Consider the following 104,230-nt stretch of genomic DNA (forward strand, 5'->3'; position numbering starts at 1 on the left):
TCCCACCTGTACAAATACTTTCCAACCAGTCATTCCATACCTTAATCACTTGGTACTGCTCTGTTTCTCCATCCTCGTCTGACATGGTACATGTGCGCAGAGTGCATGCTTGTCTTACCTGCTCACAGGCAAAAGAACACCGTTAAGTTCTATGGTGCCAAAAATAACTCTTGAAGCTCCCTACCTCCAAACTCCTGCAGGCGCAATGCGGGAGACGCCCGGAACGCCTCATTCTTCGCTCGCAACTCGTATTCGATCGACGTCTATAGATTTCGGGGATGATGACTTGAATCCAGCTTTTCAAGAGCCCTACGCAGGCCCTATCGACGAACAGACTCATAGCCAATAGATCTTTAATTCATTTTTCGCTCTTTCGTGTGGTGATTGTAGTGCTATTTCTATAGTCCATAGTGTGGTTTTATTTTAGTTTTTATCTATTCTTTTAATCGACTTTTTTCATCGATCTGTGTGAAATTAATGTGGTGACGAAATGAATCGACAACAGCAGCTCGCGCAGCAACAGCAGTCGTCGCAACAACAGCAATCGACGACGCAACAGCAACAGCAGCAACGGGTGACCAGAACTGAGCAGCATGTCACCCGACAGGTCACGGGGCACATGACAGGTTAGGATTTGATGTTGCTTGGGTTTTGGTGTTGTCAGCTGATTGAGCGCTAAAGATGAATCTGGCAAGAGATCGCTGAAGTATCAAAATTACTGCTTTAGCACGGGAAAATATAGTTTCTAGTAAATCTGAAACTGAAAATAACTAATTAACGGTTGATACTGAAGAAGCTGATCCAGTAAAATTTAATAATTCGGCTTTTCTATTCTGGAAAATTGCAATATCAAATTATCTGGTCAATCAGTATTATCTTTCAATATAGAAGCTGTTCTATACTCTCATATTGTCTTTTCATTTGCTTCCAATATCGACATTAGAATTGTCGAAAACTGCAGATCTTGAAATGTGGGTCAGATCCCCTGCACAACTGATAAAAATAGCTGCTTTCCTCAGTATTGTGTCTCGCTCTTTCCCATTATCCAGAAATGTGACGATACTATGAACTGGATGTGCGCGCACTCAATAAGGGGCAAGGTAACCGTTTATAAGAATCTCTGTCGTCCTAAATTTTCTTATCGCTGAGAGTTGCATACTTTGTTCTTCAGCAGATCGGTCTCTACCAGAGAAAGGGGGGAGTTTTTCTGGCATACTTTGCATTTGCGAGGGATTATTTGAGGGTCTCTAGGGTTTCTAGGGCCGCCTCTTCTTCTAGGGCCGTCACTTTAATGACCCTAACTAGATTTTTGCGTCAAAAAAAGTAAAATTTAGAACTCGTTAAAGGTTTTGGACGTTGGTTTTAATCCTCACTAGAAGTGTTTCCAGAATTTTGAGAATTTTTAAAGACTTTCCGGGCATTCACAGTTTTTTAACAGATTTACTGACTAATTCGACTGGTTTCATATGGTTCGCGTCGCTTGAGAAACAACTCATACGTTCAATTTTGAAAAATTAAGACACGTGAAAAACCTCAGATGAAGTTTTGCAAGTGCCCATTTTCTAAGTGCATTTGAAAGTACTTGCTGTTCTGTATGCCTATATATAGAGTCTAATGCGCACTCAGCTTTAACCACCATCATGGTAAAAGGAATTGCATATCTTGATGTCATTGGGCAATGACATGTGTGACCTTGCACATGCGTACTAGTTTTTTTTAATTTCAAATGCCACAGACAAATAATGCTTAGGTCAGGGTAGATGGCTTCAGATTACTTAGGTAACTTTAGATTACCTCAAACATTTCATTTAGGTCACTTCAGAGTATGTCAATAATTTGAATAGGCCAGTATATATTTCTTCAGGTTACTTCTGTTAATTTAGAGCATCTCAAGTAATGTCGTTGAGGTTACTTCTGGAGATTTACTTAAACCGATTTTGCAGCTTCTGTAAAAAATGGCTACTTCCGGTTAATACCAGATCAAATAGTTCGAAATAATCATTTGCTAAAAATTCCAAAAAGTTGTTTTGTGTCAATTCATTAGATAAGGTTAATTATGTAAGAAAATCAATTATCTAAAATTTAGTTAAACCTGGAATAGAAATTTCGTGGAAATTTACTTCGAAGTAAAAAAGAGCCTTCCCATTAATAGTGGCAAATCTGCAGTAATTTGAGCCTCAACTGTCACATTCTCGAACTTTTAATTTCGACTTATTATTTATTATTCCGGCGATTTGTTACCATGGACTACACTTCTAGTCCTAAAAAAAACGTTACATTTCGTTAAATCGATACCTTCGCTGATGCTTTAGACTGCCTTGTAGAAGAAATTCCTTATGCAGAATTGTAGGTTGCTTCCTAAGACTCTGCCATTAATTTTTGGGATTTTTAACCCTCAGTAACCCTTGAGGTACGCAGAGCGGTGCATAATTCAGAACCATCCCTAAACGTCCGTTTACACTCAACTCACTTTTTGATGAGATTGAGATGAATAATGTAAGTGAACGTTTGGAATCATCTCAAAACTCCTTCGAAACACCTTAGTTAAAGACTTGATACTTTTGTTGCAGGTACAATCAGGTTATTCTTTGTATTAACCTTTTAAAATATCCTTTATTATATTAAATTCTGCCTCCCAGATTTGTGGTCATAATCTAGGTTAATTTAGGTTAAACGTTGAATTGTATACCCACGTCTACACTTACATTTGTGTGAAAGATAATTTTTTTTGAATGCTTTGAAAAAGAACTAAGTTCGGCAACTCAGCCTGGTTTGTGATAGCCAGTTATATGACGTCACTGGTGTGTGATAATAATACGAAACCGGTAGGGCGTGTGACAAATAAACGTTGCAGGATTGCCAATTGGTGCCTTACAAACGATAATTCAAAGATAATTTTGAATTTATTGACAGCAGAGATGCAAAACTGGAGAAACCATTTTTTACTCAGGTTTAATCGGAAAATTTCAAGCGCACCTCTGTGACTTGTTTATTACCACACAAACACTCTCATAAATCCACTCGACAAGCTGCGAAGCACTTTACATTAAGACGTAAAATTTTGTGAAATGTCATAACACCACTTGTACAAAAATGCCTCCTTGGAGCAAATCCAAATCCGAAGCTTCTGAAGCCATAAAGCACAAAAAAGCCGAATATTTATCTTTATTTTAGCCTGCTTTCGCATACGATGGCAACACTCTATTTTCAGAGTATGATTTATGAGCTTGCGACCCATCTGAGGTTACATGAGAAGGATTTTGAATATAGAAATTGATACCATCGTTGTTTCTTCAAGTAAGATATCAAAGGAGAATTCATATCCAAATGTTGCAAAAATTCTTTCGTGGTTCTGTGCATCACCCAAGGTAACACTAAAGGCAAACATTTGGTTTATTGATGAGATCTATTCTGGGATTCGATTAGGAGTAGTTTATTTGCATTAAAATAGACCATAACAATCCGTCATCGAACGTCCTTGCAGATTTTGACAGTTTACTTTAAATTTTTGCGAGCTATAGGTAGTTTTCGCCTATGTACGTCTAGATGAAATAATTGACCACCCGTACGCATTCTTCGCGAAGCTTTTTGGATCATGTGTCATGGTCAGCTGCCACTAAATTTCCTGGAGGAAACTCATGATTGTGATTGGTTTTTTTCGTAAAATGTTATTTATTGCAATTGGGGAAATTCTAAGTAGATTCGGAACGGAGCGCCGCCATGACGAGTGGCGTCGCGTCGACAATTTTAGATCAGTGGATCGCGTTTCAAGCGTCCATTTTAGGAGCAACTATTTTTACTGAACGAATCGGACACATAAGTTTACTCGGCTTATTTTTCTGTTATGTTATGTGGATCCGAGCAGCGGCGGTGCAATGGAACCTTTCGAGTATTTCTTATGCAATTATGTCTTTGCCTGAAATGCAGATTATTTCTCGATGCAACTGTGTAAAAAAAACGTAGTTACAAACTGATTACGTGGTGGAAAACTTTACTTTGGTCATTAATTAAAAGCGATGGCATTGCTAGGGAGTAATACCATCCATACAGCCTGAAAAGTAAATTCACATTTCATTCATATTCCAAGAATATTCAAAATAGCATATTCAGTGAAGGATATGTCATGTCTATTCATATGATGTTAGAAAGAGTATTCTCACTTAAACATATTAGATGCGTAATCATACGCCTATTTATCAAAAATGAACAAGCAGTAGTGCACATTCTGTTCAAATTCGAAGGTGCACTTCTTCCAATTTATGACGAATGACACCGCCGAATGACACCATTGCATTCAAGTTATCTCACAGATGATGAAAGTCAGGGTCAATGCTCTATTTTAGCAAAAAGCGGAAGACTTGATAATTGTCGCTTTTATCGGAATTCACAATAACAGAAGTACCTAAGCGAGAGAACTGAGGCAAAAATGATTATTCGAAAAATTGATAAATTGGAATTCGAAGAAAACTAGAATTTATCTTATTGCGAAGACTTAAACAAAATTTCCTTTAATAGTATTTCTTCATAAAATATCTTTTCGCCAAATTCTACCCAGATTTACCATTTAAGATCCAGGAATCTACAATCAGGAGGTCCTACCTGTCCAGTTTCCAGCGAATTTCATATTTTTCTTCTGTTTACGCCGGTGCTGCAAATGCTCAGTTTGCATGTTGAGTTGCATCAGCCTTGTTTCTTTTATGTAATGAAACTGTTGAAGAAAGTGTCTCTGACGCAAAATATCTTCTCCATGAAACTATAACTTGCCTCCTTTAGTGGTTCACAAAACGGAACTTCACTCCTTTTTTTCATGATTTGTTATTTGGGATAAATCTAGAATCAAAAACTCGTCATCACCATTTTATCGTTAATCTAGTGTTTCCTTCTTCATTTTTCATTTGTGATGGTGTATTTTCCGTCACAGACAAAATCACACCAAGCACTTATTCAACCTTACATTGTTTTTTAATTCATTACTTGAAGAAATTCGCTAAAAAATATATAAACAAGGAAATTTTTCTCTCCCAGTGCAAGGTGGCCAGCTGACCCAAGAACAAATCCAGCAAATGCCCGGGTTCGGACCAAACGCGTCCCCTCCAGTGTTCGAAAAAGTGTTCAGCAATGCCAGATTCGCACAAGGAGGAGTGGCCACCTTCGAAGGTCGAATCACCGGCAAGCCTCAGCCCTCCGTTTCGTGGACGAGGAAGGGCGCACCACTACTCAATTCCCAGAAACATCGACTTTCATATAACGAAACGACTGGAGATGTCACTCTCCAGGTACTCACAACTTCAAAAAATCCCCACAGATCATTCACTAACGAGTAATTTGTCGCAGATACATCAAATTGGCCCGGGAGATGAAGGAGAATATGTTTGCACTGCCAGTAATCAGTACGGAGAAGCTGTGTGCTCAGTGTATATCTCCCCAGAAGGTATGAAAATGCCCCAGCAGTTCTCGCAAAGCCAATTTGAGAAGACGACGACTTACTCCAATGGCTCTATTATTACCGAAGACTTTAAAATTGATACATTCGAATATAGGTAAGAATTCTTGAGGGAAAAATCAATTTTCACATCTATTTCTCCTTTTAGATTATTAAGAGAAGTTTCCTTCCGAGAGTCCATCACGAAACGTTCCACATACGAAAAAGACTCAGAAATATCCACCACAGTGGAGCGGTCTCTGGGCCCGCCAGCCCCACCGCAACTCTCCCAGAAACCTAGAAATTCCAAACTTCTCGAAGGTTCTGATGCAGTATTCACATCCAAACTATCTGCAAACCCAAGGCCTAGAATTTCTTGGTTTAAAAACGGACAGAGAATCGTTGAAAGCCAGAAGTACGAAAGTATCTTCACCAACAACCAAGCTTCACTCAGAGTGAAGCAAGTCACCAATGATGATTCTGGGCATTACACCATGTTAGCAGAAAATCCTCAAGGTTGCGTGGTTTCTTCTGCATATCTGGCAGTCGAACCAGTCTCCACCCAAGAAGGACTCATCCATGAGTCTACTTTCAAGAGTCAACAAACGGATGTTGAAACTAGTGATACCGCGAAAACCCTAGCACCGAGTTTCGTAAAAGTTTGTGGTGATCGTGATGTGACCGAAGGCAAAATGACCAGGTTTGACTGCAGAGTGACTGGTCGGCCCTATCCGGATGTGACATGGTTTATCAATGGGAAGCAAGTGGTAGACGACCACAATCATAAAATCCTCGTCAACGAATCTGGAAATCATGCGCTTATGATCACCTCAGTTGGCAGGAATGATTCTGGAGTTGTCACCTGCGTCGCTAGGAATAAAACTGGAGAGACCAATTTCCAGTGCAATTTGAATGTTATCGAGAAAGAGCAAGTCGTTGCACCTAAGTTTGTCGAAAGGTTTGCTTGATGCTCTATCAATTTTTGCCTGTTTTGAGTGTTATTGTTGTGTTTAGATTCACCACAGTGAATGTTCGTGAAGGAGAGCCGGTACTATTGAATGCACGAGCGGTAGGAACACCAACCCCCCGGATTACATGGCAAAAGGATGGCGTGCCCCTTCAAGCCAGCCCTGATGTCAGGGTTGCCATAGATGGAGGTGCCTCTACTTTAGATATTCCGAGGTAAGAACTTGTGTTGAGCGCACATTAAAGTAAAGTTGAAACACTTTTCAAAATATTTTTGGAACACTTGAGAAAGCGTTTGATTAGTAGAAAACGAACTAAATACTTTATTTAACTTAAATCTATACAGATCTCTTGTCCTTATATCTCCTAAAACTCGACTTTTCTCTCATTATCCGTCTCTCACGAATTTCATCTTCCCAGGGCCAAATCCTCTGATGCCGGCTGGTACCAATGTACCGCCCAAAACGTAGCTGGATCTACCGCAACTAGAGCTCGTCTCTTTGTACAAACCCCTCAAGAACCGGCTCCCGAACCAAGACGCCTGCACTTACCTAGACCGACGAAAGTCATCGAACCTGAGTAATACCTTAAAACCTGAAATCTTGTTTATCATCTGACCTAATATTCTCTAATAGACCCGAACCTGGCCCGGAAATCATTTACCTCCGCCACGTAGAGCGATCAAGGCCCTACGCTCCTGCAGGAGACGAGGACAGAGTTTACCCTCCTCCGAGGTTTATCATCCCCCTGCAAGACTCAATTCAGTTTGAGGGAGGCAAAGTACATTTCGAGGCCAGGATAGAACCAGTCGGGGATCCCACTATGGTCATCGAGTGGTTCTTGAATGGAAAGCTTATGGCAGCTAGTAAGTAGTCGTTTGTGAGAGATGAAAGCCAGCTAGCAAATTTATGTTTACCTGTAGGAGTATATCCATCTCTTAGGAGTCTAAGATATTTCCGCTAGCGATCTTGGCAAAAGCCAATTTGCTAGAAAAAAATCAATCTTTATATTCATTTTTTGATTCTTATTGCAGGTTCTAGAGCAACTTCGATTTTCCGCTTTGGCTTCATCGCCCTTGATCTCATATCACTAATAATGAACGATGCTGGTGAATACGTGTGTCGCGTCTCCAGTTCTACCGGAAGCGCTGAATCCCACGCCATTTTACAAATAAAACAGAGAGAATCCATTGAGCAGAGCAGCCAACATCCTGACAGTTTGCAGTACATTCATCAATTGGAGGATTATTCTAAGTAAATTTCTACTTTAAATGAACGACAAATGGTCAATTTCACAATGTTTCTATGATTTCCAGATACCAAAGACAAGAAAGTCAAGAAGAAAAAACAAACCAAAAGCCGCACTTCATCCGTCCGCTCCAAGATTTAGGGGAGCTCCAGGAGGGTCGCAATGCTCACTTTGAAGCGCAACTGATCCCCGTCAGTGACCCAACGATGAAAGTAAGTACTTTCCTCTTCAACAAAACCAACCCTTATAAACCGACCCTCTAGGTGGAGTGGTACAAAGATGGACGACCGATCACCGCCAGTTCTAGGATCACCACCATCTTCAACTTCGGTTACGTGTCTCTCAACATTATGCACCTACGTGCCGAAGATGCCGGATCCTATACTGTCCGGGCAGTTAACCATTTAGGAGAAGCGATCAGTACTGCAACTGTTCAAGTGTTTGCTAAATCTACTGTAACTGGAGATCTTGGAATCCCAGAACAGCAACGTTACATTGAAAAAGTCCAGGAATTGGAAGCGTGGAGGCAGCAGGATCAGCAAAAGTATATTGTGGAGACTCCTGAGAGTTCTACTCCTCCTGAGTTTAAGACTCCTATTAAAGACCAATTGGGGATTCGTGAAGGGGGCTTCGCTCACTTTGAGGCTCGTTTAGAGCCAGTTGGAGACTCTACTATGAGAGTTGAGTGGCTGAAAGATGGACGCCCAGTTGAAGCCAGTTCTAGAATTACTAGCTTTTTCAATTTCGGATATGTAGCTTTAACCGTTAAAGAACTTACAATACATGATGTAGGTAACTACACTTGTCGTGCCTACAATGCTGTAGGGCAAGCCACTACAACAGCCCAGTTGAGTGTTGTCAGCAAAAAAGATATTAGCTTTGATTCTCAACATCCAGGAGGTCTGGAGAAGATTCAGCAATTGGAGGACTCCAGCAAATATACTAGAAGAGAACAAGAAGATGTTCAAGTGACTCAGAAACCCAGGTTTTTGGGACCATTGAAAGGAACTAATAAGATTGTTGAAGGACAAAGGGCCCATTTCGAAGCCCGAGTTGAACCTCAAAGTGATAACACCTTGAGAATTGAATGGTACTTTAATGGAAAACCAATTCAGCCTGCAAATAGAATCCAGACCCATCACGATTTCGGATATGTGGCTTTGGACATCCTTAGTGTTAGAGAGGATGATGCTGGTACTTACACAGTGGTGGCCAGGAATGCCCTGGGGGAGGCTCAAGTGTCTGCTAGCATGGTGGTTGAAAGTAAGTAGTTTTTTTATTGATTTGAGGGGTTGATTGGTGATTTGGTCTATATTTGGCAGGCACATAGGATGTCTATATGGAAGAATTATTAACAGTTTCTTCTATGAAAGGGGTTGTTTCAGTTTGATGTTTTAGTTTAAATAATGTGTGTCTAAGAAAATATGTTAATGATATAGGGAAAATTAATAAACCGGAATGTTGGCAAGTCATGTTTCATTTGGGGGGTTTTGGTTCTTTCTTTTTTGAGAAAATGCCAAAAATCTGCTTTTTTTAAATATGAAATGGGTAGTTTTAAACAGACATTTTTTACGGCTTTCTGGAGCCTTGGCGTAAAAAGGTCAGTTACTTTTAAAATATTTTTAAAGCGAGGAAAATTTCAAGTGTCTGGCAGAGACGCTTCTGATAATTTACGGAAAAAATTAAAAATCAGCTAAATACCGTCTGGAAAAGTAAAAAATGAACTGGGATCCCCAAAAAATACATTAAAAAATACTCTTCTTCAGGTCATGGATATTTTCGGATCTCTTGGAAAATTGCGAATTTGAACATTTAGTAGGAAGTCCTCAAAGATACTGATACGTGTAAACTTATCTATTCTGCTCTCAGAGGTTGCTAAATCCCTTCCATGAAATATTTAAAGTCTCTATAGTTTGAATGAGGTGCAGTTTTGTGTTCAAAATTTGAGGTATACCCCCTAAATTCTCCCGGAAACATAATACATCTATTATAACTTATGGTCAACCTGTAGTAGCCGCCTTTTTACGCCAAGACATACAACTTAACCTTGACCTTTGCCCCTTTTTTGGACCAAAATCAAAACACATTCGAGCAAATAAATCACAAATTCAGTGGGCGTCGTTGAATGATCTAACACTGACATCCAAATGTTCACAATTATTATAGTTAATTCCAGGAATAATCACTCCACTCGCAACATATGTTAAATTTCATTTTTTCTATTTATAGCGCGTGTTAGTATCGATACCAGAAGCATGCACCGAGGAGCCTATGACAAAACCCAGCACTTGGAACAATCGAAATTCGTCGAGCCTCAGTATCAAATCGAAGAAATTTCCAAGTCCAAGCCCATATTCGTGGTGCCCTTATCTGACGCCCAGCCTTGCCAAGAAGGGAGGAACATTCACTTAGAGTGTCGATTGGAACCCATGGGAGACCCCACCATGAGGGTTGAGTGGTTCTGCAATGGTAGAGCGGTAATTGTAGGATCCAGATTCAGAACATACAACGACTTCGGTTTTGTGGCCCTGGACATTATCCACGCCACAGCCCAAGATTCTGGAGAATACACTGTTAGAGCTGTGAACCATTTAGGATCGGCACATACCTCTGCTTGCGTGAGAGTTATTGCGAGCTCAGATATCATCACTGACAGTCAGCATGAGCAATCCTTGGAGCAAATCCAGATGCTTGAAGATTCTTCACGATACAGGAAGCAAATTCAAGAAGATGTTACCGTTCTCCAAGCTCCTCAATTCACTAGACCTCTACACAATATTGAAACAGTAGAGGGGACAAATGTTCACATGGAGTGTCGCTTACAACCAGTTGGAGACTCTAGTATGAGAGTTGAATGGTTCTGCAATGGCTTCCCAGTAAAAACTGGGCATAGATTTAGACCTGCATATGACTTTGACTATGTGGCTTTAGACTTATTGAGCGTCTATCCAGAAGATTCTGGTATCTACACCTGCCAAGCCAGAAACCAACTTGGGGAAGCAGTTACTTCTTGCAGCGTCAAAGTGATTGCCAAAAAAGATTTACTGTTTGACAGCCAACATCCAGCAGGTCTGGAAAAAATCCAGCACCTCGAAGATGCTTCTCGCTACAAGAGGACTGAATTTGTAGATGAACAAGTAACAGTGAAACCCAGATTTGTAACCAAACCAAAAAGCCTGGAAAACATGGGTGAAGGCCAGCACGCTCATTTTGAGTGCAAAATTGAGCCAGTAACTGACTCAAACCTCAAAGTTGAGTGGTACAAGAATGGAAGGCCTATTACTGTAGGTCACAGATTCCGTCCAATACACGACTTTGGATATGTGGCTTTGGACATTGTAGACTTAATAGCAGAAGATTCGGGAACCTACACCTGCAGGGCTACAAATTTGATTGGTTCAGATGAAACAACTTGCGCATTAAGATGCAGACAATCTGGACAAATAATCACTAGCAGCGTAAATGAAAGTGGTCTGCAACAAATCCAGCAATTGGAAGACAAATCGCGCTACCAACGCCGTGAGGTATACGAAGAAACCACCACTCAAGCCCCAATGTTCACGTCTTCATTGAAAAATATTGACATCAAAGAGGGTCAAAGAGCGCACTTTGAATGCCGTTTAATCCCAGTTTCAGACGCCACAATGAAAGTCGAATGGTACCACAACGGACAACCACTGAAGAGTGGTTCGAGATTTACTGAAACCAATAGCTTCGGTTTCGTAGCCTTAGATATCCTATATGCCTATCCAGAGGATGCAGGAACATACACCTGCAGGGCTACTAATGCCCTTGGTGAAGCCGTAACATCGGCAATCTGCAATGTTCAATCAAAGAAGTCCCTTTATCTTGAATCTGTCCATGAAGGCGCCATGGAACGCATTAGTGAACTTGAGGACTCTTCTCGCTACCAACGTAAAGAAATTTATGAGGAAACCATCAGCCAGGCTCCAGTGTTTACCAGCCCTTTGAAGGATTTGAGGGTTGCTGAGAATCAAGCTGCTCATTTTGAAGCTAGATTGATTCCAGTAGGAGATTCCAGGTTGAAAGTCGAATGGTTGAGGAATGGTGTAGCAATCCAAGCATGTAAGTTGAAAGCTTAAAGAGGTTTTGAAGGTTTTATGGTTTTTTTCAGCAAACCGCGTTACTACCATGCACGACTTTGGCTATGTGGCCCTTAACATGAAATATGTCAATCCAGAGGATTCTGGAACTTACACATGCCGTGCAGTAAATGATTTAGGGGAGGCAGTAACTTCTGCAGTATTAGATGTTAAATGTACGTAAATATTCAATTATTAACTCTCAATTCATTGAAATATACTGCAGCTAAAGCAGCCCTTCAATTTGAATCCCAACACGAGGGAGCCCTACAGAAGCTTCGCCAACTTGAAGATTCGAGTCGCTACCAACGACGTGAAGAAGAAGAAACTAGAGTGACTCAAGCGCCCTTCTTCTCCACCCAACTCAACGGTCCTACAGAAATCATCGAAGGGCAAAGTGCTCATTATGAATGCCGCATCGAGCCTTATCCAGACTCACACCTCAAAGTCGAATGGTTCCACGATGGGAAACCTTTGACAACAGGACATAGGTTCAGAACTGCCTATGATTTTGGGTTTGCCAGTCTGGATATCCTTACAGCTTATGCTGAAGATTCTGGCACTTATACTTGCAAAGCTACAAACCTTATTGGACAAGCTCAATCTTCTGTTCAAACTTCAGTCAAATGTAAGTATATGTACAATATCCGTATCGAGCAATCACTGAGAAAGTTTTAAATAAATATGAAATTCATATTAAGAACATGATGATTGGCCAATCATTAACATTTAATAACTTGTTTAATTGCAGCAAGAGCCTCAATTATCCGCGATACCCAACATGAAGGAGCCCTACAAAAGATTCAATACCTAGAAGACGAATCCAAGTACAAGAAAGTATCCAGAGAAGACGCCATTATCCTAGAAAAGCCCCAATTTGGCCGAGGTCTGAAGACCATTGAAAATCTACCTGAAGGCCAAAGTGCCCATTTGGAAGCCACCCTCACCCCAGTCAATGATCCAACTATGAGGGTTGAATGGTTTTGCAATGGAAGGCCCATTCAAACCGGTCACAGATTCAAAACCACCTATGACTTTGGTTACGTAGCTTTAGACATTCTGTATGCATATGCAGAAGACTCTGGAACTTACATGTGTAGAGCCAGGAATGCTGTTGGTGAAGCTGTGACTACTGCCGCAGTTTCTGTAGTAAAGAGCAAGAATTTGTATTTGGAAACCATGGACGAGCAAAGATTGAAAAAGCTCAGAGAACTAGAAACTTATGAGAGACCCAAGAGGGAAGAAATTGAGCCTTCACCTCAAAAACCTGTATTCTTAACCCCTCTGATCAGCTTGGATAACCTCCAAGAAGGTCAGCATGCCCATTTGGAAACACGCGTTGAGCCCATCAATGATGGTAACTTGAGAATTGAGTGGTTCGTCAATGGAGTGAAATTGAAGACCGGCCACAGATTTAGAACCACTCATGACTTCGGTTATGTAGCCTTGGACATTTTATATGCCTATCCAGAGGATAGCGGTACTTATATGTGCAAAGCAACCAATTTGGTTGGAGAAGCTGTGAATACTTGCACAATTAGAGTGGGAGGTGGTAGAGGAATTTTACTTGACACCCATCATCCTGAGGGATTACAAAAGATTCGGGAATTAGAATCCCAGGGCCACCCAGCACGATTAGAAATTGAAGAACCAGTCCCAACACCTCCGAGATTCATTACTGAACTCAGAGGTACCACTGAGATTTACGAGGGACAAACTGCCCACTTTGAAGCTCAAGTTGAACCTATCCATGATTCAAGCCTCAGAATTGAGTTCTTCCATAACGGAAAACCTTTGCCTCATGGCAATAGATTCCACATCACCTTTGATTTCGGTTATATCGCTTTAGATATCAGTCACGCGGTTCCAGAAGATGCTGGACAATATTCAGTTAAAGCCATTAATAATCTAGGCCAATGCGTATCGTCAATCAACCTTAGAGTAATTTCCAGAGATAGTATTATTACAGAGTCTCAAAGGCCTGAAGGACTAGAGAAAATCAGGCAGTTGGAAGCTCATGAGGCTTATAGACGTCCAGAAATTGAAGACCAAATCACTAGACAACGACCAGTATTCACACAGCCCTTGCAAAACATTGATTTCATCCAAGAAGGACAAAAAGCCCACTTTGAATGTAGGCTTATTCCAGTAGGAGATCCAACTCTTAAGGTTGAATGGTTTAGAAATGAAAAACCTCTAGAAGACAGCTCTAGAATCAGCAAGATCCACGATTTTGGTTATGTTTCTCTAGATATTCAACATGTGAGAGCTGAGGATGAGGGTATTTACCTGTGCAGAGCTTCAAATCCCTTGGGAGAAGCTGTGACTACTGCATCAATGAAGATCAGAAGTAAGTTATTTTTATTCATAACTCAGAAATTACTAATGAAAGTTTTCCTTCAGCCGAAGCCAACATTCAGCTCCAAACTCAACACCCAGAAGCCCAAAGCAAAATCGCTCTTCTAGAACAACCACCAGCTCCAAGACCGGAGTTCCCAGACCAAATTTTCGACAAACCCATCTTCACTCAATTGCTCACTGGACCTACTGAATTATGGGAAGGCCAACATGCCCGTTATGAGGCACGAGTGGTACCAGTCGGAGATCCCAGTTTGAGATTTGAATGGTACATCAATGGAGTAGAGCTAAAACTAGGCTCAAGATTCAAAGTGACTCACGACTTTGGATTCATCACTCTGGATGTAATGTCTACTGTTCGTAATGATTCTGGAGTATACACTTGTAAAGCAATAAATAAAGCTGGAGAGGCAGTATCTTCGATCTCTTTGAAGGTTAAGACTAGATCGAATATTTCTGGAGAGCCTCTGCATCCAGAAGCGTGGGAACAAATCCGCCTTAAGGAGGCTGAAATGAATAAAGTTCCAGAAATGTTCATTGATACGACCCCCCAACAGCCTCCAGTCTTTACCAAACATCTTCTTAGTTATGACCAGCTAATAGAAGGACAGCATGTCTACCTTGAAGGACAAGTTGAACCTAGAACTGATCCAAATCTCAGAATTGAATGGTTCAAAAACGGTGTATCTTTGACCACTGGTGCAAGACTTAGGAGTACCTTTGATTTCGGCTTGGTGACTCTCTCCATTAACAGCGTAAGAGGAGATGATTCTGCCATTTATACCTGCAAGGCAACCAATAAACTTGGAGAAGCAATCTCAACTTGCTCACTTAAAGTGGAAGATAAAGACTGGTTGATGGGTCAAAGCTTGCATCCTGATGCAATTCCCAAAATCCAGGAATTAGAGAAACCCCAAGGGGCTCGACCGGTTATGCCTGAGCCTACTTATGACACCCCAATGTTCATTACTCATTTAAATAATGTTGAATGCTTTGAAGGAGATAGCGTGCACTTTGAGTGTAATGTGGAACCTTCCAAAGACCCCACGATGAAGATTGAATGGTTTGTTAATAACAAACCTCTACCTACTGGTTCCAAATACAAATCAACCTATGATTTTGGTCTAATTTCTTTGGATATCACATACTCCTATGAACAAGATTCTGGTTTGTACACCTGCAAAGCTACTAATAGCAAAGGCTCTGCAACCACCTCTGGAACTCTACGCTGCACTGCCAAAAGCAACATATTCTATGATACTCAACATCCTCAAGGCCAGGCAGGTTTGGAGGCTATTGATGAAGTCGATCAGGCATTTGCCAATAAAGCTAAACATCCAGGATTTGCTGCAGACAAAGATTATCCCAAGCCTGTATGGACGGTGCCCTTGAAGCCGGAATTCACAGTTCTAGAAGGAAAACCGCTGCATCTTGAAGGCTCAGTAGAGCCTAAAGAAGATCCTAACTTGAAGATCGAATGGTACTTTAATGGGAAATCTTTGGAACATGCTTCAAGATTTAAACTCACTAGTGATTTTGGTTTTGTCACCCTAGATCTGACAGATGTTTATGAAAGAGATCAAGGAGTCTACACTGCCAAAGCTTATAATAAGGCTGGAGAAGCTTTTACATCTACTACTCTATATTGTACAAGCAAAGCTAATCTCATTGAACGAACTCAGCATCCTAAAGGACAAGAAGGGTTGGAGAAGATCCAAAATCTCGAAGACTCTCTTAATAGACCAGAAATGCCCTTCTTGGAGGGAGAAGAGGGACATGCCCCAGTATTTACTTCAGAATTTACCAATTTGACTAACCTGAGCGAAGGAGAAATTGCTCACTTTGAGGCAGGGCTTACTCCCATTGGGGATGAAACCATGGTGGTGGAATGGTTCTATAATGGAAAGACCATTGAAGCTTCCCATAGATTCAGGACAGTGCATGCTTTCGGCATGGTAGTTCTTGAGATTTTGGGAACTAAGATTGAAGATTCTGGCACTTACACTTGCAAAGCAACAAATAAATGGGGCACAGCAGAGCAGAGTGTAACCCTAGTATGTGTAGAACGAATCTCCGGGGGACCACCCAAATTTACCACCCATATCAAAGATGTTGTGGGTCTTAAAGATGGCCAATCGGCCCACTTTGAATGCACACTTATTCCAGTCAACGATCCAGATCTTAAAGTTGAATGGTATCACAATGGACGTCCTCTTTTGGATAGTAACCGCATTAAATCTGTCTCAGACTTCGGATTTGTAATCATGGATATTTCATATATTCAAGACCAAGATTCTGGAGAATATGTGTGCAGAGCCTTTAATAAGTATGGAGAAGATTTTACTAGGGCTCATATATCTGCTCATGGAAGAGGAGGTGTGTTTACTGAGAGTTTGCAGCCAGATTCTCTGGCTAAAATTCGGGAATTGGAGAGCTACCAAGTTGCAGCTCAAGCCCCAGCTACTCCGGTGACTGAACCACCTAAGTTTATCACCCAAATTCAGGATATCACCAAATTGGTTGAAGGACAAAGTGCCCACTTTGAGGCTAGACTTACTCCAGTCACTGATCCAGATTTGGTGGTTGAGTGGTACTATAATGGACAAAAATTGCCACATGGGCACAGATACCGCACTTTCCACGACTTTGGCATTGTAATTCTGGATATTTTGTACTGTTATGAAGAAAATTCTGGCGTTTACGAATGTAGGGCTTACAATAAATACGGAAAAGACCAGACTAAGGCTACATTGAAGTGCATCTCTAAGACGAATTTGATCTTGGACTCGCAACTACCGCGGGTAAGTTTCAAAAAATATATCAAAATTATTGTATAAACTTAATACATCTTGTTTTAGGGCATGGAAGGTGGACTAGAGAAGATCCAAACCTTGGAAGACTCGATGGTCCGCACCAGAGATGAAAAAGAAGAAGTGACCACCGGTCGCGCCCCCGTCTTTACAGTCCCATTATCCAATATTGATACCCTCAGAGAGGGTGAAAGTGCTCACTTTGAAGCCAGACTCATCCCTACTGATGATCCTAAGTTAAAGGTAGAATGGTTCTGGAATGGAAAGCCTTTGAGAACGGGCTCCAGATTCCGCACTTTCTGCGACTTTGGTTTCGTTATCCTGGAAATATCCCCAGTCTACCCTGAAGACTCTGGAGAATATTCATGCAGAGCTATAAATGAATATGGAGAAGCTGTAACGACAGCTTCAATGAAAGTATCAGGAAAACGCAGTATTATTCTCGAATCTCAACTTCCGAAAGGAATGGAAGGTACCATCGATAAAATCGCAGAGCTGGAAGGTTTGGGCATGGCCCCATCTCAAGCTACCACAGAAGACGACAGTGGTAAGCCTCCAGAATTCATTACAAGCCCGTCAGATTTGGTCTTGATGGAGAACTCTCTGGCTCACTTTGAATGCAGACTACAACCAATCAATGACCCCAGTATGAGGGTTGAATGGTTCCACAATGGTAAAGCCTTATGGGCAGGCTCAAGGATAAAAACCATCAACGATTTCGGTTTTGTTATCTTGGAGGTAGCTGGAGTATATCAAAGAGACTCTGGATTGTATACATGCAAAGCTACCAATAAGCATGGAGAAGCTAGTGTGTCTTGTAAGTTGCAAGTCAAAGGCAGACAAGGCATTATTTTGGAGCCTCAGCTACCCTCCAACTTCAAGTCTGGAACTGAAAGCATCCAGAAGCTTGAAGAAGAGCTTTATAAAAGGGAAGAAATTGTTGCTGCTGAGGATGAAACACCAAATCCTCCAAGATTTATCGTGGAAATTAAGGATAATTTGGATGTCCCTGAGGGAAATCCTATTCATTTTGACTGCAGAGTTGAACCTAAGAGTGATGCTACTATGAGAATCGATTGGTTCTTTAATGGAAAACCTTTTGCTACTGGTTCCCGAGTCCACCAAATCAACGATTTTGGTTTTATATCTTTGGATATTGATTACAGCTATGTGAGAGATGCTGGGGAATATATTTGCAAGGCTTCAAACAAATGGGGTTATGCCATTACTAAGGCTACTATGACGTCAAAGGCTAAACGCAACATTGATTTTGAGAGTCAGCTTCCTGCCGGAATGAGCAAGGATAAATTTAAGGAATTAGAAAAAGGTCCCACATCAGTAGCTCCACAAGAAGATAAGACTTATGGTCCACCCAAATTTGTCACTCAAATTCAATCTGTGACTGTAGAGGAGTCAGAATCGCTCAGATTCGAATGCACAGTGGAACCAAAAGATGATCCAAAACTCAGAATTGAATGGTATAGAAATGGAAAACTCTTACCTGCTGGGCATCGCTATCGCACAGTGTATGATATGGGTTTTGTCTCTCTGGATATTCTGGATGTTTACGCAGAAGATTCTGGGGAATATGTCTGTAGGGCTGTAAATGAACATGGAGAAGATTTTACTAGGGCTCATGTATCTTGCAAGAAGCTGCCTAATATTATTCTGCAAAACCAAGTACCAAAGGGTATGAAGAAATCTGAAGCTCTAATGCAAATGGAGGCTGCTATTAAGAAGTATACCTCTGAGGTTTATCTGACTGAAGACGACTTGTACGATGTGGACAAGAAGCAACCTCCCAGATTTGTGACTCAAATTCAAAACCAAACTGAGCTTGTCGAGAGGCAAACTACTAAATTTGAATGCCAATTGGCACCTGTGGGAGATCCGAATATGAAAGTTGAGTGGTTCTTGAATGGGAAACCGTTACCACATAGTAAGTTTGTTAAATTCGACGGGAGAGTTTTTAAGTTGATTTTTTTTTCTTTAGAGAACAGATTTACTCCAATTTATGACTTTGGATACGTGGCCATGAACTTTGGCTGGGTATATCCAGAGGATAGTGGCGAATACCTTTGTAGGGCCACCAATTTGTACGGCATGGACGAAACTAGGGCTGTTATTCAAGTGGCAGGAAAACCAGGAATTATTTATGACTCCCAACTTCCAAAGGGAATGAAGAGTATTGAGAAAATCAGGCAGTTGGAGGCCGGATGGCAAGCGTGAGTATTGAGTCCAAGTACTCATAAACGCCAATCGTACTAATCTTTGAATGCTTTCGTTCCTTTTATAGTGTTCCTGAAGCAGTAGAAGAAGAATCTAAACCCAGGCAAGCTCCTGTATTTGTTAGCAAACCTGAGCCTGTTAGTGTGGCAGAGGGAGAATGGGCCAGGTTCTGCTGCAGAGTCACCGGACACCCAAGACCAAGAGTACGCCTCATCAATTTTCATCGTCAGAGTTTTCCGGAGTTTTTGCTTTCAGGTAATGTGGCTCATCAACGGCCACACTGTAGTGAACGGAGCCCGTTACAAACTGACCTACGATGGAATGTACCATATGGACATCCCAAAAACTCGCCAATATGACACTGGTAAAATCGAAGTTATTGCCAGAAGCTCTGTAGGCGAAGCCATTGCGGAAACCGAATTGAAGATCATACCAAGACATGACGATTACAGAGGAGTACTTAAGAATTCGCCAAGGCGTAAGTTTTTGAAGATGATTCTGGGATTACTACATCACCTGTGATAAGGGATTCACCTTGAGGAATATTCAGTGTTAGTCTTTTATCACTGACACTACTAAAACATACTTTACACAATGCACAATTTTTGACAAGCAAGCCAAGCACATAAAATCGCTCTAATACTCAAAATCCATGATCTACCTTTGATGTTCCTGGTCAAAATATTGAATTTCCACAAACCCTCCCAAATTTCCCATCCAAAAGTCTGCTTCGAGGCATATCATCTCAGGATGTTTTAATGCTTTCTGCACAAAGGAGTTTTCAACCAGGTACGCATTTTATATGTTAAATGTTAGAAGAGATGTGTAAATGCATGCTCTCAAGCTGAAAGAATGTTTTTTTAAGGCGATAAAGTTCCATTAGTACCGGAATTTTTGCTTTATGTTTGTTTCCTGGAGAGATCCTATATTGATTGATTATTTGCAAAAATCATCGCAGATTTGCTGATGGTCAGTCTTTTAGTACTGTCAAGCCATTGTGTATCGTATCTAGCTTTATGTACACTCTATTTGTCTCCCCTAAGATATCATCCCACAAAAATACTAACAAGCTTCTCCCTGTAGCTTGGTATGACCAAGAACTAGAACAATATCAAAAAGAACGCCATGACACCGAGCTTGAAAAAGTATTTGACGAACGCAATACCACTCTCCGAGAATCTGGATTAAACGTATCCGGAGTTCACATCCAGCCCAAAGAGTTCATCGAACCTGATACCGAATGGCAGAGAAATGTGAAGCAGAAGAAGGGCGAAGACTACTATTCGAAACTACAGCAACTCGAAAACGAGCAAGTCAGCAAAGAAATACGACTGCGAGAAGCATCTCATCAATACCACATCCCTGGTGAGAAGCTCGCTACCAGTTCTTTGGCTAGAGGAATGGCTCAACACTATCAAGAAAACTTGTAAGATTTTGCCCTATTTTCTTATCAATATCTAAATGTTTCATTTACAGAGAACAACTACCTGAAAGGCCCCAGCTTCAGCCTGTAACCAGAATCCCTAAAGCCGAACCACCTAAAATCGTCCACAAAGACCAGGTGGCCCTGAGAAAAACCGACAGATCCAAAGAAGAGATGCAAACTGAGTATGAAGTAGATTCAGCATCAGGCGCTTACCCTCCTGGCCCTACAGAATCCGGAGTTCATGGTAGAGAAGTCCATGTAACAAGGCAGAAACAGACCCAAAAAGAGCGCCAAGGAGATTTGGAGATTACCCGCAATATCACTGCAACTGAGACTACAGATGTAGAGCATAAAGCTAAGACTCAAGAACGAGTAGTGCAGGGCCAAGTCCTTCCTACTAACCCTCCAGTGTTCACCAAAAAAATCCAGCCTTGCAGAACCTTCGAGAATGATTCTGCTAAATTTGAAGTGGAGTTTGATGGAGATCCGCTGCCTAAAATCACTTGGTTCAGAGAAGATTTCCCTATTACTAGTTCTCCAGACTTGAAAATCTACACCTTCAGCACCAAATCCATCTTAGTTTTGAGACAAGTATTCATGGAAGATTCTGGAGTGTTCAGTGTCGTAGCAGAAAACAGAGGGGGAACTGCGAAATGCAGTGCTAATTTAGTGGTGCAAGAGAGGCGCAGACAAGGCAGGGGTGGACTGGTACCACCTAGTTTCACTACAACAATTCAGTCCACCTCAGTAAACTCTGGACAATTAGTCAGGTTTGATGCAAAGATCAATGGCACTAAACCTATTGATGTCTATTGGTTGAAGAATGGTAGAAAAATTGCTTCAGATATAAGATACAAGACTCTGGAAGAGGACGATTTGTACACATTACTGATAATCGAAACAACCCCAGAAGATACTGCAAAATACGAGTGTGTTGCAATGAACCAAGGGGGTGAAGCCCGTTGTGAAGCAGACCTCTCTGTAACATCCCCTTCTTCAGCACAAAAACCGTCTAAACCAGTAGCGCCAGGAACAGAGAAGAAGCCTCAATTGGTAGAACCATTGAGGGACCAAACTATAAGAGAAGGACAGGCGGTTGCTTTTAAATGCAGAATCACCGGAAAACCGACAGCTCGATGGTTGAAAGCAGATCAACCCATCAAACCATCTAGGTACTTCCAGATGAGCCAGGAGGGAGATTATTGCACTTTGAGGATATCTGAGGCCTTCCCAGAAGATGAGGCAGTGTACAAGTGTGTAGCTGAAAATGCGGCTGGTAGTGTGACATCTCAGGCTAAATTAAGGGTATTGGCACCTGAAACTCAAGAGGCGCCGTTGACTTTGTCGCCAATGAAGGACGTGGTGGTACCTGAAGGTAGTTCGGCACAATTCAAGACTACAATTGGGGGAAAAATGAAACCTACCATACAATGGCTGAGAGAGGGCTTCCTCATACCGGAATCACCAGATTTCCAGGTAGGAATTGTTTTGTTTTTATGATAAATAATTGCATTCTATTTCAAGACTCAGTGTCGATTTTATTCAGCGAATCCGTGGTCCTAACCAGATTCTCCCAGTTTTAATTATTTTCGATTAAGTTATGCTGTAATGAACCATGGTACATCGAAGCCCATCCGAGCGAGCACACGACGTTAAATTTAGCTGAACAGATAAAAAAACTCTGTACTTTCAGGTTTGCCCCCACGTCAAGCTCGATTTGAATCTAAAAATAAAATTTAATGGGCACATGTGGCCAATTAAATATTCAGGCACGTTTAATTTACCGCAATTTTCTCTTAGATAAAGAAACTGATTTATAGTACCTTGAATAACATTTATCGTAAAAATTGAGCGTTTTTCGCAGAACTTAGATCGAAAATTTGCTAAAACTTAAAAAAACTTGATCAAAAACTCCTGATACTGAAGACTGCTAGAATGATGTTTCGCATCTAGTAGAGAATATTTGAAACTGAATTTTCCTTCCTTTAAAACAGAGAATTGATTCCATGTTAAAAGGGATTGAAAATATATAAATATGAAAAGATATAAAAATATAATAATTCAAGTTAAAGGGAGGGATTTCTTACGTTTTACGAACTTTGACAATCAATCATATCTCCGGTAAAGGCAATTTGAGGCAAAAAATACATGAAATTAAAATTTTGTCAGTCTTGAAGATATCGAGTTCTCGAGACATCTTTTTTTGAATTTTTTTAAGAAATAATATTGCAGTGTTTTTTCAAACAAAATTTGTCAAACCTTGGCAACATGACAACAAAATTTAATAGATTAAGAAAGTGAAAACTTCATACGAATTTTTTAAAGCTTTTTTCTATATCGTTGGGTGGACCCTATGTGATACGTCCCTGATTTGTAAATAAATTAACTTGCAAATCTCTCAGATTTCATGTTAAACCTCTCTGATTTGTTATTTAGAACGATAAACTTTGCAATGTAATATATATGAAAATATTTTTGATGTCAACTAAGATAACTTAAAGTCAGTGGCCAGTTTTTCCTTATCATAGCTTCCCTAAATTTTCTAAAAACCAAAATCTATTTTTTCTCTATTTTTTTATAACCTTACGTGGTACGTTTCCGATTTTTGTACATTTAAGTTGCAAATCGCAGTTTTAGAGCGAAAATCTTCAGCTTTTAGAACTTAAGACGTTTTTATTTTTCCCAATTTTTTGTTATATTCAACAAGAACTTAACAAGCTTTTCCTTTTGTTCCAGATGATCCAAGAGGGCAACAACGCCATCCTCCTGATTTCCACCACCTACGAAGAAGATTCTGGGGTGTTCGCATGCCGCGCCACTTCCTCTGCAGGCTCCGTAGAACAGTCTGCAAGACTTATCGTCAAAAGTAAGAAATAAGTTCAAATCTGTTCGCTTGCCTTGTACTGTCTTATCGGAGGCTGATTTTCTTTTCCCCCCTGTTAACGGGTCGAAGTCAACACACACGCCCTCAAAAATTGTTATTTAATGTTATAGTTTCATTGTTAAAATTGCTTCGTTGACGCTTTCTCCCTTTTGAGCTTTCGTTGTCGAGATAACAAGAATCACTGGTGGAATGCGAAAACAAAAACAGCTCTCCCCAAGATTTTTTGGTGGTGGAATATCCTTGTAAAGAGTGACACCTAGAATTAAGGTTCCAAGTGATTTTATTTACGTAGGAGTGAAGTAAAGCTTTCGGCACTAAACAAAGCTTTATTCCCATGTTTATTTGTATGCCATTGAACTGTATATTGATTATTGCATAGATTTTTGTTTAATAAATCGCTATTGTTTAAAAATTCCCTCTGAGTTTCAAAAACCCCGAAAAAATATTTTTAACCGGCACATGCGGCCAAGGACTTTGTAGGTGACTAATCTAAAGTAAACAGGTTTTGTTTTCTGGGAGAAATACCTGCTCGAGGGTTTTGCATGAGGCAGCAGACATCTGCCATGAGGCAGCAGACATCTGCCGCCTCATGGTGATTTATCTAAATTCCTTAGAATATGATATGTTTTTCTAAGTAGTGCAAATGGATTGGAGCTTTGCCAGATCTGTAATTCTAATAGAAAACTGTAAATAACTACAGTGCCGTGCGCAACTTGGAACTATTTTAAACTTTGCGTATATTACGTTACTGACTATATTTGGTTCAGCGGCGCTCTTGGTACTTCAATCGTGCGTAATGCTGCGTAGGGGCCTTCTTTAAAAATAGGAATTGAAATAAAACACGCATCAGTAGGGTACCTTTTATTTGGGAACTCGACTAACTAATTACTCTAGGGGCGTTAGCAGCCACCCACTAGATCTAGTATTGGATAAATTCCAAAAAATAGATATAAATAAATAATATAGTCAAATCACATAAAAAGCCTGGCAGATACAAATACGTGAAACTTTCATATCCTAGGTCAAGCCACTAATCACAAACTAGGTCACTTGGAACTTTAATTCGTCCTCTCCAATCGGGCACAGGTCTAATCTGTTCAATTACAGCCACAAGAAATAGTGATATATTTCTTGCGGCGATTTTCACTAACACTTCACTATAGAACACAAGCACTGTTATCGTCGGGACAGTTTAACTAGAAATGACTAAACTTTCTTGAATCCACACTGGGTCCCAAGAGGTGGGGTGTGACGTCAGATACACACAGAAAGTTGGAAAGCTACGTGTGTGTTCAGTCACCTATAACATTGAGTCATCCAGTCTGGAAATAGCTCAGTGATACTTAGCCTCGAAATAATATTGGGCGACCCCTTCGGGGGGCCATTATGGGTTTATATGGAAGTTTGCGTTGGGAGGTAAATTTAGATCGGTGATGCGCAGTCTGGCTAGAGATCGCTTAGTCAGAGATGCAGTCGGGGACTTGCTGTGTCTGAGATATGTTTTTGCATCGGTTCAGTATTGACCTTATCGAAACATTAATATAATTATGCCCTCCACCCCTGAAATGAAATTTTGATTGAAATTTCGCCACCAAAAATCCCTCGTTTGCTTTGCTACATTATTAGAATTTTGAATTCTCATGCTCATATTACAGGTTTTTTCGTTATTGTCGGAGATCGGCTACATGGGAAATGTTTAAAAAAATCATTTGGAAAATTCAAATTTAAAATTTTATTATTTTAGCTGGTTCAAGTTTTAATTGGGAAAATTCAATAGATTAGAAAAATCAAGAGATATATGAATGTTTTGAAGCTTTTTTCCATACAGTTGATTGAACCCGAAATGATACGCCTCTGATTTTTAAATGAATTGACTTTCAAGTCTCAGGTTTTATATAAAAACTTTCAGGTTTCCAAACCGGTTTCATGCTTTGTTTCGAAGAATTTACTTTGCTACTTTTTGATTAAATCCTCCATAGTACGCCTATGGTTTTTGAACAACCAACTTGCAAATCTGCCATATTTTTTATGTAAATTTGCAGGTTTGCAATTAGATTAAAGTCATTTGAGTGTTTGCTTTTCTGTACTTTTTTTGCACCTCACATAATACGCCTCGACATTGAAGAAGTAACTTGTAAAATGTAAAATATTCTGAATTAAAATTTGATTGAAGTCAATACCGTGGAAACACAGGTGTTCTGAGTTTTGGAAAACACGTTCTTTCACTTTTCTCTAATTTTTTATTTAATCTCAAAGATGCTGCTGATTTTCGAAGAATCAGCTTGAAAATCGTAGATTTTACATTAAAATTTTAAGGTTTTTGGATTTTTGATTAGGATTTACATGACACGTCAATCATTTTTTGTTGATACCTAAACTGGACCGCAAAACTTGGTTTAAATTCTGATCCACAGAGTCACATTGGTGCTTATTTTCGTTATTTTCAAAGTGCAAAATAGCCAAAATACCTCTAATATGAGCATGACAAAAACTGATAAAATTGCGACTAAACAACGTTCAAAGGTAAGTCCCCACTAAACGTTGTCGATCTTCCAGAACGTCCCGGAACATTCCGAAAATCGCCCGTGAACGGCGTCCCTACTCAACAAGGGACACTTTCAATCGCCCCGCAACAATACCCCACCCAAGGTGGAGGGGTTGGTTTTAGTACCCCACAATTCGCCCCTGGTTCTCAAGGGGTACAGCCCTTGGAACCACACGAAATTCCCCCGGGTGACGAGAGCGTATTTTGGAGAAAATCCCCGCGTAGCATGTTTATGGAAGTCCAGCAACTTCCCATGGCATTACAGGCTCAACCGTGGTATGAAGAGCAAATTGTGTTGAAAAAGGCGAAGGTGGAGTATAGAGAACCGGTGAGAGAGAGTATAGAAGAAGTACATTTAAAACCGAGCAAACCTATGCAGAAAGAAATCCCTCGGGCTGTTTTAGAAGAGGTACAGCTAAAACCTGTCAGTTTGGACACGAAGGAGATCTCTCCGGTTATTGGACATCAAGTAGAGAAATCTTTGGCTGAGCGCAGACGTAAGGCTTGGCGTCAAAATTTGGTCAAACAAGATTCAATTGAAATAGATATAGACACAGTAATGGCGAAGGCTCAACCGGTAGTGGAAAAAACTGTAGAATCACCTGAGCCTCAGCAGGCGAAAATTATTCCATGGATTGAGGAGAAAATTGTACTTAAAGCAGCACCAAAAGAGCATATTGCGAAACTGAAGGAAATCCCTAAAGCGCAGATAGAGGAAATCACCCTTAAGCAAGTTACATTGGAAGAGCTGCAAGCTTTTAAGCAAGCGAAACTTGAGCAACCCAGACAACCTGGAGAACCAATTCCATGGACTGAAGAAGACATTGACTTGAAACCTACCCCACAAGAAATTAAAGAAATCCCTAGGGAAACCTTAGAGGAAGTCCACTTGAAACCAGTCCAACTCTTGGAACTACTAGAAACCAAAATCACTCCCTTAAGACAAGAAGGAGAACCAATACCTTGGACCGAAGAGGAAATTCACTTAAAGCACACTTTACCAGAGAAAAAAGAGCTCCCTAAAGAAACTATAGAAGAGGTCATTCTCAGACCAGTTCCCTCAGATATTCACTTCAAAGGGGACGAACAACAACCCCAATACTTTGAAAGAAAACCTGGAGAACCAATTCCTTGGATCGAAGAAGACATTCACTTGAAACATCAATTGCCTGAGCATAAAATTGAGATACCCCATGAACATTTACAAGAGGTTGCCCTTAGGCCAGCACCCAAGGTGCCCGATGCTATAGATAACGAAATCAGAATTTATTTATCAGAGAGAGAAGCTGGGGAACCTCTTCCATGGGTAGAAGAAGCCACTACCCTCATGCATGCCTCTGATATAGAGAGAAAGGAGGTGCCTCACCCTCACTTAGAGGAGGTGCCTTTAAGACCCGCAGAGGTGAAACCTAGAGAAGCACATTTCGAGGAAGCAGAATTTGTTTCAAGGATAAAAGAAGAGAGAGATATGAGAGAGTATATCTCAGCTGCCCAAAAGGCGCAAATTCAGCATGTCGAAGACAGAACTGTGTTGGATATTACTGAACATACTACTGAATCAATAGAATCAAAGTCGGAGATCAAGGGTTGGGATCGAGGAATGAGAGCACCAGAGCTTACCCCTGTTCAGCAAGTTGAAGATATTAGTACATTAAAGCTTCAAGAACGAGTTGATGAATCAGTAAAGCAGGATTTATATGTTAAAGACTGGGAACGTGGTCCTAAACCTCGACCAGAAATTAAAAAGGAAGAACCAATTCCTTGGACTGAACAACAAGTTGTTCTCAAGAAAACTACAATTGAGAGGAAAGAACTAATGCCCGAGACCATTGAAGCTGTTGAACTAAAACCAAGAATTTTAAGGCAGCAAGAAGGCAAAACCACTACTGAACAAAAAGATCAAGTGGTAGAAAGAAGAGAAATATCTCAACAAAAGGGAATAATTCAGGATACTGAAGATAAAACATTAATGCAAATCAAAGAAAAAGAGAAAATTTCGAAGACTCAGACAACTGAGACCAAAACATGGGCCAGAGGACCCAAACCTGTATCTGAAGTTGCAGCAATTCAGCAAGTAGAAGATAAATCTACTCTTAATCTGCAGCAACAAGTAGATACTCAACAAAAGCAAATTCTGCAAGAAAAGCCTTGGCAAAGAAGTCCAAAATCTGTAGAGAAACTTGAAGAAATAGCAAGAAAACCTGAAGAACCAATTCCATGGACTGAACAACAAGTCACGTTAAAGAAAACTAATATTGAAAGAAAGGCACCTCAGAAAGAGACTTTAGAGCAAGTAGAGCTGAAACCTTCAAGAACAATTCCAGAACAAAAATCAGTTGAACAGAAAACGACAATAACAACTGAAAAAGTAACACTGCCTCAACAGAAGGGAGTTTATCAAGTGAGTAAAGATAAAAGCATAATGGAAATTAGGGAAGATGAGAGAGTGTCCAAATCACAAACTGTGGAAACTAGATCCTGGCAAAGAGGTCCTAAAGAAGATATTGAAGAAGTCTCTGTTACCACCACTCAACAGATTCAAGACGTAACAAAAATGAGTTTCAAACAACCGGAAGCGCCGAAAGATATTCTGGATGCTTTGCCCTGGCAAAGAGGCCCTAAGGCTGTTGAAGAAAAACCTGAAGTAGCTCCTTTGATGCAAGCTGAAGATAAATCAATAGTGGGTGAAAAGCAAATTGTTGAAACAACAAGTGTAGCTCCTATTAAGCATGTTGAAGACAAAACTACCATAGATCTACAAGAGAAATTTACTGAAGAAAAATTGCAGCAGAAACCTTGGAAGAGAGGGCCTAAACCTGTAGTACCACAAAAAGAAGAACCAGTGCCCTGGAATAAACAGGAATTTACTCTCAAACCTACACCAAGAAAACCAATAGTAACTGAGATACCAAAAGAGGAACCGACAGTTGAAGAAGTAGCCCAGAAACCTGATAGTAAAATAGTACAAAAGAGTTTGGCTCCAGTTCAGCATGTTGAAGATAAAACTATAGTCGATCTTAAGCAAACTACTGTAGAGGAAAAAGGTTGGCCTAGAAGACACGAACAATCAGAGGAATTGTTACCTCAAAAGGAAGAATCTGTGCCCTGGACACAGCAAGCTGTCAGTTTGAAACCTACAAAGAAATCGGAGCCTGAAGCACCAAAGGAAGAAGTTCATGTTGACGAAATTATTAAAGAAACTGAAAAAGTTGAAACTAAAGTTGTGGAGAAGAAAGATATTCAACATATTGAAGATAAAGTTATTGTTGATTTAGTTGAAAAGTCTGAAGAAACTTTGGTTGAAAAAAGTTGGAAGAGAGGCATTAAAGAAGCCACACAGAAAGAAGAAGGCATAGAGACTAAAGAAGAAGTTGTGAAGAAGACTCCCAAACGATCATCACTGCCTCAGAAAGAGGAACCAGTACCCTGGAACAAGCAAGAGGTCAGTTTGAAACCAACTCCAAGAAAAGTTGAAAAACGGGAAGAAGAAGATAAACAAGTGGAGATAGCTCCGGTAAAACATGTTGAAGATAAGATGATAATTGGAATTGAAGAAAAGATCGAAGAAACAGTTTTAACAGAAAAGAGTTGGCCAAGAGGTTCCAAATTGCCTGAGGAAATACCTGCTGAGGAAAAACCAAAATTGAAAGAGAAGGTTATTACCGACGAAAAGATGGATGTAAAGGAAAAATTGGTTGAGAAAGCTTGGAAGAGAGGTGTGAAGCCAGATAAAGAAGATGTACTTAAAACTGAAGAAGAGAAAGTAGTTATTGAACAAACAGCAGAACAGAAGGAGGAGAAAATTCTCAAGAAAAGAACTCCTTTGCCTCAGAAAGAAGAACCAGTTCCGTGGAACCAACAGGAAATCAGCTTGAAACCTACTCCCAAAAAGAAGGTAGAAGAAGTACCGAAAGAGCAGGAAAAACCGGTAGAAATTGTTCCCAGGAAAGAGGTTGAAGATACAGTTGTTGTTACTGAAAAGACAGAGGAAAAGGTTGTTGAAAGCAGGGCTTGGAAACGTGGTCCTAAACCTGAAGAAAAGAAGATAGAAGAAATACTTAAGGTAGAGGAGAAACCTCAGAAGATTCTTCCTCGTAAAGATGTAGAAGATAAGGTTGTAACTGACATTAAAGAAGAAAAGATAGTTGAAACGAAATCTTGGCGACGTGGTCCTAAACCAGAAGAAAAGAAGGTTGATCAAGTTCCAACTGAACAAATAGTTGAAGAAAAGACTTTAGAGGCTAAAAGCTGGAAACGTGGTCCCAAATCTGTACAACCTAAAGTGGAAGCAGTTCCTGAAGATATAATTGAACTTCCAGAAGAAATTGTAGAAAGGAAAACCATAGTCGATGGTGTTGAAAAGAAGACTGTTACTCAGAAGCGAGTGTTGAAGAAGAAGAAGGGCGACGTTGAAGAAACCATTCAAATTGTCACTGTTAAAGAAGAAGGAAAGGCACCTCAAACAACGATAACTCAAGAGGAGCATGTAGTACCAGAACAACCAACTTACATAGTTCAAGAGCTACCAGTGAAAATATCTGAGACTACAGTTATAGAAGAAGGCATACCTATAAAGAAAATCCAGAAGAAACGGGTAATTGAAACTCGAAAGGGTGATAAAAAGGAAATTACTGAAATTACAAGCATAGAGAAACCTGGTGAAGAACTAAAAACTTCTATAACAGTAAAAGAAATTCCAGTAAGCAAAGAAGAAATTCCTAAGGAATCTGAATTTATAGTTAAGGAACTACCAGTCGAAATAATGGAAACTGTAGTCACTGAGGCAGGAAAAACTACTCAGAAAACTGTGAAGAAACGAACTCTTCAAAAATATGCAGATGGCAAAGTTGAGACCACACAAATTGTCACCAAAACCGAAAAAGGTAAAAAACCAGTACATGAGATTGAAGTAGAAGAACATCTTGAAGAAGAAGAACCTATATACTCTATTAAGGAACTTCCAGTGGAATTCCTAGAATCTACAGTAATTGAGAGTGGAATACCTAAAAAGAAGACCACCAAGAAGAGAGTGATTGAGAAAGTTGAAGGTGATAAAAAGCAAATTACAGAAATTATTACCGTACAACAAGAAGAAAAGCCAGATGAAACTACAGTTAATGTGGTAGAGGACATAAATAAACCAAAACCGAAATCAAAGAGAGTTATTGAAGCACCAAAAGAAGAAGCTCCTAAATGGACTAAAGGCGTTCAACTTGAACCTATTAGAAAAACGAAACGTAAGGAAGTAAAAGAAAAAGAAGAAATAGTACTGAAGCCTATACCTAAGGAGGTTATTGAGGAATTGCCGGAACAAATCCAAGTTTCGACTACGATTGATAAAGGCAAAGTTGAAAATATCGTGACGAAGACTAGAGTAATCAAGAAGCGTAAGGGAAGCAGGGAAGAAACTACTCAGATTATAACGGTTGAGAAAGAGGGCAAAGCTCCAGAGACTTCTATTGTGGTAGAAGAGCTAGAAATACCTGAAGAGCAACTTAAACAGCCAATTTACACTGTGGAAGAGTTACCCGAAGAAGTACGTGAGACCACAGTTATTGAAAAGGGAATCCCTAAAAATAAGATTGAGAAAAAGCGCGTTATTAAAACCACCAAAGACCATAAGCAAGAAATTACCGAAATTGTTACAACTGAAGAGGAAGGAAAGAAACCTCAGACAATTGTAACAGTTAAGGAAATAGAAATCACTTCTGAAGAAATCCCCACAAAACCTGAGTTTGTGGTTGAAGAACTGCCAATACAAATTCAAGAAATGACTGTAATAGATGAAGGCAAAGTGAAGAAGGTTGTTGAGAAGAAGCGAACAATAAAGAAGAAGAAAGATGATATGGTCCAAACCACACAAATTGTAACTTTAGAAGAAGAAGGAAAGCAACCTGAAGTGATTGTGAAAACGTATGATCTACCAGCTGAAGAGGTGCCAAGTGAGAATGTTGTAATTGAAGAACTTCCTGAAGATGTGAAAGAAGTAACAGTAATTGAGGGAGGTGAAGTGAAGAAGCAGGTGGTCAAGAAAAGAACCATCAGAAAGAAGAAGGGAGATAAACAAGAGGTGACTGAAATTATGACTGTTGAGGAAGAAGGGAAGAAACCGGAAACTGTAGTTAGTGTTACTGAAGAAGTATCTCAAAAGAAGAAACCACTGAAGATTGAAAAGCTGGAAGAACTTCCTTGGACTGAACAAGTCGTGCAGCTTAAGAGAGTTCCTAAAGTTCAAAAATCTGAAGTGGAGAAACTTGAAGAAATCCAATTAAAGTCAGTGAAGAAAGCAAAAGTTCCTACAGAAGAGAAACCTGTGATAATTGAAGAGTTACCAGAAGAAGTTCAGAATATTACAGTTATTGATGACAAGGGAGAAAGCAAAACTAAAGTAATTAAGAAACGCGTTATTAAGAAAAGGAAAGGAGATAAAGAAGAAACTACTCAAATTGTTACTTTAGAGGAGGCTGGAAAATCTCCAGAAACTACAGTCACAGTTGAAGAATCACCAATCGAAGAATCAAAAGCAGATGAATCAATATACACTATAGAAGAGCTTCCAGAACAAGTGGTAGAAAGCACAGTAACTGATAGAGGGGTTAAGAAAAAGGTTGTTGAAAAGAAAAGGGTTATTAAAACTCGTAAAGGAGGTAAACAAGAAATTACTGAAATTGTTTCTAAAGAAGTAGAAGGTATGAAACCTGAAGTGATGGTAACTACCCAAGAAATAGAAAGCACTACTGAAGTCCACGAAGAACCTGCTTATACAATTCAAGAACTACCAGTTGAAGTACAAGAAACTGTAGTTATTGATAAAGGTACCTCCAAAAAGAGAGTACAAAAGAAACGAACATTAAAGAAGGAGAAAGAAGATGGGAAGCAGGAAATTACTGAGATTCTTACTATTGAAGAAGAAGGTAAGAAACCAGAAACTCTAGTTACAACTTACGAAGAAGATGAAATAGCCAGTGAAAAACCAGTTATTGAAGAACTCCCTACAGATATACAAGAAGTGACGGTAATGGAAGGAGGCGAAATTAAAAAGAAGGTGGTTAAAAAGAGGACCATCAGGAAGAAAAAAGGTGACATGGATGAAGTTACCGAAATTGTTACTCTAGAAGAAGAAGGAAAAAAACCTGAGACCGTTGTCACTGTTACTGAAGAAGCACCAAAAAGAAAGATACCAGAAATAATTGAAAAAGTTGAAGAAATTCCTTGGACTGAGCAGGTAAAATTAAAAAGAACTAAAAAGCCTAAGAAACATGAAGAAGAGAAAAGTGAGGAAATTCACTTGAAGCCCATGAAAAAAGAGAAGATTCCAGTTGAAGTACAGCCTTTGATTATTGAAGAACTACCAGAAGAAATCCAACAAACCACTATTATAGATGAAGGCGAAGTTAAGACTAAGATTTCCAAAAAACGAATTATTAAAAAGAGGAAAGGAGACAAAGAAGAAACTATAGAAATTGTCACTATAGAGGAAGCAGGAAAAACTCCGGAAACAACTGTAACTATAGAAGAAAAACCCATGGATGAAGAAAAGATTGAACAACCAATTAATGCTGTAGAAGAATTTCCTGAACAAGTAGTGGAGAGTACTGTGATTGATAGAGGAGTCAAAAAGAAGGTAGTTCAAAAGAAGAGGGTAATAAAAACTCGTCAAGGAGGTAAACAGGAAGTTACCGAAATTGTTACTCAAGAGATGGAAGGAAAGAAACCTGAGGTAACTGTTACTACTCAAGAAGTTGAAAGCATTGAAGCAATTCCTGAAGAACAGCCAGAATATATAATTCAGGAATTGCCAATTGAAATTCAAGAAACTGTTGTGATTGACAAAGGAATTACCAAGAAGAGAATGCAAAAGAAGAGAACTCTGAAAAAAGAGAAGACTGATGGCAAACAAGAGATTACAGAAATAGTAACAATAGAAGAAGAAGGTAAGAAACCTGAAACTGTTGTCAGTACTCGTGAAGAAATTCAAATGCCAAGCGAAAAACCGATGATTGAAGAACTACCGGAAGATATACAAGAAGTTACGGTAGTTGAAGGTGGTGAGATTAAGAAGAAAATTGTTAAAAAGAGGGTTATAAAGAAGAAGAAAGGTGACAAAGATGAAGTTACAGAAATTGTTACTCTGGAAGAAGAAGGGAAAAAACCAGAGACTGTTGTCAGTATAACTGAGGAGGAACCTGAAGAAAAGAAACCTCAAAGGGAAGAGGAAATTCCTTGGAATGAGCAAGTTAAGCTTAAACGTCCTCGAAAAGTTAAAAAACCTGAAGAAGAGAAACCTGAAGAAGTTCAGCTAAAACCTGTGAAGAAAGAGAAAGTTTCTCTAGAGGAGCAGCCCGTAGTAATTGAAGAACTACCTGAAGAAATACAGCAAACTACAGTAATTGATAAAGGTGTGATGAAGACTAAGGTAACCAAGAAACGAGTAATCAAGAAAAGAACTGGAGATAAAGAAGAAACTACCCAAATAGTCACTGTTGAGGAAGCTGGAAAATCCCCTGAAACTACCGTTACAATTGAAGAAATACCAATTGAAGAAAAGAAAATTGAACAACCAATTTATACAGTGGAAGAACTCCCTGAGCAAATATTGGAAACTACTGTGATTGATAAAGGAGTGAAGAAAAAGGTTATTGAGAAAAAGAGGGTAATAAAGACCCATAAAGGCGACAAAGAAGAAGTTACCGAAATTGTCACCAAAGAAATTGAGGGTAAGAAACCCGAGGTAACTGTGACTACTCAAGAAATTGAAGCTTCCGAAGAAATAACTAAAGAACAGCCGGAACATGTAATTCAAGAGTTACCGGTTGAAATACAAGAAACTATGATAATTGATAAGGGAGTTTCTAAGAAGAGAGTGCAAAAGAAACGTACATTGAAGAAAGAGAAAGCCGATGGAAAGCAAGAGATTACAGAAATAGTGACAATTGAAGAAGAAGGTAAGAAACCGGAAACTGTTGTTACTACTCATGAAGAAATTGAGGTTCCAAGGGAAAAATCTATAATTGAAGAATTACCTGAACAAATAAAGGAAGTCACAGTAGTAGAAGGAGGGCAAATCAAAAAGAAAATAGTTAAAAAGAGGGTAATTAGAAAGAAAAAGGATGATAAAGATGAGATAACAGAAATTGTTACTCTAGAGGAAGAAGGAAAGAAACCAGAGATTGTTGTAAATGTAACTGAAGAAGCACCTGTAGAGAAGAAACCTAAGAAACTTCAAAAACCTAAAGAAATTCCTTGGACTGAGCAAGTCAAGCTTAAAAGTCATCGACAAATAAAAAAACCAGAGGAAGAGAAACCTGAAAAAGTTCAGTTGAAACCTGTTAAAAAGGTATCCGAAGAAGAACAACCTTTAATTATTGAAGAACTTCCTGAAGAAATCTTAAAGACTACAATCATAGACCAAGGTGAAACTAAGACCAAAGTAACCAAGAAACGAGTAATCAAGAAGAGAAAGGGTGACAGGGAAGAGACTACTCAAATCGTTACTGTAGAAGAAGCGGGAAAGGTCCCAGAAACTATCGTGACAGTAGAACAACAACAAATAGAAGAAGAAAAAGAAGAGCAACCAATCTACACAGTAGAAGAACTTCCTGAAAAAGTAATAGAAAGTACGCTTGTGGAACGTGGTGTTAAGAAGAAGGTAGTGCAGAAAAAGAGAGTCATTAAGACTCGTAAAGGAGACAAAGAAGAAGTCACGGAAATTGTGACTAAAGAAATTGAAGGAAAGAAACCTGAGGTAACAGTCACTACCCAAGAACTTGAATTAACTGAAGAAATACCTGAAGAACGGCCCGAATTTATAATCCAAGAACTTCCTGTTGAAATACAGGAAACTGTTGTAATTGACCAAGGAGTTACCAAGAAGAAAGTGCAAAAGAAGCGAACCTTGAAGAAAGAGAAGGCAGATGGTAAACAAGAAATAACAGAAATAGTTACAATAGAGGAAGAAGGGAAGAAACCCGAAACTCAAATCACAATACACGAGGAAGAGGCACCTGTTTCAAAGCCAATAATCGAAGAACAACCAGAGGAAATTCAAGAAATTGAAGTTATAGACAAAGGAGTGGTCAAGAAGAAGATACTGAAGAAGCGCGTAATTAAGAAGCGAAAGGGCAGTGTAGATGAAACTACCCAAATTGTTACCCTAGAAGAAGAAGGCAAAAAGCCTGAGACGGTAGTTACTGTTACTGAAGAAGAGGTACCAGAAGAAGAACTGAAGATTATTGAAAGAAAACCAAAGCGCAAAATTAAAAAACCAAAAGAATCTCTTCCTGAAGTTTTTCAGATTGAAGAACTGCCAGAAGAAGTGCAAGAAGTTGTGGTAACTGACAAAGGAGTAACTAACAAGAAAATAACAAAAAAGCGAGTAATTAAAAAACGAATCGGTGACAAAGAAGAAACGACCCATATTGTTACCGTTGAAGAAGAAGGAAAAGCCCCTCAAACTACTGTTACCATCGAAGAAGAAACTCTTCATGAAAGAAAAATTGAACAACCAATTTACAAAGTTGAAGAACTGCCTATAGAAATCTTGGAAAGTACTGTAGTCGATCATGGAGTAAAGAAAAAGAAAGTGCAAAAGAAACGCGTAATTAAAACCATCAAAGGTGACAAACAAGAAGTCACCTCCATTACTGTTACAGAACAAGAAGGGCAACTTCCAGAAGTGACAGTTGAAACTGAAGAAATTGAGGCACCAAGAACTGAAACTGTGAGAGCTCAAGAAATTAAAACAATCGAGGAACTTCCAGTGCAGATTCACGAGGAAATCGTTTACGAACGAGGGGTTCCCAAAAGGAAAGTTGAAAAGAAGAGAACAATCAAGGAGAAGAAGAAGGATGGAAAGAGTGAAGTAACTGAAATCGTTACACATGAGCAACAAGGAAAACCATCAGAAACTGCAGTTACTATTTATGAGGAATCTGCAGAACAACCTCGAGAGCAACCTCTGATTAAAGAATTCCCTGAAGAAATTAAAGAAGTAACAGTTGAAGATAAAGGTGTGATTAAGAAAAAGATAATTAAGAAGCGCGTTATTAAAAAGAAGAAGCCTGACAAAGATGAAGTCACTGAAATTGTGACTATTGAAGAAGAAGGTAAAGCCCCTCAAACTACTGTTACAGTGACCGAAGAAGAAATTTCTCCAGAAGAAACTTTGCCTCTTAAGATATGTCGTCCAAAGAAGAAAATACCTGCAATACAAGTGGAAGAACTACCAGAAGAAATCCAAGAACTTGTTGTAGTTGATAACGGAGAAACCAAGAAAGTCCTCAAGAAAAAAAGAGTCATAAAAAAACGTAAAGCGGATAAAGAAGAAACAACACAAATTATTACAATCGAAGAAGAGGGAAAGGCACCTCAAACAACTGTTGTAATTGAAGAAACAGAACTACCAAAAGAAAAAGTTGAACAACCAATTTACGTCGTAGAAGAACTACCCGAGCAAACAACCATAGCCACCGTCATTGAGGGTGGTATCAAGAAGAAGAAAGTGCAGAAGAAGCGAGTTATTAGAACTAGAAAAGGAGATAAAGGCGAAATTACCACTTTAACTACAACTGAAGAGGAAGGTGAAAGACCTCAAACTACTGTAATAATCGAAGAAATCCCACTTGAAGAAATTCCAGTTGAACCTCAGTACATCGTTAAGGAGCACCCTATCGAATCTCAAGAAGTCGTTATTATCGAAAGAGGATCTCCACAGAAAAAGAAGACATTGAAAAAGCGTACGTTAACAAAGAGAAAAGATGACAAAGAAGTTGTAACGGAAATTATTACTTTAGAAGAACAAGGAAAAGTACCTTTAACAACGGTAGTTACATTTGAAGAAACTGGACCCTTAGAAGAAATACCTGAAAGTCCTATTATTGAAGAATTGCCGGAAGAAGTGTCTGAGGAAGTAGTTATTGACCAAGGAGTGAAAAAGAAACAGATAGTCAAGAAGAGAGTTATCAAAAAGAAGAAGAAGGGCGGTAAAATTGAGGTCACAGAAATAGTGACTCGTGAAGAGGAAGGAAAGAAATCTGAGACTTCAGTGGTTACAACTGAAGAAGAGATAATCGATAAGAAAAAGAAAATAAAGGAGAAGCCTGCAGAACTTCCCTGGATGGAACAAGTTCAACTGAAGAAAACTCCCAAAAAGAAGAAGCCTGAGAAAGAAGAGCTGGAGCCCATCAAGCTTAAACCTATAGGAGCTGAAGAAATAGTTCAGGAGCTACCTGAAGAAATACAGGAATCTGTAGTGATAGAAAAGGGAGTGCCTAAGAAGAAGATTATTAAGAAACGTGTAATTAAGAAGCGGCGTGGTAGTAAAGAAGAGACTACCGAAATTTTAACCACCGAAGAAGAGGGCAAAGCCCCTCAAGTTACAGTATTAGTTGAAGAAGCAGAAACTGCTCCAGAACAGCCCATTTTTACAGTAGAAGAACTCCCCGAAGAAGTATTTGAGACAACTGTAATTGATCAAGGACAAAAGAAGAAGAAAGTGTTGAAGAAAAGGGTTATTAAAACTAGAAAAGGGGACAAAGAAGAAATAACGCAAATAGTGACTACTGAACAGGAAGGTAAACTACCTGAAACAACAGTTACAATTGAGGAAATTGAAGCTCCTGTTCAAGAAGTTCAACCACAGTATGAAATCAAAGAAATGCCAGTACAAATCCAAGAGACTGTTGTTATTGACCACGGAGTAACGAAAAAACGAGTGCAAAAGAAGAGGACCCTCAAAAAGAGAAAGGATGGTAAAGAGCAAGTGACTGAAATTATTGTAACGGAAGAAGAAGGGAAGAAACCAGAAACTACTGTTGTAGTTCATGAAGAAGTAGCACCGTTCGAAGAAGAATATACCCCCGTAACTGTGGTTGAAGAGCTCCCAGAAGAAATAGAAGAATCTACATTTGTTGATAAAGGAAAAGTAAAAAAGAAAATTGTTAAGAAACGAGTCATCAAAAAGAGAAAGGGAAGTAAAGATGAGGTAACTGAAATTCGCACTATTGAGGAGGAAGGGAAGAAACCCGAAACCACAGTAGTTGTAACTGAAAAAGAAATCCCAGAAGAAAGGAAGGAAGTCAAAATTAAGCGAGTTAAGAAAACCAAGAAGGAAGTGGTTGATGAAAAAAGTAACAAAGTGCCGGAGGAAGAACTGACAGTAATTGAAGAACTACCCGCGGAAGTGCTCGAAAGTACGACCATTGAAGATGGCGTAGTTAAGAAGAAAAAGATAAAGAAGCGCGTTATTAAGAAGAGACGTGGAAGTAAAGAAGAAACCACGCAAATTGTCTCAATTGAAGAGGAGGGAAAAGCCCCAGAAACAACTGTTGTTATCGCAGAAGAAGAGGTACCTAAATTTGCGCCTGAGCAACCAATTTACAGTGTAGAAGAACTCCCTGAGCAAATATTTGAAACCACAGTAATAGAGCAAGGTCGCCCCAACAAGAAAACTGTCAAAAAGAGGGTAATAAAGACCAAAAAAGGAAACAAACAAGAAATAACTGAAATCATTACTACACAAAAAAGTGATGAATCTCCAAAAACTGAAATAACTACTCATGAGGAATTAGTTCCCTTCGAAGAAGTTCCTATAGAATCCGAATACCTGGTAGAAGAACTTCCAGTGCAAATTCAAGAAACTGTAATAATCAAAGATGGAGTGGCAAAGAAGAATATTGTTAAGAAACGAACAATCAAAAAGAAGACGAAAACGGGAAAAGATGAAGTTACAGAACTTGTGACTGTAACTGAAGAAGGCCAAACACCACAAACTACCGTAACAGTTTATGAAGAAGAAAGTGAAGAACTTGAACGTCCGGTGATTGAAGAAGTTCCTGAAGAAGTTCAAGAAATTAATGTAACTGAACATGGAATTATAAAGAAGAAACTCAAGAAGAAGAAGGTTATAAAGAAACGTGAAGGAGATAAAGAAGAGACTACTGAGATTACTGTAATTGAAGAGGAAGGCAAAGAGCCTGAGGTTACCGTGGTGGTTACTGAAGAGCCAATTAAGGTAGTTAAAAAGAAGAAAACTGTAAAGAAGCCTAAGAAGTCTGAAACTCTCACAACGCCTGAAGGATATCTTTTTGTGCCTTATCTAGAAGAGAAGGAAACAGAATCAGAAGATATATTGGATATGCTTGAAGTTGAACTAATTAAAATGCGTCTAGCTAGAGATATGCCAGACCATGAAGCTCCAGAAGATCTTCCTAAATACACAGTAAAGGAACTGCCTGAAGAAATTCAAGAAACTACAGTCATTGAAGAAGGAGTGCCGAAAACTGTCAAAACTCGTAAAAGGGTTATTAAAAAGAGACAGGGAAGCAAAGAAGAGACTACAGAAATTGTTTCTGTAGAAGAAGAAGGAAAAACTCCCCAGACTACCGTTACTGTTCTGGAAGAAGAAGCTAAACCTCTGTACTCCGTTGAAGAACTTCCAGAAGAAATTGTAGAAACTATTGTAATAGAACGAGGAAAGCCCAAAAAGAAAATCCAGAAGAAGAGAGTAATCAAAACTCGCAAGGGAGATAAACAAGAAATTACCCAGATAGTTACTACCGAGGAAGAAGACAAAGCCCCTATGACCACTGTAGAAGTAATTGAAGTACCAATTAGTGAAATAGAAGAAACTCAACCTCAGTATGAAGTTGAAGAACTCCCAATACAAATCCATGAAACTATAATTACTGAGGGAGGCATTACAAAGAAGAAGATGCAAAAGAAGCGTACTATAAAGAAACGCAAAGATGGCAAAGAAGAAACCACACAAATCCTCACAGTCGAAGAAGAGGGCAAGAGGCCTGAAACCTTTGTTACTGTAGAGGAAATCCCAATTACTGAAGAAGAGAAAATATCTGAAACTGTTGAAGAATTACCTATAGAAGTTCAAGATGTTAGCGTCATTGAAGATGGAATAAAGAAGAAGAAGGTAGTTAAAAAACGCGTTTTGAAGAAACGACGTGGTAGTAAAGAAGAGAAGACAGAAATTGTTACTGTAGAGGAAGAAGGTAAAGCCCCACAGACTACTGTATCTGTAGAAGAATTGGTAGAGGAAAAACCTAAGAAGAAAAAGAAAAAATCTGAGAAACCTGAAGAAATTCCTTGGACTGAACAAGTCAAATTGAAGCCCTCAAAGAGGAAACCCAAGGAGGTTGAAAAACCTGAACTTGAACAAGTTGAGCTCAAGCCATTTGAAATTCCAGAAGAAGAAGAACTAGTCTTCAAGGTCGAAGAGGTTCCCATAGAAGTTAAAGAAACGACCATCATAGATCAAAAGAAAGTTATTAAGAAAAAGTTAGTGCGTAAAAAGAAGGGAGACAAGGAAGAATTAACTGAAACTATCACTGTTGAAGAAGAGGGAAAAGCCCCAGAAACTACTGTTACTAGTGAAGAAATTGAAGCACCCACATACACCGTGGCAGAACTTCCAGAAAAAGTAGTACAAACTATTGTTATTGAACAAGGAGTCCCTAAAAAGAAAGTCACAAAGACTCGGAAGATTGTGAAAAAACGTGGTGATAAGAAAGAAACCACCAATATTGTTACCACTGAAAAAGAAGGTGCATTACCAGAAACTGTAGTAACTGTCGAAGAAGAGGTTCTACCCATTGAAGATCAAGAAGAAAAACCTCAATTCTTAATAGAAGAAGTGCCAGTTGAAATCCAAGAAACCATTGTAATGGATAAGGGAATTGCCAAGAAAAGCGTTGTTAAGAAGAGGAAGATTAAAAAACAAAAGGGCGGTAAAGAAGAAACGACTGAAATCGTCACATTTGAAGAAGAAGGCAAGGAACCTGTGACTACAGTTGTTGTAACTGAAGAAGAGAAACCTGTTGAGAAGAAATTGAAAAAGGTAAAGAAAGTGAAGAAGCAGAAGAGTACTGAAGAAACTCTAGTAACTGCTGATGGATACTTAGTTGTTCCTGGTTTAGAAGAACTAAAAGAAACAACCCCAGATGAAGTCTTGGAACTTCTAGAAATAGAGTTAATCAAAATGCGTCTTGACAGAGACCTTCCAGAACACATAGCTCCAGAAGATTTACCTAAATATATAATGAAGGAATTCCCCGAAGAAATAACGGAAACTGTAGTAATTGAAAATGGAATTCCTAAGAAACTAATTACTAGGAAGAGGGTGATAAAGAAGAGGAAGGGAAGCAAAGAAGAAACAACTGAAATTATCACTGTTCAAGAAGAAGGAAAAACTCCTAAAACCTCTGTCATTGTTCATGAAGACTCTGCACCAAACGAGAAACAACCTGTGTATTCAGTAGAAGAACTGCCTGAAGAAATATCTGAAACTACTGTAATTGAAAAAGGAATACCTAAGAAGAAAGTACAAAAGAAGAGAATAATAAAGACACACAAAGGAGATAAACAGGAAGTTACTGAAATTGTTACTACTGAGCAAGAGGGCAGAGCTCCTACTACTTCCATTCATGTAGAAGAAATTGTAGTGCCACTTGAAGAAACTAAGCCTCAACCTGAACTTTTAGTCGAAGAACTACCTGTACAAATTCAAGAAACTATAGTTATTGACGGTGGAGTGGTAAAGAAGAAGGTGCAGAAAAAACGCACCATCAAGAAGCGAAAGGGAGACAAAGAAGAAACTACTGAGATTACTACTATTGAAGAAGAAGGGAAGAAACCTGAGATGGTCGTTACTGTTGAAGAAAAAATAGTTGAAGAAGAAGAGATTCCTCAAGTCGTAGAAGAAATGCCTGAAGAAGTACAAGAGGTTACTGTGGTTGAAGACGGTATTCCTAAGAAGAAAACTGTGAAAAGAAGAGTTATTAAGAAGAGACGTGGTAGCACGGCGGAAAAGACAGAAATAGTTACTGTAGAAGAAAAGGGTAAGGCTCCAGAAGTTATTGTTACAGTAGAGGAAGAAAAACCTAAAAAGAAAAAGAAACAACCTGAAAAAGTGGAAGAAATTCCTTGGACTGAGCAAGTAAAACTAAAACCATCAAAAAGGAAACCAAAAACTACAGAGAAAATCACGTTAGAAAACGTCGAGCTAAAACCATTTGAAGTGCCAGAAGAGGAAGAACCAGTTTTCAAAGTTGAAGAACTCCCCTTAGAAATCAAGGAAACCACTGTCATTGATCAGAAAGGAGAAACTAAGAAGAAAATCGTCAAAAAGCGGGTTATTAAGAAACAGAAGGGAGACATTCAAGAACGTACGGAAATTACCACCACTGAAGAAGAAGGAAAAGTCCCAAAGACCACAGTAACTATTGAAGAAATCACAGCTCTAGAAAAAGATACTCCTGTGTATACAGTAGAAGAACTTCCTGAAAAAATACAGGAAACTGTAGTTATTGAGAAGGGGATTCCTAAGAAGAAAGTCACAAAAACTCGCAAGATCGTGAAAAAAGACGGAGATAAGCAGGAGACTACTAAAATTGTAACAACTGAGAAAGAAGGTGAATTACCAGAAACTTTCGTAACTATAGAAGATGTTTCACCTATTGAAGCCAAACCTGAACAACCTCTGTACCCAGTAGAAGAGTTGCCTGTAGAAATACACGAAACCATAGTAATTGACGAAGGAATTCCCAAGAAAACTGTTGTCAAGAAGCGCAAGATTAAGAAGCAAAAAGGAGACCAGCAAGAAATCACTGAAATCACTACAGTAGAAAAAGAAGGTGAGAAACCTCAGACTACTGTCACAATAATCGAGGAAGAAGCCCCCGAAGAACTTCCTTCTAAGCCCGTAGTCGAAGAACTTCCTGAAGAAATAAAACAAACCACTGTGATTGAAGAAGGTAAACCTAAAAAGAAGACTGTTAAGAAGAGAAAAATCAAAAAGAAGGAAGGAGATAAAGAAGAAACCACAGAAATTGTTACAGTTGAAGAGGAAGGTAAACAACCTGAAGTTACTGTGTCTGTCATTGTTGAAACCATAACTCAAGTTGAAGACATTATTGTCTTAAAAGTCGATAACGATAAACCTAAGAAGAGAAAGATTAAGAAAGTTACTATAGACCAAGAACAAATTAAACCTGAGCAAGTTAAACTTAAACCAACTGCATTGCCCGAAAAACCAGAAAAAGCAGTAGTTGAAGAATTCACCTTACCAGAGTTGGTTAAACTAAAGAAGGTCACTAAAGTTGAAAAACCAGAAGAAACTGAAGATCTTGAGAAAGTGTTATTGAAGAAGGTGGACCAGCCTGAATTACAGAAAGCCACTATCGTTGAAAAGAAGATGAAACCGAAAAAGAAGAAAAAACAAGAAATAGATCTTCCAGAAATTCCAGATGGTGAGAAATATGTTCCAGAAGTAGCAGAGAAATTTGAATTTGAAGAACAACCAAAAGAAGAGGAAGAAACTCTTCAAACTCCTTGGAGGCGCCAACCTAAACCAAAAGTAGAAGAACAAATAGAAGAGGTGCCAGGTTTGAAGATTGGCAAAGGAAAAATACCAAAAACCGAAGAGCTGCAAGAGGAAGTTAAACTTAAACCTGTCAAACGTGACAAGAAAGAAGATGTAGAAATCCCTGAAATATCCAAACCAATTGATATTGTTGGCAGAGAGTTTGAGCCTAAGGACTTCGATAAAATCGAAGTTAAACCAACAATGAAAAAGCAAAAGGAGAAGAAAAAACCTGAAGATGTTACGGTTATTGAACTCATTCCAACAGAAATACCTGAAGAAGAACATGCTCCTGATGAAACAACTCCATGGCGAAGAACCCCCAAGAAAAAGGAGGAAGAAACTCCGGAAGTCAAAGAGTGGCCTCGCGGCAAGAGGAAGCCTCTTCCAGAGGAACTACCAGAGGAAATAAAACTCAAACCATTCGTTAAACCCTTACCAGAAGAACCTGAATATAAAGTTACTACTGAAAATGTAAAACGAGAATTAGCGTATGAAATACCTGAAGACACTTACACTGATGAGCTAAAACTCGAAGCTCCAGAGAAACCCCAGCCAGAAGAGGAAGAAGAAACTACCACCACGACTAAAATAATAAAGAAGAAGAAAGTTAAACGTCCGAAAAAACCTGGAGAAGAAGAAGAAGAACCGGAGTTAATACCCACTCAAATTGAGGATGTTGAGGAAATTCTGGAGCAGCCCGAGGTGTCGGAGACCGAAATTATTTTAACTGAAAAGGTGAAGAAGCCAAAAGAGGCTTTAATAATTGATGAAGAGAAGCCTAAAGAAGAAGATGAGAAATTCACAAAGGATATTGAAGTTCAAGTTGTGTCCAAAAAGGTAAAGGTGCAGAAGAAACGTACGGTAAAGTTCGATGATAGTCAGCCTTTACCAGAGCTAGAAATAATTTCCCAGAAGCGCACCACAGAAATCACAGATAAAATTCCAGATGAAGAAATAACGGAGCACACAGGTTTACATGAAGAAACCACAATTCAATCTTCCTTAGTCCAAAAAACTTTGGGCAAAAGAATTCGCACTAAAACCATTGCGCCAAGATTTACAAAACGCGTTGAGCCTGTTGCTGTGGAGGAGGGTAAACCCACCCGCTTGGTATGCCAAGTGGAGGGTACACCTTTCCCTGAGATCACATGGTATAAAAACGCGGAGGTATTCCATGGAAACGAACATGCTACTATTACAGTGGTAGAAGATACAGTGACACTCGAATTCTCCAAAGTGACTCCTCAAGATGTGGCAGTTTATTCCTGTAAAGCCAGAAATCCTGCAGGGGTGGCCACGTCGACTGCAAATTTGGTTATATTAGGTATTATTGAGTGTTGAGTTTGTGTGTTGCATTTCTGAGAGTATATTTGATGTTACGTTATAACTAAAAATATGGTTTTTCGTGGGCTTTTTTACTAACCCTATTCATAAAAGATTATATCAGAGTCTAATATTAGGTTTATTTTAGAAAAAGAAGAATTTGGAGTGGCTCCTCGCTTCACCCAACCCCTAAAACCCAAAATCACAGAAGAAACGTCTAAAACCCTTCTTCAAGCAACAGTAACAGGACAACCTACCCCTATAGTTAAATGGTTCAAAGAAGAAGAAGAGTTGAAACCCCAACCAGGGCGTCAAATCACCTACGATATAAAAACCGGAGAAACTACACTGGAAATCCTGCACCCCACTCCTGAGGATGAACGCGTCTACAAAGTGGTAGCAGAAAACAAATTTGGAACTGCTGTGTGCAGGGCCAACCTCATAGTATCTAAAATGCTAGATATCCAGCAACCAATTGTAATGGAAGCACCGAAAATCATCAAACCCATCAAAGCCGTGATAGCTAAACCCACTGAAGAAGTGGTACTTGAAGCTGAAATTGAAGGCATTCCGAAACCTGATGTCAAATGGTTTAGAAACGGCAAGGAGATAAAGCCTGACGAGAAGTTTGAAATCACAGAAACTGAGACTACAACCACTTTAAAAATTAATAAGAAGGTGCCGAGGAAGCAGAAAGCTGGGAAATATGAGGTGGTTGCTACCAACCCAAGGGGAGAAGCCAAGTCTACTAGCACAGTGGTTATAACTGATGAAACTAGCGAAGCGCAAGCTCCCAGATGGGTGAAACCCATAAAACCGCAAATAGTCCAAGAGGGGGAGGTGGTGATAATGGAAAGTGTGGTAGAAGCAGTACCAACAGTCACTTTCCAATGGTACATCAAGGACGTCCCACTGGTTTCAACCCCCGACGTCCGCATTGTGACCACAGACAACAAATCCACCCTTCTAATCAACGAAATCACTACAGAGTTTGCGGGACCAATCACCTGTAGAGCAGAAAACGTAGCAGGATCTCTCACACATACTGCAAACATCATAATCCTCAAGGAAACTCCAATTGAGGAAACTGAAGAGTTGGTTTATCCTAGATTCGTCAAAGCCATTACTCCAATTTGCGTCATGGATGGGGAGAAAGTAACGTTTAGTTGTGTGGTAGTGGGGAAACCCACCCCTAAGGTGCAATGGTTCCACAATGATTTGCCCATAAGGGAAGCTCAGGATATAGTTGTTAGTCAGGATACAGAGGGAGTGTGCAGTTTGGCTATCTCAGAAGCTTTTCCGGAAAATGCAGGGGAATATATTTGCAGGTAAGTTGAATGTGCCCGTAGAACAGGTTAGTTCTAGTAAGATTTAGGCTCCTGTTTAACTCTAACGGACAAACTAGCCCTCATATCCCACTGAATTTCAATGTATATAAATAATCCTTCCAAGTATTATATGTATTTTATTGAAATTATTTTGGATTTTTGGAAAATTTTGACCGCTAAATTCAAACTAAGAGTTCAGGGGCGTGCCAAAGGAGGATTTTTCTCCATCTTTTAATCTATTTTAAACTGATATGAAGAAGTACTACCAGTTTTACATCTAAATACTTAAGAATTAATTCGCGGGCATAGTCAGATAGAATTTCTTTATAGGTAAAACCTGTTCAAGTGGAAACATACGAATTGTGCCAATAGGAGAAGAACCGCATAAGGTTTAATATACCTGCGACAAAGAGCAAAGAAGTGACTGTTTGATTTGGTCACATTTTAAAAGAAATGAACCTATTTTCTGTCATAAATTAACCGAGAAAAATTCTAATAAAATCAAAGATATTCTAAAGCGCACACGTGTATTTCCAAATGTTTTGATGGGGATATTCCTAATCGTATCCGTAATTTTCGCACGAAATTCATTCGTATTTCTGACACATTCGTGCGAATTCCTGTAAATTTACCGACTAACAAATTCCCAAAGGAAGAAATCATTTAATAACAAATCTGGAGACCAAGGAGACCATTAATTAGTTTTGTTTCAATAATCTTTAAAATTTCTATAGCCACGAAGGCGATATTAATCGAAACATCGAAGTAGAGACGCCGGGCGGACCAACTCCGCCCACTTCCACGCTACCGTGTCAAGCTGGATCAGTAGCCAACAAGAAACGGAATACTTACTGTGAATTTTCAATCAGAAATGAGACGAAAGAGATTAAGATTCTAGGACAAATTGCTGCAGATCCAATTTTGAGAACGAGTAAACTGAGTACTGTTGCTAATTGAAACATTATAAATTTCTCCCTTATAAAATTCGTTTAGTTCAGCAACTAAATGAAAATAATTTTGATCGGTGGCTGGAGTTTTGTAAACATACAACTCCATGGATAGCAGCTGACGGAAATTTTCTTTCCAGTATCTGCTTTTTAGACGAATATACTTTTTTCGTATCTCCACTGTCAATCGTTATAACTGTCGCTATTGAGCAGATAATAATTCACAAATTTTATACGAAATCCATAGTCAAGCTCCTCAAAAATTGAATGTATGGGCAGGTATTTTTGGGAAACATTTGGTTATACCTACTTTTCTTAATGGCAGTCTAACAAAGGAAACATATTTGGAATTACTTTTGTTGATGTTTGCTTTTTACTTGTTGGCATTGTTGAACATGATGGCCGCTGTCAAGAAAAGCAATTGATGTTTCAACAAGATCGAGCTCAACCGCATTATGCACTACATATTAGAAAGTTTTTGGACAGATATTTTCTAGAATAATGGATTGAGCAAAGAGGTGCTATGGAGTGGTCGGCTAGATATCCAGATTTAAATCTAATAGACTTTTTTGTGGAGGCAGTTGAAAAGCAAAATCTATGCAACAGAACCAAAGTCTCTGGAGGAACTGCGACGATTTATTTTTGAAGAATACCGTCTGATAACTCCACAAATGCTCCAAAATGTCAGGACTTATGAACAAAACTTGTACTATTTTATGGAAGCCAGTAGTGACCACTTCGAGCATCTAGTTAGTCAAATTAACTTTTTCCGTTAGTTTGGAACCAATAGTACTCATTCTTGGTTTTCTTAAATTAACAAAAAAAAGAGTTGTTTTACAAAAAAAAATGAGGATCGAAATAAATTCTTATCAGAATTACTGAAATGCGTTTTTGTTTAAAAATAAAATTGACATGTTTCAGCGTTTATAAAAAAAAATTCCTGGGCACAAAGTCGTTCGTTTTGTTTTCAATGGGCCACCTTGTATATGCCATTGTTTATTTCTCAACGCTATGAGCTTTACTTTTGTGTCATTTTAGGGCTGTAAACAAGATTGGCGAAGCAGTATGCAAAACAACTTTAGTAGTAGAACACTACGAATATGTTCCGGACTCAGAACTAGGTCACATGACCTCAGATGAAGATTTATTAGACAGGACGATAAGCGAAGGTCCCATTACTTCAGACGAAGAAGAATTCGCCCCCAGAATTGTCAAGAAATTGCCGCAGGTGGTGCAGACCAAGGATGGATATGCCACAAGGTAAAAATTTGAATTTAAAATTTTGTAAATTTCACAATGATTATTGTTTCTGTAGATTGGAAGTCAAAGCTGTTGGTAGGCCGAAGCCCAAAGGAAAGTGGCTAAAAGAAGGCCAGGAAATCAAACCCTCTAGCGAATTTATCATCGAGAGTTTCGAAGATGGAACCTCGGTCCTCACCCTTCCTGAAACATATCCAGATGACGTCGGAGAAATTGTTTACGAGGCACAAAACCCGCTAGGTGTCGCTAGTACTGTGACACACCTTCTTGTTGAAAGCGTTGAAGGTAATATTGGACCTGTTTACCAAAAAACTTTTATAATTTCTCTTGCAGCTTTGAAGCCCTCGAAACTCCCTCTATTTTCTTTGTTTGTAATTCTGCCTCTCCCTTTCTCACACTCGACAAATCACAACAACACTTCAATGTTGTTCTGTTGTCACTTTTCAGCTTAATAAAGTTCTAATTGGTATTGAAATTTCTAGGTATAATTGGTACCAAAATGTACCGCAAACCCGAATGGGTAACTCATATGGAAGAACTCTCTACAGCTCTCAAAGGTAAATATCCGGCAAGCGCTTCTTCGCATGCATGCTCAATGGACTTATCAGCTGATAGCTTAGAAACTAATAAAGTGAAAGGTAAAGTATCTGCTGATTCGCTGAGATCCGCTTTAAGCAGTCTATGCGACGACGAAATTCCATTTTACTTGAGGGGGTCCAGAAAGAACTCGGAGGCTTCAGTTCAGAGCGAGCCTACAAATCAAAGATCTAAATACAAAAACGACTTTATCTCTGCTACCATGGCAGACTATTTGAATTCTCATAGACACTCTGTTGGGTCAGTTATGGAGCTGATATCCTCAACAAAGCCTGAAGAGACACACTATGAGAGTTTTGATGTAATTGATAGTGACTATGAGGAATTAGCCTCAGGAGACACTGAGGAGTTCTATGATGAAGCTCAAGATGAGCACGAGTCATTCTTTGTTTTATCGCCAATTGAAGAGAAAAGTGAGCCTTCAACGAGGTCCAGCAGTTTTAGAGGGAGCAGCGGCTCTGAGCATAGGAAATATTCCTCTTCTTATAGCACTTTGCCTAAACAAGAAGATCAGGACTTCTTGGCTCAAGAGCGTTTTCACACTATTCCCAGAGGCAAAAATGAGTCATCAATGAACAAAACCTACTATGACAATACCATGTACCCTCTGGAGCCCAGGGAAATTGACCCAAGTGCCTTTTTCCAACTGCACACTGCGGACTCTCAAGAAGAACTGCAGGAATTTCTGCTATTAGAGAGTGAGTGTATGAGCGATAGAGGTAGAGGGCTGGCTTCTGCTTTCAGCCCTGATAACGATGAAGATGGAGAAGAAGGTAAACTAACGGTAGATTTCGTGTGTGGCTTGTTTTGCTCTAATATACATTGCGTGTCCATTTTTTGAATTTGTTTAGACCAGTAAGTTCCTCTGTCCAGCATGGCCAGGCAATAAACCAATTTGATTGAGAAGACCAAGGTAATGTTCCCCGTCATCAGATTGATCATAGTACCCGGTTAGCGATACAAGTCGTCAATAATAAAATAAAAAGTCAAAGCCCTAAGGTCTACAAAATATAGGAAAACGTGTTAAAAATCCATTTCGATACCATTCCTCGTGGGTTTTTGCACTTTTATAAACTGCACTTAAGAGGGAATTTTTGAACAAAAATGTCCTTATATTTCTCTCTTATTGTTTGCGAGATGCAGAAGCCCAAAATATACAGCCAAATTTTCAAAAAAAAACAAACATTTTGATATTGTTGTTTTCTACTAAAAAAAAGTGAAAAGAATCATAGAATTCACAATGATATAGTAGCACGACTTTTATCACTATCAAAGATAGCATACTCCTTTTGAGTGTCATGTTGCATTTTGCATTTGATCAGCACATCATAGCACAAAATACCCCACCATACTAAAATTAAAGCCTCGTCCAAAATCTAAGAAAATCATAAATTTGCAGCTGTCCACTCCGTACCTACCTTCGTCAAGGAAATCACAGATATCCGTACCACTGAAGCTGAAACTATTGTGTTTGAAGCACTTTTTACTGGAACTCCAACTCCAGGTAAGTTCCCCAAATCAAACAAATTTTCACCAACTCTTTTCATATCTCATTTAATTAGATGTGATTTGGTACCACGACAACAAAGTGCTACGCAACGACGAACACGTCAAAATTCGTATTGAATCTAATAAAACCATCTGCACCATTACCGATGTCACCAAAACCTACGTAGGCACTTACACGTGCAAAGCCATTAGTGAGATTGGTGAGGCTGTCACTACAGCCCATTTATATGTCCAGGAGATCCCTGAACAGGCCAAACAGGAAATCAGACTGAAGAGAGCTAAAGAAGAAGAGGAGAAGATCAAAAAAGAAAAGGTAACTATTGAGAAGAAGAGGGAAATGAGGAAGAAACAGAGAGCTTCTCTGAAGACTGAAGAAGATATTAAACCGATTGGAGTAACTGAAGTGCAGCCTCAAGAGGCTACTGAAGAGATTACTGTTCCTGCAATAGAGGAAGTGAAGGCAAAACCAATTTTGGACATTCAAGAGCCTTTGAAGACTGAGGCTGTAGCCTCGTGTAAGAAGATCGATGAAAAAGAAGAAAGTTCTTCATTGGAGAAAGTCACAGAAAAACTTTCTCCTGCAGAACCTTTGAGAATAGATGAAATACTTGCTGAAGAAATCATAAAAGACATTGAGAAGATCTTGCCCCAAACTGCCAGGGCTAAACCTACTACTCAGGAAGGAGTTGAAGATACTGTGAAGATCACTGAAATCAAGCTAGAACAAATAATCGAAAGATGCGAGAAGATTATTCGAAAGAGTGAAGTGAAAATGGCTAGAGAAGTTTCTCATATGCTGGAACTCATCAACGCCAAAGAGTTCGGCCCTGGACAAGCACCTTTAAGAGAAATAGCCGAAATTGTCTATTTACTGAAGAACGGAATTACCGTCAAAGAAGTCACAGTCCTTTATGACGACAATAAATTCCCATCATTGAAGACACCAGAAGCTCAATCTGCAATGGTCAATGTAGTGGAGAGAAAAGGCCATGGAGCCTTAATTTCTGAGGTTCTAACTGAAGAAACCACGTTAGAAGAAAGCGTTCTAGCGGCCACTGTTGGATTCAGAGCCATGATGAAGATGGTGGAGGCCAATTACGTCAGCGTTGAGGAGATTTTGACCAACTTCAAGCCTGAAGACTTCGTGCAAAGAGCTTGGGAAGCTACTGAAGTCACTGAGGTAAAAGATTTTCAGTTTAGAGAATATTGTGAATCATGGTGCTCCTTGCAGGTGCCCTCAAAGGAAGTTGCAGTCACGGAGCAAGTCGAAGTTCAAGAAGGTGAGTCAGGGTGTGTCGCTTGTGTTAAATCACGTTCTAACCTCATTTATTGCCTGTCACTGTTTGTTTTATTTAGTTTTAGGGTTTAATTTAGCTGTATATTTGTGTGTGTGTTCGTCCTTTTTGTACATGTTTAATAAATGTTTTATTTTACAAATTTTTGACTTATTGTTCCTCCTCCTAGATATCACCAAAATTTTGAAGAAGAAATCTAAAAAGAAGGGAGAAAAAGAAGGTGAGTTACTGAAGTGTTTGGTTGCTGTATAGTAGTTTATGGCCTATATAATGTTGCGCACATAAGTCGCTGGTAAGTCGACTCAAAGATATACTCAGTGAGAATCGTAGAATTAATCAACACGCTTTTAAAGTGCTTCTAGTGTTTAACAGTGTATCAGCAGTGATTTAAGTGCAACTAAAGCTATTCTAAACTGCTGGTCAAAGAAATTGTACCTGGAAAGTCAATTTTAGTACCAAATTTGAGTGATTTTCTTATGAGATGGTTTCAGATACTGCCTTATTATTAATGAAATTTCTCTGAATATATACAAGGCGTTTTAGTAAAGACCCTCGTATTTGACCACTAAAATAGGTTTTTTACGAATTCTTGTGTGTAAAGCCCTTTTTAAGACTCTGTATTTCGAAGGTGATAAGAGATAAATATAGGGCCACTCATACTGAAGCTCATCCCCCCTACTCATAATTTCTAACAAGTCACAAATACACAGGTTGTTCTGGGTTAGAAAGTCAGTTCTAGAAAGTCAAAACGTACTTAGAAAATTTGCACAACTTCCGCTATCCCTGTAGTTATTTCAGAAATGTTCCTTCCTAAAACCGTCCTCCATAAGAAAAATCAAATCAAATTTGATACAAAAATCCAGCAGTTTATTTTTCATTTTAACTTACGCCCAGCACTCAATGTCATACCTAACTTCGCAGCATGGCTTCAACCGACTTCTGCGCTTCTTTGAGGTATGTAATGACTTTATTTTGGTTTTTAATATGAATTATGATTTATGACCATCCCTCTCATCTCTCCATCTCACTATACTGACATACAAACCGAAATAAAATCCCCAACTCTCTTTATGTAACAAAACGATCGAAACTAATGCTTACACTCTGATTCACACTCTGCTTCTTAGCGTTAGAAAATAACGATGTAACGATGTAAATATGAATGGATAACACACAGTCCTCTATCATACAAACACTTTCACAGAATCTCTCGAAATTGAGGAAGTCCTTGAACGCACCGTGCAGGGTGACAAAGCTACACATCATAAGAGACACTCCGTTGAAATAACCGAGATCTTTGACATGCCTGAGAGTAGAAAGAGCATTGTTGAAATTGAGGAAATTGAGGAAACTAGAAAAATTAAAAAGAGACTTAAAGCGAGAAAGCCTAAAATGGAGGAATACCTCCTTGATGAGGAAGATGTTGAGAGCGTTATTTCAATTGATTTTCAGCCAAAATCTGAACTGCCTCAAAATGTTGCTTCTCAACTGGCAGAGGCAATCCCTAAAGATCAAGTCACTTTAATTGACCAAGAAATCACTAAAGCTAAAGCTTTACCCGATTTCTTCGCTCTAAATGTTGCATCCCAAGAACAACCCCTGACTCAGGAAACTGAGGATACATATAAAGACACAAAATCTCTCTCTGCAACTGCAGCTAAGAAAATCACAGAACAAGACTCATATCAAGTTACAGAAACTACAACTCAAAGCACTACAGGTGAATTTGAGTTAAAATTTCAACCAAATTCCTATAAAGCTTCACCTCATCACCAACAAACTGAAAGCCTAATCATCGAAGAAACCAATGCAGCTGATACTCCATTAACCTTAGAAACCAAACAACCCTCCCAAAGTAAGGCACTCTTCTCTTTAGTCCCTCAAAAAGCACCCCAATCTGAGGACGTGCAAGTGCACGTTAAAGAAGAACCTCTCAATATAATTGAACATGAAACTAGAACTCCTATGGAGACTAAAATACCAAAAGAACGTGCTGAAGCTATTTCAATTAGTCAAGTTGCCGAAATTAGTCATAAATCAGAAGAGGTTGCAGCAGAAGTTAAAGTTTTACCCCTAATTGCCCCTAGTCAAGAAGAATTCATAATTGATGAGAAAGAATCTTATCAGAAAACTCCGGAAATTATGGCTCAGCAAGCCACCAAAACTATAGACTCCATTGAAACTTTCCAAACTGCAGAACAAAACGTCCAAAATCAATTAGGAGTTTATGATGAAAGCTTTAAACCTTCATACTCAACTGCAAATACAACGACTGAGACCTCTGAGAGCATTAACGTACAAGAAATCACCCCTGGAGATCTATCCGTTGACCTAACAATAGAGAAAAACATTGAAGGACAAGCTTTTATCCTCTTATCAGAGTTAGAAGCTAAGAACATTCAAGAAATTTTACTCTCAGATAAGGAAGCAAATCTTGATGAGTTTTCCATCCCCAAAGGGGTGGAGGCTTCAAAAAGCTTTATACCCCAAGAGGGGATTACTATCGAAGAAGTGCAGCAAGCTATGTCTGAAGACAAGATGGAAATAATTAAACCTATAGGGGTGAAACCGAAAATCAATATTGACGCCCAGGAAGGGTTGATAGTTGAGGAAGTCCTCACTGGAGATAAACCTGGAAAATACCTGCCCCAATCCTTTGTAGCTACTGAGGTAGCCACGAAATCGGTATTCCCTCAAAAATCTCTTACTGAGACTGTGATTCAAGCCCCAGAAATTGAGGGTGAGTATACGCCAGGAAAATTACCACCTTCTCAGTTAGCAAACTTGAAGATTTCAACTGAAGAAGGAGTGCAAATTTCAGCAACCCAAACTGAAGATAAGGAGGGTACATTTCCTAAATCTTCAAGCCCAGAAAGAGGTGTTGCCCTTCAAGATCTTCTTTTGTTTGAGGGAGTACAAGTGAGCTCTGTTGATAGCCAAGCTCCTCAGAAGAACATAAAGGAAGACGAAGCTGAGAAAGTCAGTGCAAACATTGAAATCTTGCCTAAAGAGCATATAGAGACGCAAGCCACTTTAGTTACAGAGTCAGAAACTGAGTATCAAAAACCAGAATTAGACTTAAAAGTTGCTTCTTCAGATTTCACTACTTTGAAAGCACCTGCGCAATCGTTCATTACAGCTCAAGAATCTGAAGGAATTTTATTTCCTGATGAACAAAAAACCAAAGTGATTGCATCTCAGAGTATTCGCCCTCAAGAATCCATCATGGTAGAAGAAGTGGAAACTGGAGACACCTCAGAAAAATTTACAGACCAACTTAAATTCAAAACTGATTCCGCAGAAACAAATGTTGAAATCACAGAAGCTAAGACTATAACTGAGACCCTTGCAAACGAATCGGAAGTTGCCTTAGAACAAATTTCTCCAGAAGAAATGAATATTGTAAGCAGCATTACCCGACCTCAACAAGAACTTGAAGTTCTAGAGAGCCAAATAATGGAAAGTGAAAAGAATTTAAATGAATATGAAGCACCACAGAGTCATAAAAGTAAGCATGTAGCTTCTCATTCTCTACCTATTGGAGTGAGTGAGATTGTAGTTGCTGAGGAAAGTCATGAGGATTTAAAGAAGCCTCAGTTAGAAGAGGGAGCTGCAGCTCCTACTCAGCCTTCTTTAAGTGAGACTGTTGTGTCTGAGACTGTAGTAGCTGAAGGCTTGGGTAACGTTGAGATTGAAAAACCTGAAAAAAAATTGGCAGAAGCAGACATATTGCCTCAGCAAGCTTTAAGCGTGACAGAAATTTTAGCAGATGATAAAGAAAAACAATACGATGCTCCAGAAACCCTCACCCAGGAGGCTACACTTGATATAAATTTCAGTCAAGTAGCTACTCAGCTTTTGGTGGAATCCAATATAGCTCCTTCAGATTTAATTACTACCAAACCTGAAGAACAGCAAGCAACCACTGATCAAACAACTATAGAACCAATCTATACCCTCCAACACCAAATAGCGGAAAAAGAGTCTCAGTACCTCATAGACAAACCAGAGCTCAAAACTGCAGTTTTAGACCTAACTGAAGGTCTAACAACTCCTAATATCTCTCAAATAATCTCAAGTGATAAAGAAGACAATTACAACCCTGATATTACTCCCCTTGAGGGAGTAGCCCTCCCTGGCGTAACTAGCCAAGAAGTTGCTGTAAAAACCGAGACCAAAGCTCTTTTGCACACAGATGAGATCATAGCTGAGGAACTCCCAAGTGGAAGGGCTAAAAAATACGCTAAACCTTTTACTGAGTTGATAGTGACTGAAACTAATGTTGTGGATGTTGAGAAAGATCTTCCAAAGGAGATAGTGCCCTATTCCAAACAGGCCAACATTGAAGTCCTACCAGGACAAGCTCTTTCTGTAACCGAAACCATAAGTAACCAAAAAGAGGCCCAGCTAAGCATTCCAGAAGTAGATAGATCAAAAGCAGATATTGCAGTCGAAGAACAGCAAGTTGCAGTAAACGAACAAACTCAAGCTAATGATTTTCCAGAGCCTTATCGAAGAGAATCCCCAGAGAAACAGCTAGCAAGTACTAAGCAAGATATATCACATTCTCTGATTCAAACCGAGATTGCTCCGGTTGAAAAAGAGGGTGATAAAGACGTGGACATTAAACCTAATTCTAAACAAGCAGATGTTGTTTTTACTGAAGCTGAAGCTGCTAGCACTCATCAAGTTCTAGCTGACGAAAAGGAAGCTAAATTGCCTCAGTTAGAAATCCCGAAAGCAGCCCAAGGAGAGTCTTTCATTTCTTCCCTCCCTATTGCCTTGAAAGAAGAGATTCAACCTCAGGATAGTCTAAAGCAACTCGCTGAAGAACGGGAGAAAAAGGAGACTGCGAAACCTGAAATTACTCCCTTGGACAGTATAATCACCACTGAGACTATAGTTACAGAACACGAGAAAGAAATTGAGAAAAATGAAGTAGAAACTAAAGCCGCAGTTATGGACTTCGAGGAAGCTAAACCAATTTCAGTAACTGATGTCACAACAGCAGTCAAGGAGGGAGACTTCAAGCCTGAAGAAACAATCTTCAGCCAGGCAGAAAGTGAATTACTACCCCTTGAAAACATTCAAGTAGGTCAAGCATTGGTCAATGAGGCGTTTACAGACTTAGACCGAGTATCTCCAGTAAAATTCACAGCTGCATCAACTCAAGACCAATTTCTGTCAATAATAGAAATTGAATTAGTCACTGGGGAAAAGGAACTAGACTTTGCTAAAGGTATTAAACCTGACCAACAAAGTGCTGAAGTAAACTATGAAGAAGTAGTCTCAGCCCAAACCACAGAGACTATAACCTCAGAAAGGGAGGGAACTCATGAGGCGAAAGAAAGCGAATCAAAGACTGCTCAACCATTACTAGAAGCTCAACCTGTAGCTGAAGTTAGCGAAGTTAAAAGCATAGACACAGCAACATCACTTGAGGAACACGTTCCTACATCGACAAAAGCAAATATAGAACAGTTAACTCTTGAAGCTCTAACTCAGTCCGAGACTTTAGTCCAAGACAGTGAGAAGCTTTATGAGAAGCCTGAAATAGACTCCAAAATTGCAGATATAGATTTTACAAACAGTGAAGCTCTCTCAGTTACTGAAGTAAAACTGAGTGAAGCTGAGGCTGGTTTGGAAGTTGCAGAAAAACCTCAAGGAAAAACTGCCGATGTTAATCTTGACTCCCATGGAACTGCACTCAGAAGTGAAGTTGACATAAGTGAAAATACTGGAGATTTTGAAGTGAGTCTTCCAATAACATCTGAGGCACAACCAGAAATATCTGTCCTTACTACAGCAATCCAGACCGAAACTCTGATTAGTGAAGCTGAAGATAAAGGTCCTGAGATTGAAAAAGTTGACCAGAAACAAGTTTCTGTGACCCTAGATGTAGATGAAAGTGTAACAGTACAAGAATTCACAATGGCTGATACTGAAACCGATTTAGTGATCCCTCAACCTGAGATCAAAGAAGCAGCGCAAGGTATGACTGAGAGCAATGTTATTGCCTCAAAATGTGAGGTGCAGCCTAATGAGGGAACTCAGGAGCTTGATCAAAAACAGCCTGAAGAAACCACAGCTGAAAGTGACGTTATTCCGATAGATGCTATTACTAAAACGGAACAAACAGTTATTGAGTCTGAAAAGGAGCTTTCCGAGTTCCAGAAACCTACTTCTGTAGTCGCAGATATTGGTATTGAATCCAGTGAAGGCGTTTCAGGGGAAGAAACTACGACTGGAGAGAAAGAAAAAATAATTGAAGATTTCGTTTTACCACAGGGCAGATTGGCCACCCAAGGAGTGGACGTACTTCAAAAAATTGCACAACATGACCTTCCAGATTTACAAGAAAATCCAGGACTTCTTAAAACTATATCTTCAGAATTTTATCAAGCTCAACCTAGTGAGGAATCACTGACCAGTCTTATTGTCACAGAAAGCATCACTACAGAGCAGGAAGGCGAATTTAAAGACAAATTCCAACCTGACACTTCAAAAGTAGATATATCATTAGAAAAAAGTAGGCCTATCGCCAGCATCTCAGAAATGATTTCTGAGGACAAAGAAGGTAACTTGGATACTCTAGAAAAACCTCATGAACAAACTGCTTCCATTGCTTTTGATGCAAGTGTTATTCCTCAAATTACTGAGATTATCAGTGGAGAAAATGAGGGACTTGCCGAGGATCTCAAGCCTCAGACTCAATCTGCTGTGCAGAGTCAATCTGAGTTTGAACAAGTGACTGAAGAAATACCTCAAGTCCATGAAAAAGAAGGTATTTATGATGAATCTTTACCTTTGAATGTGCAGAAGGCTTCGGTTGGTCTAGAAGCAGAATCAGCAGCTCAGACTGGAGAGATTGTCAGTGCTGAGCGCGAAGCTGCACTTGAAGAAACAGAAAAACCACAAACTGGATTAGCAGAAAGTAGTATATTAGAAAAAATATACACACAAATCGTAGAAGTCCATATCAGCGACCAAATATCTGAACTACCAGTCGAAAAACCAATAGAAGGAACTGCCTTCCAAGATCAGCGTCCCATGGACTACATTAGCGAATACCAGAACGTAATTCTAGAAGGATTTCAAGATCAACCCAAACCAATTTTGGAAACTAAAACTGTAGAAATACAAATAGATGTTTTGAACTCTTTGGATGTTTCTGAGTTGGTGGCTCAGGATGATTTCATTGAAAAACCGAAAGAAGAAGTGAGGCATGAAATTGCGCAGCCTCAAATTGATGAATCTAAAGCAATTTTGCAAAGTGAAGTGCTGGCAAATGAGAACTTTGTAGACCTAAAGGAAGAGGAGAAGCAACTGCATACCAGCAATGTTGTGCAAGATGTTTTGCAGAGTGTAGAGCAGACGCAGAATATTTTGCATGACTCAGAAAAATCTTTGGAAGAAGAGTTGAAGCCTGAAACAAAGACTGCAAATATTAACCTAGAAGAAATGAGTTCAGTTGAGGTATCTCAGACTCAAGTCCAAGAAAAAGAACGTGCGTTTATCTCAGGAGATATGATTAAGGAAAACTCTACAATATCAATAGTTCCCGTGCAGTCAGCTTTGACTACAGAGATCCAGAGTCATGACAACATTGATCTTCTAAGTTTAACCAATCCCAATGAAAATTTGGCTGAAATTGTCCAAGAAGAGCTCACCTCTTTGATAACATCTGAACAAAAATTAATCGAAAATGAACAACCATTTCTTAAGCAACCGGTAGAAGGAAGAAAAGCTGAGACTCAATTTGTTCCTTCTCAACCTTTGAATGTTAGTGAAGTCATTAGCGACGAAAGAGAAAAAGACTTCCAGGAAATATCTCAATTGGGGGCTCAAGCTGAGAAGGTAATCATGCCCCAAGAGGCTACAGAAGTGAAGGAAATACGAAGTGAACAAACCTTCATTACATTAACCTTGGAAAAACCTCAGGACTATAAAGCAGTAGAAGAAACCATTCCACATACTTCTGTAACTATTACTGAAAATATTTCAATCGAAAAAGAAGATGAATATGTTAAAGACAAAATTCCAGGTAGCAGCAAGGCAGATGTGGACTTAGAACTGGCTGGAAGAATTGCCAGTATCTCTGAAGTTTTGACTAGTCAACTTGAAGGAAATCTCCAAGAAGATAAACCAAAAAAAGATATTGCAAATTTTAGTGTTGATGAGCATAAAGTAGTTCAAGAAATTAGGGTTGAAGTTTATGATAGCTTGGGAGGTTATTCAGAAACTCAACAACCTCAAACATCTACAATTAGCATTGGACTTGAGGAAGTTAAAGCTGTTGCTACAGTAGAGGAAACCCTAGAAAATCTTGCAGAAAAAGAGCTGAAGCCCGATAGTGGTAAATCTGATACTGCAACTCCAAAACTTATGGAACAAAAATCTCTAGAACATATTGAAGTAGATTTATACGATACTTTAGGTGAAGATACTAAAGGAGACTCACATGACCAACACCAAGCAGCAACAGCATTACAAGAATTCATTACAGCTCCAAGTGTAACTGAAGTACAAATATCTCAAGCAGAATCTGAGCTAAAGCTCCAAGACTTCAAATCAGACACTGCAACTCTTGGAGTAGAAGAACAGAAAGCTCCTCAAGGGGAGGATGTTAAAATTTACGAAAGTCTAGGGGACTTTGCTAAGCAGGTAGCTCCATCTAGCTCAATTGCAAGTGTCAATATCGATGAAACCAGCAAAGCTCCCAGTGTAACTGAAGTTTTAATTAGTGAAGCTGAAGCTAAATTGAAGGTGGAACTGCCAAAACTGGATTTGGCTGATGTGACTGTTTCTGGGCAAATTGTTTCTGAGCAGCTGGATGTTAGCGCATTTGATACTTTGGGAGAAGAAGTAATGGATAGAATGCCAATCAGTGTGAGTGCTGGAGTTGATGTTGAGACTCTGAGTACAGTTCCTGAAGTATCTGAAGTGCTAACTTGTAGCAATGAGGCTGAACTACCACCTGAAACGATTAGCAAACATAGTGCTACGATGAATATTATAGAACATAAAACTGTTGAGAAGTTGGATGTTAAGGCTTTTGATAGTTTGAATAAACATGTGAGTCAAACAGTTCCAAGTAGTGATAATGCAGAAATAACTTTGGAAAAATCTGGAAAGGCAGCAACAATTACTGAAACTTTGACTACTCAGCATGAAGAAGAGTTTGTAGATGATAAACCAAAAGAAGGAGCTGCGGTTGCTTCATTTTTAGAGAAGTTCGTGGTTGAGGAAATTGATGTGCGTATTTTGGATAATTTAGGAGATTTAGTGAAGGATCAAATTCCTATTACTGCAGACGCAAAATTCGATATCCAAGAGACTGGAAAGACTGCTTCAGTATTAGAAACTATGACAAATCAACTGGAGTCTGAGCTTAAAGTTGATACGCCCAAAAAAGACAAAGCAGCTGTTGCTGTAGATGAGCTGAAAGGTGTTGAAGCAGAAGAAATTAAATCTTATGAAAATGTCTTGGCAATAAAAGAAGATAAACCTGCTTCTGAGCAGAATGCCAGTTCTCAAAAAGATGAACTTCTGAGCATAACAAGTTCTACAATTACTATCCAAGGATCTACTAAAGATCTAGACATAGAGCAACCATCACTAAAAGCTGCAGAATTAGATATAGTAACTACACAAGGAATTACAGTTACGGACACGATAGTTCAAGGAAGTTTGGGCTTAGAAGTGACCTCAGTTAGTGCTACTGAGAGTACAGCCGAAAAGCAAGTGGAGCACAAGCCAGTTGTTAGCAACGAGAATGTGCAAATACTCGACAGTTTAGGTGATATCAAACCAGAACACACCAAGACCTCCAAGGCCCAAAGCGAATATGTAGATGTAAATAAAAGTCTTATTATAACCGAGCAAACCCTCTCAGGCAATGTCACCCCCCTCGATCTCGATTCCCCCCTTAAGAAGACAGTCAAGGTGACTTTGGCTGACACTGAAACCCCCAGCTTGCAGATTAGCGAAGTTCAATTACACGAACACTCAGGTAAGTTCACCCCTGCAGATATAGATTATTTTATCCTCAGATGCTGCTTGAGGACAGGTTTGATAATAACACCATCGAATCTGCCTTTAGTAAAATTGAGACTAGGGTAGCTTTTCACGCAAACATAGAAGCATTACACTACCAAATTACACAGCAAAATACACTTCATTCTCACGTTCATCATCAATCGTAGTAGTTTGAGTGGAGGTCCCATTAATCACGTTAACTTACAGGACCACTGGAAGACACCACACCACAAAAAACACACCCAACCGTCACTCAAATCGCGCCCACTGAAACTGCAGACGAACACATTATTACCATTAGAAAGCATTCGGATGTGGAGGAGACTGAGGAGTTCGTAACTAGGTTCAAGTCCACTCCTGAGGGAGACGAGACATCTCAAGTGGTCACTAAGAGGACCATCATCAAAAAGAAACACAAAAAGAAAGGCGAAGGTGACACTATCATCGAAGAAGTTATTTCTGAAAGCCAACCCAAAGAGGTTGAAGAAGAGACTTCTGGTGTGGACATCGAAGAGGTTATTGATATAGATATACCTCAAGAAACTCCTCAATATGCCGTTGAGGAGACTGAAGAAAAACCAGAGGTAACTAAAGTGTCACAGATTGGCAAAAAGAAGATTAAAAAGAAGGGTGGAGACAAGGAAAGACGTGAAGTTGTAACAGTAGGGGAAGAAGAAGAAACGCCTGAATTGGTGGTAGAGGAATTACCTCTGCAGATCCATGAAACCACTACAATCGAAGAGGGCATCCCTAAGAAGAAAGTTGTCAAGAAGCGTGTTATCAAGAAAAAGAAAGGTGAAACTGAAGAGAGAACTGAAATCGTCACTATAGAGGAGGAAGGCAAGCAACCTGAAACTTCCGTAACTGTAGAAGAAGTCCCACAAGAACCTGAGTACATAGTAGAAGAATTACCAGAGCATATACAAGAAACTACTGTGATAGAAGGTGGAATTTCAAAGAAGAAGATTGTCAAGAAGCGAGTAATCAAGAAAAAGAAGGATGGAAAGGAAGAAAAGACCGAAATTGTCACTATCGAGGAACAAGGCAAAGAACCTGAAACTACAGTAACTATACAAGAAGGTCCTGAAGAGCCTCAATATATAGTCGAAGAATTACCAGAAAAAATACAGGAAACAACAATTATAGAAGAAGGAATTCCAAAAAAGAAAACTATTAAGAAACGTGTAATCAAGAAGAAAAAAGGAGATAAAGAAGAAAGAACTGAGATTATTACCATAGAAAAGGAGGGAGAGAAACCTAAAACTACAATCACAGTTGAGGAACAAGAGGCTGTTCCTGAAGAACCTGAATATATAGTTGAAGAATTGCCAGAACAAGTACATGAAACCACAGTGATTGAGGCTGGAGTAGCTAAGAAGAAAGTTGTGAAAAAGCGCGTAATCAAGAGGAAGAAAGATGGTAAAGAAGAGAAAACCGAAATTGTCACTGTAGAAGAAGAAGGAAAGAAGCCTATAGTGACAATTGAAGAAATTCCTGAAGAACCTGAATATGTAGTACAAGAATTGCCCGAACAGATTCAAGAAACTACAGTGGTGGATAAAGGAATTATCAAGAAAAAGATATTAAAAAAGAGGGTCATTAAAAAGAAGAAAGATGGTAAGGAAGAAAAGACTGAAATTGTTACCATTGAAGAAGAAGGCAAACAACCTAAAACTACAGTAACTGTGGAACAAATCCCAGAAGAACCTGAAGAGATAGTTGAGGAATTACCGGTAGATATTGAAGAAACCACGGTAGTGGAGGAAGGAGTTCCGAAAAAGAAAATCGTGAAGAAACGCGTAATCAAGAAGATCAAAGGAGATAAAGAAGAACGGACTGAAATTGTGACCGTTAAAGAAGACGGTAAAGAACCTGAAACTACAGTAACTGTTAAGGAGGTTCCAGAAGAACAGGTTGTTGAAGATGTCTCTAGGAAAGTTATAAAGAGAAAGGAAATAAAGAAGAAAAAGGTAGGTAAAGAAGCAATTGAGATAATTCCTCTGGAAGAGGAGGAAAAACCTATAGAGAAAACTGAATCCTTATCCGCAGAGGAAATAGAAAAGAAACCAGAAACTACAGTGATAGTAGAGGAAGTTCCTGAAAAAGTAATTGAAGATCTTTCAAAGAAAATTGTAAAGAAGAAAATCATAAAGAAAAAGAAAATGGATAAAGAAGAAACTGAAGAAACTCCTCTTGAGGAAAGGGAACTTGAAATCGTGGAAGAACTACCCGAAGAAATTGAGGAAATAACTGTTGTCGAAGAGGGAGTTCCAAAGAAGAGAGTGGTAAAGAAAAAAGTAATAAAAAAGAAGAAAGATGGTAGGGAAGAGAAAACTGAAATTGTAACCGTAGAGGAAGAAGGAAAGAAACCTGAAACTACAGTAACTATCGAAGAAACTCCTGAGTATGAAATTGAAGAACTACCAGAAGAAATTCAAGAAACCACTGTCATAGAAAAAGGAATTCCTCGGAAAAAGATAATCAAGAAACGAGTCATCGCAAAAAGGAAGGATGGCAAAGAAGAACGGACTGAAATCGTAACTGTTGAAAAAGAAGGATCAAAACCTGAAACCACAGTAACTATTGAAGAACTCGAATTACCGAAAGAACCTGAAATGGTGCTAGAAGAATTACCTGAAGAGATCCACGAAGTTGTAGTTATAGAAGAAGGGGTTCCAAAGAAGAAAGTAGTAAAAAAGAAAATAATAAAAAAGAAAAAAGGCGGTAAAGAAGAGACAACTGAAATTGTAACCGTCGAGCAAGAAGGAAAGAAACCTGAAACAACAATAACAGTAGAAGAGATACCTAAAGAACCTGAATTCGTAGTTGAAGAACTACCCGAGCAAATTGAAGAATCTACAGTAGTGGAAGAAGGAATTCCAAAGAAGAAAGTCATTAAAAAGAGAGTTATCAAAAAGAAGAAAGATGGCAAAGAGGAAAAAACCGAAATTGTAACCGTTGAACAAGAAGGTAAAAAACCTGAAATTACTGTAACAGTAGAGGAACTAGAAATTCCAGAAGAAGAAAAATTGACATCTGAACAGAAAGAAAGAAAAAACAAAATCATAAAAAAGAAGATCGTAAAAAAGACAGTAGTTAAGGAAGAACAAGAAATATCTGAACAACCGGAATTTGTAGTTGAAGAGTTACCAGAACAAATTCAAGAGACCACTGTTGTAGAAGAAGGCATTCCTAGGAAGAAAACAATAAAAAAGAAAATTATCAAAAAGAAAAAGGGAGACAAAGAGGAAACTACTGAAATTGTAACAGTGGAACAGGAAGGCAAGACGCCTGAAACTACAGTGACAGTAGAGGAAGAAATTCCAGAAGAAGAAATTATACCAGATCAAAAAGAGAAAAGGAAGAAAATTATTAAAAAGAAAGTTACTAGAGGTGAAGAAGAATTGCCTGAAGAACAGTTCATAGTAGAAGAACTTCCAGAAGAAGTACAAGAGATAAGTGTAGTGGATGAAGGTGTGCCAAAGAAGAAAGTTGTAAAGAAGCGTGTAATAAAGAAGAAAACTGACAACAAGGAAGAGAAAACTGAAATTGTAACTGTGGAAGAAGAAGGCAAACAGCCCTTAATGATTATAACAGTAGAACAAGTAACTCCTAAAGAAGTTGAATGCACAGTCGAAGAATTACCAGAACAAATCCAGGAAACAATAATAATCGACAAAGGTATTACCAAAAAGAAAATTGTCAAGAAACGCGTTATTAGAAAAAAGAAGGGTGACAAAGAAGAGAAAACTGAAATTGTTACTCTAGAAGAAGAAGGAAAAGAGCCTGTAACCAGTGTAACAGTCGAAGATATCTCCAAAGACTATGTTCCTGAAGAACAACCTGAACAAATACATGAAACTATAGTTATTGAAGAAGGAGTTCCAAAGAAGGTAATCAAAAAACGAATAGTCAAAAAGAAGAAAGGTGATAAAGAAGAGAAAACTGAGATTGTAAGCGTGGAGGAAGTTGGAAAGACACCTGAAACAATCGAAAGCGTAACTGTAACAGAAACTCCTGAAGAACCTACATATGTAGTTAAAGAACTTCCTGAACAAATCCAAGAAGTAACAATCATAGATAAAGGCATCTCCAAAAAGAAGATTGTCAAAAAACGTGTAATTAAAAAGAAAAAGGGTGATAAAGAAGAAAAAACATCTATTATTACTGTAGAGGAAGAAGGTAAAGAGCCTCAAATTACAATCGAAAGCTACTCGTCGGTGCTAAGTCTTGAAGAAGAGAAAGTTAAACCTAAAGATGTTCAGAACATCATTGATGCAGAATTATTAGAGAAAGCATTATTGAAAGCGGTGCCACTATTCGAAGCACCCATGGAACAAGATGAAGAAGAAACAGTAGAAAAGACAAAACAAAAGAAAATTGTAAAGAAAAAGAAACAGAAAGTTGGTGAACTGAAAACTGAAGAAACACCTGAATATAGAGTTGAAGAGCTTCCCGAAGAGATTCAAGAAACTACTGTGATAGAAGATAGAATTCCAAAGAAAAAAGTCGTGAAGAAGAGAGTTATCAAAAAGAAGAAAGGCGATAAAGAAGAGGAAACTGAAATTTTTACAGTTGAAGAAGAAGACCAAGAACCGCAAACCACTGTAACCATAGAGGAAAGCATTTCTAAAGAACCTGAGTTTACCATTGAAGAATTGCCCGAACAAATAGAAGAAACGATTGTAATAGAAAAGGGTGTTCCCAAGAAGAAAGTTGTCAAGAAACGTATTATCAAAAAGAAGAAAGGTGATAACGAGGAGAAAACCGAGATTGTTACTGTAGAAGAGGAAGGCAAGAAACCTGAAACAACAGTTACTGTTCAAGAACTACCTTTTGAAGAAGTGCCGGAAGAGATACCTGAACAAATATTAGAGACTGTTATTGTCGAAGAGGGAGTTCCCAAGAAGGTTATTAAGAAGAAGGTAATTAAGAAAAAGAAGGGAGGTAAAGAGGAAAGAACTGAAGTGGTAACTCTAGAAGAAGTTGGAAAAGAACCTCAAACTACTGTTACTGTAGATGAAGTGCCCGAAGAACCTAAATATGAAATAGAAGAACTTCCTGAGGAAATTCAAGAGGAAATAGTTCTGGAAAAGGGAGTTCCTAAGAAAAAAGTTGTGAAGAAACGAATAATTAAAAAGAAGAAAGATGGCAAAGAAGAAAAGACTGAAATTGTGACTGTAGAAGAAGAGGGTAAGGAGCCTCAAATGACAGTTACTATAGAGGAAGTTCCCGACTATACAATTGAAGAATTGCCTGAACAAATTCAAGAAACCATTGTCATTGACAAAGGTGTACAGAAAAAGAAAATTGTCAAGAAACGTGTCATCAAAAAGAAGAAAGGTGATAAAGAGGAGAAAACCGAGATTGTTACTGTAGAAGAGGAAGGCAAGAAACCTGAAACAACAGTTACTGTTCAAGAACTACCTCTTGAAGAAGTGCCGGAAGAGGTACCTGAACAAATATTAGAGACTGTTATTGTCGAAGAGGGAGTTCCCAAGAAGGTTATTAAGAAGAAGGTAATTAAGAAAAAGAAGGGAGGTAAAGAGGAAAGAACTGAAGTGGTAACCCTAGAAGAAATTGGAAAAGAACCTCAAACTACTGTTACTGTAGATGAAGTGCCCGAAGAACCTAAATATGAAATAGAAGAACTTCCTGAGGAAATTCAAGAGGAAATAGTTCTGGAAAAGGGAGTTCATAAGAAAAAAGTTGTGAAGAAACGAATAATTAAAAAGAAGAAAGATGGCAAAGAAGAAAAGACTGAAATTGTGACTGTAGAAGAAGAGGGTAAGGAGCCTCAAATGACAGTTACTATAGAGGAAGTTCCCGACTATACAATTGAAGAATTGCCTGAACAAATTCAAGAAACCATTGTCATTGACAAAGGTGTACAGAAAAAGAAAATTGTCAAGAAACGTGTCATCAAAAAGAAGAAAGGTGATAAAGAGGAGAAAACCGAGATTGTTACTGTAGAAGAGGAAGGCAAGAAACCTGAAACAACAGTTACTGTTCAAGAACTACCTCTTGAAGAAGTGCCGGAAGAGGTACCTGAACAAATATTAGAGACTGTTATTGTCGAAGAGGGAGTTCCCAAGAAGGTTATTAAGAAGAAGGTAATTAAGAAAAAGAAGGGAGGTAAAGAGGAAAGAACTGAAGTGGTAACTCTAGAAGAAGTTGGAAAAGAGCCTCAAACTACTGTTACTGTAGATGAAGTGCCCGAAGGACCTAAATATGAAATAGAAGAACTTCCTGAGGAAATTCAAGAGGAAATAGTTCTGGAAAAGGGAGTTCCTAAGAAAAAAGTTGTGAAGAGACGAGTAATTAAAAAGAAGAAAGATGGCAAAGAAGAAAAGACTGAAATTGTGACTGTAGAAGAAGAGGGTAAGGAGCCTCAAATGACAGTTACTGTAGAGGAAGTTCCCGAGTATACAATTGAAGAATTGCCTGAACAAATTCAAGAAACCATTGTCATTGACAAAGGTGTACAGAAAAAGAAAATTGTCAAGAAACGTGTCATCAAAAAGAAGAAAGGTGATAAAGAGGAGAAAACCGAGATTGTTACTGTAGAAGAGGAAGGCAAGAAACCTAAAACAACAGTTACTGTTCAAGAAGTAATTTCCACTGGAGAAGTTCATAAAGAACAACCGGAACAAATTCATGAAACTATTGTTATTGAAGAGGGAGTTCCTAAAAAAATAACAAAGAAACGTATCCTTAAAAAGAAGAAAGATGGTAAAGAAGAAAGAACTGTAATTGTAACTGTAGAAGAAGAGGGTAAGGGGCCTCAAACTACGGTTACTGTGGAGGAAGTACCAGAGGAACCTGAATATACAGTTGAAGAGCTTCCGGAAGAATTAGAAAAAGTTACAGTTATAGAAAAAGGAGTTCCAAAGAAGAAAATTGTCAAAAAGCGCGTCATAAAAAAGAAGAAAGGTGATAAAGAAGAAGAAATAGCAATAGTTACTGTTGAAGAAGAAGGCAAAATCTCTGAGGTTACTGCCACTGTAAATGAGATAGAGGATAAAAAGCCAAAGAAGAAATTAAAGAAAGTTAAAGAAGGCAAGCCACTGGTCACCGAAGAAGGCTACCTTGTTGTTCCCAGTTTAGAAGAAGAGAAAGTTAAGCCCGAAGGGGTTGAAGATATGATTCAGATGGAATTAATTAAGAAGGCTATGACCAAACAAATACCACAGTTCGAAGGTCCTACGGATGAAGAAGAAGAAAGAACTATAACTAAAAAGAAAATTAAAAAGGTTACAAAGAAGCAGAAACAAGAAGTTTCACAAGAGCCTGAGTACTCTATCGAAGAACTTCCAGAACAAATTCAGGAAACTATTGTAATTGAAAAAGGAATTCCCAAAAAGACAGTAGTCAAAAAACGTGTAATCAAGAAAAAGAAAGGCGACAAGGAAGAAAAGACTGAAATTGTCACTGTGGAGGAAGATGGTATGATGCCTGAGACTACAGTAACCATAGAAGAAGGACCCTTTGAAGAAACACCTGAAAAAATACCAGAACAAATCCACGAAACCGTCATAATTGAAGAGGGAACTCCAAAGAAGATTATCAAGAAACGTATCACCAAAAAGAAGAAAGGTGATAAAGGGGAGAAAACTGAAATTATCACTGTAGAGGAGGTTGGTAAGAAACCTGAGACTACAGTTACTGTAGAGGAAACTCTTGAAGATACTGAACATGTAGTTGAAGAACTTCCAGAAGAAATCAAAGAAGAAACAGTGATTGTGAAAGGAATTCCTACAAAGAGAATTGTGAAGAAACGGGTCATTAAAAAGAGAAAAGGTGAAAAAGAAGAAAAGACCGAGATAGTTACTGTAGAAGAAGAGGGTAAAAAGCCTCAAACCTACGTTACAGTAGAAGAAATGCCTGAATTTACTTTAGAAGAATTACCAGAAGAAATTCAGGAAACTACTGTCATTGACGAGGGAATTGAGAAAAAGAAAGTAATAAAGAAGCGAATCATTAAGAAAAAGAAAGGCGACAAAGAAGAGAAAACAGAAATTGTCACTGTAATAGAAGAAGGCAAGGAACCAATTACCACAATTACTGTAGAGGAAGAAAAACCTGAAGAGCCAGATTATGTTATTGAAGAGCTTCCTGAACAAATTCAGGAAACCATCGTAATAGAAAAGGGTGTTCCAAAGAAGAAAGTAATCAGAAAGCGAATTATAAATAAGAAAAAAGGTGATAGAGATGAAAAGACTGAAATTATCACTATAGAGGAAGAAGGCAAAAAGCCTGAAACTACAATTACTGTAGAAGAGATCCCAGTAGAGTCCATTGAAGAACAACCAGAACAAATCCATGAAACCGTAGTTATTGAAGAAGGCCATCCTAAGAAAGTAATTAAAAAACGGGTAATTAAAAAGAAAAAAGGCGATAAAGAAGAAAAAACGGAAATTGTCACCATTGAAGAAACGGGCAAAGAACCTCAAACAACAGTGACAGTAGAAGAAGTCCCTGAAGAACCGGAATATACAGTTGAAGAGCTCCCTGAACAAGTCCAAGAAATTACAATTACTGAAAAGGGGGTTGCTAAGAAGAAGGTTGTTAAAAAGCGCGTCATCAAAACGAAGAAAGGTGATAAAGAAGAAGAAACTTCTATTGTTACTATAGAAGAAGAGGGCAAAGCACCTGAGGTCACAATTACTGTAGAGGAGGTAGAAGCAAAACTAGAGAAGAAGAAAAAAATAAAGAAAATTGAAAAAGGAAAGCCTCTGATTACTGAAGAAAATTATCTTATCATACCAAGTTTAGAAGAAGAGAAAGTTAAGCCTGAGGAAGTTGAAGACATGATTCAAACGGAGTTGATAAAAAAGGCTTTGTCGAAACAAGTCCCTGAGCTCGAAGCTCCAGAAGACGATGAAGAAGTAATTAAAAAGAAGAAGGTTAAGAAAATCGTCAAGAAGAAGAAACCGAAAACTGAAGAAGGTCCTGAATTTACAATTGAAGAGTTGCCAGAACAAGTCCATGAAACCATTGTAATTGAAGAAGGAATTCCCAAAAAGACTGTTGTTAAAAAACGGGTAATTAAGAAGAAAACCGGTGATAAAGAAGAGAAAACTAATATTATTACTGTAGAAGAGGAAGGTAAGAAACCTATAACAACTGTTGCCATTGAGGAAGGTCCTGTTCAGGAGGCCCCAGAAGAAGTATCTGAAAAAATAGAGGAAACGGTTATAATCGAAAAAGGGGTACCCAAGAAAGTTATAAAGAAACGCGTCATTAAAAAGAAAAAAGGGGACAAAGAAGAGAAAACTGAAATTGTTAGTACAGAGGAAGTGGGAAAAGCACCTGAAACTCTAGTTACTGTAGAAGAAATTCCTAAGATAGCTGAACAGGTAATTGAAGAACTACCTGAGGAGATTGAAGAAGTCACTGTACTTGAAAAAGGAATTCCTAAAAAGAAGGTTGTTAAGAAAAGGGTCATTAAAAAGAAAATTGGCGATAAAGAAGAGAAAACTGAAATTGTAACTGTAGAGGAAGAGGGTAAAAAGCCTGAAACCACAGTTACAGTAGAAGAAATCCCTGAGTTTACTGTTGAAGAGTTACCTGAAGAGATTCAAGAAACCACTGTGATTGAAGAAGGTATTCCAAAGAAGAAAGTTGTCAAAAAACGGGTAATCAAGAAAAAGACTGGAGATAAGGAAGAGAAAACCGAAATAGTTACAGTAGAACATGAAGGTAAAGACCTTTTAACTACAGTTACAATAGAGGAAGAAACACCTGAGTACGAAATTCAAGAATTACCGGAGCAAATCCAAGAAACTATAATAATTGAAAACGGAGTTCCGAAGAAAACTGTAATTAAAAAACGTGTCATCAAGAAGAAGAAAGGTGACAAGGAAGAAAAGACTGAAATTATTACTGTGGAGGAAGAAGGCAAAAAGCCTGACACCACTATTACAGTTCAAGAATTACCTTTAGAGGAAGTGCCTGAAGAAATACCAGAAGAAATTCATGACACCGTTATAATTGAAGAAGGTGTCCCTAAGAAAGTTATCAAAAAGCGCATCATCAAAAGAAGGAAGGGCGATAAAAAAGAGAAAACTGAAATTGTCACCATTGAGGAAATTGGCAAGGAAACTCAAACCACAGTTACTGTAGAGGAGATTCCAGAAGAACCTGAGTATGAAGTTAAAGAGCTTCCTGCGAAAATTCAAGAAGTCACGGTTATCGAGAAAGGGGTTGAGAAGAAGAAGGTTATTAAAAAGCGTGTTATTAAAAAGAAGAAGGGAGATAAAGAAGAAGAAACTTCTATTGTTTTTGTAGAGGAAGAAGACAAAGCTCCAAAAGTCTCAGTTACCGTCGAGGAAATAGATGAAAAGAAACTGAAGAAAAAGATTAAAAAACCCAAGAAACCTGAAGAAGGAACACCTATTGTTACTAAAGATGGTTACTTGATTGTTCCAAGCCTGGAGGAAGAAAAGGTAAAACCTGAGGGGATTGAAGACGCGATTCATATGGAATTGATAAAGAAAGCTATGACAAAACAAATCCCTGAGCTTATTCGTCCACAAGAAGAAGAAGAAGAGGAAATCGAAGTGGCTGGAACAACAAAGAAGAAGATCAAGAAAGTAATAAAGAAAAAACTGAAAGTTTATGAAAAGGAACTTCCAGAAGAACCTGAGTACATCGTCGAAGAATTACCAGAACAAATACAAGAAACTATAGTTATTGAAGAAGGAGTTCCTAGAAGGACTGTCGTGACGAAACGTGTAATTAAGAAGAAAAAAGGTGACAGCGTAGAGAAAACTGAGATTGTTATTGTAGAGGAAGAAGGTAAAAAGCCACAGATGACAGTTACAGTTGAGGAAGTACCACAAGAACTTGAATATGTGCCTGAAGAGACACCGGAGAGAATTCATGAAATTGCAATTATTGAAGAAGGAGTACCAAAGAAAATCATTAACAGAAGGCTAATAAAGAAGAAGAAAGGCGATAAAGAAGAGAAAACTGAAATTGTTACCATCGAGGAAATTGGAAAAGAACCTCAGACTACAGTTTCTGTAGAAGAAGTTGCTGAAGAATTGAAATTTACTGTTGAACTTCCAGAAGAAATTGAAGAAGTTACGGTAGTAGAAAAAGGCGTTCCCAAGAAAAAAATGATTAAAAAGCGTGTTATTAAGAAAAAAATTGGTGACAAGGAAGAAAAAACTGAAATTGTTACTGTAGAGGAAGAAGGTAAACAACCTCAAACCACAGTTACTATAGAAGAAATTCCAAAATTCACAATAGAAGAATTACCAGAAAAAATTGAAGAAACCATTGTGGTGAAAGAAGGGCTTCCGAAAAAGAAAACTGTCAAAAAACAAGTCATTAAAAAGAAGAAGGGAGACAAGGAGGAAACAACAGAAATTGTCACAATAGAACAAGAAGGTAAAGAACTTCAAACAACAGTTACAATAGAGGAAACACCTGAAGAACCTGATTATGAGATAGAAGAGCTACCAGAACAAATTCAAGAAACCATAGTCATCGAGAAAGGAATTCCTAAAAAGAAGGTCGTCAAAAAACGAGTTATTAAAAAGAAAAAAGGAGATACCGACGAAAAAACTGAAATCGTCACTGTAGAAGAAGAAGGCCAAAAACCTCAAACAACTGTTACCATTGAAGAAGTACCAGCAGATATTGAGGAAATACCTGAAGAACCAAGTCACGAAATTATTATTATCGAAGAGGGTAAACCTAAAAAAGTTATCAAGAAGCGAATTACCAAAAAGAAAAAGGGAGACAAAGAGGAAAAAACAGAAATTGTCACTATAGAAGAGGAAGGCCAGGAGCCTCAGACTGCAGTTACAGTGGAAGAAATATCAGAAGAACCTGAATATGAAGTCCAAGAACTTCCTGAGCAAATTCAGGAGATAATAGTTATTGAAAAAGGAGTTCCTAAGAAAAAGGTAGTGAAAAAGCGAATAATTCAAAAAAGGAAGGGAGACAAAGATGAAAAAACGGAAATTGTAACTACACAGGAGGAAGGAAAGGCTCCGGAAATTACTGTGACAGTGGAAGAAGTTCCTGCAGAAACTCCTGAGAAAAAAATTAAAAAGAAGGGTAGGAAACCGAAAAAACCTGGAGAAGAAGAGAAATACCTTTTTGTGCCCCTCCTAGAAGAACAAAAGGAAATACCTACAACCCCAGAGGTCTTCGAACTATTAAAGATGGAGGTAATAAGAATCATACTATCTCACCCACTGCCAGATTTCCCCGAACTTACAGACTTACCAACAGGCTATAGGGTTTTGATTGAATTTCCTGAAGAAACCACTGAAGTAGACATTGGACGTGGTCGCAAGAAAGTTATCAAAAAAAGGAAAATCCGGAAACAAGTCGGAAACAAAGATGAAAACATCAATCTTACCATAACTGAAAAACCAGGTAAGGAACCTCTAATTGAAGCAACAATTAAAGAAGAAGATGCTGCTACAATTGAAGACATGAGCAACATGATTCCGGTGATAGAAATACCTGAAGACACTGAAATTATCGAGATCAGCACAGCTGAAGGAAAGCCTAAGAAGAAGATCACTAAGAGAAGAAAATTACTAAAGAAGATCGGTCCTCAAATTGAAGAAACGGATATTGTAACTATAACTGAAGATGATAAACAACCGGAAAATATTGTCACCATTAAAACTTATGACCTGGACAAAATTCCTACTGAATTAGGACCTTTGAAGCAAAAGCTGCAACTCATAGAAATCAAACCCCAGAAGATTAAAATAGTGGAAAAGGAAGACATTCCCAAGTTAACAGAATTGAAACCGAAAAAACGCACTCAGAAGGCTCCAAAAGAGACTAAATTTCCTAAAATCCGGCTAAAGAGCAGAATTCGCCATATTCCATTCCCAAGTGACGAAGAAGCAGAACAACATGCAGTTATTACCAGTCTTCCCAAATACGTTAAAGATAATGGAGAACTCTCCAGGAATGCAACAGAAGCCGAAAAAATCCTCAAAAAAAGAAAACTAAAAAAGTTCAAAGATATAGATTATGAAGCACCGGAATTGGAAACTTTTGAACGGGTTGAAATGCCCCAGAAACCTGAAGAAGAGGAAAATATTGAGAAGCCCAAAAAGAAAAAACGTCCAAAAGAAGTTTTGAAGCCTGACCTGGAAGAAAGAAAATTGAAAATTGGAAAAGGAATAGTGCCACAAGAGGTAGAGCAACCTGAAATGGTAAAACTGAAGAAAATCCCTGTAAAACAAGTGGAAGAAGAAGAAGGTGTAGTAAAAGAACTGAAATTAGATAAACCCTCCGAAAGCAAGACTTTAATAATCGAGGCAGAAAAGGAGAAAAGTCCAATTAAATTTGAACCATACGATATTGACCATGAAGATTTGGACTTAGAATCTCCTGAAAGGGCTGAAGAAGACGACAAGGAAAAACCAAGAAAAAAGAAAGTCACGAAGTACAAGAAGAAACCTCATAGTAAAGAAAGTCCAGAAGCTGAGCCCAGTGAGCTAGTTTTAGGGAAGCCAAAACCACGCCCTGATGAAGAAGAAAATGAGGTAAGCTTCAAACCTAAACAAAAGCCAAAACCCAAAGAAGAAAAAGATGAAATGAAACTTAAATCATTCAAGCGCGAAAAGAAGCCTGAACCTACAGAAAAGGTGCATCTTGAAGGACCTGAATATCAAATGGCCACAGTAGTTTATGAACTACCCGAAGAATTTATGGAAGTTGAAGCAGCAACCCCTGAAGGTGTCGTAAAGAAAATTAAGAGAAGGCGAAAGATTAAAAAGAAGTTAGGCCCTACCGAAGAAACCACTATTATCGACACCATCGAAACTCCAAAGGGACCTACAGAGACCACTGTAATTATTGAGATCAATTATGTGGCAGATGAAGAAGAAGTGTCTTATCAAGCTGCCGAAATCTACGAACTGCCAGTGGAAGAAAAAATTGTGAAGACTATTGAAGATGAAAAAGTAGTGATTAAAAAATTAATAAAACGCAAATTCAAAAAGCCTAAGGGAGGTCACAAGAATGAAGTAACAGAAATTTTGACTGTAGAAGAGGAAGGGAAGAAACCAGAAGTCATGGTTGTAACCTATATTGAAGATCTAGAAGAACTTCCTAAAGACGAAGAAACAGATTTGCTGAATATAATTGACTTGAAGCCTAAAAAAGGTAAACCGATTGTAGTTGAACTTCCAGAAGAAATTACAGTGGAAGAAACCAAGGTAAGCAAAGACAAAACGAAAAAAGTAATCAAGGATAAGAGAAAGTATAAAAAACTGCATAAACCTAAGGAAGAAGTAATTACAATTATAACTGAAGAAACTGATGGAGTCCCAGAAGTTTATGTGAACTTTGAGGAAGTTCCTTCTGAAAATATTAATGATGTCTTACAAGGTGTTGTTCTACAAGAATTACCAATAGTCACTGAATTTACTCAAGAACTCAAAGACTTGAAACCAGTAAAGAAAAAAGTAAGCAAAAAAGTTACTCACAAGCGAGTCGGAGACAAAGCAGAAGTAACCGAGGTTATAACAACTGAAACTGATGACACTCATCAATTTACTGAAGTTAAGTTCTATACCACTGATGTTTCAGAGCTACCTGAAGCTCCTCCGGAAGATCATACAGTTCTGGTAACAGAAATGCCCGAAGAAGTAACAATTTCTAAAATAGAAACTCCTGAAGGAACAAAAACTGTTGTTACAAAAAAGAAGGTTATCAAGAAATTGAAGAGTCCCAAACAAGAGACGGTAACAGTTGAGACTACCTATGAAGAAGATAAAATGCCCGAGACTACAGTAACTGTGGATAAAGTTAAAGATTTGTCTGAGTTGCCTGAAAGTGTTCAAGTAATTGAACTCCCTGAAGAAGTGATTGTGGATGAAGAAAGAAAGACTAAGACTACAAGGAAGGTAATACACAAGAAGAAGGGTGAGAAGATCGAAACTACCAAGATCAGCACTCTCGAAAAACCAGATGAGAAACCTGTTACTACTGTTACAACACTTACACACGAAATTTCCGAACTCCCACCCGACGACGTCATCAAAATTCTCAACGTCTTGACACCTAAAAAATTGAAGAAAAAACCTAGTACCACCCCACACTTCGAACTAGAAACCACAGATGTACACACCCTAGAATATACCCAGGAAATAGGTGAGCAAAACACTACTCTTATTAGCTTTATACTATTCAGAACTAGCACACAAAAAATCAGCAATATAAAAAAATACACTTTGGCTTCTTTCACAAAATGTATGTTTCATAAATCATATTCTTTAATATCTTTTAGGTGAGGTGCCTGAGGAGCTTCCTAAAGCTAAAGGTAAGCCGGTACAGGAGATCAAGGAATCTGTTACCATTGAGACTGTAATGTCGCAAAAACCTGTAGAAGAAGTTCCATTAATCGAAGAACTGCCTGAAGAAATTGAGGTTATAGAGGGAACTTCCGAAGATGGCAAAAAGAAGAAGAAAGTTATCAAAAAGAGGACTATAAGGAAACGGCTAGGTGATACTAGAGAAGACACATTTATAGTCACTATTGAAGAAGAGGGGAAATTGCCCCAGTCCACAGTGACCATTGAAGAAGTCGAAGTACCTGAAGAAGAACTAATGAGGCCTACAGTTGAGGAAGTGCCAAGCATTGAAGAATTACCAGAAGAAATCATTGAAACTGAAGTGGAGACTGCTGAAGGCCCCAAAAAGAAAATCTTCAAGAAACGAACTATCAAGAAACGCCGCGGAAGTAAAATAGAATCCACTGAAATCTTCACCGTCCAAGAAGAAGGAAAAGTACCTGAAACCTCAGTAGTAATCCAAGAAGCAATAGAAGAAGAAATTAAGCCTTTAGAGTCTGCGGTTGAAAAAGTTTTCATTGAAGAACTACCGGAAGATGTAAAAATTGAAGAAGTAAAGGGCCGATGGGGATCTAGGAAGAAGACCACTAAAACGAGGGTAATAAAGAAGAGAAAGGGAGATAAACAAGAAGAAACCCATATTGTCACTGTAGAAGAAGAAGGGAAGAAGCCTTTGACTACAGTAACTGTTGAAGAAATTACTATTCCAACTGAAGAATTCAAACCACTACCTAAATTGAAGCCTGAAGAAGATACTGTAATTGAAGAAATTCCTGAACAAGTAATTGAAACTGTTGTAGACACTCATGAAGGCCCCAAGAAGAAGGTTATCAAGAAAAAGGTATTCAAGACCAAGAAAGGCGACAAGGAGGAAGAAACAGCAATTTTAACTGTAGAAGAAGAAGGCAAGGCTCCAGAAGTAACAGTCACTGTAAAAGAAATTGAAGAAACTGAGAAGACTATTGAAAAGAAAACTAAGAAAGTGAAAAAGCCGAAGAAAATAGAAGAGGCCACGCCTTTGGTAACCAAAGATGGTTACTTAGTGGTTCCATTAATAGAAGAGGAAAAAGCCAAACCTGAAGAAGTTGAAGACATGATTCATATGGAACTTCTAAAGAAAGCTATGTCTAAACAGGTTCCTGGCTTGCATGCGCCTGACGAGGAGGAAGAAGAAGTAGTCGAGAAACGCAGAGTAAAGAAAATAATCAAGAAGAAGAAACAAAAACTTGAAGAACTGGACATTGAACAACCTCTTATTGCGGAAGAACTCCCAGAAGAGATCAAAGTGGTGGAGACTATAAATGAAGAGGGAGTTCCTGAAAGAAAGGTTATACAAAAACGGGTGATTAAGAAGAGAAAAGGAGATAAAGAAGAAGTAACAACAATTCAGACTATAGAAGAAGAGCACAAGGCACCTGAAACTACAATAACAATTGAAGAATTTGAAGCACCAAAAATTTCTCCTGAAGAAATAGAATCAGACCGGGTTGTCATCGTTGAAGAAATCCCTGAAATTGTGGAAATAATTAAAGTCCCTACAGAAGAAGGATCGAAGAAAAGAGTTGTTAAGAAAAAGGTTATTAAGCGCAGACGTGGAAGCAAACAAGAAAACACAGAACTAATAGTTGTAGAAGAAGAAGGAAAGACTCCTCAAATCACAGTTACAGTGGAAAAAATAGATTTCCCAGAAGAACAAGTGAAGAAACTTCCTGAAGTTGAAGAACAACCGGTTATTATTGTAGAAGAAACCCCTGAGCACATCCAAGTTTACGAAGATGAGACAAAAAAGAAGGTGGTTAAGAAGAAGGTGGTTAAAACTCGGAAGGGAGATAAGCAAGAGACGAAAACAGTCTTTACAGTGGAAGAGGAGGGCAAGAAACCTGTAACTTCCACCATAATCGAGCAGGTAGACTTGCCTGAAGAAGTCCTTGAAGAACTTATTGTACCTACAACTAAACTAGAAAAACCTGTCTTCGTTGAAGATTTAGATAAAGTGGACGTTATTGAGGTATCCACTAAAAAAAGTCCTCAGAAGAAGATGATCAAAAAGAAAGTAACTCAAAAAGAGGAGAAGATAGCTAAAGAAGAAGAAGAGTTGCAACCTATAGTGGCCGAAGAACTTCCAGAAGAAATTCATATTCTACCAGAAGAAGATCATAAGATAGTGAAAAAGAGAACAATAAGAACTAGAAAAGGAAGCAAACACGAAGTCACTCAAATCTTCACTGTGGAAGAAGAAGGCAAAGAACCTAAAACTTCAGTAGTTATAGAGGAAATTGATTATCCTCAAGAAATAGCAGACGAACTACCAACATTCAAACCTGAACATTCAGTCCTCTTAGAAGATATTCCTGGACATGTAGAAGTGACTACAGTAGATTCTCATGAAGGTCCTACAGAGGTAACCAAGAAAAAGAAGATCATCAAGAAACGAAAAGGAGACAAGCAGGAAACAACTGAAATCTTAGTCACTGAAGAAAAGGGAAAGGAACCTCAGACCTCAGTTGTAATTGAAGAAGTTGAATTTCCCGAAGACATAGTTCTTCAATTTCTGCCTGTGATTGAAGAAGATCAAGAGAGTATTATAATTGAAGAACTACCAGAAGAAGTACAAACTACTGAGGACATGAAAGTGATCAAAAAGAGAGTCACTAAGAAGCGCAAAGGAAGCAAGCAAGAAACCACCGAAGTAGTAACCCTATTTGAGTCTGGGAAGAAACCTCAGTCCTCAGTTATAATTGAAGAAATTGATATTCCAGAAGACCTAATGGAAGAACTTGTGGTGCCTTCTCCCACAGTAACCAAGCCAGCCTTTATAGAGGAAATCAAAGACAAAGTTGAAGTAATCGAAACTGACGTGCGGGAAAGTCCAAAAAAGAAAGTAATTAAGAAGAAAATTACAAGGAAGCCTGAAGTTATTGTAGAAGAATTGGAGTTGGCTGAAGAATTCCCTGAAGAGATTAAAATTGTAGATGAAGGCAAGAAGATAATTAAAAAGAGAGTCATCAAAACTAAGAAGGAGGGCAAGCAAGAAGTAACTCAAATAGTAACTGTAGAAGAGTTAGGGAAAAAACCGCAAACTACTGTGGTAGTTGAAGAACTGCCAGAAGAAGAACTATTAGAATTCTTGCCTCAAGAATCAGCGACTGTAGAGGTTACTCCGGAGCAGACTGAGGTAGTTGAAGAACAAACCCCTGAGGGACGTAAGAAGATCACAATCAAGAAGAAAACTATTAAAAAGCGCAAAGGAGACAAAGAAGAAACCACTGAAATTGTTGTCAGAGAAGAAGAAGGAAAGAAACCTCAAACTACCATCACTATCGAAAAAATCCCTGCAATCGAAGAAACTCCAGTCTTAGAACCTGTAATCATTCAAGAACTTCCGGAAGAAATTGAAGTTGAAGGCGAGAAAATCATAAAGAAAAAGGTGACTAAAAAACGCAAGGGAAGCAAACAGGAAACTATACTTACAGTTACCGTTGAAGAACAGGGCAAAAAACCGCAGACTTCTGTAACAATAGAGGAAACTTACATACCTGAGGATATTATTGAAGACCTGGCAATCCCATCTCTGGAGCAAGAAGCACCATTCTTCGTTGAAGATATTCCTAAACAAAAGCTGGAAATTACTGAAACTGTAGTCGAAGAAGGACCTCGGAAAAAAATTGTTAAGAAGAAAATCATCAAAAAGGAAAGACAAGATATTAAGCCTAAAGAAATAGAAGAAGGAGAAGAGGTAATAGCAGTAGAAGAACTTCCAGAGGAAATTCAAGTCGTTGAAGATGAATCGGGACCAAAGAAAATCACTAAGAAACGTACGATCAAGAAAAGAAAAGGGGACAAAGAAGAAATTACTCATATTGTTACCGAAGAAGAAGTTGGTAAAGCTCCAGAGACCACGGTAACAATAGAGGAAATTGAGGCACCTAACGAAATACTCGAAGAAAAACCAGTTATAATAGAAGAACTGCCTGAGGAGATTGAAGAAGAAGAAATCAAGGGTAGATGGGGACCAAAGAAGAAAACCACAAAGAAGAGAACTATTAGGAAGCAACAAGGAGATCAGCAGGAAGATACATACATTGTTACAGTGCAGGAAGAAGGCAAAGAACCGCAAACATCTGTAGTTGTTGAAATTCGTACAATACCACTTGATTTGGTACCACCTAAATTCGAACAACCTAAAGAAATCACTGAGATGCCTGAAGAAGTTAAAATTGTGGAAACCATTACTCCAGAAGGAAAGAAGAAACAAAAGATTAAGACCCGTATCATCAAAAAGAAGAAGGGCGATAAAGATGAGACAACTGAAATTATCACAGTTGAAGAAGAAGGGAAGAAACCTCAAACTACAGTTACAATTACGGAAGAAGAAAGCACTGAAGAAGTTGTTAAAGGAGTTGCTCCATTGCAACCTTCAGAAGCAACCATATCGTACATACATGAGCTTCCGGAAGAAATTGAAGAACAGGAAATTATTGATGAAAAAGGCATGCCAAAGAAAAGAATCACTAAGAAGAGAATCATCAAAAAGCCTAAAGGCGAAAAAGAAGAAGTCACTGAGATTATAGTGACAGAAGAAGAAGGAAAAGCTCCTCAGACCACTGTGACTGTGCAAGACGAAGAAAAAGGGCCGAAAAAGAAAGTGGTTAAGAAGAAGGAAAAAGTAGAGAAACCCAAACAACTCAGACGTGAAGTTTCAGTCCTAATGCCTTTAGAGATTAAACAAATCAAATTTGAGAAGGTGAAAATTGTAGATGCCAAAGAAGTGCCATTATTCACTGATATCAAATTACGCAAACCCAAGAAACCAACCCAAAAGAAATTGCCAGAAACCAAAGAGAAAATCCCAAGACTCAAGAGCAGAATTCACCATATGCCATTCCCACCATTAACTGAAGCAGAACAATTACCTAGAATCTCTCTTCTAGAACCTGTCTATAGAGACAATGGAGTTTTGTCTCGAAATGTTCAAGAAGCTGAGAAGGTACCGAAGACCAAGAAACGTCGTCTTAGAGATAAAGATTTGCAACAAAAACACCTAGAAGAACTGGATTTAGAAATGGATGATCTCAAGAAGAAGGAATTAGAGAAAGTTGATGATCAATTTAAATACGAGAAGAAACCCCGCAAAAAACCTGAATTACAAGAAGAAGCACAACCATTTAAGGTTGGTAAAGGCAAAGTTGAGAAACCTGAAGATATTGAAGAATCGGTGACATTGAAGAAGATTCCACTAAAACCTGAAGAAGTTATAGAAGAAGTTGAGCTGAAACCCGCCAAGAAGCCTAGTACTCCGAAAAAGAAGGGCGTAAAGAAACCTGACAAAGACACAGAAGGGATTAAATTTGAGCCTTTTGACATTGACCATGAAGGACCTGAATTAGAGAAATATGAACCCATCAAACCAATAGAAGAAGAGGAGGAGGAAGTTACACCAGACAAACCCAAAATACCCAAAAAGAAAAAAGTGAAGCCAAAGCCGGAGACTGAAGAAAGTGTAATTTTACCTGGAGTACCTAAACCTGCCAAAGAGGAAGAGCAACCAGAAATTTCCTTGAAGAAGAAGACAAAGCCCAAACCTCCAGAAGAAGGGGAAGACATAAAACTTAAACCACACAAAAAAGAGCAAGAAGATGAAGAATTCAAGGTTGAAGTCGATAGAGTGATGAAATATGACACCATTGTTACCTTCGAGGGACCGGATATTGAAATGGAAATTAAGCCTGAAGATGACACTGAGAAAACTAAAATGAAAAAAATAAGGAAGATCAAGAAAAAGGGCACAAAATTGGAAACTGAAGAAGAAGAGCTTTTGCCTCAAGACGTCAGAGTTGAAAAAATACCCGAAATTGTCACAGTTGAAGAAGTGAAACCTGAAATACTAGAAGAGGAAATGCCTGAACAAGATGTAGATGAAGAAGAGATTCCAATAGAAGAAGCTGTGATTGAAGAAGGCAAGCGGGTTATTAAGAAAAAGAAAATAATCAGGAAAAAGGGTATTAAAGACCAACTCTATGAACAACCAATTGAAGTTGTTGAAGAAGAAGAAATTCCTGAAAAACCATTGAATGAAGAGGAGGCTGAAAAACCTGCAAAGAAAATTAAGAAAAAAGTTCCTAAAGAACAACTTGAAGAAGAAATTACAACACCTGATGTACCTGAAAAGAAGAAATCGCCAACAAAAATTCCTGACGAAGAAGCACCTGGAGAGGTTCCTGCTAAGAAGCTTAGACGCAAAATTCCAACCAAAGAGGTAATGAAAGAAAAGATTCCAAGACTTAAAAGCAGAATCACTCACATTCCATTCCCCCCTCAAAATGAAGTAGAACGAATACCAGCAATCACGGAACTTCCTCCAGTTTATCGCGACAGCGGCACTATTTCACGCAGTTTAGAAGAAGCAGAGAAACTACCAAAGAAGAAGAAGATCAGGGTTAAAGATATTGAAAGAGACTTAAAAGAACTAGAGAAGTTAGATCTTGAGGTAGAGGATATGAAAGAGAAGAAATTGGAGTCTGTTGACAAAGAATCGTATAAAAGACCCAAAAAGACGAAGGAGGTTAAACCCGAAGAAGAGAAGGAGTTGAAAATGGGTAAAGGGAAAGTGCCTATACAGCCTTCAGAAGGAGAGGAAATTACGTTGAAGAAAGTGCCTAAGGTGAAACCTGAAGAAGAATCAATTGAAGAAAAACCTGTTAAACCTAAGGAGAAAGAGAAAATTCCTGAAAAGCCCAAAAAGGAAGAAACAGAAGAAGGATTTAAACCTTTTGAGCCTTATGATATAGATAGGGAATCTCCAGAAAAGGAAGAACTTGAATTTCCTCAACCTGAAGGCAAAGAAGTACCAAAGGATAAAGAAAAGGTAAAAATGCCTAAAAAGAAGAAGGAAAAAGTAATAACAAAGACTCCTGAACAGGAGCTCATACCTGGAATACCCAAACTTAAGGAAGAGGAAGAAGGACCTGAAATCAAGCTTAAAAAGAAGCAAAAACCTAAACCTCCACAAGAAGGCGAAGAAATTAAGCTCAAACCTCACGAAAAGGAGGAAACTGAAGAGATGTTCAAGGTAGCAACTGAAACCATTATGAAACACGATACCATTATTACCTCAGAAGGACCCGATATTGATATGGAAATTAAACCTCAAGATGATACTGAAAAAACTAAAGTTAAGAAGATCAAAAAGATAAAAAAGAAGGGAGTTAAATTTGAGGCTGAAGAGGAAGAACTCTTGCCTCAAGAAGCCACTGTAGAAGAAACACCTGAAGAAGTAATAACTGAAGAAATTAGACCTAAGGTGCCTGAAGAGGAAACTCCTGCATTTGTTGTGGCAGGAGAAGAAATGCCAAAAGAAGAAACCGTAACAGAAGTAGGAAAAATAGTAAAGAAAAAGAAGATTATCAAAAAGAAAACTATTACAGAGGAACTCGAGGATCAACCCACAGAGGAGCAACCCCTTGAAGAGGAAAAGATTCCAGAAGAAATCACTATTGAGGAATCTGAAAAGATTATAAAGAAAATCAAAAAGAAGATTCCAAAGGAAAAACCAGTAGGAGAAATTGAAGTTCCTGAGGAAAAGAAACCGAAAGAAACTGAAGAGGAAGAAAAACCTGCCGAAACTCCTTCCAAGAAACCAAAACGAGTCATACCTCCAAAAGAAGTGAAGAAAGACAAAATTCCAAGATTAAAAAGCAGAATCACTTATATTCCATTTCCACCTCAAAACGAGGCCCAACAAATACCAAATGTTACTGAACTCCCACCTGTTTATCGTGATAACGCTACTCTTTCACGGAGCCTCGAAGAAGCAGAAAAAGTACCAAAGAAGAAGAAGATCAGAGTTAAAGACTACGAGAGAGATTTGAAGGATCTTGAAAAGTTAGATCTTGAGGTGCAAGATTTGAAGAAGAAAGACTTGGAAACTGTTGACAAGGAATTGTACAAAAAACCTAAAAAGAAGAAAGAAGTTAAACCTGAAGAAGAAAAACAGTTAAAGTTAGGGAAAGGAAAAATTCCTGAACAACTTCCAGAAGGGGAAGAAGTTACATTAAAGAAGGTGCCAAAAGACAAATCTGAAGAACAGCCTATTGAAGAAAAACCAGCTAAACCAGCAAAGAAAGAAAAGGTTCCAGGAAAACCCAAAAAGGAAGAAACTGAAGAAGGCTTTAAACCTTTTGAACCATATGATATAGAGGGAGAATCCCCAGAAAGGGAAAGTCTTGAGTTACCACAACCAGAAATAGAAGAAGAAACTCCGAAGGAAAAAGAAAAAGTAAAGAAGCCTAAAAAGAAAAAGGAAAAAGAAGCGCCTGAAACTATTGAGCAACAACTTCAACCTGGTGTTCCTAAGCCTCAAGACGAAGAAGAAGTACCTGAAATCAAGCTAAAGAAAAAACAAAAGCCGAAACCTCCAGAAGAAGGGGAAGAAGTCAAATTGAAACCTCACAAAAAAGAAGAAATAGAAGAGTCCTTCAAGGTTGGTGCTGAAACTGTCATGAAGCATGACACCATCGTTACATTCGAAGGACCCGATATTGAAATGGAAATATCTCCAGAAGAAGATAAACCTGGAAAGAAAAAGAAGATAATTAAGAAAATAAAGAAAAAGACTTCGGAAGATTTGGGTGATGAGGAAGAATTAAAACCTGAAGAAGCTCAAGAAAAAGAGGAAGGAATCCCAGAAATTGTAAAAGGAATTGAGGAAGTTCCTCAAGAAACTGCAATTGAAGAAGAAGTGAAAGAAAAACCTAAAAAGAAGACAGTGAAGAAGGTCAAAAAATCAATTGAAGCAGAAGAGGAATTCAAGGAAACTCCTAAACCACTTAAACAGTTGTTGAAAAGAATTCCTGCTGAAAAGCCGCAAATTCCTGTCATTACTGAAATCAAACCAGAGTTTGCAGAAATAAAACTAAAAAAAGTAAAACCAACCAAGAAGGCACCAATTGAAGAAGTAACAGTTCCCAAAATCCGTTTGAAAAGCAAGTTGGAAAGACTTGACTTCCCTCCATTCGGAGAAAAAGAGCAAAAAGCTTTAATAACAATCCTAGAACCAGTCTATCGAGATAATGGTATCTTGTCAAGAAATGTTGATGAAGCTGAAAAAGTCAAACCTAAGAAAAAGAAACTGGTCACAAGAATAAAAGACTTGGAGAAAATTGACAAAGAATTCGAAGACTTGAAAAAACCTCTTGAAGAAGTTGATGAAGCGTTTAAAAAGAGGAAACCTAAACCTAAGAAGGAAAAATTAGTTCCACTGAAGGTAATCATTGTGGAGCATTTGCCACAAAAAGCGAAAGTGATAGACCTCACTCCTCAAGTCAATCTTGCAGAGATAAAACTGAAGAAACGCAAACCTACTGATGCCAAAGAACCATTGCACATGGTAGTACCAAAACTACGCCTAAAAAGCAGGATCAACTGGGTAGAATTCCCTCCAATGGGAGAAATTTTACAACCACTAGATATCAGTCATATTGGTGCAGTTAAAGATAATGGAATAATTTCAAGAAATATCGAAGAAGCCGAGAAAATCAAGAAGACCAAACGCAGGAAACTCAAGGATGTCGACAAAGACGTTCAATCTCTGGAAAAACTGGACCTTGAATTTGAAGAACTCAAAAAACAGGAACCTGAAAAAATAGATGATGCCTATAAATATGAAAGACCTGCAAAGAAGAAGCCTGAAGAAGAAGAAGTAGTGCCTGTAGAAATTAAATTAGGTAAGGGCAAGATGCCTCCCGAAGAAGAAGAAGCTGAGCCTGTGAAACTTAAAAAGGTACGTGAGAAAGTTCCAGAGAAACATACAGAAGAAAAGGTTAAATTGAAGAAGAAAGATCTAGAAAAGAAAACTCCTGAAGAAAAACTTCCGCAAAAAGCCGTTGATAAACCAGAACTTCAGCCATTTGACATCCCTCAGGATGAAATTGACAGGGAGAAATACGAGAGACCAGAATACCCGGAAGAAGATAAAGAGAAGCCTGACAAAGAAAAACCAAAATACAAGAAAAAGAAGAAAGAGAAGCCTGAACCTGAAACTGAAGAAATCGAAATTAAGAAGGGAATTCCAAAGAAGGAAAAACCTGAAGATGAGGAAGAAGTCATAGTGAAGAAACCCAGAAAACCACTCCCAGATGAAGAGAAAGATGAAATTAAACTTAAACCTCACAAAAAGGATCAGGAAGAAGAAGAATTTAAGGTTGAAATTGACAGCGTCCTGAAGCATGACACTATAGTCACTTTTGAAGGTCCAGACATCGAAATGAAAATTTCTCCTGTTCCTGATGAAGACAAAGAGAAGACCAAGCAGAAAAAGATCATTAAGAAGGTAAAACGCAAGGGATCTACCTCAGAAGTTCAAGAAGAAGAAATTAGCCCTCTGGAATCGATAGTTTTGGATGGAGTCGAACAACATACTCCCGAAGATAAGAAACCGGAAGAAGAAAAAGCTGAAGAAGCCTTCCCACCAAAACCTGCAAGAGCGGAAATAGAAGAGCTCAAAGATGAAGAAGTTACTGAAGTGGTTATAAAGAAAAGGAAGGTGCCTAAGAAAAAACCGAAGATTGAGGAAGATGTCCCTGAAGAAATCCCAGAAACGGAGAAAGGCGAAGAAATTGAGGAAGAAAGTGAAACTGTAACTAAGACAATCAAGAAAAGGATTCCAAAACTAAAACCGAAGCCTGAACAAGAAACTCCAGAAGAAGCTGCAGAAGTCTCAGAAGAAGTTAAACTAGAAATTTTGCCAGAAGAAGCTCCTGAAGTTGACAAGGGAGTTGAAGAAGAAAAATCAAAACCTGAAAAGAAGCTGAAAAAGGCAGTAGAGAAACCCGAAGAAAAACCTGAAGAAAAAGTGAAAAAACCGAAGCGTCCTATTCCTAAGCAAGAAGTCAAAAAAGATAAAATTCCTAGATTGAAAAGCAGGATCACTCACGTTCCATTCCCTCCTGAAAATGAAATTGAGCATCTTCCGAAAATTACTGATCTAGAACCTATAGAACGAGAAAATGGAATTATTTCTCGAAACATCGAAGAAGCAGAGAAAATCAAGAAACCTAAACGCAAGAAAATGAAGGATATTGACAGACCACTACCTGATCTCGAAAAACTGGATCTTGATTATGAAGATCAAAAGAAAGATCTTGAGACTGTGGACGACGCTTTTAAATATGAAAAGAAACCTAAGAAGAAAGCGGAAAAACCAGAAGAAAAGAAAGAACTTAAAATTGGCAAAGGGAAGGTGCCTGAACAGCCTGAAGAAGAAGAGGGGATATTGTTGAAGAAACTACCTGCTAAACCTGAAGAAGAGGAGAAATTAATGCCTGAAAAGAAGAAAGAGAAGAAACCAGAAAAGAAGAAATTGACCAAAGACAAAGAAGAGGAGGATGTCATGGTTCCACCATTTGAGCCAGTTGACATTGAAGATATCGAAACCGAGAAGCTTGATTTTGAGAAGCCGGAAATGCCCGTGCAAGAAAAGGAAGAGCCTGAGGAAATTAAAGTGCCGCTGAAGAAGAAGAAAAAGGCTAAACCAGAAGAAGCTCCAGAAGACAAAGGACTAGCACTTGGAAAACTAAAGAAACCAGATGAAGAAGAACAACCAGAAGTCACTCGCAAATATAAACAGAAACCTAAACCTGAAGAAGAGGAGGAGAAACCGCAATTAAAACCATTTGAAAAACCTGAAGAAGAAGATGAAGGCACAAAGCCTGAAATTATCAAACCTACAGAAACTCCAGTACCAGTGGAAGATATAAAGAAGAAAAAGAAACTGCCTAAAAAACCAGAAGCCAAAAAACCTGAAGCTTTAGGTCTCAGATTAAAAAGTCGAATTGTTTATGTGGAATTTCCTCCTGTAAATGAGGCTAACCAAGTACCTCTCGTCAAACCTTTGGAACCGGTAATCAAAGAGAATGGAATTATATCTAGAAACATCGAAGAAGCTGCAACCATCAAACCAAAGAAAAAGAAGAAGGTTTCTAAACCTGGTGACTTGGAGAAGCTCGATCAAGAACTGGAAGATTTAAAGAAAGGGCGTGAAACTGTAGATGATGAATTTAGAAAGAGGCCCAAAAAACCGCAGAAGCAAAAACCTTTACTTCTTCCAATAATAACTATTGAAGTTAAACCTCAAAAGGCTAAAGTGGTGGATCTCACTCCTGAAATAGTTAAATTAGCAGACATAAAATTAAAGAAAGCTTCGAAGAAACCAGACGTTACTGAACCAACTGAAATGAAGGTACCAAAGCTAAAGCTCAAGAGCAGGATAAACTGGGTAGACTTCCCACCTATCAATGAAATACTGCAATCCCTCCAAATTAGCATAATTGGATCTGTAAGAGAAAATGGTATCATTTCCAGGAGTATAGAAGAAGCTGAGAAAATCAAAAAGAAGAGACCGAAGAAGTTTAAGGATATAGAGAAGGAATTGACGGAGCTTGACAAACTTGATCTTGAAGTTGAAGAATTGAAGAAGAAAAAGCCGGAAGAAGTAGATGAAGCATTTAAGTACCAGAGAAAGCCTAAAGATAAACCTGAAGAAGAAGTTGCTGAGCCGGTGACAATCAAGATTAGTAAAAGTAAGAAACAACCCGAAAAGGAGGAAGAAGCCGATATGGTTACACTGAAAAAACGACCTGAAAAGAAGGAAGCAGAAACTCCTGAAGAAACTATTAAAATCAAACCTATTGTACCTGAGCAGACAGACATTTCTGGAAAGGAACCGAAGGCGGGTGTTAAAGGTCCACATTTTGAGCCATTTGACTTCCCACATGAAGATACTGAAAAAGAGACTTACGAACCTACAAGTCCTGAAGAACGAGAAAAAGAAAAAACTGTCAAAAAAATCAGAAAGAAAAAACCGGAGAAGGAAGAGAAGCCGGTTCCTGAAACCGAAGAAATAACTATTAAAAAGGGTGTGCCCAAACCTCACGAAGAAGATACTGAGGAGGAAATCACCAAAACAGCTCCAAGAAAACCTAAACCTGAAGAACAACCTGAAGAATTCCAGTTGAAACCCGTGAAGAGACCTGAGGAGAAAGAAGAGGAAGAAGTTGTAAAAATTGTTCTTCCCGAAAGGCCTGATGAAACCAAACAAATATTACCAAGACCTGATGATGAAATAGATTTCGTTCCTACTATTGATGATGACTTGAAAAAGAAAAAGAAAAAGACCAAGCCTAAGAAGGAAACTCCTGAAGAAACTCCACTAACAGAAAAAGAAGAATCTATTTCGAAGGAAATTCCACAAGAGGAGGAGCCGGTTGAAGCAGTCTTCAAGCCTAAACCAAAGAAAAAGAAGGAAGAAGAAACCCCTGAAACAGTGAAAGTTTCACTAAAGAAGAAACAAGCCACTGAACCTGAGGAGGTTGAAGCTGAAACGGTGGTGATAAAAAAAGCCCCGAAACCTGAAGAAACAGAAGAAGTTGAAGTCAAAGTAACTGTTCAGCCTAAAGAAGAAATTGAGGAGATTATAGAAGAGGAGGTTGTAGTTAAAAAGAAGAAAGGCAAAATACCAAAATCAAAAGAAGTAGTAGTAGAATTGACAGTCGAGAAAGAGGAACCACTACCTAAAAAGCCTATAGAAGAAGCTATTGCTGAGGAGAAGTCTGCAGAAATTCCTGAAATTGTCGAAAAACAGGGAGTTACTTTCCAGGAAGTCACAACTGAAGAAGGACCAGAAGAAGCTCCGTCTCCCTTCGTTCCCTCGGAATTACCAATTGTCGAAGAACCAAAAGAAGAGATACCAGTTCCAGAACAAACTTCAACTGAAAAAATAATTGAAGAAATTAAAGAGGAAGTTGTTGTTAAAAAGAAGAAACAACCAAAGAAAGAGGAAGTTCCTAAAGAGGAAGAAGTGATTGAAAGTGTAGTCCTAAAGAAAAAGAAACCTAAGAAAGAAGAAGCTCCAGTAGAAGAAGTAGAGGCCGAAGTGCTCATTCCTAAACCTAAAGAGGTTGAAAGCGATATCACTGAAGTAGTTGTGAAGAAAGCCGAACAACCAGCCAAGCCAGAGGAGCCATTGGACACATCCGCAGAATTTACAGTAATACAGGAAGCACCAGAAGAGAAACCTGTTGAAATTGAAACTGAAGTAGTTATTAAAAAGGCGAAACCTAAGAAACCCAAGAAAAAAGAAGAGAAACCTTCCGAAGAAGTTGCTTTAACCATCAAACCACCGCAACCACAAAAGGAATCAGCTGAAGAAGTCACAGTGGTAGTACCAGTGAAGGAAAATGAAGCAGAACAACCCCAAGAGGAAGCTAAGCTAGAGTTGAAGAAGCCAGAAATTGAAGCTCCTGATGAATCACTTCAGGCAGAAATAGCTCCTGTACCTGCTAAAGAAGAAAAACCTGTGGACGTCCAAGAAGAGGTAGTTATAAAGAAGAAAACAAAGAAACCCAAGAAGGGAGAGGATCAACCAGAGGAAGTCATAACAATCTCTGCGCTAAAACCTACTGAAGAAGTTGAAGAATCCATTAAACCTGCACCGGTAAAAGCACCGGTTGAGGAAGAAGCTCCTGCAGAAATTACAATTAAAAAACCAGTTCCTGTCGAAGAAGAAAGAGAGGTTACTCAAGAAGAAGAAGAAGTAACTGTGTCCATTAAACCTAAATCTAAAAAAGCCCCCAAGAAATCCGATAAAGAAGAAGAGATAGCAATAACTATTGTGAAGAAACCCGAAGAAGAAGTTGCTACTATTCCATCTGAAGAAGGAGCAATTATAACCATCAAAAAGAAACCTGAGACAACTGAAGAAATTGCCGAAGCTGAGGTTGTAATCAAGAGACTTGAAGTTGTTGAAAAACCAGATGAGGAGGAAGAAATAGTTGTCCCTAAACCTAAAGAAGAAGTGGATACTGAGGTGAAAATTCCAAAGAAAAAACCGAAGAAGTCAGATGAAGGAGAAGATCAAACCACAGTCAAGAAACATACTCCGGTCGAACTTCTTGAAGAAGTTACTATTAAACCAAAACCCAAGGAAGAGGAGGTTGAAGCAGAAGTAAAAATACCACCAAAAGAAGTAAAGGTGCCAGATGAAGGTGAAGACCAAATTCTTATTAAGAAGCATGTACCAGTTGAAGAAAAAGAAGAAAAATCTGAAGAAGTTACTATTAAACCCCTACCTAAAGAAGAAGAAGTTGAAACTGAGATCAAACTACCAAAAAAGAAAAAGAAGCTTCCTGAAGAGGGTGAAGATGAAGTCTCTATTAAGAAACACGTTCCATTTGAAGTGAAAGAGGAGGAAAATGAAGAAGTGATTATCAAGCCGAAACCTAAAGAAGAACAAGTTGAAGCTGAAGTAAAAGTACCACCAAAGAAAGAAACAGTACCAGAACACGGAGAAGATGACATCACTATTAAAAAACACGTCGTCATCAAAGACAAATCTGAAGAAGCACCTGAAGAACTCTCCATCACACAACCACTCAAAGAATTAGACGTTGAAGCAAAAATCAAAATACCGCCACCAAAAGAAGAAAAACCTCCAGAAGAAGAAGAAGACGCAGTAACAGTCAAGAAGCATATCCCAGTTACGGAAGAGGAAAAAGATGTCTTGGTCAAACCACCACCAACTGAAGAAGAAACTGAGGTCGTTATAAAGAAACCCAAAAAATCTCCAAAGAAATCTGAAGAAGGGGAAGACGAAGTCACAGTCAAAAAACATGTACCTGTAGAAGTATCAGAAGAAGAGAAACCTGACGATGTAGCTGAAACAGTGACAATTAAAAGACCGTCTGAAGAAGAAACCGAAGAATCATTTAAACAAAAGAAACTTCCAAAACCTACAACAGAAGAAGGGGAAGATGAAGTCACAGTCAAAAAACATGTACCTGTTGAAGCACCAGAAGAAGAGAAGCCTGAAGATGTAGCTGAAACAGTGACAATTAAAAGACCGTCTGAAGAAGAAACCGAAGGATCATTTAAACAAAAGAAACTCCCGAAACCTACAACAGAAGAAGGCGAGGATGAAGTCTCAGTGAAGAAATATGTACCTGTAGAACCTGAAGTAGAAGAGGAAGCTGAAGCTGTATTCATAAAAAAACCACCCAAACCTGAAGAGAAGACCGAAGAAGTGGAAGCAGAAATTACTATTCCAAAACCAAAAATTGAAGAAGAAGAAGAGGTCGAGGTTAAGATAAAAAAGAAGCCCAAACCTGAAAAAACTCCATCTGAAGAAGGTGCTGATGAACTTACTGTTACCCGACTCAAACCCGTCCGCAAACCTTCATTGCCAGAAGAAGAAAAAGAGGAAGAAATCCCATCTGTCACCTTCAGGCCTAGACTATCTAAGACCAAGGAGGATGTGGAACAAGAATTCCGCATTTCTCTTGATTCATACGCAGAAGAAGAAATAAGTTTATCATCAAAAATTAAGCTGAAAAAACCTAGAAGGCAGCTCACCTTCGGAGAAGAAGCTGCTGAAGAATCGGTGAAAATTATTGAAGAAATTGAAAGCGAAGGGCCTGCAATTGAAGAAATTATCGATGAGGGTAGTGATGCAGAAGAACTGCCATTGGATGATGAAGAAATGTCTGAAAGCTTCCACGTGGCATTCAAAAGGAAAACTCCTAGAAAATACTCTGTGTGGAATGAAGATGAGGAGGATGTGAGTTTAAGTTTAAAGAAACCATACAAGCAAGAAGATTATGAAGGTGCGGAGGTGGAAATTAAGATTAAGCCTAAGAGGAAGGATTCTGTGTCTTATTCAGGTAAGTTTTGGTTTTGGTGGGAAATGAGAAATATATTGTACTAATTTTGTTGCAGAAGCTGATGTTTCTCTGAGTATCACCAAAGAAAAAGAAATAGAGACTATAGTTATTGTCCATGAAGAAGAAGTCCAAAAAGGAGACGTGTATTACTCGGTAACATTCTACGATGCTGAAGCTGAGCAGGCTTGTGATCTTGTAGAAGGAGAGAAGGTTTATGTGGTAGAGACTCAAGGAGAATGGTGGTTCGTTAAGAAGCATCTTACTGAAGACAGCGGTTGGGTACCTGCTAACATCCTCATGGATGAACCACAATACATTCAGTTCGTCCAAAAGAAATTAAATGAGAAGATTGATAAGCTACCAGTACTTGAAAGTAAGTCTCAATTAATTTCCGAATGATTGAGTATTAGAGTACAAATTTTTCAGAACCCAAAGCACCAGAGAAGCCTAAAGCACCCAAATTCCTAGAGAAACTGAAACCTATAACTACCCATGATGGTTTCTTAGTAATCTTCGAGTGTAAGGTAGAGGGATATCCTCGACCTCAGATAACATGGTTCCGACAAACACATATCATCAAGGAATCAGCAGATTTCCAAATGTTCTACACTGAAGACAATGTAGTTCAATTACTCATTACTGAAGTTTTCCCCGAAGATGCAGGAACTTTCACCTGTGTAGCAAAGAATTCAGCTGGCTTCGCATCAAGTACTGCAGAGTTAACTGTAGAAGGTCCATTATCGTCTCATGGATCAGATAGAACTCACTCAATTTCCAGAAAAAGCTTATCAAGGACTTCTTCATTGGCTGACATCCTAGAGGGTATGCCTCCAGTTTTTGCCAAGAAGCCCAAGACTCAGTGCATTCCTGAAGAAACTGATGTTACTATTGATGCAGTTTTGGCAGCAATTCCTGAACCTGAAATCAAGTGGTATAGGAACGGAAAGAGAATTTCTTCCAAGGAAAATGTTACTATTACCACTACCAATGAAACCTACATTTATAACACCAGTATTAAGATCACCAAGATGACAAAGAAATTGGAAGGTCGTTACAAGATTGTGGCTAAAAATAGTGAAGGTTCTGCCACTGCTGAGTTCACCTTAAGGGTGCGCACCACCGAAAAGGAGGCTCCAGAAGTGGTGGAGCCTTTAGTTTCTTCTACTATAAGAAAAGGGGAGAACATTACTTTGAGGACTACCATTGTGGGCAATCCTGAGCCGGCAATTCAGTGGTACAAAAATGAAAAGCTTTTGGAGACACCTACTCCCAAGAGGAATGGTGATACGTATACTGTCACTATAAAAGATGCTTATCCTAGTGACACTGCTGAATATACAGTGAAGGCTAGGAACGCTTTGGGTTCTGCTGAAACTAGTGCATTCCTTACTGTGCAAGGTGAGCGCTTTGATAAAGCTTATTCTAACTGCTTTTTTGATTTTAGGATGAACCTGCTGAAGAGCTTCGCTATTGCTTTCTCAATAATAAATTTTCTTCTTCAATGCTATGCTGTGTTATTATTTGCTTATCCCACGACCTCCTATTTTTCTACGAGAAGCATTAATATCTAATACAATTTCATCACTTTCTAGAATTCCCTGACAACTCTGAACCTCCACTCTTCGTGAAACGCTTCGAAGAACAGAACATTCCCGAGAAAACTCCCTTAATTCTAAGGGCTAAAGTCACCGGCAACCCTACTCCAGAAGTAACATGGTTGCTCAACAACCAACCCCTAGAGCCCTCAGACAGAGTGCGTATTCTTTTCGATGGAGAAAATATCGAGCTTACAATCAAAGAAACCAACTCAGAGCTGGATTCTGGAAACTACAAATGCGTGGCGACCAACACCATGGGCAGAGTCTCCCATGGGGCTTCTGTTAACGTTGAAGTGGACACTGTGAAGTTCACCAAAAAACTGGAAAAGAACTACAAGACCTTCGAGAGAGAAACCTTGGAGCTTGAGTGCGAGACTTCTCACTCTGTCAGAACCAAATGGTGGTATAAAGACACAGAGATCAGTGGAATGGATCATAGAGTGGTGATTCATGATGGAAGAACTCATAAACTGATCATTAAGAATATTAGTAAGAATGATCAAGGCGCTTATAAATGTACCGTAAAGAACCAGAAAACTGAGACTACAGTCGAGGTAGAGCAGAGGAAGTTGGAGTTTGTTAAGAAACTTCAAGATTTGGAGATTACTGAGAAAGATAATGCAATTCTTGAGGTTGAGATTACTTCTGATACAGCTGACGTAGTGTGGTTGAAAGATGGAGTTCCAATTGGTGAGTCTGATGATAAGTTCGAGACTGAGAAGCGTAGAGGAGTGCGTAAATTACTAATTCGCTCCACTTCAATTCATGATGAAGGAGAGTACACCTGTCGACTCCTAGAAGAAGAATGTAAAGCTGATGTAACAGTCATAGAACTCCCTCCGGAAATCATTACACCTCTTCAAGACCAAATAGTCACCAAGGGTGAAAAAGCTGTGTTTGAGATTGAACTTTCTAAAGGAGATGCCTTAGCTAAATGGTATAAAGACGGCAAAGAGATTCAATTCTCTGAACATATTCAACTCTCCATTGATGGAAAAACTCAAAAATTGAAGATCTACAAATCAGATCGTGATGATAGAGGAACATATACTTGCAAAGTAGGAAAACAATCTTCAAGTGCAACTCTTACCGTGAATGAAGTGCCCACTTGTGAATGGATCACTCCTCTTCCTGAGGAAACTTTAGCTATTGTGGGAAAAACGGCAGAATTTGAAGTTGAGCTTTCAAAGAAAGATGTTGAGGTCACTTGGTGGAGGAATGGAAAAAAGGTTGAAGAAAGTGATAGGTTTAACATGACTGAAAACCGAACCTTTAGGAAATTAGTGGTCAACAAGGTCACTTTAGAAGATCAATATGAATATTCCTGCTGGGTTGAGAAGTTCGATTTAAAAACCTGGACTAAACTCAAAGTGGGAGACAGACCAAGCCCACCAAGAGGACCTTTAGAAATATCTGGAATGACTGCTCAATCTTTCACAATTCAATGGCAAGCTCCCGAGAAAGATGGCAATTCACCAATCCTGGAATACATAATCGAGATGAAAGACACTAAATCCAAGAGAGACTTCAAGAAGATTGGAGCCACCAAAGGAAGCGTCACAGATTTCGCTGTGAACGAACTTAAAAAGGATCATGGATATATTTTCCAGATTTATGCCAGGAATGCCATTGGAACTAGCGATCCTTATTGTCCAGAAGAATCTCTTATAGCTGGATCTAGAATAAGTAAGTTTTTATTTCTCGTGTGGGTATTGCTGAGTTGAGCTTTGCTTTATAGGAATTGAGTATCACTTTGCTAAAACTGATGAAACGATGTATTGCTTGCTTGGTATTTTTCCGCCAGCTAGAGCTATTCATAAAAGTAAGTAATTGCTTCTTAGCTGCTGTTTTGATGTGTTGAACTTTAACTTATTTACGACATCAATTAACATAATTTTCAACAAATACAGCTCCTCCATCACCTCCAATCAACCTCAGCGTTAAAGATCTGACAAGTCGCAGTGCCACTCTAACATGGGGCACTCCCCTCAATGATGGAGGAAGTGAAATCACCGGATATGTCGTTGAAAGAAAACTAGAGTATTTACCAAAATGGGAGAAAGTCTCCACTCTAGAACAATTCACCTTGGAATACACTTTCGAGAACCTAAAGGAAAAGAGCGATTATGTTTTTAGAGTTCTTGCAGAAAATGCTGTAGGGCTCAGTGCTCCTGCTCAGACCGGTGTGGTACAAATGAGGACTTTGGCAAGTATGTTTCTTTGTTTCTTTTAGTTTTTTAGGTGGTAAAAAAATGTTTTCTGACAGCTGTACCATCGCCACCTACTGCTCCTTTGGAGATACGTACTATAGGGCCCAATGCTATTGTGGTTGAATGGGGTATACCTGAAAGCGACGGTGGAGCTCCCTTGTTGGGCTATAACATTGCTATCAAGGTAAATATGAGGCTTTTTTTATGATTACAAGTAATTCAATTCTGGTCTTCTATATAGGACACAAAGAAGACCATGTGGATGGAAATCGGCAAAACCCCCAAGGGAGTGCAGAAATTCACAATTCGTGATCTACAAGAAGACCATGAATACTTAATCCGCATATTTGCCCGAAATGAAATTGGAATGAGCGGTCCCTTAGAGTCAGATGAGCCCTTCAAAGTATTGCCATCTGGCGGTAAGTCAAACCTTTTAAGGGTTTTAATCCTTCTAACCAAATCTACATTTAGATGCGGATCAAGACGACTTTAGAGAAGCGACCTCAGAACGAGAACCAACTTCTCGAAGCTCAGAAACAACAACTTCCTGGCTCCGAGAAAACAGCATGGATGCAGATATAAAATCCTACCAAAAGGGCAAATTGCTTAGGAAAGACGAATACTTCTTTAGGATTTGGTGCTACGCCACTAAGTTATTTAAATAAGTGTTTTTGAATGTAAATATGATAGTATTAATTAGTTAGTTTTGTATTTTATTCCCAATACCTTCTCAAGTCACGTCGGTTTCATATGTTTTCACCGACCATGACAATTTCGTAAGTATGTTTATACCTTTGGTAATTAGGCTAAATAATAACATAGTCAAAGACTAAGTGGACTGTCCGAAAAAGGTCTAATGTTAAAATTATGGAATTTTTAATAATTAATCCGAGTTGTGAGCGAACAAACTTAATTAATGCCTCTGAGACATATTTTTAACAATAGGCCTTGTGACACTGTGATAACGATTATGAGGTTTTTTGAAAAATGAAAAATAGCGGGAAATCTGCCTCGCTTATGTGCCAATTAATTAATTTTCTGACGATTTAAAAACGACTATTCATTATAATTTTTTTTAATTCAATTTTCATATTCTCAGACTTTTTTGTGGCAATTTATATCATAAAATACAATTAAAGTCACCTACAGTGGGGCAAAATCCTTGAAAATGAGAGACAAAATATAGGTGCATCATTATTGTTTAATTCTCAAGGGTTTTGAGCTACTGTGTTATTCAAGTGTTATGTATTATTTTATTTATGGAAATATATTATTTATTATTTGAAATATGGGTTTTATTGATTTTTTTTAGAATTTACCGAACTGTTTCTCCAAAACCTTCAAATTTTATTTTTATTTTATTCCACCCCCAGGACTTGACCAAGAAATATCTCTCAATTGATAAGCCAAAAAACTAAAGTGCATAATGGAAATACTAATACTTACCACACTTCTGTGTAGGCTCCACATGAAAATGCAGCTCAGCAATAGTTGGGCCCCACTATAGACATAAAATTTCCCTGGATTTGGAAATATTCAAGTCCCACAGCACTTACACTTCATTAATAACAGCTTGATGAAATTTAAGCCCTACAGACCCCTCACACCAGTCTCCGCAATAGTGAGACTCCACTGTATCCAAACAAACACCACAAAACCCATAACTTGATAATAGTTAGACCCCACCACGCCCAACATTGATTCTGACTTCAATTATCTCTATCTATTTGACGGCCATTTAGTTGGACTATATCTCTGTCAATCAAAGGGTCGATTGATTGATTATCGGTCTATCTGCCTGAAGATCGATCTGACCATATGCCAGACCGATTGGACGGTCGATTGGTTGGCGGATCTCTCACCGTTTCAGAATTTTTACTTATTTATAAATTATTACACATTTCCCCGTTACAGCATAACTTAGTTATGTCGAATGAATATGATGAATTGAATTCGTTGATATTTGGATACTTGTTTATGATGTTTTATGGGTTGAAAATTGAGCCGGCAGCACTGACCTCTCGAGATTTGTTTACCGCTTAAAACGTTATTCAGTACCAATCGACTGTCACCAGGGGATTGTTAAAGGCATCAGTTAATTCCATCAAAATAATACATAGATATGCGCATTTTTATACGTTTGAATTTCTTATCTCTGTTTCACTTTATTTTATATTGAGAGAAATGAACCTATTTTCTGTAATACACTAACCAAGTAAAATTCTAATAAAAACAAAGAAATTCTAAAGCACAAAATCCGAATTATTTTAACAGATTCTCAAACAAACCACCTTATTGTGCCGTACATTTCCAAATGTTCGATCGATTTGATGGGAAATAAACGGCAAAGGGATCTTACCAGAAACCGTATTTGCACTTAATTCACGGCAATCTACGCACAGACGATATGAGCCGTCTTTCTTTTTAACAAGCAATATTGGGTTCGTAAATAAAGAACAACTAGGCTGAATTATACTTGTTTCTAATAGTTCATCAATTGTATACTGAACTATTTGTCGCTCGTCAGGACTAAGGCGGTAAGCCCTTCTTTGAATTATTATACAGGGTGTAACGTAAGTAGGGGTTTTCCTTTTAACACGACATACGCCTAAAAAAACAAAGCAATATTTTTATATAACATTTTTTCGAAATCTCAAACAAAAATGAAATATGCGCAGATGAGTTTTAATTATATTTTTGTATAAAATCTAAATCCATTTCTGCATAAAATAGTAAATTAAATGTAAAGGCAATAAAATGTCTCACAAAAAATTATTAGCTATTGTAAAAACTCAAAAAATATTTAATGTTTACTATTTTTATGCAATTTACCTATGACGCTTAAAAATCAGTCGTGAAGTTTAGCTGCAGGTGTTATTTTAATAACCTATCACTATTGATACTATTAGTGCCTAAAGGCGCAATTAATATGCTGCTACTTTAAATTAATAAATTAGAAGATAACCATTTCTTCTAATAGCATGCACAGAATCGTGGATAAGGTGAGCAACTATTTGTGCAAATAAAACCAATGGAGACAATTTCTAACACCTGTTGTAGCCAGTCCCGGAGTGAGTAAGTAGCTAAAGATATGTATTTATTAAAACTTTTATAAACACATATTTCGGTTGTTTTTGAAATTTCGAAAAAATTTTATATAAAAATATTGGTTGGTTTTTTGAAGTCTATGTCGTGTCAAAACGAAAACCCCTATTTATGTTACACCCTGTATTTTCATCAAATGGTCGAATTTTCAACTTACCACTAAAAACGCGTGTACGTGGAAGTTGCCTAATAAAATAATAAGAAAATGTACATAATACGCTTATTAAAATATATGTTTCTTTATCAATTATATCAGTTTCCATTGGATTTAAATCAATTGTGTTAACATTTTCTTTCGCTCTAGATACATGGATAGCAAAAGATTAAAACATATCAATTTCTTTATTTGTGTTGTAATTAATTATAAAATATGGACGAATTATTGTTTATTATTGTTATTTATATTTTTTTATTTAAGTTGTACTTGTAATCATTATCATAAATTATTCATCTTAATTGTTAATAGTTAGTCGCAGAAAAATAACTATCATTTACAGGTCCCTGATTTGCATTGGATAGAGGTGGATCTAGAAAATAAAGGTAATTCTGTTTCAAAAGTGTGCAAAATTTCCTCAAATAAATTCATGACATCATGTATAATTTTTTGAAAGAAAATGTGCTTGTACCTTGCACTCGTTCATTTTCCTAACACTTATTCTGACCTATGATAACCCATATCTGTAAACATAGATTTACATTGCATTACCTCACAAGCGTATAAATGAAGTATGGTCCTTAATCAGTCATCTTCAAGTGAAGTACCTGGATAATTTTAGTTATGATTATTGTCGATAAAGATGACTTTTAACAGTTAAATTAAAAATAACAGCATAATTACATAGTGAACTTAACCTTGTTATAGGTATATTGAAGAGTACATAACTCAGAAATATTCCCGTTAATCTGATCGGGCTAATTTTTTTATTTCTCATAAGGTGAAATCTTCCTAAGACACCCGGTCTGCTCTTCGGTAGACCGGGTAGAATAGGATTTACCCTGGATACTTTTCCTCCTCGCCCCGGGGCCTTATTACGGTCAAATATGGCATGGGCAAGAGTCGGCCCATGGACCTACCCACTAAACCACCACGACCTTCCTTTTCCTCCCACTGTTTGATCCAAATTTGGCGCGTGTACGTGGTTGGGTCGATTCACCCCTTTCGATACGATAACCGTGAACTACTACTAGATCGTGGACTGGATTGATTGATTATGAAGGACCATCCTGAGTTCGCAGTCTCAGAGACACTGTTTTCGCGTATAAAAGAAACTAAACCTTAACTTAACAAAGGTTTATTGGTAACATTAACAACTATACAATATCGAGAGATACGTTATTTAAAGAATGTTGACGAGAAGAATCTAGCGCGCACGAGTCCGTGATGAAGTAGCGAGAAAGGAGAGCCTCTTCAGTTTCGCACCCTCCTTAAGTACTGATACGGAGGTGTAACACCCATAGACGTACTCCCGATAAAGTCCCATTAGCGGCTTCTAGGCTACCTTGTCGCGTAAAGCGTAGCACTTAGAGGCATGGTCGCTGAGCTTTTATTGGAGCCCAGCCATTGTATTCGTTTGGCGGTACCTTTAATTTAGATTCGCAATTTTAGTCCGACAAAGAATAATGCTGGAAATCCTAATCATAAAATAACTTCTCTCAGCCGAAGATGGGTGTTAAGCGTTGGAAATTCCAACAGTATTACCCAATGGCTGGGGTTGTCCATGGGCATAACATCAGTTTCTTAAACTCACTTTGAACATTTAAGCTAATAAATAACATAACTATAATCCATGATATAACAATACGTTGCAAGTCCTAACACCCACCGAGAACCACAAACATTATTTTTGAGAGGAAGGTAGGCAAAATCTTCTGTTCACGTATATTATTGTAACCCAAAGAAGGCAAAACACCAAAAATCAAGATATTTTCGCAGAAGACTGCGAAGCAGATGGAAAAGTTCTCCTTGAATGCTGTGAAAATGTTGAAAATTATGTCATATTTTAAGTAAACTAAACGATATTATTACAACAAATCTTGTGATGTCTCCATTACTTTTTTCTTCCTTAATATTGCCGTATCGGAAATTCTGTCTAATCTTAAGTTAAGATTTTCTCTTTGGAGACTCATTTGCATTCTTTTGCTTCTTTAAGAAAAATGGACTTCTGCCATCATCTGCTTTTTGATCATTCATATTCACTGTTCTCTAGTACTTCCTTTCATCACGAAGTCGCAGACATGTTTATAGGCACCTCAATAATCTTTCATTCCCTTTATATTCTTCTCCAGTCTCAAATTAAAGGGGAAAAAACTAAAATTACTTTAAGAAAAAGTTGCAATGCAAACTATTTCAAAAATTGTAATAATCAAAATTGACTTTCTACAGCAACAAATTTTCTATCGAATAGTCCTTGGTTCGTTGGGCAGACAATAGAATTCATAACTCGATTGTGTAGGAATCAAAGGGATGAGGGAATTGAGTTTCATAACAAGAAACTTTGTTGAGGTGAAGCATCAAGGACAGAAAAAAAATTAAATTGTATTAACTGGAACTACCAATTTACGCCAATGAATGTGATAGGGAATAATATATAAAACATTAAAGA

The 104,230-nt window shown here is 38.4% G+C and overlaps 1 protein-coding gene across 11 annotated transcripts; it reads left to right on the top strand.

Annotated features, from left to right (window-relative positions):
- Window positions 1-208: 208 nt before the first annotated feature.
- On the top strand, window positions 209-99,809 carry sls (sallimus). 11 transcript variants are annotated; one of them, XM_066401787.1, is made up of 42 exons: window positions 209-626; window positions 5,026-5,276; window positions 5,335-5,540; window positions 5,592-6,380; window positions 6,437-6,604; window positions 6,809-6,967; window positions 7,024-7,253; window positions 7,422-7,641; window positions 7,704-7,848; window positions 7,900-8,899; window positions 9,866-11,722; window positions 11,772-11,915; window positions 11,966-12,367; window positions 12,491-14,089; window positions 14,143-16,898; window positions 16,956-18,846; window positions 18,901-19,132; window positions 19,204-19,339; window positions 19,392-19,614; window positions 20,220-20,562; window positions 20,613-22,038; window positions 23,299-23,428; window positions 45,839-47,018; window positions 49,004-49,225; window positions 49,281-49,510; window positions 49,708-49,782; window positions 51,222-51,326; window positions 51,385-52,511; window positions 52,563-52,611; window positions 52,796-52,846; window positions 53,831-62,638; window positions 62,872-65,891; window positions 66,027-77,805; window positions 77,942-94,714; window positions 94,770-95,087; window positions 95,141-96,112; window positions 96,307-97,998; window positions 98,051-98,134; window positions 98,223-98,522; window positions 98,579-98,706; window positions 98,764-98,941; window positions 98,994-99,809. In XM_066401787.1, the coding sequence occupies exons 1-42, from the start codon at window positions 491-493 to the stop codon at window positions 99,185-99,187; spliced, it is 61,728 nt and encodes a 20,575-aa protein (XP_066257884.1). In that variant the 5' UTR covers window positions 209-490; the 3' UTR covers window positions 99,188-99,809. The 11 variants fall into 11 exon arrangements, with proteins under 11 accessions (XP_066257884.1, XP_066257886.1, XP_066257891.1 ...); XM_066401789.1 differs by lacking the exons at window positions 20,220-20,562; window positions 20,613-22,038; window positions 23,299-23,428; ... (1 more) ...; window positions 49,004-49,225; window positions 49,281-49,510; XM_066401794.1 differs by lacking the exons at window positions 45,839-47,018; window positions 49,004-49,225; window positions 49,281-49,510; ... (5 more) ...; window positions 53,831-62,638; window positions 62,872-65,891 and adding an exon at window positions 26,003-29,035 and having other exon boundaries at window positions 210-626; window positions 73,465-77,805.
- The last annotated feature ends 4,421 nt before the right edge of the window (window positions 99,810-104,230 follow it).

Source organism: Euwallacea similis, chromosome 23 (genome assembly GCF_039881205.1).
Source record: "Euwallacea similis isolate ESF13 chromosome 23, ESF131.1, whole genome shotgun sequence".
NCBI classification, from domain to species: domain Eukaryota; kingdom Metazoa; phylum Arthropoda; class Insecta; order Coleoptera; family Curculionidae; genus Euwallacea; species Euwallacea similis.

What these genes read in the sequence shown, in the direction of transcription:
- sls (XM_066401784.1), top strand. Translation starts at nt 29,527, where the DNA reads ATGATAATTGGAATTGAAGAAAAGATCGAAGAAACAGTTTTAACAGAA. An exon ending in AAGGATGGATATGCCACAAG is followed by an intron (nt 49,226 to 49,280) that starts GTAAAAATTTGA and finishes TTGTTTCTGTAG; the next exon opens with ATTGGAAGTCAAAGCTGTTG. An exon ending in GCAAGTCGAAGTTCAAGAAG is followed by an intron (nt 52,612 to 52,795) that starts GTGAGTCAGGGT and finishes TCCTCCTCCTAG; the next exon opens with ATATCACCAAAATTTTGAAG.